Consider the following 115,228-nt stretch of genomic DNA (forward strand, 5'->3'; position numbering starts at 1 on the left):
GGGTGACGAACACAAACCTGCAGGAGCTGGGTTGGAAAGGTGGGCAGAAACCACAGGGTGCTGTGGAGCCTGTTTTATCCTAGAGACAGTGAGAGGACAGAACACAGAGGAGTGCCATGATCACATTCGGGTTTCGGACAAATGTGTGCCTCTGAAGTGGTCCAGGTGGATGGAGAGGGCAGAGGACCCTGAGCCCCGCTGAAGAGACAAGGCTGGGTCTGCGCCAGAGTGTGGAGAGGGGAGGCCGGTCACCTTGAAAAGTGAATTGTCAGGGAAGTAGAAGAAGACGGGCTCCTCTCCACAGAGGAAGACTGTGTCCTCAGCCCAGTCACCTTGGCACCCAGCTTAGGTGACTGGGCAGAGGACGGCTCTTGTCAGGTATGCCGGGAACACTGCAATAGGGGCAGGCTTAGAAGAAAGGGGAGGAGTCGGTTCAGGTGCCCCTGGGGACTCCATGTGGACATAAAGACTCTAACCGGGTTCGGTGGCAGGAGGCGTGAAACATGTGTTCTGGTCCACACGGTAAGTGTGATGCAGTGAAAAACCGAAGGCGTTTCCTCGTTCCCGTTCCCCACAGAAGTGGATCCAGGGCTTGTGGGCCTGGAGTGGGCGCAGTTTGGGAGGATGGCCTGTTCAGGGAAAAGAACACAAAATGTACTAAGTTAAAATTAGGAACCAAGTGAGTATATTTAGAGTTAGGAAAGAAATTGCACAAATGATACATTTTTAAAAAGCAGACAAATACTACAAATCCTATGAAGTTCAGAAAACAATGGGATTTATAGTCGCTGACTGGCACATCTCCTCCACAATACTGTTTCTCCCCACATAGTTGGCTATAAATTCTGACCATCTCTAAAATGACAATAACTCTTGTAATATTTTCTGAAGAGAGAGTAGGATAATTCAATATTTTTTCTAAGGTGGATGGTTAACATCTGTATTCTAACACAGATGGAGGATGCACAAAACTGACTTCAGACCGACTGTTTGTAGTTCTGCTATGGGGTTCAGCTCTGCAAACACAGGAATTATGATCCTATCTAATGTGATTTCTACTACAAAAGACAAAAATGTGTAACGTTCGTCAGCTTGGACAACTGTAACAACATACCACGCACTGGGTGCCTTGGACCACAGATACTGATTTCTCACAGTTCTGGAAGCTGCAAGCCCAAGACCAGGGCGCCAGCAGGGTTGAGTTCTGGGGAGGACCCTCTTCCTGATTGGCGGATGGTCACCTTCTCACTCTGTACTCATGTGGCCGAGAGAAAAAGAGCAAGCTCGCTGGCCTCCTTTTAAGGCCACTCAGGCCGTCATGAGGACCCCACCCTCACCTAAACCTCATCATGTCCCCGTGGCCCTGTCTCCAAATACCATCACGGGAGGTGCAGGGGGCTTAGGGCTTCAACATATGAATTAATGGGAGTACAAAACTTCAGTCCATAATAATGTGTTGATAATTATTGAATAATTATTAATTATTAAATAAGTAAATAACTTGAAAAAGACTTCTGTTTTGACTATGTCTCAAGAACCAAATCCTCTATTTACAATTTTATACATCAGAGGATTACAAGAACTTTCCACAGACTAACTTCTGGCTCCGTGCGTGTCAAACCCTGTCCCCTCCACCCCCGCGCCTCCGCGGGACACATTCCCGTCACCTCGCCCCGCCCTGCGCGCAGCCACAGAGGGCAGCAGAGTCCCGCGGTGACCAGCAATAGCTGAGACCGAATGGAAGTGTCCAAACCACACAGCTGTTTGCCCACGGAACCCAAACTAAATGTGTCTCCAATCTAACCTCCTCTCAGCTGACGCCCAAATGCCCACAGCCCCTTCGCTGCTACCTGACACATGGGGAAAATGTGGAAACAGGCAATGTCTTAACCACTTGCGATTAAAATATCTCACTTCTGCAAATTTGACAAAAGCACCGCATGAGCACATTGCCAGGGGCCTGGATGTGATGGGCTCCTCCATGTGAGGGCCTTTCCCTTCCCCGTCACCCTGTCTCTGCCCCCAGGGCGTGGGCTACGAAAGTGAAAGGGTGCCATAGGACACAGCCATTGACAACAAAACTGTTGACAATTATATAATGCTTACCAGGCGAGGTGTTTTGTGTGTACTCAGTTGCTTAATCCACATAAAAATGCTAGGATGTTGGTAGCATGAAATTCTTTATTTTACAGATAGGGAAACTAAGACACGGGTTAGGTGACTTGTCCAGGGTCACACCTGGCGCGGTTGCCAGAGCTGAGATTCGAACCCAGGCAGCCTGGCTCATGTCTGCACTGAGTACACAGAGCAGCCTCCCCACCTCACACCTCACAGCCTCTGCCCCCACTGCAGGGCGCCACAGTCCAGACCTATTAGACTCGTGTACATTTTACTGATTTGCCTATGTTCTGTCCCTTGCTACTAAAATATAGATTTTATAAGGGCAGAGCTGTTTATTTTGTTTACTGCTGTATCCCCAGCACCTAAAACAGTGCTTGGCCCATAATAGGTATGTAGTCAATATTTTGTGATCATCTTAAACTTTTTAGTACTCTGCTAAAACTCTTTAATTCCTCCAAGAAGTAATCTATTTGGAAAACTGCAAAAGAAAATGAAAATAAGAAGAAACACATACCCAAAAAACAAGAACAAAAAAGGGGAAAGTTTGGCCCACATGAAATCCAAAGGAGAAAAGGACCTTTATGTATTTTCATTAGGATAGTTTGGCTCTGTCCTAAGTGTGTATCATTCATTCATGTGGGTCAGCCCCACGTGTCTCAGACCAGGTAGATTATAAGGAGTTAACCGGGAACGATCAAAGAATTTCAGGTCATCTTGAGTGTCCAGATGACGTTTGAAATTCAAAATCTGTATCAGCACCCACCTGCCTGATTGCGTGCTATGCAATTCTGCCCTGGAATGCTCAAGGGTCAGAGAAAGCAGATGGACGGCTGGATCCAAGACAAGGGTCTGCAGGTTGTCTGTGCCAGCAAGTCAAAGGAAGAAGGGGCTGTGTCTGATGGTGGAGGGCCCTTAAACCCAAGAGGACTGCAGGTGGTTAGATGGGAAATTGAAGTCCGGTGCCTCATTAAGACTGAAGATGGGTGGGGTAAAAGTATAGGGCAGAGAAGGGGAGAGGGTTGAGGTCAGAGTGGAATTTCCAAGTTCCATATTTCAGAGATGATGACAAGGTCTTGTAACAGGATAGGGGATATTGATGGCAAGTGAATGGAGCTCTCAGATGAGTCCTAGGACGTGACAAAATTTGATATCATGTGGGTTTAGGCTCTAATGTATACATTTATCAGTTTGAGCCACAGTTTGTAAACTGTCAAGTCAGCTTTAAATAACACGTAATATTTAAACAGGGCATTTTGCTTTAAAATAGTTTGTTTATAACAATTCTAAAATAATGATCCTCCACAAATTGACAAACTGGGATACTTAGCATCATCTCAGTCCAGCAGAGGCTCGTAAAGCCGGGGGCTGTGAGTTTTGCTTATTGAATGTTTGATTCTGTTCACACATGAAAGGTGTCACTTTATAGCTCCACATTAAAGTCCCTTGAGATGACATTGAAGAATCCCTATTTTATTTGGTGCTACCCGTGTTGCAAAAGATCATTAGTCTCCCGAAGTTCACATTCTAAGGCTACAAGACACTCAGAAAATACATAACTATAATGTTAAACAATGGTGGTGCAGATAAAAGCACTTAGTCTCCCAGACACCCAGTTCATGAAGTGCTCCGATTACAAATACAACCGGCTGATTTTCAGAGGAACAAAAATCGTTACTCGGTATTCTCCAGTGGCTTAAAAAAAGATAAATAGAAGCCTGAAATTGGATGTAATGTCCAGTGAGGAGTAAGATTTCAGCATCTTTCACTGTCAGGTGCAGCTGGGGATAGGCAAAGAAATGTGTTGTTTTCATTCTGTGCTTAGCCTGAAACAGGAAAGAAAGGTATCAGAATTCCCAGATCAACTGTAGCCAGCAAGCAAGTCGATTATATTCTTTTAAAGTATATTCATAATAGAAGAACCAATCTGTGTGTTTCATTAAATTCACCTAAAATGGTAAGAAATCTTACAGAAGTCTTTCAAGGTAGAAGTTGTGCAAAAGGCTTCCCACCTTGCAAATTTCTAACCAGAGAGTAACTAAGCAATTTCTCCTTTTCCCTGCTTTGCATGGCAGTTTGACAGGCTCCTGGGGCGTGAGTGTGGTGGAAGTCAGAAGTGAAGGAAGCCCTGTACCAGATCTTCCAAGTGAAGGAATTTTTAGATATTTTAGAGAACCAGGGAAACAAATTTGCCCTTTCCCTTTTCTGCAACTGAGGCTTCCGTATCTCCAAGACAGATGGAGCGCATGTAACAAAACCAACCAAATGCAGGGGATGCAATCTGGGGTATTAAAAGTGAAATCTTTTCCAAATCTTCACAAGTTCCTTTAAAAACACTTCCACTCAAGCGTTAGACAGTTAACAGAGGTGTCTAAAAATGGAAAGAAGGAGAAGAGGTGCCCTGAGGGTTTCTTTTTCAGAACCAGTCAGCATTAATATTTACTTCTCAGAAAGAGCTCTTTGCACCATCAGTAAATATGACCAAATTTAGCCGCATGTGGAATGAAGATGATTATGTCCCAGAGGGCTCTCCATTAAGGAATCTCTAAATATAAAAATGTGGAATCAAATCCAGAAATAAGACAAATAGGCAACTGCAGTTAACACCCAGGTAGAATGTTAATGTTTCAAAGGATTGCTAATAAATATTCAGTACCAATAAATTATTCAAAGAAATCAGTAAAGGAAATATGGTTAGCTAGATTTTGATATTGTATTCTTTAGCCTTTCTAACTATCAGCTCTTTATTATAGAAACATGGTAGCTTATATTTTATATTTTCGTAATATTTAAAAATAGGAACCTATCAATCATTGCTCCTGCATTTAAAAATAATTTATTCAAAGGTAAATGTAATTTCAGTGTTTCTAGAGGTAGATAATTTCCCAAAATTGTGCTCATATATTCCTATTCCATTGCTATTATCCAAAGACTACATTAATATTCAATTAAATGTAGATGAAATTAATTTTTCTCCTTTTCCCCACTGGGACATATGTGAGTAAACTGTTTGAAAGGCATTACTGACAGAAATTAAATGTAAATTACTTATTTCTTAATTGATGGAGCCTCGTGCCCTGGAAACGAGTCTGGGTCCTACGGCGATGAATGAGGTGAGCAAGGCTCAGTCAGCCTAACAGGCAAGACTGGCGACAGCCCACTAAATGGGCAGATGAACAAAGGAGATCATCTCAGACAGTGGTGAGTGCGGTGGAGAAAAGGAAATCTGCTAATGGTGCAAAACGTGACAAGAGAGAGTGAGGAGCAGGGAATGGGGGTTGGGGAACTGGAGAAGGTGACATTTGGATTAAGACCAGAGGAGGAGACAGAGCCAGCTATGCAAAGAGCCCGGGGGAAAGCATTGCAGGCAAAGGGAACAGCTCATGCAGGAAGGATATATGGCAGAGAGAAGACCTAAGGGGCTAGACTGGAGAAACACGGGGGAGCGGGTGTGAGTGAGAAATGAGACCCAGGTGTTAGGCAGGGCCAGATTGTGCAGCAGAGATTTGGGGTTTATTCTGAGAGTGAGAAGATACAGGAACGGACTATATTCTTTAAAAAGATCGCCTTGTCTCCTATGAGGCAAACGAATGGTTGAGGCAGGGACAAGTGTGGAAGAAGGGAGACCAGTTAGACTGATCCTGGAGTCTAAGGGAGACACGGTGGTGGCCATAAGGAGGGTTTTGGCAGTGGCCACAGTGGGGATGGTAAGAAGAAGTGTTCGATTTCAAAAAAACACTTTAGAGTCACAACCAACAGGACCTGCTGATAGTTCATTGCATTTTCCCGAAGTACTAAGTTCTCTGTCTTGCGCTATATTTCTAAAGCCTTTCTGAAACAATTTCAGATCCGAGTTCCTTGTCCTCACCACCCTACTCATATGCACATCTATGCACCCCTCCCAGTGCTCAGAGAAATGCCCCAACTCTCTTTTAAAAATTCTTTTTCCACTGCAGTTTACATCCAATAGCTTTCTGCCCCCAACCTTCTAACTCGCAGTTGGTCTCAATGGCTTACCCGACCATCCATTCCAGAATGTCAAGTGCATCTCAGCTGCTATTTTGCCTACAGATCCCAGAAGTGACTCTCCAGACAGCCTTTTCCAGGTCCCGTTGTCACCTTACAACCTGTATCCTCCTACGAATTCCTAGAGAAATCCCCAAATGGTCGTTTCATATTCATGCAGGACTCTTCATGTGCCCAAGACTTCTGCACCCTCTGGGGGCAGGGTCTGTCCCAGAATGCTTCAGTGGCCCCAGTAACTACCGAAACCCAGCTGGGAACTAGGGTCTTCACCTGCCTCAGTTACTTTGCAGAGTACAGGACCATCAGCAATGCCATCTGCCCATTGAGGAAACCAGGATGTAGACTTGCTTTGCAAATTGTGAAACAACACCCAGCTAGGATTTACATCAGGTGACGCTCAAAGGGGCTTTTAACCTGCTGCTTCTTTAAGAACGGATGCCCAGGAACACCCTCTGCTGCTCTTGGGTGAGACTCAGAGTTAGGACAGGAGTCTGGAGCTGCCTGGAATCAAGTCCAAGTGTCACCGCATTTCAGTTGCACAACCTTAGACAAGACACTTAAACTCTCTGTGTCTCTGTTTCCTCCTCTAGAAAGGAGAGAGAACAATAATACCTGCCTCCAACGAGTTGAGTTACTACATAGCAAGTGCTTCGAATGGCACCCAGGATAGAACAGGGGCTGTGTAAGTGAACCTGTCACCATCACCCTTGTCCTGCCCAGCCCCCACCAACACATCCCCCTCATTTCACATTTGTGCCACAGAAACTCAGCGCTGTGGCCATTGAGCCATTATGGAAAGCCCCTAGGTAGGTGTCTAGGTGGGCAAGTGGTTAGGGAAGCGCATAGTGAGGTCATTACAAAACAACAGCCTGGTGGGCAAAGTGGCGAGGTGAGCGTCAGAGATACTGAAGAGACACTTAATGAGTGGTGATTCATTTACTCTAAATAATGCATTGAAACGAAGACATATTGACAGCATTATTTGGATTAAATTACTTGCCATCCTGAGGCTCATCTCACTAAGCAGGAAGTGTGTGGCGTGGGCAGAGGTGAGCCTGTTCTCCCCAGTCACTGTTCGGTTACTTGCAGTCAGGGCGCTGCATCTCAGGCTCTTGACTTCATGTCATTGTCGTCAGTCATTACAGCTTTTAGGATATTTACCAGTCAAAATAGACCACACTTCTCCACAGTAACAACAAACACAACACTTTCCAGCAGCTTAAAATGATAAAGTGTATTTCTCGTTCATGCCACATGTCCATCATGGAAGGGACAAGACGGCCCTACCAACTGTAGTCACTGAGGGCAGGTTGGCAGAGGCCCCCTCTCAGTGTGCCTCCCTGATGGAAGGGGCAGGGGACAGGGAGCATGACAAGCCACATGTTGGCCCTCGAAGCTTCTGCCCAGAAGTGCCCCATCATGCTGCTGACATTCCTTTAGTCAAAGCAAGTCCTATGTCCATGACCGGGCTTAAAAGGAAGAGTATGTAAAATCTTCCTGCCGGGAAGTACCCCAAATCCTTGGGGACAAGCTACCACAAAGAGTTAACTGGAAGAAAAACCATCTAAAAGCAACATGAACAATTAAGGCATTATTTTCTCATACGACATGTAGTCCGGAGGCGGATCAAGGCCCAGATACGTAAATCCAGCAGCTCAGGTGTGTCTTCAGGAACCTACTTTGTTTCCATCTTTCTATTTTGCCCTCGTTAGGGTGTCAGTGATATCTCCCTTTATGGTCACAAAATGGCTGCAGTAGTGCCAGTCATTGCATGCAGACCAACAACATCCAGAGAAGAATAATGGTATTTCTTCCCATTAGTCTCATATTATTGAGAAAATCTTCCCAGAAGCCCCAGCTTACTTTGGTAGCCATTGGCCAGAATAAAATCACGTGGCCGTGACACAGACAGTCACTGGCAAAAGGAATAAGATTACTTTCTGAGGTTAGAAAAGGCCTATTTTCCCTTTGCACAAACAACTCTGATTTATATAAAAACTATGCCAATGAACATAAGAAATCAGGAAAATGTAACCTAGTTTCACCCATTCTGGTGAGTTCCTTTATTCAGAGTACAAATAAAGAGGGACCACAATGTCCCTTCATAAAAAGCCTTCATTTGTGTTTATGTAACTATTCACAGTGGGATAACGATGGGCAAATAAAGCAAGCAAAACAGGCATTTAATAGGGAAGGATCATTTACCTAAGGGTCAGGGAAATAAGAAACTACTTTGGATTGATATTACATCCATCTCAAAAGAGTTGACTCAAAGAATTCACCACTCCCTTCCTTGTGAACCCCCCACGATAGCCTAAGCGTTCTTTTTTCGTCATTTAACCCACCACACTTTATTACCTTTATCTGTGTACCTGTCTCCACCTGCGAGACTATTAGCTCCTCCTGTTTCATCTGTTTACTCCTGTGCATGATATAAATAACAGTGGGTAACATCAGTTGATCACTCCCTGTGTATCAGAGCCCGTTCTAAGCTCTAAATGAATTATTCTTGTAATACTCAAAACTGTCCTATGAGACATGTACAATTGTCGTCTATGCTTTTACATGAAGAGACACAGAAGGTCAAAAGGTTAAGTCACTTGGCCAAATACACACAACTATTAAGTGAGAGAGTTGTATTTCAAATGCAGGCAGCAGAGCTGGGTTATGCCCAGCACATTTGCCAAACAAATAGGTGAAACTAATACGCTTTATTATACAACATGAAAGTGAGAGAGAACAGGAGTAAAAAACAAGTGATACTATCTTTTATTTAAACATAGAATCTGAAATCAAGTATGATAGATTCTCTGAGGGTAGAGATTATATATGTTTCTCTTGTTCAGAATATTATCTCTTACTCCTAGTATAATTTCTAACACATAGTAAGTTCTCAAGTATTCCTGCAAGTGGCGGGGTGGCGGGGTAGGGGGGGAGAGAAGGACTGAGCAAGGGATGAAGGAAATGAGTGAAGGAGAGGCAGAAAGAATGAATGAACACAACTAATGTCCTCCTTCTCTTGCCCACTGTGTTTTCTATCTTCTCTTCCTCTATTATTTCTATAGGTGTCTTGGCTTCTGAAATCTATCAATATATCTTACCTTAGGATAGGAGGAAGTGTTAGTTTCTAAGTATTAAGTATTTTCAAAGAAAAGAGTTTACAAATAACACTGATCCAGAATAGTGAGGCCTTCCTTGGCTTTTGAAACAATGTATCTTGTGTAAAGTAGACTTTTCCTCAAAAGGAAACATTTGTTAGGAATTTGGACTTGTGCTTTCTCTTCTAATTGTACGCTGTTTAAATGTCAAGGCTGCAGGGATGCCAGTTCTCACATGGACATACTGGCTTATTTTTTAAAAAATCAATACAAGGCCATAAAGCAAGTGAACAGCAATAATTAAGGGCTAGGAAATGACCACTGTCTGTTGATGGGTTTATTTCTCCAGCTGTCCCTCCTCCAGCAATGTGTTACATTAGACAGATAACGGGCTGCACACACTGGCAGCATTATTTTTCTCTCTTTCAGCATCATCATAGGACTCTGCTTTCACAGATTGCTCCAAATAGCCAGACAAATTTAATACATCAGACATAATCTTTAGATCATATGGGTGCCCTACTCTAGTTTTAATCAGTAAACTTAAACCATAACAAAACTGAAGTATTGCACTTTGTCAAAAGTTTTGCGTTCTTATTTCTAAAGGGTGTCCAAGTTTCTGTGGCTGATTTTATTATTTTGATTCCATTCCAGAAAGCTACTTTTAAAAAGTGTCTCTCTTTGGTCTAACCTTGAACTAGAACTTCAGTGTTTGAATATCCTAATATTTTCTTTATGTTTTTATTCTCAGACTTTAGGTGCCTCCTTTAATTTCAACATATACAAAACAAACTCACACATTTCTCTGGCTTTCACCTCCTGGTTTCTCTCTCTTGGAAGGTGGTACCATCATTTACTCTCTAATCCAACGCAACACTTTGGCCACTTCTGATTGTTCCCATCTGCATCCAGTTAGTTGACAAGTCCATTCATTCGTTTCCTAAATCCATCCTCCCCTTGTCATTCTCATGCCCAGTGCCCTAAGTCAGTCCTTCATCATCCTCCCCCAGAATATTGCAATGACCTCTAAACTGGCTTCTATTGTTTATCTCTTACCTCTCTGACCTGTTTTTATATTTTCATTTAATTATTTTCTAAAAGAGAGGTCTATCATGTTTCTCCCATGCTCAGAAACCAAAATGGCTTGTAAAGAGCCCAAATTCTTTGGCAATATTTAAGACTTTGGTTAATCCCAGGCTTTCTTTGCAGTTTTGTCTCCTACTGCTCCCCCCCCCCCCGCATCATCTTCATTATCCCTGCACAGGTCTGTACGGGGTCTGGTGGAAGTCACGCCTGCTTGAGAGTGGTTCATGGGGTAATAATATGGGTGTAATGCTTTACAGTTTTAGTTTGAACATTTCATCTACTATGTCATATGGTGTGCTCGAGTGTGATGTTGTTGTGTTACAGAATTACATGCTTATGATTTTGTAATAACAGCTTTTGTAATAAAAAAAGGGGCATTATTTGTGCCAAACTCTGTATTTTTCCCTAGATTTATCATGACATTCCTCAATTACTTCTGCCTGGCAAAATCCAAATTACCCCTCAATGCCTAGTTCAATAACCTTCCTTTAATGGAAACTTCCTTGATCTCCAGGCGGAATTAGTCACTCTTGAGCTCTCATAGCATTTTATCTATATTCTTATTGTGCCCCTTGTCTTAGGTCAGCTTCCCAGGAGCCGATTCTTAGAGGAAGATTTGGGGGGGGAGCATTTTATTAAGGAAATGCTCCCAGAAGAGCCCAGCAAGTAAACGTGGGAAGTAGGAGAGGGAGAGGAAAGAGACCGAGCAAGGGTGAGTTCAGGCAAAGTCGTGGAGAGAGTAGCTCAGCCTGATTCTGTAGGGCTATGAATTTATGTCCTGCTGTAAGGTCAGAGACCGGGGCTTCCATACTCTGCACTGAGTTTAGGGACAAAGCTCCCAAGCATTTCTGCTCTCTGTGTATGTACACAGAACCCAAGGGCAGCCACTGAAAAGGAGCTAGAGGTGCAGGCCTTGGGAAGCAATAGCATTTGATGGAGCGACACACAAAATGGTAAAAGGCATCTGAGAGCATCTGGGAGGAGGCAGATGGTGCCAGCAACACTCCTTAGTACGTATAGTCTGCCTTGTTTCCTCCTAGGCATCCGGGCCACTGGAAGGGGAGCCACTTGGGTGCAGAGACCCTTTCTTAGTCATTGGTAGGTCCCTAAGGCAGAGATTTGCAGTGTTTTTCACCTCATGGCAGACATAAACCAATTACTAAATATTTTTGGCATAGCAAAAAATATATACATTTTTGCCAATCTGATGAAAACTAAGTGTAATTTTTACTCATTCATACCAGACAATTATTGTTGAGTTGGCCATTATCATTTTTTTAATTTGACAATCTAAGGGAAAAGAGGTCCGTGCCCCTGACTGAACAGTCAGGTTCTGCATGTTTTCAAAACCCTTGTAGCAAACTGGTTGAAAATTGCTGCATTAAGCCATGGAGGATATCATTTTATACCTTAAAAGTGCTTAAATAGCATTTTTGGTATGAACTGAATACTCCACTTCCAGGTCTTGTGTGACATTTTGCTACGTCTAATCATATTGCTGAGCTTTTATTCCCTCGCTGGTTATAGTTCAATAATAACAGCTACAGCTTCTGGGGTTTCAAAACCTAAGGTTCAACTTTTCACCTCGCACTTTTCTTCCTGGGGAAACAACTTGCTCAACACGTCTCTTCCTAAATTCCAAGACAGGCTGCTCGCTCTAGTCAGTCAAGACTGCCAACCCAAGAAGTATTTTTGAAAGATCACAGTCGACATCATTGCCAAGAGAAAAAGTTCTTGGCACACAAAGAACCTGGTTCAATATGAGATACCAGATGGTGATTTTGACTTCAGCTAAATTCCCGCTGAAAAAGAAGTGTTTGAACTGCAGATGAGAAACGCTTCCATGACAAATTTCCAAGTGTTAGAAGCTTCAGAGGAAAATGGCAAGTGTTGATGCATCTCCCTGCCCCCAACCACATGCAAACACACCACAGAACTACTACCTGCATCTGGTAGCTGAGATTCCCACAAAGATGCCTTTGCTCTTTAAGAATTGGCCTTCATTTGATTTTTACTAGTATTACAGTGTATTAGCCAAGTCCAGAAAAGCAAACACTATTTAATTACCTGCAGTGTTTTCTCTTTTTCCTTCCTTTCTTTTTCTTTTTAAATCCTCACCCGAGGACATTTTTTCATTGCTTTTAGAGAGAGAGGAGGGGAACGAGGAACAGGGAGAAACATGGAAGCTAGAGAGAAGCCCTGATTGTTTGCCTTCCCTGTGTGCCTGGACAGGACATCAGACCCGCGTCCTAGGTGTGTGCCCAGACGGGATTGAACTCACACATTTCCACTTAAGGAACATCACTCCAACCAACTGAGCCATGGTGGCCAGGGCGAGTTATATGCAGTGTTTTTTTTTTTTTTTAAAGGGTGCATCTGTGAGCAACTGCTGTGAGCTTTTTCGGTACCTGGAGGTCCCTCTTTCCTCTTCACCAATAACTCCATTATTGAGCTAATTAATCAGTGTGTCTCCCTCCCTAAATACTTTCAAATTACAGGGGCTATATGTGGAGCGTAAATTGAAGGTTCTTGACTTGGATGTCCTTGGGTCCCTGACTTATGGGTACAAACTCTGAGATGTATATGCCCCAGAGTTCCACTCGAGATTCAGCTGAGGCTGGGACTTTGTCTGAAATTATACCCTTGCTGACTTCTGCTTTCTCTGTCTTGCTTCCCCCTCCTCTTCCTCCACCACACCCCCTTGCAGGTTGTTCCCAGGAGCATCTCTTCAATAAAACTCTTGCACACAATTCCTCGTCTCGAGGTCTGCTTGGGGGAACTGACCTAAAATGCTGGACAATAGAAAAATCAAGGTATTATATGCTAATAGAGAGAAGAACCATTGTTTCTGGAACAGGGAATATATGCATAACGACTCTATCGATCAAGATCTCAGGGGAAATAGTGGGTAGACTCGAATTAGGTATTTGAAGAATAGTTAATAAAGGGATTAATTACAGAAGGGTTGGCCGGGCACAGGGAAACAAGGGTAGTACCTGCCTGGAAGGTGATGTCAAGGGGTTAATCCTAGGCCTCACTGGCAAGAGGAGAGGGCTGCGCAACGGTTATGATCTTAAGGGATGCAACCAGCCTCCAAATACCCTAGAGTGAGCAAGGTGGGTGAATAAATGCCCCAACCTCATGCTCCTTCTGCCTCCCAATCTTTAGCCAGTGACCCCATCAGCTGGGCCTAATGGAATGCCAGGGCACAAAGGAGCCCCTTAATGCAGTGCATCTGGGTTGGCCTCTCAGTGCAGAGCGGTTGGGGAAGGGCAGAGAGGACAAACAAGCTACAGAGCACATCTGCCTACTCATTCATTCATTCATTCATTCATTCTCTCTCTCTTTCTCTCGCACTCTCTCTCTCTCACACACACACATTTTGACCTGTTATTGACTTTGACTTATGATCAGTAACACACAAATAGACACCGATCTTTCTCCACTGCTCTTATTTCCTTTTATCTTGTTTGCACTTTAGGGGACCCAGAAATCAGCTGCATGTTGTGGGGGAGGAGGTCTCAATAATCAAGAATTGGACAAAGTACATTAAGGCCTGAGTATGGCATCTGGGCATCTCAGCATTAGCTCCCAACTCTCTGCCTCTAAGATGGCATTTGACATAGACTGAAATAGGGCTCATAGAGGTCACTGTCATTGGATTTGTTGTCACTTTGACCTCACTATTTTGGTGCAAAGTGGCCTAAATCATATCCTCAGAGAATCATGCCCATTCTCTCTCAAATGAAACAAAATGTAAATCAAAGATTAAATTGCTTTTTGTAATGATGTAGGTATTGCTTTCTCAAAAGTTCAGGTGCAAAGATGCTCTCATTATTCAGTTGACTGCCAAATGTCCTCATTATCAGAAGCAATGTCTTCCTATTGGTCTCATTTTCCGTTTTTGAAATGGTCATTTCCCGAATTCAGCTTTGACTTGGTTCAGAAAACACCACCAAATGTGCAGAGTGGAAGACAAAAACTCACTTAGTTATTTCAGGGTCTTTGAGATTAATTATGGAAAACATGGATCCTTGAGATGCTGGCAGGAGCTGATGTGAATGGGATGAACAGCGGAAGGTGGAGAGGCATCACTCCCACACGCCCCTGGAGGGCAGGCATTGCCCTGCCTTCTAGTCCCCCAGCCTCGTCTCCGCTGAGTACCCTGCAGGCTCAGATACTGCTGAGTGCAAAGCAAGTAGGCTGTGGGGTAGGCATTAAATGGCCTACTGGGTTGTCATTTTAAAATATTAAAATAGTACATATTTGGCTTTTTTCTTCTGAAATTTTACTTATTAAAATTCTTTTTTGGGGGGTCCACAAGTTTTAAAGGGAGTTGGCTTTAAAAATATTTTAAAACACTGTTTCATTCTGAAGCAGCTATTTGCATCACCCATGAACCTTCACAGGAGGCCAGCACTGGGGTGGATGGGCCCAGACTAGAGGTCTGATGCAATCACTTGTACGATCGTCTTGAGCAAGGAAGGCACTAAACCCTCCTGAACCCAGGTTCCTTGTAACAACAGGCAGCAGATTAGAGGGAGTGGAATCCTCTTCCTGTTCTAACACTGCACTGTCTGGTCACTAGCTACTTACTGACCACATGCAGCCAGTCTGAACTGAGATGTTCTGTAAATGCGTAATACACGCCAGATTTCAAAGACTTCATACAAATACTAGTTTAAATGATCTCATTAATACTTTTTATATTGATTACATGTGGAAATGATACTATTTGGGGGTATTTGGAGTTAAATAAAATAGAAAAGTTTTACTTTTTGAAATGTAGTTACTTTTTGAAATGTAGAAGCTTTTGAAGAACTATTGATATTTTAATATATAAGTTTCTGGGTCCCCATTTCTTTGGTATATGCATCAAATTCCAGAAAACTTAAAGTAGTCTTGTTTGGGGGGAAAATGTTACATCATTTTCTAGTCAAGGGTCTTTTTTAACAAAAAGGTGAACATTTCATGTCATGTGGCCAAGTATTCAGGAGAGTGTGAGGGGAAGGAATACTCAAGTTTCTTACACCAGAATTACATTTCCTTCTATTTTGAATGAAGCCGTGTTGTCTACCTTTAGGCATTACAGTCGGGAATAGCAGAACATTTCCTGATTCCAGCACATGAAAAAGGATGGTTCAAAAATGATGGCTAGACACCCCCCCATGCACACACATGCAACAGCTCTTCTCCATGTGAGGGCCAACTACTTGGAAAGCGTGTAAATGTTCAACCCATGTGCTCCCCAAAACACATATTTAATAACCACTCCCTCAAATGCATGAACTGCTGGGTCAAATAAAGCAGAGTGAACAGAGACAGGGTGCCAAACAGGCCTTTGGACGGATGGTCTGGACAGGAAGAGCAGCAGAGGGCAGACTCAGCAGCACCTACGAGCAGAGTGGAAGGAGGGCAGAATGTCCGGGGACATTGAGGATACGCACATTTGCATGGATCTGTGGGGGGTTTAATGTTAGGAAGGAGATCCAGGACCTCACACGAAAATCAGTGGGCGGAATGACCTGATAGAAGCCATGTTTTTAGGGCAATCATTCCTCTCTTCTCTGTCATGTTATATATGTATGTGACACCCAACTGGAGGGCCTGATTAGAATCCAATGCCTTATCACAGTACTCTCCTATACTCTCATGTGTGTATATTTTTGCTTCCCCAAGAGGGAATGATATATTCCTCAAGGGCAAGAATGAAGATTGATGTTTCTTTTGAATGGCTCATGACTTCTAGGACAGTGGCAGGCCTAGCTGGTGTGGCTAGTTGTTTGGATGGTCATCACATAACCAACATTTGTGGGTTCGATTCCCAGTCAGAGCACATATACCTGGGTTACAAGTTTGATTCCATGTCTGGGCACCTACGGGAGGCAACCAATCAATGCTTCTCTCTAGCACTGATGTTTCTCTACCTTCCTCTCTCTCTAAAAGCAATGAAAAAAAAATTCCCCAGGTGAAGATGAAAAAAAGTTAAATTGTGCCAAATCTGTTTCTTCTTCCTTCATGTACTTAATGAGGGAAAATGAAGAGAGAATCCTAATTCCTAATGAGTGCCCTTTCAGGGCTAAACCATAAATCAGATTGCCTTGTCTGTTTCCTGCTCCTTTTCTGTGTTGTTCTCCTTTTCCCCTGTCAATTTCTTAGGTTCTTACCGCCAGCATTTTGTGACTGAAAATCCTAGTCTTTGACTTGCATGTCTCCAGTCAATTTCCCCCTTCCTCCTTTCACTACCTATTGCCTTAGGGCCCTGGGGAGAATGATTCCCTTTTACTCCAACAGACCCTGGGCTGGACCATAACTGATAATGTGCTTGAACCAGTTGAGCCTCCCTGCTGTAACTCTACAGTTTCCCTGAAGACTGTTTTGATCAGTTCAAATGGTCAGAAAAATAAGAAAGACATTTACTGAAGAATTGTAGAAGGACCTGGGAGTTACTACAGGGTGACAGGAGAAGACGTGGGGTTTTTTTGTTTGTTTGTCTGTTTGTTTTTTACTATTTTGTACATGAGAAATAAATTACACCTATCAGCAGCTTTGGGGGAAGATGGACTCAGTTTGGTTAGAGCACAGGTGGCAAACACAAGGCCCGCAGGCCGAACCGGGCCCTCCACCTGGTTTTATCCAGCCCGGCACCTTGTTTCTACCCTGAGGCAGCACCCAGCTCCTTGACCCTAGTTAAGGAGTAGTTGCATGTATTCAGTCCTAAAATTACACTTGGCCCTTTGAAGGCAAATACTAAGCTAATGTGGCCCCAGGTGGAAATGAGTTTGACACCCCTGGTAGAGTTAGTTATAGGCTTTCCCTGATCAGCAAAAAAAAAAAAAAAAGAAAGAAAGACAAAGAAAAAAAACTTTAACTCTGCACAGGAAATTTACAAAGTCTGAATTTGCTTTTACTTCCTTTTTTTTTTTGCTGTCCTGACTAAATTAATCATTACAAAGTTACTTTCAGGAAGAAATAGTAACTTTCTCTTCACTGGAGTACTCTTTACTTAACGTCTTAGAGTTTTTAATCGTCTGAGAAAGCCAGTTTAAAACTGAAAAATGCAGCAGAAGGCCACTCAAAAACATCATCTGCAAATACTTGAAGGATCCTGGGTCCCAGAACAAGGCTCTTCATAAGATGAGAGATGGCATCGGAGGCAGACAAACTGCAACAGATAAGAGTGAAATGTGCTTTGTAAAGGGCATTAACACAGGGTAAATGTTTACATTTCTTTTTCACTTATACTATTATTGCATATAATTAAATCGGAGCTTGCCTATTATTTTCTGCTATTATCTTCATTTTTGTTTTACTAGAGAGAAAACTCAAGTGAGCCCTGGCTGGGCCTGCGAACCAGAGGGTTGCGGTTCAATTCCCAGTCAGGGCACATGCCTGGGTTGCAGGCCAGTTCCCAGCAAGGGGACTCATGAGAGGCAACCATACATTGATATTTCTCTCCCTCTCTCCTTCCCTTCCTCTCTAAAGATAAATAAATAAAATCTTTTTTTAAAAAAAGCTCAAGCGATAGGTTCTAAAGTATTGATAAGTCCCCACTTTCTTCTGCTGACGAGTGGACTAAGACTAACCTTCACCCTGTGCAGCCTAAATCACAGCCATATCGTGTTAAATTATACCTACCTTAGTAAAACTGCTTTTGCAAAGCTACACCATGAAGTAACTGTGCTGCATTTCCTCCACTTTTGTAGGGAGGCTGGAGGTTGTTGAAAGTCATTTCCAGTTTCTAGCCTCAGCACTCACTCCATGCTGCTCACTCTTCTCAAGAAGGAATAGCTTCTGTTGTTCAAATTATGTAACCCTCACCAATGCTGATCTTCCTCCATAGGGAGTAAATGCTGGTCCCAACATCTCTGGCCCCCAAGAATCACTATGTTTGAAACTAATGAGCAGTCTCATCCTTAAGATTCTTGCAGATTAAAAAGGGGTATTTGGAGAGAAAACCAATAGGTTGAGTTTCCCATGGTAGAGATTAGGTAAAGCAAGAAAAACATCTCTTTATTTTTTATCTTCTAAGACTTTTGGCTGCATTAGTCCCCAGTGGACATTATTCCCTTAATATAAAATGACACCAATGTAAATATTCTGGTAACAAGTTAGCTATTCACTGAACAGAGCATATGGGTGGCATAATTACTGTCACTGAACACCATGCTAAACTGCATGCATTTGGGTGTGCACACAGAACGTGAATCTCTCCCCTTTCTTATTCCCCAGGCACACTGTCTGTGGAAGGAAGAGCGCTGGGGTTCTAAAATAAGACCGATCTACTTTATTTTTTAAAACTCTCTACTTTGAAATAATTGTAGGTTCATATTAAGTTGTAAGAAATAATGTAGAGATTCCTCATGTCCCCTTTACCAGTTTCCCCAATGATAACATCTTGCATCTGACATTAATACAATCCTAGGGCCTTATTCAAATGTCACCATCTTACAAGTACTCGTTTGTGTGTGTTCTTAGTTCCGTGCAATTTTATCACATGTGATCTGCTTGTGCATCTGCTTCTGTGGAACTCAGCTCTGCCAAGTACTATGTGATCCCAAGTGAGGTCCTTAACCTTTCTAAGGTCCAGTTTCCTCAGCTGCACAAGGAGTATGATAATGCCTGCATCCTGAAAGTAGTGCAAGGACTGAGTAGGATCATTTTTGTTGAGTTTTCAGCACACTGGGTTCTCAAATGCTAGTTTCCTTCCTGTCCCTTGTTCTCGCAGAAGCAAGGGCGCTTTCTCCAGTTCCTTGTTGAAATAACCAGACTGGTGGGTTGTAATAAATCAGGTGTCTCCTTCTTCAAGGGCAACACATTTAATCCTGCAGCTCAAAGAGAGAGGCTTGGGTATCGCCCCAGCCCACAGCTGCCCCACTCTAGGCCTGGTCTTGTATTCCGTTTGCATCCAGGTCAGAATTGTAGGGATGGAGGAGTTAGCGGAGATTTGGGGGTTGGGGGCGGGGGAGTGGAGTACGAGGAAAGACGGAGGAGGTGGTAAATATCTAGCCATAGTTGTCTGGAAACTACTAAGGGGTTTCTGTCCCGGGTGGCTAGTGACCGAGGGTCAGTTGTACCCGCGGAAGGCTGGATAAGGGGTGGAGGCCGATGCGGACAGTGCGGGGCAGGTGCAGAAGCCAGTGAAGATCTGGGAGCAGTGCTGTTTCGCTCTAAAGGACTCAGAGTCCAGTCTAGAGCCCTTCGGCCTTCTGGACCTTTCTTCTGATAACGGAAATGCCTGCTCAAGGACTGAAAAATCGAGGGCCGCCCGAGGGCAAGAGAGGCACCTAACAGCTCACCTTAAAGTACCGCTGGCTGGAGGCGGGCCCTTCCTCCACACCTAGAAGTGGCCCCCGGCTGTCCGGGGCGCCGCGGGGTGTGCCGGGCGTGTGCGAGGGCGCGTCTGGGAGAAAAGGGAGGCGAGCGGGCCCGGGGAGGAAAGGTGGATGCGCCGGCCGCTGTGCGGCAGCGACCTCGGGGCGCTGGTCTCCGCCTACACCCCCTGGAGTCCTGTCTTTTCCAAGTTCAAATCTCCACGGCGACCTTCCCAGCAGCAGACAAGATCGGACCAGGCTCCTCCGGGTTCCGCGACCCCGAGCAGTTGGGACCAGGGCGCAGTCCCGATCAAGGTGAGGGGCGCAGACCCAGCGAGGCCCCGGAGGCGCCAGGCGCTCCGCCCCCCGCAGTCCCGGAGGCCCGGGTCGGGGAGGAGGAGCCGCGCCCCGGCCGGCGCCGCCCTGGCTCCTCCTCTCCGCGCGGGCCTGGCCCTTCCAAACCGGCGTCCGAAGCTCCGGGGCGCCGTGGCACAGCCCGGAGCCGAGCGCGCAGGGCGCGGCTGTCCCGCTGCCGCAGCCGGCGCGTGCGAGCCCTGAGTGCGCCCGCGGCCATGGTCCCCGCGGCGGGCACCGGCGCCTGAGCCCCGGGACGCGCGGTGAGCGTGCAGCCCGCTTCCGGGACCCCGGCCCCCGCGGCCTGGGGGTGCGCGGAGGCCTGGCCCTGCCCTCGCGTCGTCGGTGGGGCTCTGTGCGCCTGGCACGTACCCGGCACGGGACGGGCAGGGCAGTTCCTTCGGGGCCAGGGCGGGAGCGGTCTCCGCGGGCCAGGCGCGGGGAGCGGCCGCGAGGAAGCGGGTGGCCTGGCGGGCGGCCGGGTCGGGACGCTCCCCGGGGACCGGGCGGGGAGGGGGCGGCTGCGGGGGCGGAGGAGGGGCGGGTCGTGGAGGCGCGGACTGCGCCGGCGGGGGCGGGCGGGGGTGGGGGACGCGCGCCGTGGCCCCCTCGAGTCGCGCTTTTGTAAAAGCTGGCCTCTTACGTATGGAAATGACGGTCGCGCGGGTCTCCGTTCACGTCCTTTTGAAGGACGCCCGCCCAGAACCTCAGCGCCGCCTGCGAAGTATTGTCCCGCTACTCGCGCCCTAACAAAGCGTCCACCTTCGCTTTGCAGAGCGCCGGAGGCGGGCGGCAGGCTGTGCGGGCGCAGCGGAGAGGCGACCGAAGGTAGGCGAGGACGGCGGGGGCAGAGAGCGCGGGGCGTCTGAGGCTTCTGGGGGCGGCGATGCGCAGGCGGGTCGGGGACACATCTGCGTCGCATGCTGCCGGGGACCCAAGTGGCGCGCGCGGGCTTCTGCGGCACCTCGCCTCCGCAGTCGGGTCTGGGCGCCTCCGCCCCCCGCGTGGTCCCAGCCTGCAGCCGGCAGCTGAAAGGGGCTTCTGTGCGTGGGTCCAGGAGTGGACTTGAGTCCTGGATGGAACAGAGGGGATAGTTGTTCCGTTGCCTTGGGCCACCCAGGCAGCCTTGTGATTGAGAGGCTGCAGAGAAACCTGTCTGGGGAACCCCGAGGTGTTAGCCTGGAGTATTTTGAGTATTGGGAAGGCTCCTCTTAACGTGGGGATTTTCGAAAGTGTGTGGGGTCAGTGCATACAGGAAGACTTTCCCAGGGCAATTACTACTAAGAAGGGGGAAAGAACAAAATGCCACCCGTTTATCGCCTGAAAGCCGTGCTTGCCAGGCCAAGCAGAATGCAAGTGTAGGGTGTAGCGGGAGAAGCTTCCAGGGTTCTGGTGCCTGACAAAAGGACGAAGCTGGTGGGAACACGTTACTGCTGAGAGTTCGTTCTGTGGAGGTGAAAGAGGTAGAGAGAGAAAGAGGAGGTTTCCGAGCCTCAGCCCTGGCCTTAGCCTGCCGGTGAGATGGGGGCTGGAAAGATCGCTCCACCATGTACCCTGCGTCTAGACAACTCAGCCATTATGAGATCTTCTGCTGTTTGCTTTACTGGAACAGATCCCCTCCTAGGGTTGAGGAGTTTTCGAGATGGGCTTGCCCTACAACTTAACTACTGAATGTATGAAATGAAAACGGATTGCATGGTTGTCTTTTCTGACTGAGGTGGGAGCTGTTTAGGATTAGAATCCTATTCAAGTCCACCATGGCACATGGGCTAAGCCCCTGAGACCATCGAAGATTCTCAGTTGGCTCCCATACATACATTAAATTAAATGCATATGTTTACTTGTTTCCTGAGGATGGACAATCTGTAAGCAGATTATTTTTCCATGCCAGCTTAATTTAATCTTGATCTTGGCTAGTGGCTAGCATGTCGGTGGCTGACCTAGAATACTGGCAGCTCTTGCTCTGGAGTGGAAGAGGGATGTGAAAATCACCAGACAGTGTGTGAAAGTAACATTACAGGCTGGCTGCAGAACCGGTTTCTTGGGGTCTCTTCAGCTGTTGTCAGTGTCCTCTGGGAAGTCAGGTGAACTGCTGGGGAGCTTCTTTTGTGGATTTGTTTATTTTCACCCATTCTGCGCTGAGTCTTTAATGGAGAGACTTCTGAGCTGCAATAGAGATAACGGGTAGGACTTGTGGATGTTCCAAATAAGCTAGACATGGGGCAAAGGCAGGAGAAGGCTTTCCAGGGAGCAACAGAAAGGGAGCCATCACAGGCACAGTCTTCGCATTAAAATGTCATATATCTGTCTTTTTAATAGGAAGTTGCTCAGAATGGTATGGGTGTCTTTTTTTCTTGTTCTTTTTTTTTTCATTTTAGTTATGTGATGATCCTTAATATTATAAAGATATTATAATATAAAAGATATTAACTGTCACAGAGAGACTCCAATGAATTCTAAACAATCAATCTTAATTTAGTGGGCAATATTCTTATCATAAGTTAAATATTGGTCAAGTAAATTGTTTTAAATGTCACTGGACATGATGGCTTTCTAAACTACCATTTCACCAATCTCGATGCTTCCTATTTGTGTTGACAATGAAAATACATGTTATCAGGCTAATATTGATAAAGGGTTGGCAAGTTTAACCAGAACATTCTGGGGATTCAAACAACCTGAAGTCTTTTCAGAAGATTGATTTTTACAAATATCAATTCGTTTGTATGCCAATAAATTATGTGGTTTGAATTCTGGCTATTGAACTTACATTTGCTGGGCAGGGGCTTATGGAGAGACTTACTGAAGCTTGAGCAAGATATTTTGTCCTTTTACAAATAAAATAGAATTTAAAAAAGATTATGGGTGTATGCAAATGAGTAGCTGTTTGAAATTAGGATGCTCTGTATGGCAATTTATAATAGCAATTAACCATTTATTCCAGCTTTTAGATGGAAAAATTACAAAGTATTCGTGTTCTAGTGCTTACTTAAAAAACAAAGTTGAGAAAACCTATTGTTTCTAGATGTCAAATTGAAACTCTTCACTTTGATCCCAGGGAATTGTTTTCATAGCTGCAGCATTTTACATGAATTTGAGTTAATATGGCTCAAGAAGTGAAAGTTGTTACAAGCAGTCTCTTTTAAGAAAGTAACAGACAGTGGGTTTTCTGCTTCTGTAATGTTACTTGGTAGCTGATTAAAGGTTATTGAGTCTACAGTGTGCTGGGCTAATGATTTTATTCCCCCTGCTCTCCTGAGCTAACAACTTCATTGGCTAATCCGCCTTGCTCTTAGGTTTAACAAAAGGGTGGCTTTGCTACATCATTCAGTACAGTAAAATACTAAATTTATTTGTGTTTTAGAACAAATACTAGTAGGATACTCTTCATTAAATTCAATGTTATAGTGTATTTAGCAAAGATTGTTATTCTTTGAAATCGAATGTGACTTTGAGTTTTTGTGTTACATTTTTATATCATGATTTTATTCTTGGTGATGCTCTTGTGCTTTTGGTATCCAGCTAGAAATGAGGTGCTGGAGCAGAAATGAAATCTGAGCAGAGAGGAGGCTGTCTCACAGCGATCAGTGTGCACAGCCATCATTTTGAGCTGAAATATTTTATAGAGACACATAAATGGGGATATATTCTTTTTCTATTAAGCTTTGCTAAACTTGAATTTATCCTTGACCCTATTTCATTTTATACTAAATTAGCCCAAAATGGTAAGACTGAAAATATGTGCACCAAAACAAAATGCAGAAAGGAGAGAAGAAAAAGAAACAATTTAATTTGATCATTGGCATTATGAGTCTCTGACTGACCAAATGGTGAAAGCTAAAGGCGTGAAAGAAAAGCTTTGCCCAAGCAGGGTTTGTGCCTGTTTATCACTTCAGTTGTAAAGTAACTGAATTAGTCACTTGGTGGCCACTGCCTGGTCTGTGGACCCCCAACAGCTATGTCTGAACACAGATCCACAAGCATCTATTATAATACCCAGAGAAAGCGCCTGAGCCAAGAGGGACATGCAGACATTCCTCGTAGCTGTTCAGCTGCTGGACCATCTGGAGGGGAAATAAAAGGCCTAAGCTAGGGGCTCTGGCATTGTGCTCACTTATTATTTGGTTTTCCCTTGCCAGGCTTTGTCCCCCTTTTACTCCCTCTGGCCCAGAACAGACGTCCCCTTTGGCTGGGATGTCGATCTTACAAGCTCCTTTCTACATCTTGGATGCTGGAAAGTTCATAAGTTCGCGTGCCCACTTCATGTTGGCCTTATGTCGGGGACTTCATCATTCCAGCTGCACCTCCATCCTCTTGCAGTCCCAGTTGGCACTGTGGTTTCATCAGCCAGGGTTGCCGAGCGGAGCACAATGACACAGCTCTGTAATGGACATCCCTGTCAGGGTCTGCACATTTTGGCAGCCTTGTTTTGAGTTATATGGAAGGAAAATGCTCTGTGTAGTTCTCATTATGGGTGGTCACCGGGTGATAAATGTTTTGATTAATGGTTCCGTGCATCTGCCCCTTATTTAACCATCCCTAGTTAGAACTCCAAAATACTGCCCACACTGGCCCTTTTATCCCAGAGGAGTGGTAAAGGCTCCTGACAGTTTGGGTGTGGAGGTAGATGGTTGCCGGGAGTCTCAGGTTTGTGGTGGGCTTTATAAAACTGGAATTGTTCTTTGCCATTTGAGGAAAGATTTTTGACTCCAAACCCAACTTCCTTCATCTCTGGGTAAAACTCCTGTCATTGGCGGGCATCAGCCAGGCTTTGACTGTGCAAAGCCTGGGACTGCACAGTTTAGACATAGCTAAGTGTTTGGGAGAATTAATTTAACAACTATCCATTCCTGGACTAGGCCCACTCAAAGATATGGGATTCTTCATGATCATTTTTACATACACATTTACTTCTTCCTTGTATTTCAGAGACGCTTTATTAAAAAGAAATCACTTATTCTGTGTATCCCTAATGCCTTGAAGACGACAATTATTTGACAAAGGGTCGAGGGTGGGAGGGAGGGAGGAGCCCCCCCCCCCCCATTATGTCCTGGAGGAGTCAGCGGCCAGCAAGTGTTCCGCGCAACAGAACCACTTCTGGCACTTGGCACTGTTTAGCTGGTTGTCACATAAAGGTGGAAACAAGTGCTTCGCCAGTATCATTTCATTGGTCCCATTCATGTGTTATTATGTATGGGATTGAGATACAGTGTTGTTTTGAGTCACACCAGGTTTCCAGTCTTGGCCTTACCCTGAGAGTGCTTGTAGCCTTGGACAAACTGTAGACTTCTGCCAACCCCTGATTTCTGCGTCTTAAATGGGAATGCGAGGAATGCGAGATCTACTTTGAAGTATTAGGAGGATTAAATGAGTTCGTATAGGTAAAGTGCTATGCATAGGCCAGACTTATAGTAAATGATTAGAAAGTTAAAAGAAATGGTTTTTTCTGAGCTCCCAGCTCTATTTTAGCCTTTTTGCTTTTGTTTCACATTTATCAATGGTCTGCCTTTAAAGATTGAAGAAACAGCCCTGGCTGCTCTTGCTCAGTGGATTGAGCGCTGGCCCGCAAACTAAAGGGCTGCAGGTTTGATTCCCAGTGAAGGCACAAGCCTGGGTTGCAGGCCAGGTCCCCAGTAAGGGGCCCTTGAGAGGCAGCCATGCGTTGATGTTTCTCTCCCTCTCTTTCTCCCGCTCTAAAAATAAATAAGTAAAATCCTAAAAAAAATAAAGATTGAGGAAACATTGAGCATTACCTGCTGCCATTACCATTGAGTAATACAACATTATACTGTACGTAATACGCACCCTGCCCATTCTTGTTCTCTGGATTCTGGCATTCCACAGCTCCTGCTGTGTTTCTTTTTAATTTTATTTGTTTATTTAGAGAGAGGGGACAGGAGGGAGAGAAACATCAGTGTGTGGTTGCCTCTCACACGGCCCACACTGGGGACTTGGCCTGCAACCCAGGCATGTGCCCGGACTGGGAATTGAACTGGCAACCCTTTGGTTCACAGCCAGAGCTCAACCCACTGAGCTACACCAGCCAGGGCTCCTGCTGTGTTTCTTTAGAGGCAGATCTGTGGCTGATTGACTTGTGTAAGCTACTTATCTTCAGTTCACCCCTTCTTAGTAAGCCACAGGTATTTTCTTGGTGGTTTTCTCAATTCCCCTCTGGTATTAGCTTTCTTTGATATTAACTACTCTCAGTTGCTTACCGTATTTAACCCTCAGGACAGTCCTTCCAGATGGGCGTAATTTTTCCCATCCTGTAAATGAGGGGACCAGGGAAGGTGTTTCAGAACAGACTGTCCTCCAAAGCCACATCCCACAACAAACAAACGTAGCTCAAGTGTGAGAATCCGTTGCCTCACTTACTAAATCCTTGAACCAAACCTCACACAGCTGTTTGGCAGTGGGTGCTTTCTCCTTCTGCTTGGTTATGTCTAAGACCAAACGTGCCCTTTAAAAAGAGTTGGATGGGAGTAGAGGTGTGTTTCGGAAGAAGTAGACATTTCAAACTGTTCATATGCTCATTTATTCTGTAGTTATTCAGGTGAAGTTTCCACTCAAATCTCCACGTACTCAGCCCATGTTTACTGCATCGTGGTGGGAAGAGGACATTTCCCCAAATACTATGCATTTGGGGGACGCTGTGAAAGAAATTGAAATTGTGGACCCTGCCTTTAAAGAAATTTCTGGCAAGTGGGGAGAACAAATTCTTGCACATGAAATTACCGATGAACATTTGGGGAATAATATCAACCAGTAAAAATGCATTCTGTGCCAGAAGACTTCTGACAACTTGTCACCGTGTGTAACATCTTTCGGATGTTTTCTTACCTACCATCATTTGCTCTCTGAGGGTGGGGCTGTTTCCCCCTTTAGTCAAAGGAATGTTTTCTTATTAAAGGAATTTTATTTCGTGAAAATCCAGTGACCTCCCCCAAAGCAGGGCATGATAGCTTATCAAACTCAGAGCCGTGGATAAGACCAGGACTTCTCAGTACGTGGTGAGTTTTATGGCTCTGGTTCACTGGTGCAGACGAACAAACCCCCAACCCTTAAAAGTAGTTTTTAAAAGAGGAAGTGTTAGAATTCTTTCACTTTTGAGTTGTTTTTAATAAGCAAAAGCACAGTAGTCTGGCTTTTATGAAGTTGGTCCGATTACAGCATTACAGCCCATGGGACGGTTAAACCCCGAGAGTGAGTCTGAGAACTATGGCAACCCAGAAAATCCCAGAGCACCTGGGGGATTCTCAGCAGATCTTAGCCCACAATTAACTGGCTGACTCTGAGTGAATCTCATTAGTCAAGCCTTGGCCTTTTCTAAATTCCCAACGTTTGTGGTTATGCTTAACACCTTAGTATTTCTTTTCTGGTGCCTTGATGTTTACATAGCACTTTCAGTTTATTTTGAAAACATTTACATGGTGATTAGTTAACCCAACAGACCAACTCTGGGAAGGTAGCCAGAGTCAGCAGCACCTTAGTAATAGAAAAACTGACAGTTAAGAGAAGAGACCTTTTGATACCAGGAGCCTGGACCACAATGGTACCACTTCGTGTTAATGAGCAGCCCCAGTAAACATCGAGCTACATGGCAGAACTGGAATCCATCCTCTGAGTCCACCTGCTTCTGCTGAAACCCTTGGGATGACTGTGGTTCTGTTTTAGCTTGTCATGTTGTGAACAGTTGTCTGTGGAAAGAAATCCACACAACCTGGAGCATCACTGATTTGTATGGAAGGTTCTCATTCACAGTTCTGGCCACGTTCAGCATCTTAACTCACATACGTATCTCCCATGTTGTAATGATCTGCTCCTTAGAACAGCGCTGCTAAATTAGAGTTTTCTGACCCAGGGCTTGCTTTATTTAATGGTGCTGCTTTTAAAAGCAGAGTGGTGTTTGCAGGAGCTGGGGGTGGGTGGGAAATGGGAGGTTGCTGTGTCATGGGTATAGAGCTTATCGTGTAAGATCTGGAGATCAATACTGTCTGCATACTTCAAATTTTAATAGGGTGGATTTCATGTTATGTGGCACTTATCATAATAAAAATTATATTAGCAAGATAAATTTTTTAAAAGGTGCTGCTTTTTATAGCTAAGGGCTGGCTCTGAGGGCCTTGTTTCAGATCGCTGAGGTCACGGTCGTGAGGGTGGGTGTTGCACTTGTCTTCCATCGCATCACGGGGAAGGCACCTCCAGATGTGCCAGTGTCAGCCTTTGGTTGGAATGCCCCACACATTATACATGAATTAATGTGCAAGCAAAAAAACCCCAGCTTCATTCTTAAAGTAGAACGTACCTAGTATTTTATGGTATATATTTTTAGCAAAAATGATTGCAAGAGTTATTGATGACTCCATGTTTTTACCAATCCCATGGACGATGGAAGAAGAACATATGGTCTGGGTGGGTCAGAGAGGTGGAAGACAGAGTAACCCGGTGAACAGAGGTGAGGCGGCCTAGATGGTAGAGGTCCCCTGAGACTCTGTAGGATTCATATGGTCTGTGGCTCATTTAAACCTCACTGTCTGATAGGTTGGGGTATTGTTTTCTCCTCTCTCTAGGCAACTAAGCATTACCTAAACCTTCCTGGGACTAAAGTAAGCTTTAGGGAATATGCTTCCTGTCATGCCTGTAATTGCAGCAATGAAGTTAATTAAGTTGCTTTTTGAGGAACTCATGTAAAAGGCACTGGGTCTCATGTAAACAGGGAGGTGGTTTTGTATCAGTCGTGTGCCTGCTGCTGCAACCCTCTGGTCTAAACACGAAGAGGAGCATTGGGCTGCAGGAAGAGAAACTAAACGCAGCTCATCTGAGCCAGCAGATTGCAGCATCTGGACAGGTTGGCTGGCGCTCGTGGACTTGAGTGGAAGCTGTAGCCCTGCAGTTTGTTGGCACTAGCAGTTACTTCATTTGAAAGGACTGGATGTCAGAAGTAGTCTTTCATCGTCTGTAAGTCATAGGCTAGATGAGCTCATAGAGAATCACTCTCTCTTGAATTTGCTAGACTGGCTGCCTACTTGAGGGTGCACTTTCTGCCTGCAAGACTCCCTCATTCTGGTAATGTTAGCCTGTGGTGACCTGACCTTGTTGGTATGCCCCCCCCCCCATCGCCCCCAGGTGAGTGCATGGGGCAGTTCCACTGGCCACTGCTCGGTCCGGGAGAGACCCGTGGTCTTGCTGGTGGGTGCGCAGCGTTACCTCTCCTGCTGGCCCTCATCAAAGTCCGGATCTACTGGCACAAGGCGACCAGGGGGTGCAGAGGGTAGGGGTAGTGTGCTGAGGGGTGGCAGCATCGGGGTTCCAGGGGCTGCCCCAACCTGTCCTTGTCTCTGTCCCGCACAGGTGAACGCTGTGGGCTATGGGATGGATGAGGTGGAGCAGGACCAGCATGAGGCCCGACTCAAGGAGCTGTTTGACAGTTTTGACACAACGGGCACTGGGTCCCTGGGACAGGAGGAACTCACCGACCTTTGCCACATGTTGAGCTTGGAGGAGGTGGCCCCAGTGCTGCAAGAGACGCTGCTTCAGGACAACCTCTTGGGCAGGGTAAGGCTGGGGAAGAGGACCGGCGGTGGGAAGTGGGTGCGGTTTCTGTCCGGTGCTGGGGGTGGGGCAAACCACACCTCTTGCAACTTGTTTCTAACATCCTGGCTGTATGTGCCCTTAGCTCTTAACCTGAGAAACAGACAGACTGTAATAGGTGGGATGTGTCGGTGCAGTTTGCTCAGGTGATGGGGGCTGCTGTCCCCTGTGCTCTGGGAAGGTGTACACTGAGCATCTTAGATAAAGACAGAAGAAGAGTTGACAGGAATGTTTTCCAGTTTTTTCTTGTTCTTTGTGGGGCATTTTATGGACTCCACTTTCATCACTGAGACAGCAGGCAGCTGACAGATTTCCACTGAGGAGAAGGGAAATGCAGTACGGAGACTGCCATTCGCAGGAAAAGCAGATTGCTGTTATGACTTTCACCCCAATAAAGCTATTTCTTCTGTGGATTGTTCCTGGGGTGAAGTATTAATTAAACTCTTCACCCAGGAAGTAAGACAGGAGGGTAAGTAAATACAGTGCAGGCTCATTTAAAACCCAGCACGACTCGCTTCCAGCAGAGATGTGTGTGTGCTGATGTTAACTTCTGCGTTTGACAACAAATAGTCATGTTCTCCCCACAGAGCAAGTCACAGAGATGAGTAAGAGGTTTCTTTTTTCCCCCACCTCTCTCTGTTAGTGGGAAGGAGGTTTGATCCATCCTGACCTGAGATTGCGTTCCATTCTCATAATTAAGAGCATCATTTGTATGGCTTTGGGTTGAGTTTTGCTGTTGATTTTTTTTTTAATGGATGAGAGGAGAAAATGGGCAATGCTGTTTTAGCCTGTTGCTGTCATTGCTGACACTTTGTAGACAGAAGTTTTTGTCATGTGGTGTAAATTGAGGAAGAAGAACTTTTTTTACTTCTCTTCATTTTCATTGTCTCTTAGCTGACAAGGTGGGTAAGTGACCTCATACGTGTGACGTATTGGCTCTCTGAGATGAGGAGTAGTGACCGCCCTGGTAGTGTGCACAGAGGATGACATTCTCAAGGGCTGGGCACCATGAACGTGGTGATGAGTAGGGCTCACACTTAAGTAAACAATTACAAACTTTAAGTAATTGTTTGCAAAACTGGGATCATTCTTGGTCACTTTGGGGTAGTTGGCTACTTGTGAATACCTGTGTGCCCCCCAAATGCTAAAAATTTTGCTCTTAAAACAGTAGAAATGGGAAATTTGAGAATTAAACCACTTGCTTCTCATCACGTAACGCACTCAGGCATTTGTTTCGTTCTGCCTCAACCCCAGACACTTTGAAGGAGGCAAAACAGTAGTGGTTCCCACCGTGGTCCTTGGAGATCTCAGGCTTTTTGGTATCTAAGGAATAGTATGAGGGAGTGGATTTCTTTTCTTACTGAAGCCCGAGGAGACGTCATGGAGTGTAAGGCTTCCTCGAGGAGTCAGTGTAAATACGGAAGCCTCTGCTGCAAGCCGATCACACCTTGCAGCCCGTTAGCAGTTTGCTCTGCAGATGTTGCACGTCTCTGCCCTCGGTTGGCGAACTTAAGCAGGCAGCAGTTATCGATTGATTTGTTAATGACTTGACACTTCCAGCTTGCTTTTTCAAATTTTTGCTGTTTGCCTGTGAATAAGGCAAACCTGAGTGGCCTGTAGTGTGATATTTGCTGAGGGAGCCCCTGGTACAAGTTAAATAGATGTCTGCACGTTGATTTCATGTGGGCGTCCCTGGTGATTGTCTTCAGAGGAGGGTTGGCATGAATTAATGCATTGCTGTTAAATTTGCATTTTTTAATGAAATGGAATTATTCTCAGATGCTTTCATAAACTTGGCCATATGCTGTTAAGACACCCTATATGGTCTATCATTTTAAATTGTGGAGGAAAAAAACCCTTGGAATTCATAGAAGCAGTCCGAGTGCTGTCACCGTCTTGGTATATTGAGAAGGGTCACAAGTTGTAAAATAAGTTTTTAATGCCAGTCAATTTTTTCTTTGTTTTAAAGATTTTATTTATTTATTTTTAGACAGAGGGGAAGGGAGGGAAAAAGAGAGGGAGAGAAACGTCAGTGTGTGGTTGCTTGTCGTGCGCCCCCTACTGGGGACCTCACCCACAACCCAGGCGTGTGCCCTGACTGGGCATCCAACCAATGAGCTTTTGGTTCTCAGGCTGGCGTTCAACCCACGGAGCCACTCCAGCCAGGGCATGTTTTTTCTCTTTAGGTATTATTTTTAGAAAACTTACAGGGTTAGGAGTCTGGTTTAATGAAACAGGAGAAAGACATGGTAGTGTGACAAATCTAAATCTATTCATCAATTTAACAAATACGTGTTGTTCTGTGTCCTGTATGTCAGGCATTCTACTGGTCTTATGTTTGTCATAAGTAGTTTTCTATCAAGTTGCTTTTTGGATACATTAGTATCCATCGGCTTCCAGGCCCCTTATGGCTTTCACTTTTTACCTTTTAAATCTTAGCAAGTCTAATTTTTAAATAAAACAAAACTTTTAAGTTTACCTTTATTGGTATGGGCTCAATTAATCACCTTTCCTTGAAAACAGATAAAAAACACTCTCCCCGTCAGCTAAGAACATGAATATCATCTGCTTATTTTTATTTTAAAATCCATCTTTAATAACTTTTTGCTTTCTTTCTTAAAGCCTAATGTTTCTTTTGACAGCTGTTAAGGAGAGTAACAAATCGACTTGCCATTTTCATGCATTTTACTAATAGACAACTTACCCCCAAATTATGTTTCGATTCATCTGCTCGATCTTGCTTTATAACTTGAAGCCATATTCCCCTGAGTGCAGGGGTTTTATAGGGTGGGGCTAAAGGGGGGTTACAATTGTGGGTACACAAGACACAGTTTATTGCATTATTATTTATTAACTGTTGGATTATTTTCCATGTAAACAACTGTAAACCTACTTTTGCCCCACCCTGTGTGTGTGTGCTTGAAATGCTTACAGAGTGTGAATTGCCAGTTTGAAGGAGAGAGGACAGCATTGCTGGTAGGTGTTTTCTATTAGCTTATCAGAAGAGTTCCATTCATATTTCTGTCACAATTAAGCAGAATGTCAGGTGGGTGAGACCCTAAGACAAAGGGACTGCTCAAGACACTGAAGTTTATGGTCTGGTCATGTAATGTACCTGACAGGCAAGTAGTACTGGGAGCAGGTACTACAAATATTTAGAAAAGGGAACCACATTAACTCTTGTATTGAACTAAGTTTTCATCCAAGCATTGGATACCCACTGTAGGTGCTTCCTGGTTTTGTGTGTTTTAAATGATGTGTTTCCATATGCCTCTCTATCTTTATTAAAAATCTGGACATAAATATGATCATGTACCTTGGTTTTATTGAAGCCTTTAATTAGATCCTGTTTAAAAAATACACTTTCCTTTCATAATGGAATATCCCAGCTTGAGACAGAACAGCCCCCTGGGGTTCTGATGCATTTCCTTGCTATCATCTTTAATATGAATCTGGATCCTGAGGGGCCCCATGACCTTGGTACTGTGTAGAATCAGAACAGGCCACCTGGAAGCAGAACTCATCATTGGCTTCCAAAGAGTTCCATAGGTAGGAAGACCCTGGTCATCAAAGGTACTTAAAGTTTTCTTAGTATTAAAATTTAATAGCTGTACAAATATATACTTTAGCTCAGCTTTCCCACCTTTCATTATTTTATAAATGTCAAGATTAATTTACAAATCTTCAGGAGGATTGCTTGCTTGTTTTTTCTAATTCATTAAAAGCTTTTAAAGATTTCTTTCATGTACACATTTTAACCATTTGAAAAGTAGGTCAGAAATACAGAAGCACTTTCTGGTGGTGATTATTTGGACTTGTTCTCTGTGTGCAAAATTATGCTCGATTGTCCAATAGTGCCTATTTATAACACCATGTGTTCACGCTCCTGTTTCATAGTATTGATCTGAGCCTTTTTGAACTCATTAGAGGGAATGGTGGAAACATTTCTCATTGCATCTCTTAAATGTCTGATCCTTCTCTGTACCTTACTGTTTAACCACCAATGAGTAAACCCAAAAGGGTGAATGATGTTTTCTGATGCCTACGTTGGTCTTGTGACTCTGGATCTCTCTCCATTACTCCCTTCCTTTACAGCAGTTTCATCTGGGGTTGAATTAAACTCCTAAGGACCTCTGCTTCCCATTTATAAATAAGAAGACATTCTGAGTCAGAGGCTGCAAGACTTGTTTCCATTCTGTATCAACATTTTCTTGTCAAATTCATTGCAAAATTAACCTTGGTTTTGCATACCGTGAACCTTGAATCTCTCAGAGGTACTTAGTCTGACAAAAGCAAGGGCATAGGGGCGAGCTGTTGGGAAGGCCTTTTGCTCTCAGCCAGAGTTGGGAACAAGTATTAAAAGCGGTTCTTGTCTACCTACTTTATTTCAGCAATGGTCATCTCTTTCACCAGAGAAAGTGTGGTCAGGGATGCTCATTAAATTCCCATAGTACTCCACTGATACTTTTATGAGTCATCTTGTCTGGATGAGGGGACTTAAAGTTCTTCAGTGTTCATCACAGATTTTTAGATATAAATGTTCATCTGTATGACAGAGAAACTTTAAATCCAGAACTTGGGAAAGTACAGTGATATGTCCAAGATCAGGCAACTCATTCGTAGCAGCACCAGGAGGGAAGTGCAGATTTCCCAGACCTCGAGGGTGAGTGCATGTCTTCACAGCCTCCTGAGACTCCGAAGGTGCAGAAATGAATCTCATTCTCTATCCCCCTTCAACCGATCCCCATCTCCACCGTGACATCGAGACAGTGTATTGATTCACACCCGGATACATACACTGATCTTGCCACATTTTAGTCATGTGGGCATATTATCTCTAGTTTTCAGAGATAATATGTATAGTGCGAAAAATAATACCCTCCTGGTAAGATTGTGATGAAGGCTGACTTAGACTGTGTATTTCGAAGACATCCTACAGCCAGGCACACAGTTAACTACTGTGTTCTATAGCTCCTGCCTTCTCCCACACCCGTAGAATGGGGCTTCAATAAATAACGAGTTTCCAGCAATGGTTTTTCTGAGGAATCTCTTTAGCACAGAGTATGGATTTGCTAGAAACTCGTGCGGTGGTGGTTTCATCTGTTTCCGTCCAAAGACAGGGCTCCTTGGGTCAGTCTTGGAGTACCACTTCACACAGCTGCTCTGGGGTTTGGAAACTTGCCTTTTCAAATGGCCTTTGCCTCTCCCCACGTTGTCCGTGGGAAATAACTTACTAAGCTACAATAACTGGAATGCCTTGTTTAGAATATAACATTTTATAACTATGTCTTTCATTTGAAACGATGTTTTTTTGTTTGTCATTTCTCTTTGCATAATGCTGGAAACATTATTTTCCTCTGCATCGACCTTCTGAGGAGTCCATATTTCAATACCCATTCCAGCTAATAGTGTTTTGAATGTTCTGTCATTGACTTCCATTTGTATCACTAGATACAAAGCTCCTTCCTATGAAGATGGTCACATGAGCCTTTGCCTTGTTTGACAAGCACGTTTTGCTGAACGCTAGCTTGAGTTCTTACTTTGGGTCTGTTTGAAGTACTACCTGCACACATGTGGAAACTGTGCATTTGGTCTCCAAGACTGCACAAGATTACTTTACGCAACGTTAAGTTCCTTATTTTACTTCCTGTTGCAGTTTGTGTGGGGGGTTTAAAATGCCATTTGTTTCTTGTTTAAATGGTGCTTAAATTCTTTTTTCAGAAACGCAAATCGTGTTTCTAAAAAAGCATTCCTATGAAATTTGGAGAGCAAAAGTGATGAGGTAAATTTCTGTTAAGCAGTAATGACACATGACAAAAAAATCAGACTTGACTGGTCTTCCTGTTAATTTAGTTTAAATGTCATGTGTGTTTTCAGTCAGCCATGTAATTTTCCCATTGCTGCGAACTGCCCTTTGAGGCCTACAAGGCATAGGAGTGCTTGTAAAATGAATGGCAGCAATTATTATTCAAATGAGGAGGTACCAGCCCGGGGATGCATAGCTTGGGAGCTTGTTACTTTGTGCGATTTAATTGCATTGTATAGTTGGGATGATTTCTAAATTTTAACATAATTCAATAGCAAAACTCCCTTGGAAGACAAAAAATGGTATTTAAAAATTCCAGTTACTGAATTTAGTGAGCCCACTGATGCATGTTTCTTCACAATAGAGAGCATTTATTAACATTTTGGTTCTGGGTGGTACCCTAAGGGGCTTTTCTGCTCCATCAGTATTCATGAGCGTGGATGGAAAGTAGCAGTCAGCTGCCTCCCTTAGAGAACTATCTTCTTCAAAGATACGGGATTTACTGCTGTTGGAAGTGCGGGGTCCAGTGTCTAAATGCCCTTGCAAGAAGAAAAATAAAGATCAATTTAAGAATGAAAGCTGTTCCAATATTTTTTTTGCATGAGGTAACATTGATTAGTAGTATTATATAAATTTCAGGTGTACAACATTATAATTCACTATCTCTGTGCACTAAAGCATGCTCAGCACCAAAAGCCCATTTTCCATCTGTTACCATATCATTGACCCCTTTGACCCATTCTGCCTTCTGCCACTGCTCCAGTGGTTTGGGTCAGTTTGCCAGGTTGTGGTTTTCCATTTTTAGATTTTTTTCTTTTGGTGGGGGAAGAAGGGGTCACCTAGGTAGACATTGTTGGATTATGAAGAACCTCTGAGTGAATAATCATGTTTAGTATTTTATAGACCCTTTTCTTCTAAAATGTGGCAAATTTAATACATTACAAAACTTTAAGCTCTGCCTGTGAATGTCTTGGAAAACTCAGATGTTGTCAAATGGCCCCATTTTCCCCCCTGCTGGCCAGGTGGGGTTTGCTCAGAGGCCCCCCCTACCAGCTTGGTTTTGTCCCTCTCAGAACACACCAGATTCTGCCTTGTAGTCACTAGTGAACTTCCTTTTTTCCTTCCCTTCTCCACCCTCCCACACCCTGGTGTCTAGGGTGTGGCTGGTAAGCCCCTTGAGGGCAGAGATTATGTATATCTTTTTAAAAAGATTTTATTTATTTATTTTTAGAGAGAAGGGAAGGGAAGGAGATAAGAGAAGGAAAGAAACATCAATGTGTGGTTGCCTCTCACAGGCCCTGTACTGGGGACTGGCCTGCAGCCCAAGCATGTGCCCTCACTGGGAATTGAACCAGTGACCCTTTGGTTCCCAGGCTGGTGCTCAGTCCACTGAGCTACACCAGCCAGGGCTGTATATCTTGATCTTATATCCTCTGCAGCCCTAGTGCTTTGTACTTAGTGGCTTTGTGTCAGGTTGAGAACTTGAGTGGAGCAGCAGAGGGATTTCCTGGAGAGGTCAGACCAGGAATGCAGCAGCGTGGGACTGGCAGAGTAGCTGCATTTTAATGTGTCCAGTTAGAAGACCTGGGTTCTCCAGTCACTCCTTCCCCTCAAGACATGTGGCCTTGGGCAAGGCTCCAGCCTTCTCTGAGCCCCTCTCCTCAATGCTAAGGAGGGATGCCTGCCTTGACCGGCTCACATGGATGCAGTGAGAGCCAAATGACCCAATGCCCAGGAAAGAACACCTACATTAATCCCCCCATTCCTCCAGCTTTAGGACCCGTGTTAATAAAATTTTCTAATAACTGGATCTCTTACTTCAGTTAGAGGCAGGCTTTTTTTTTTTATGGTTAACCATTGGGGATTAAAAATTTTTTTAATTTATGACTTACCCTATCAAAGAGTAGGTTAAGCATTATAAGGTTTTTCTTGATCATATGAATCTTTTTGGTCTATCACTTATTCTTCTGTATGAGTAATATCCTCAGGATTTCTTTAGCAGCACATGCATCCTTGTCCCAACACTGTTAGGTTTTTGAGGGCATGTGCCTTTTTATGTAATTTATATAGTTTTTAAAAATAGTTTGTTCAAGTACAAAAATTTTGTACTTTGTTTATGTTAATTAGCAGATAGTCTCTCCTCCCCAATATGTCAATAGTTATTTCTTGGACTTGCCGTGGAGTGCCCTGTCTTTTATTTACTGCTTCTAATCTGTAGCAGGTTGGGAAGCAGCATAATGAAGTTTAAAATACATCAGGCCCAGTGAGAATGAAGTGCTTCTGAGTTGGCTCTACGGCATTTTCTATGAGAAGATTGTGTGGGCATTGTGATGCTGTCCCCAGCCTTGGATGCCACTGGTGTGTTTCCTGACTGTGGCTGAGAGATAAGTGACCTCCATGTAAATGAAGGTGCTACTGTCTCAGAAGTTGGGGTGTTTGTGTGAGGCTTAAGTGTCCCTTAAAATATGGTATAATAAAGCCTTGGGAGACGATTAGAATTCACTTCCAGATTACAGCTATTTTTGCCATTTTTCAGGGGAAGTAAAACTGAGGTACAGAGACCCCTGGGCGATTTCCATGGCTAACACTCACTGAGTTGAACTGCGGGGACAGAATTTGGAAGGGCTCTTTCCAGTTACCGCTGTCGAAACTTCTGTCTCCCCAATCCCCGGCAGAGACCCTGGGGACGACTTTAAAGAATTTGAATGTTTCAAGCAAACCCCGCCTTTTTGAAGCAAGAGCCTCTTTTGGTTCAATTCATAACTGTGGCAACAAGAGACTTAGGCTTTTTTCAGGCCATCTCCATTAATACCTTAAAACAGAAGGGGAAAAAAGGCAGAGGAGAAACCCAGTTGGAGGGCCCTAAACACAGCAGCCTGGATCATTATCCCCAGTGCTGGGCCACTGCACAGACCTGGGGGCAAGGCTCCTGGGCTTCCCTGCTGTTACCCCACGCCCACACTCACATCTACACCCCATTCCCCTATCCCCCTATCTTGGTTACTCCCATGGCCAGTTGCTTTGCTTGCGAATGTGGCCCTGTTTCTCTGTAAAAGTGGTGGAAACTATAGTCACCCCAATTCCAAACCTGTTAGTAGTGTTAACTGCCACTTGCTGAGTACCTAAGAAGTCCCAGAAGTTCTAAATGCTTGACCAAACTCATTTTATCCCTAACTCGGCTATCAGGGATGTATTATAAATAACAAAATACATGCCATGCTCTTTGCACAGTACCTGCCCGATTCCCTGTGACTTCTCCTGAGACCTTGTGCTCCATGGCAGCAGAGGTCTTTGTCACATATTTACTGCTGTGTCACCAGGGCCTAGGACGGTGACTGGTGTACGGCAGCTGCTCGGTGTTTGATGAGTAAATCATAAATATTAGTTGTTAGATATTCCCATTTTTACAGATTAGCAAACTGAACCTCTAATAGGTTTAGTAATTTAGCCAGCTCACAGAAGGCAGTGAGTGGCTGAGCCAGGGTCAGAACCAGAGCTTGTGGTCCTAACCCTTCTACTCCCCACCCTCACCCGCCACCCACCACCCCCTGCCCCAGAGGGAGGCATGATTCTGGCAGGAAGTGGTAAGTGCCTGGAAGTGCCCCTGAGCAGGAGAGCCCTTGCGTAAGTGATGTCTGTGGAAAGACTGGCTGGCTGGGAAGGTGCGCTTGTCCCTGGGAACTGGAGCTGGGTACTGCAGTGCCTGAAGCCCACCTCAGACTCCGGGACACAGCAGGGCCTGCCCCCCTCCCTTCCCCAGGCTTCGCAGCCATTTGGCACCCGTGAAACCTAATTAGCACAGCTTACAATTTCTACAGTCTTTTAACCCTTTCATTCATTGTGTGGCCCTGGCCCCCTTGACAGATTTCTGCTCTGGCTCTGTAGATTATGCTGATTGTTAGTGTGCACGATCTAAAGAAATATGCTTTTGGAATGTCATTCCAATTAAAGACAACTAATGTGGTAGGGAAATCACATGTACTTTGGGAGAGTCTGGTAAATTACAAGTACACACAATTTTATGACAGGAATCTCAATGGATTCCTCTCCTTTGATTTGCATGGATAAGACAGTATATGATTTATCTTCCATTGTTTAGATAACTAATGAGGTTTGTTGCTTTTCCAATTTTAATTTGAAATTGTTTTTTTTATCTGTTACCTATATTTAAAACTTCTACATACTGTTTTGTAATGGTATCCAAAGAGACTCATAACAGCACAGATTACAAATTTACTTTGTGTTCACATATGGGCTTCTATGTAAATAGTTGCCCCATTATTGAGCTAGAATGTTGATGAGAAGAAATACCATCTTTCCCTTCTGCCCCATGGTGAGATCACATAACGTACGTTTTGGAAGAGCGTACTCGGTCACACAGAAAACCATTTTACCCCTTTAACCAAAGTGATATCTCAGTTCTCAGTATTTACTTAAACAAAGCTTGAGTTCTTTCCTACTGCAGTCAAAGTAACTGTGATTTTAAGAATTCAGGAAAATGCTTTCCAAAGTCCTTTTATCCTTTGTGTTTGCTATTGATTTCTGCTTGTTTTTAGAATCCTAGAGGCCTTAGGGAGATAAATATTATATACCTGCCACAGGCAAGACTGTATTCAAGTCATCCTCAAAAGATGACTTCTTTCTAGAATATCTGAAGAGATGAGAGCATCTTTGGGGCATCATTACCAAGGGTCATTTACTTGGGAAGTTTTTTCTAACATTTAAACCTAACATCTTTCTTTTCTGGTCTTGTTCAGGAAAATAAAAGAAGTTAAGAGTTCAAAGCTCATCTTTGTGTTTATAAAGAAGGTTTTGCTATATAGCTTTTCCCCTCAGGGTGGAATAAATATTAATATTGACATTAGCATTATGGCACTGGTGTCAGAAATAATCGGTCCATTTTCCTTTAGCGGTTTGGAGAAATGAAGAAGAAAAGGGAATGAAAGCAGGTTGTGACTTACTTTAAGGCTCTCAGGATGTTAACAACTGATCTGGTACCTGGTGTGTAGATGAATTTGGTACCTTAAGACTGTGGAAAGTATTTTGAATTTATTTTAATTGCTTTTTTTAGGTACATTTTGATCAATTTAAAGAAGCATTAATACTTATCTTGTCCAGAACTCTATCAAATGAAGAACACTTTCAAGAACCAGGTAAGGACACTAAGTTGTCTTCTCTGCATTGCTTTTTAAAAGTTGTGCAGGGAAGAATTTGGGGACCTTGAAGCATGTCTCTGAAAGATTTGGGGCATCTGCCTTTCACAGATGAAGCAGTTATTTTCAGTGACGTGTCTTTTGATATTATCATAAAAGCCTTGCAGCTGTTGAACACTAAAATGAGACTTCCCTACGACAGCAGTGAGTTATGGGGAAATAATTGCATTGTTCCTAGGTGATATGTCAGATGCTGTGGCAATAACTCACTCCTGGAATGAGCAGTGAAGCTAAACAATAATACTTCTTCGTCCTTATTTCCTGTGTACATGGTGGGATACGAATAGTGGGGGGAGGATTTTGCCTGAAAGAAGGGTGGCCAATCTAGAGATAATTTCATGTAGTCCTAGTGACGAATACCCCTCCACTGTAGACATTATTATGTTTTATAATTGTTTATCTCCTCCCCTCAAGTGATAGTTCCTTGAGAACCATTTGATTCATTTTTGTATTTTCAAGGCTTGGTAGAACGCTTAAGCCATAGTAAGTATTCAAATGTCATGACTTTAATATACTTTATTGATTTTTTTAAAAAAGGGCACTATAGATGATAAAACACATTATGTGTCTCTAAGAAGAAAAATTGTTACCAATTAGGGTGAAGTGCCACAGATTATATATAGGACAGGTCCTAGTTTCAGTGTTCAAATCGGGGTGGTGTTATGTCTTACAATGAATGAAATATAAATATCTAAGGGGAAGTTTAAACAGTGTTAACCTTTGTATTAAATATACTCCAGTTCTGTCAGGTCAGAGATTGATCATAAAGGGGTGTAGGGGAATTTGGGGGTGATGAGACCATTTAATATCTTGACTGTAGTGGTAGTTACAGATTTCATGAATTTTTCCAACTCATAAAATTATGCACCAAAAGGATGACATTTACTCTGTGTAAATTATACCTTAATAAACCCTACTTTTAAAAGAGCATCAAAAATGTAGTCCAGGTTTTGAAACTGGGGGGAAAATCATCAACATTTTGTGGCCACAAGGAGCCGTTCAGTGTGACCTATTAGACAAAGCACAGACGGGGGCTCATTTCTGATCCTCGCGGGCGACCAGTTCCTCACCCTCCTACCGAAGGGCTCCAGATTGGCGTCATGCGCATGGACACTGGACTGAGTGTCCGCCTTTGTGTGTATGGTGACCACCCCAGGAAGTTCATCCTCAACCTCAGTCTCTCCAGAGCCCTCTGGCAGCCCACTGTGAGCCTGGGAGGGAGGCTATTGCCTTTATTGCTGTCTCGAAGTTTTCCAAACTAACAGAAATTCTGTAGGTGACTGCTGCTAGAACATGACTTTTGTTCTTACAGGGTCCCACATTTTATAGATGTTTTTCTTTATTTAAGGTTATCTGTCATCTTAGTAACAACAGTGCAGTATCTAGGGACCCTGACTAGAGCTCTGGTGATGTCACCGCATTTTAGTTACTAACAGCTTAGGTAACGTAAGCATGCGTTCCATGTTCTCTAGGCTGTGATGGGCTTTTGTGTGGGTTTGGGAGAGGCAGCTCTGCCCCCTAGTCCACACCATCTTTTTGCTGCCCTTTCTTTAAAACCTGCACAGTCCCCTGCCAGAAAACTGTCATAATAAATATGCAGAGTTATGGTGACCGCAAACGTGAAGGGCACACCATAGAGGGACACAGTGCTGGGACCGCGGTAATGGGATGAGGACACAGACAGTGGCTGGCCGAGCTTGGTAACAGCTAAGAAGTAGCATTTATGAGTCTGACTCCAGATGGGGACTTCAGAGCCCTGTGCCTCACTGCTGAGACCATCCCTTGGCCTAGTCTTCCAGGAGGACAACACACAGAAGGGATTTGTATAGTTTTGCCATGTGCTCATCCCCTGGGTGGGCTGAAGCTTTGTTGCAGACCTGCCCCACATGCGTGTGAGGACCCAGCAGAGTACTTACGGGTAGCACTTCATCCAGCATTTATGTCACTTTGCTGACGTTTGGTCTGGCAGGATAAAATCTAGGATTGAGCCAGTGCCTTCAGAGACTTATCTCCCAGGAGGCAGTGAGTCAGCCCTTCCTCCCACATCGATGTTCCAGAGCATCTCTGCTTTTTCCCTCTTTGCCTGCCTGTCTCTGTTTGGCCCTTCCGGTCGTGTCTGGGGTCATGCAGTTCTTTCTGCTCCAACATTCTGCCACCCACTCTGATTTGTGATTCCACACCTCTAGGCTGACTGCCTGGCAAGAGAGAGAGAAGGGTCAGGACTCCAAGGCAGTGTGTGGGAGAGGCCACCCCAATTCACCCCTCCTTCCTCTTTAGGAAAATAACTATCCCTTAAGTCATAGGCCACCTCATTATCGGACTGGAGAGAATGCTGCCATTTTTTCCATGAGCACGTTCGGGCTTGAAGAGGGACATAGCCTAAATGAACTGTCACAGATAGTGACGGAGGAGGAGGCTGAGGCTGTACCGCCAAGGAATGTGACTTCAGGAGCCTCCAGTTTAAGGGCGTTTGCCCTCAGATGGATGAGCCCTCAGTCAGTGCAGCCTGGCCTGAGAGATTCTGACAAGTGGCCAGAGGCAGGGGAAAGGAGTGAATAAGAGAGCAAGTTTCTCCTGAGCATTAGTGACAGGGAGGCCTGTGCCCTCAGTATTTATTATGCACCTGTTCAGTACTTTCTTCATCTTTTGCCTTCAGGGCTGTGGTATTTTCGTCTTGCCTTCTGAAATCAGTGGACCCACTGGACTTTGGAAGGTGACTGAAAACAGAGGAGACCATAGTGGGTACAGAGTCATGAACTGACATTTTATAACATCTAAGATTTGTCTACATTAAAAATACCAGATGCCATACCAGATCATGGTCTAGAAAAAGCCTCCTTGGTATGGTGGGAAGAGCCTCGAACCAGGACTTACGAAATGCGGTGCCCGCCCTTCTAACGGGGTGACCTTAGACGCCATGACCTCCGTGGTCTCGGTGGTCATGTTACCTGTCAAAGTGGTTGTACTAAAAAATACTTAAAATTCGTTTCACTCCAAGATTTCATTGTGTTGTCCTCTAATATCCGAATGGCCTTATCTGAGTTTATGAGAAAACTTAGAGTCCTGTTTCTGTACGGTTTTACCTAACATACCGGAGCGTTTTGTTTCCTAGGGAGAAATGCCCAGTACATGACACACTGTCCCGTAACCCTAGTAAAAGGCAGTTATATATAAATAATACACATACAAGGCTATCATAGTATTTGAGAGGAGATGGAGTTAAGTCATTATTTCCATTGGCTTGGGTTCAGCTATTTATAACTTCTCCGAGGTAAAATTTCTTTTCATTTTTATCCTCACCCAAGGGCATGCTTACTGATTTTAGAGAGAGAGGGGAAGGGAGAAAGAGAGAGGGAGAGAAACACTGTGTGAGAGAAACATTAATCATTTGCTTGATACACCCCTGACTGGACAATGAACCCACAACCTCGATATGTGCCCTCACCAGGAATCGAACCCGTGACCTTTTGGTTTACAGGCCTGGGCTCCAACCAACTTAGCCACACCAGCCAGGGCCAGTTTATTTTTAAAATTAGAGGCAATGGACTAGATTACTTCCAGCATATTTTAAACTCTGTTATTTATGATTCTAAATCTTAGGAGAGAGTGTTTTCTTTAAAAAAGCAAAGATAACCACAACAATACAAAAATACGATGAAAAAATACTGAAATTCAGATAAGGGCAGAAAAATGGCTTGTGAGTGTAAGGCATGGTTTGTAAATTCCAAACTGATTAACACGGCCAGTGGCATAACTCCCTCATATCTACATGTACGATTTAATTTTTAAATTATTTTCCTGGAATAAGGAAGGGACAACAACTTAATTGTTAGTCATTTATTCAATTTGCCACATCCTTGGATTATAGGGTTTTGTGATGGAAATGCTGGCGCAGGCTGTGGGCTCCGCGGCACCAGTGCTGCCTGGCTCTGCTGCTCCCCAGGGGTCTTGGTCTTCATCTGATGCATCTTGCATTAGGTTTGGTTGTAGTCAGTGTTGGCATAATGCAGTTCGCCCTTTCCCCCACCGATGTGGTTAATGTGAAACATCTTCTCTTTGTTTATCTGGTGAGGGGGAAAAACGTGTATTTGGAAAAGCCAAGTCATTAGAAAAATAAGACTAGGCATGGTTTTGGGCCAATGATTGGGTTTTGGGTTTTTTGTAGTAAATGTTCCTAATTCCAGATCCCACCTTAATTTTAATTATTTTCCTTATATTTCGAGGAAGCTATGACTATAATACACAGATACCTTTCATTCATTCAGCTAATCTGCATTGAAGCAGGCCTGACGAACAGACATTGGACTTGATCCTGAATTGCGAAGATTGAAGATTTGTGTTTGCAACTCTATTCAGAGGCCTTGGGTCAGGCCCTCCTACCTTTTAGGAGTTATTATCTACAGGATGTCCTGACAGGCGTGATCTGCTGTCCTCTCTTTGGCTGAGTAAGATAAGGAAGCACTTAGTCTCCTGGTCCCTTGGTATCTAAGAGTTGCTAACAATGAGGACTGGAATATTTCTCCACAAATTAAAAGCAAAATAAAACCCCTACCACTGTCACCACCACCAACAGAGGAGGGTGTGGGGAGTCAGTTCATGAGGTCAGGGACAGCCGGAAATACTGATGCCCAGTGGTTGTCAGGTAAAGCTGAGTGCCTTTGGCTAATCAATGCTACTCCCAGATTTTATACTAAAGAAGTAATTACAGATGTGCACAAAGATTTATGTATAATGATAGTCATTTAAAATAGTGAACAGCCCTGGCTGGTGTTGCTCAGTGGATTGAGTGCCAGCCTATGAACCAAAGGGTCACCAGTTCAATTCCCAGTCAGGGCACATGCCTGGGTTGCAGGCCAGGTCCCTGGTAGGGGACACATGGGAGGCAGCCACCCATTTCTCTCCCTCTTTCTCCTTCCCTTCCCCTCTCTCTAAAAATAAATAAAATTTTAAAAATTAGTGAATGAATATATGAAGCATAAATATTTGACAATGTATTTGTTAGGCAATCATGATGTATTTGTATAATCAAAGACTAAGCAGCTATTAAACTAAAAGTCAATCTTTAAAAAATATAAAAATATCTCATTGTGGTTTTAATTTGCATCTCTCTGATGGCTAATGATGTTGAACATTTTTTCCATATGTCAATGGTTCCTCTGTATGTCCTCTTTGGAGAAGTATCTATTCAGGTCCCTTGCCCATTTTTTAAATTGGATTGTTTATCTTACTGGTGTTGACTCATATAAGTTCTTTATATATTTGGGAAGTTAAACCCTTATCCAACGTATTATTGGCAAGTATGTTCCTACCATGTAATGGGTTCCCTTTTCATTTTATGATGGTTCCTTTAGCTGTGCAGAAGCTTTCTACTTTGATGTAGTCTTATTTTCTTTTGTTTCCCTTGCCGTAGGAAATATATTGGCAAAAATATTGCTACACACGATATCTGAAATTTTACTGCCTATGTTTTCCTCTAGGATTTTCATGGTCTCGCAACTTATATTTAAGTCTTTTATCCATTTTGAGTTTATTCTGGTGTATGGTATAAGTTGGTGGTCTAGTTTCATTTTTTTGCACATACCTGTCCAGATCTTCCAACATCATTTACTAAAGAGACTGTCTTTACTCTGTTGTATGCTCCTGCCTCTTTTGTCAAATAATAAGTGGCCATAAAGGTGTGTGTTTATTTCTGGATTCTCTGTTCCATTGATCCATATCACCTCATGCCTATAAGAATGACCATCATTAATAAATCAACAAACAAGTGCTGGCAAGGATGTCAAGAAAAGGTGAACCCTAATGCATTGTTGGTGGGAATGCAGACTGGTGCAGCTACTGTGCAAAACAAACAGTATGGAGCCTCCTCAAAAAATTGAAATGGAACTGCCTTTTGATCCAGAGATCCAACTTCTGAGAAAGTATTCTAAGAATCCTGAAACACCAGTTCAAAAAATATATGCGCCTTTATGTTAATAGCAGTATTGTTTACAGTAGCCAAGATCTAGAAACAGTCTAATTACCAATCAGTAGATGAGTGGATTAAATGAGCTGTGGTACATTTAGACAATGGAATATTACACAGCCATAAAAAGGAAGGAACTCTTAACTCTTGCAACAGCATAGATGGACCTGGAGACTATTATGGTAAGTGAAATAAGTCAGTCAGGGGAAGACAAATACCACATGACCTCACTTTTATGTGGAATCTAATGAGCTAAAACAACCAAAATAGAATCAAAGGCATAAAGACATGGAACAGACTGGCGGCTCTATAAAAGGAAAGGGGGAAGGGAGGAACTGGTTGAAAGAAGGTGAAGCGATTAGTCAAAAGACATATATATATGCATGACCCATAGACATGGGCAATAGTGTGGGGGTTGCCTGAAGGAGTGGGGGACACAGCAAGGGGCAAGTGGAGAGAGGCAAAGGGGAAAAATTGGGACAACTGTAATAGCATAAACAATAAAATATTCAAAAAATTTAAATAAGCCTACAACTTTAACCCCAAAATTCTACCACTAGAAAGATATCTAATAGATATACTAAAAATGTGAATGAGAAGATATATGTAAAGTAATTTTTAAAAATATAATATATAGCCCTGGCTGGTGTGGCTCAGTGGACTGAGCGCAGGCCTGTGAACCAAAGGATCGCGGTTCGGTTCCCAGTCAGGGCACATGCCTGGGTTGCAGGCCAGTTCCCAGCAGGGGACACATGGGAGGCAACTATACATTGATATTTCTCTCCATCTCTCCCTCCCTTCCCCTCTAAAGATAAATAAATAAAATCTTTTAAAATATTTACAATATATAGGTATGTGCAAAAAATATTCATGTTATTTAAAATTAAATAAGTAGGGCTGGTGAGAATTTTGATAATGAAACAGTTTACTCAGGAGCTCTGCTGGTGTTGTAAGTTTATTTCAACCTCAGGGTATGAGACGTTTTCCAAATGTGGGACAAACAGTGATTGGTTTCTACAAGGAATCTTAGAGAATTGGTGTGTCCCTTTCACGTCAGCCTGTTGCTGAGATAAAGGAAGAGAAAATGAGGGCAATAATGAGGTGGAGCCAGCTCTGGTTTCTGAGATGACGGACTGGATAACGTCACTATGCATTTGCTGCTAATCTCACCCACTACAAAAAAATGAGGTCAAACAAGGTTGGGGAAATTTGCTGTGAAATCGAGGGCGCTCAGGCTGTGCCTGACTTTCCTGCTCTGGGACCCCATGTGGGTGCCTCTCCCTGATTTCCGTCTCCTCCAGGAGAAGGCTGGAGAAATAATCACATCATCATTATCTACTCAAAGGAATTTTCTCTTGACCTATCTTCAACTGCTTTAGGGCTAAGATAGACCATGGAGTCAGGCCAGTCACCCCTGGGGGTTGGTTGCCTCTTTGGCACCCTTGTGAGATGCTAACCTTCCCCTCTGAAATTCCAAGCTACCCTCATTACCTTTGTGTCTGGAAGCAGCTATGTTCCAGCCAGATTCATCATGGAGACTGTTAAGAGCTGATGTCCTTGCATCCAGGGAGGACCTGAAAGGTCTAATTGAACATGTACATCGAGAGAGAGGAGTAGTTGGGGAACCCTGTGACCCAGAAGCTGCTTCCTTGGACAGGCTGTGAGCACACAAGTGTGGGGTGATGGCCCTGCCTCCTGACAACTGCCCACGAGGCCAGGGGCATGCTGGGAGGCAGAGGGAGTGGCGGGTCGTCTCGGAAGGCTTTCCTGATGCCTTTTTTATGTTGCTCATTCTCTCTTGGCCTCTCTTCTCCCCTCCCCTCCTTGGGACAGACCCACCTCACTTCTTTCTTCTTTCCGCTGCTACGACTCACCCCTACTGCCTCTTTCCTCCTTACCCCTCCCCACATTCTTTCTTAAGTTCTGGTCCCCTCCCTACCTATTCCTCTTGATCTTCCTTCCCCCTGCTCTCTGCAGGCCTTTAAGTTTATTACACTTGCGCACCACCAGTTCGGGGATCTTTTTTGCCAACCTGCTCCGCTGCTGGCTTCGCTCCTCTTACCGGTTTAGTTGAGCATTTCATTGTCTTTGGACTTCGTATTGTCGATTTACTGTGTGGTTTGGTTGTGTTTATTCTTGTTAAAACTTTGTTTTTAGATTTGGTTGTGCACGGACACAAGGTGTTTCCACCTACACCTCCATCTTGGTGGAAGTCCTCTCTCTTCCTCTTTTAAAAGTAAATCATTAAAATCTTTTTTAAAAGATTTTATTTATTCATTTTAAGAGAGAAGGGAAGGGAGGGGAACAGTGATGTGTGGCCGCCTCTCACACGCCCCCGCTAAGTTTATTAAACTTAATGGTCTCTGCCCATCTTCTGTCACCACCCCTTCTCTCTCTCTGTCTCAGTCTGTCTGTCTGTCTTTCTCCATCTCTGCCTGTTTCTCTCTGTGTCAGTCTCTGTCAGTTTCTGTCACAATCTCCCTTTTGATGCTTTCTCTTCCATTTTCTCTCTGTAGAATCAGTTTGCACTCTCCCTGTGTATGAAATGCCTGTGTAATGGCGTGGTCAGAGTAGCCGAAGAAGTGGGGGTGAGCAGTGGGTTGCAGAGGTTCTCACTTGTTGCACAACTGCCTTTTCCCAGGAAAGCTTCTGGAGTGCTTGTCCTGAGGTTTGCTTGCACTTCACATTTGCTTTCTTATTTTGAGATAGATTTCAGAACTCCTGTGAGCTTGGCAGAAATGTACTTTGGAGAGCCTCAAACTGGCAGTACCCCGTGCTGAGGTCCTCTGCAAGGAGGTGCAGTCCTGGGAGCGATGTCCCGGGCTGACTGAACAGGACAGGAAGGGAAGCAGAGAGCAAGGCTGTCTGCACAAGCAATTCCAAAATAAGAAGATCAGCACTGTAAAGGCAGGGCTGTCCTCTTCATCTTGGAAATATCCTCAGGTCATTTTTAGGAACATGGAAATTGGATTAAAAATGATAAAATATTCATCTTATCCCTCAATAAGTACTACATAGTGCTTTGCCCACAGCAGGTGCTCAATAAATATGAGTTACATGGTGCATCTCTGAAACTCCTCTTTAACTTCTCATATATGTGCTATGGATGCTGCTTCATTCCAGGTCTTAAGCTTGTGTTTTTGCAAAAAGAGCATTGATGGAATAAATAGTGTTTAGGCTTTTGAGTAACTATTTCAGCTTCCTCTTGGGTCCTGGTTGCTTTGCCTTTGGCTGCTCTGCAGCGGCACTCTGCATCACACTGTGGCTATGGGAGTGGGGGTTGGGGTGGGGGGAGGAAGGGTGCCAGGGAGGGATGGGGTGGGTATCAGCTGTTCTCCCTGCCTGCAGCTGGCTTAGCCCCTGAGGGTCATTCTCACTGACATTGTATTTCAATTTTTCTTTTATTATAAGTATGACTTTGTGGTCAGAAGTTATGCATGTTTATGGTGGTTTATCCTGGTTCTGGAAAGTGAACGTTGTTATCACAGGTCTGGAGTTCCTCTTCTTGGGACAGATGAGATATGGAGTAAAGAATGTGGGGTCTGCTCTGGCTGGCGTGGCACAGTTGGTTGGCTGTCCTGCTGCAAAGTGAAAGAAAGGTCGCCAGTTTGGTTGGGATACAGGCCTGGGTTTCAGGGTCGCTGTGTGTGTGGGGGGAGGGCAGCCAGTCAGCGTTCCTCTCTCATATCAACTCCCTCTCTTTCTCCCTTCCTTCCCCTCTCTAAAAGAAATGATAATAACTCTTTTTAAAGAATGTGGTGTCTGAGCACCCACATTTTGTTTAATTTCTAAGATGAGAAGGAATGTTTTTTTTTGTTTTGTTTTTTTGTCTTTTGAACTGTAAGTAGATTTTTTTTTCCTTTTTGCCCACTTTCTCTGTAAAGACTGTCAGTTGCTTCCATATTCTTCCAGTAGTCTTTAGGAAATTGAATCAAACCCGGTGTTTGGTTTATAGAATGAAGCCTAGGTCATCTAAACTAGGTTAGGTAGGACTGCCTCAAGTCACCTCACTGGGTTGATGTGTCTCGTAATAAGCCCTCCAGGGCGGAGTCCGAGACTCCTCTAGGCAGTGTGGGCCTGCCTGCTTTCCTTCAAAGCCCGCTGTTACTTGTATATAGTGATGACAGGTAGGAGAATGGAAAATGACCTAGAAACTTGACGATCCAGGCAGAATTATAAATGCATGTTGAAGGAAATAAAATACCGAAAGCACCACACTCCTTTATGATTTTGTTTGTTTCACTGGCATTTCCCATCTCTCTGTGGAGCTCATAACTGGAGCAGCTACTTACACTTCTGTTAAAGGAAGCTATAGATGTAAATTATTTTATTTCTTAATAAGTCAAATGGCCCATAGATAAAATTGTTCCAGTAGGAAACCCTGAACTATGTAAGTCACATCTGGATGTACTCAGCCAGCCAATAAACTTTGCCCCAGGGCTGCAGTTTTACAAGTCTTCACTGGGCACAGTGAGGAAAGGGGTGAGGTGTTCTTTAATTTGGACGTGCAAGAGTGTCTTAAAGTCCCTGCAGAGGCCTCCTGCCTGGTGGACTGTGGCCGTGGACTCCCAAAGGCCCGATGGAGATTGATAAGGAAAATAATAGAGTTTCAGGTACTTAGCACAGTGGCGGTGGTTGGCAGTGTTCTCTCCGGACCTTTTTCGCTGTCGTTTCCCTCCTTATCGTGCGATGCTGCTGGTGCTCTAAATAAGAGGGGGACAGGTGAGAGAGGGTCTGAGTCGTAACTTTTTAATTGGTGTGATTGGTCTGAGTCTTTACTGGTCACGTAGACAATTTGGGACATTCAATATGAGGAAACCTTAATTCCCCATATATCCTTTGTGTATGCTAATATCTTTAGCCCCAAAAGATTATACATTTTAATAAGTTTCTCTGAAAGTTGACTTTGTGATGTATGTACATTCTGTGAAAAAAATCTTTAAAAGTTTGCTCAAAATTAGTTACAATAATACAGTAAATTTTTTAAAATTTCCAGTTCCTGACAATGGAAAAATAAGTAAGTGAATAAATCGACTCAAACCCCACATAGTTGCTAATGGTTCCCCACCTGGGACGAAGGTAACAACCTTGCGTTCCTTAGAAAAAGAACTGTTTTCTGGCTACCACTGAGGAACCATTTCATCTGCGGGTGGGTTTTGGATTAATTACAGTGTTTTGTTTTTAAGAAAAAAACATGGTTGCTTTGTGCACACTGTTTTCCTCCGGAAAAAGTGCAGCACGTGTTCAGGGCTCCCCTGCCCTCTCCGTCCCCAGGCCGTGACTGTGCTCACGCACTGGGAGAGTCCTGTGTTCCTCTCCCTCGTTCCTAAGCCCCCACCGTCATTAATGGTGTATCTTGTCTGCCAGTACAATTTAAGAACGTGTCATAAATTAAGGATGGTTCTGCATTGCCTCTTATCTGACTAGCATCTGTGGGTGTCAGCTGCCAACAAGTAGCTCGGGTGTCTGGGCCGATCCTGAATACTCACAAGCTGACACACTCTCTTCTGATAAAAGGTACCTTCAAATATGCATGTGATTTTCAATATAAATTTTGTATGCCTTAATACTTCCTGTAAGAGAATCGCTCAACCTAATACAATGACTTGGCTGGGACTTTTAAAAAGCTGGATATAAATATCGCTAGAAATTATAGAGCAAGCATAAGTACTTCACTCTGAGCTTTGCCAAGCATTTTCAGGATGCTTTTGACCACATCTGTGAAATCTGAGCTTATACTAAAGGACAGGCAATGTGGAGAGGGGACAGAGCTAGTCTAACAGGGTCACCCGTCCTTCCAGGGAAACTACCAAGTAATGGCAAACCTCTGACATGGTTTCCGTGATAATAAAGAAAAGGTTTTATTCTTTTAGTTCTTATCTAACCAACCATCTTCATTTTGCCAGTATGTGTACATACATCATCTACAAATCTACATGCCCGAATTCAGACATATCTTGTTAGGGCTGTCGTGTTCAAACAGAACACAGATTTACGTTCTTCAGAGAGACATGATGTCTGTGTGGATGATAAGAATGAAAGCATTGCCAGTTTTGGGTATGTAATGGGGTATTTTATTCTAATTCTGTGCAAAACAACCCCAACAAACCCTGTACCTAAGATGATATTTGCACGGAGTGAAGTATTTATTTTATGGCTTTAAAGTGGTCCTTTGTAGAGAAAGGTTCGTTTGTAGTAGTGGCAGTGGTGGCAGAGGTGGTGGCAGTGGTGGCAGTGGTGGTGGTGGTGGCAGCAGTAGTGGCAGTGGTGGCAGTGGTGGTGGTGGTGGTGAATGTTGAACCCGTGACGTGTTATGTCAGAATGCTGAAGTCCTTTAAAGTCAAGAGATGACTGTCTCCTTATACACAATTCTTTTTATTTTGTATGACACTGAAGCTCTTGAAGAGGAAAAAAACCATCATACACCATTTTTCTTAATGCCGTTTCATGTTTGCTATTTAATTCCACAGCTTTAATTTTATAATGAGCTCTTGATGCCAGGTTTCATATAAGCAATGAACTGTCATTGATTGATTCAAGCCCATGGTGTCAGTTTCTTTGTTCTGTCGTCCTGCTTGACTGATAGACCAAAGGTGGGATGGTTGACAGAGGAGCCACTGAGGTACGAGAGGGGTGTGTTCCAGACTCACTGGTATGGATACTAACTTTGCAGGGCTGATACAGTGTTTGTTTTTTCACGATTTTCCGAGACTTCCTCTCACAGGCCTCTTTGTTAGTATGATCGCTCCCTCTCCCTTTTCTGCAAACACCAGCTTAGTAAACAGAACCAGCACGACCCCTTCTTTGTCCTGATCCTCATTCTGTCCTTTCATGTCAGACGCCTCCCTGCCTGTGCTGCATCTCCCCATCACATCCAGAGGCACACTTGGGCGTGGTGAAATCGCGCAGAATTAGAAACTGTGCTCTGCCTCTGACCTGGTGGCTCACACACACCCACGTCTACCCCAACTGGCAAATGGTGGTGGTTTATTTTGGGGCTGGTATAAGAGGCTGTGTCTGGCGGCCCTGAGAATCAGCTAAAGGCTGAGATTGTCATGTAATGTGGCCCCAACTCTTGTCTCCTTGCCCAGACTGCCCACTAGAAGCTCAGCCCAAATATGTCAGAGGTGGGAAGCGCTATGGGCGAAGATCCTTACCGGAGTTTCAAGAATCGGTGGAGGAGTTTGCAGAGGTGACAGTCATTGAGCCCCTAGAAGGAGAGGAAGCAAGGCCTTTACACATCCCGGCTGGTGACTGCAATGAGGTAAGGAATGGGATGGGCACATCGTGTGGGCCGCAGGTGTGGGCCGCAGGTGTGGGCGTCCATGGGTTCCCACATCGCTGTCGTGCAGAGACAGGAGGCCCGAGGGAGTGAATGGCTTTTCTCAGTTACCAACTCCTTGCTGATCTTACTACTTGCCTTTTGGATAAATAAGGCTATGTTTTCTATCGTTTGAATATTTTCATCGTTTTCAGCTTTGGGAGAGTTGATGTTTCTGTGTGTGCTTTGTATTTGTATATTTTGGATTCAGTTATTTTCAGATTATCTGGTGTCTGCCACTTCTAACTTTCTTGGAAATAGATCTCTCCTCCATGAGCCTGTCGGTTTTAGTTGTGTAAAAAGCTAACTGACCCCAACCCCAAACGATAAAGCAGCATCTTTGACAGGTAGGAAATGAAAGCAGTGGGTTTAGGGGCTTTGAGAGCCGTCATCTTAATCTTTCAGTGGGTGGGGGGAGCGGCAATTTTCAAATTTGGTTCTTGTCACAGCCCTTAGCAGTTGCTACGGTTCTCTCTGGTTCCGTGGCACCCAGGCATGTCTGGCTCTCCCACAATCAGATTCACCTGCTTCCCTCATCACCCTGCTTTTCATTTTGCACGTTGCCATAATGTACCAATAAAGGAGAAGCAGTAACATTTTCTTGATTCTTTCTTTGTGGCTCATTTACCAGCATGCCATTTATAGAACGTGATTGAAAATGCTGTGCTGAGCAAGCTCTAAATATTTCTTGCACACCCCGGCTCAGCCTGGGGATGCAAGCATTTCAGATACTAATATAAACTCGAAAAGAGGCAAAGTGCCTCAACTCTCTGAAAGTAGTCTATAGATTATAGGTTGGTTTGGGGCACATGTGTGTGCATGCACGCACTCACGTGTGCGTGTGTGTGAATGTTCGGCTCGCTACAATTTGCAGGAAGCTTCCTCCAATCATGTCCCCAGCAATCAGACATCTAGCATCTTCAACTTTCCAGAGTACCCACAAGCCCAAAGGTAACAAAAGGGCCCACGTACTGAGCAGAAATGCAACCAGCCACAAGTACTGCGATTAAGAAGACCCATGACTGATCTGCCAACCAGAGGTCGCACCATTTTTTAAAAACAAGGGATACCTATTCTCACCTCAGAAGTGAAGAGGCAGGGTCAAAAGGGTGAGCCGAAAGAGAGGAGGAAAGGCAGCTAAAGAAGAGAGACTGAGAAGCCGCAGGAAAGGTGTAAGAGTAGTGTGGGGGAGGAGTGACAACTGAAAACAGAGAAGGCGGCGAGAAGCAAGAAGGATAACCCTGCCTAGAACATCGCAGCCCTGGGGCCAGGCCGTCCGAGGCGGGGCTGCTTCCTGTCTTGGTTTGGCTGCTCTCAGACCCTTTCCTGGGTCCCTGTGAGAATTTAGCGTGTTTCCCCCCAATAAAGCATGTACATTCATATGCACAAAATTTTTACATAAACGCTTTCAGGGAGGCAAGTAATTTGCACACTTCAGTTATTGCAATGTTTGTAATATTTATCTTGCTGTCAGGAAGAGTATCATTTTATTATATGAAGTCTGTTTAATAACCCTCAGTGGTGCGGAATGTAACTGAGACATTTCTTTATGAAAAAAAAAAGGGTAAAATGTGTCTCAACATTTTAGGAGGTTTGCTTTAGTTATTTCCAGAACGCTTTTAAGTCTGGTACCTTCCTTCTCCAGCTATTTTTAATACCCAAGGCATTATTATTCAGTGTTAAGAAACGAAATGATTCCTTAGTTTTTAATGATAGTTTCTGATTACCACCTGGAAACACACAAAGTTCTTGGGCAGAGCCGATTTTGTTGCTGGCAGTATATTTCTTAAACCTTGTTTTATCTTACCTACTGACTTCCAGTGAGATTTACTCTTTAAAAAGTGAGACTCTGCCTTCATGTATAATTGAAGAGCAGAGGACTGAGTCTGGGCAAAATCTCGCTACTTGCGTCTTAATAGAAGGGTATGTTGGGAGAATCTTTTCATCCCTGATGGACTCAAGCTTCTCTGACCTCTTCAGAACCTCTCAGGTGTGACCTTGTGATGCTAAATACAGAAACATTTGTGTTCAGGTCCCCACCATGAACAGAACAGCTAACGGAGGCCTGGGGAGGGTCGTTTCGCTCATTGTCCGTTCCCCCAGGGACTTCTGCTGACTCACTGTTAGCCTGTTACATCCCAAGCCTGCAGGGGTTCCAGGTAGCACCTTCCACCCTGTCTTTTTAAGTTGCCGAATGTGGACTCGAACCCAAGCTTGTCTAGCTGCTTTCTTGTTTAAAAATGAAGTGATTTGTGAGCTGCACTGAGCCTCTCAGTTTTTAAATCGATTTGTTACTTAAAAAAATTAATAGGTTCACGTGACCTGTTTGATATTCCTGTTGGCAGTAAGGAAGGCCAGTCCCGGCTTTATGCGGTGACCACGACAGTAGGTCACAGATGCATGCAGCCTGGTGGCAGAGTTGCATCAGGGTGTCAGTTTTATTGCACACTGTTGGGTCAACATAGCAGTGCTGTTTCCTGGCCAGTTTTCACAGGGGCCTCAGCTCAACTGGCCAACAGAAATTCACACTCTGGGCAGCTTGTGCTAGAAATGCCCTCATCCCTTCTACAGAAGCTGTTTAGGTCTCCCTGAACAGCTGGGCAGTCTTTCCTGTTCTAGGGCAGCCTCTAAATGGGGACTCTGGAGAGGAAAAAATTCTCAATGACTCAATCAATTTTCAGTAAATGTGAGATTTATTTATTCTTAATTTATGAAGAGTTCAGAGTCTGTCAGGAGTTCTCTATTGTACTGTTGACTTCTTTTTTCTCCCTTTTGGTTGCCTGAGGCCCTTTGGTCTCCTGCCCTTGGGTATTAAGAATTTATTCTTTGGTTGTGTTTTTTATCAATGGCTCATACATCTCAGCACCACTGGGCCACGTTGAAGGAGAGAGCAGGACCGGTCTCCCCTGGCGTGAATGTTTCATAAGGAGCAGCCGGACGGAGCGCGGGAGGCGGGCCTTCTTGGTTTTGATCCCTGGTGTCCTTTGACTCCTGGATCCTGGCTCAGGGGCAGGTGGGGCCTGAGCTTGCCCTTGGGCTACGGTTTCTCCTTCTCTCAGATATGCCTGGTTTTTCCTGGAGTGACGTGAGAGTTTTTTGATGGAGGCAAAAGGACCTATAACTGTTGTCAGAAGTTAAATAGAGAGGGGAAGTCTAGCTGTTGCTACGAACAAGGAGACAAATTTTAGCTCTAGCATGAATCAAATAATTATTTTATTTATCTGAGGACTTGGGTAGGGGCGGGCAAGGGGATAGAGTGGTGCCGCAAGCACCTGTAAATGCTGTCCTCCAAGGGGTGTCCTGCCTTCTAGACACTGGTCCTGGGGGGATATGGGAGCACAGTCGTCTGCAGGGATAACACAGTGATCTACCCCCCTTCTTTCTAGGGCTGATCCACAGCAGGGGAGTTGTTACAGATTGACAGTTCATCCTGAGGCTCCTGGGTTAGTGGTTCTGCATCTGTCCTTGGAAGGTCTACTCCCATACATGTAACTAACCAGGTGATTCCCAGCAGTCATGCATCTCTGCAGTCTGCCTGTATCCCCACACATAGAAATGCAGAGACAAGTGAGGGTGATGCCGGTATAGACTGCTTTCAAGTGACCAAACTTATTTTTAATGCAAGTCCCATGCGAAGCTTCAGGCTTCATTAGATGCAGCAACTGGAGCTCCTTTCGTGACTGTCGATGGTGCACCGGTGTGATCTGCGGCCGCAGGTGAGGGCCCACGTGGTTACTAGGGGGTAACGTGCTCCGCCACCAGGGCCTCTTCCCCCAAATAGAATATACCAGAATAAATCTTGTTACGAGGTGTTTTTGATTATATTCAACTTTTGTTTCAATCCACATACGTTAATGCCCTAATGCAAACTGTAAACATTTTAATCATCTTCATCCTACCCTTCCCACACACTTATCATCGCCACACCCCAGCTTTATTTAGGCCATTTGATTCTTTCCTGGTGGAACAGAAAATATCTAACCTAGCTACTAAGCATGCCTCCCTACCAAGTTTAGTTTACAAGCCTGTAAAGCCATTCCATGGGGAAGGGCCATTGCTGTCTTGCTAAATTTTCAGCACTGAAAGGTGTGTTCCAGAGCTTCATTGGAAACCCTGTAGCAGAACGTGCTAACTCACAAAGGACAGGTCGGGTTCCTGAAATGGGCATCCACCTTCCGACTCTGTGTGCGTATCTGGCAAGTGGATCCCTTGGGAGTCTGACCTCTTGTTCTGGGTGGTATTGAAAGGACAGTGGTGCTTTTTTTTTTCTTTTCGTGGGATCATTTTCACTCGAGGCAATTCAATTGGGCATTCTATTCTGAATTAATTCAGACTAACAAAGGGGCACATTCTTGATTCCGACGTAAGGTGTGATTAGTGAGAAGGTTTTGGCTGTCGTCAGTCATTTTTGCTTCACTTCATTAAGAAACAGAAGTGAGTTGTTAGTTTCTAAAGAGTACATTTCCCCCCTTTTATATGTGTATGTGCTGTGGCTACTGAACTGACCTCAAATTTTATGCTCCTGTTTTTTCTAAGGCTAGGTGGAAAGTGGCAGAAAAAACAAAGCCAATTCTCAATTCTGCTCTGTATTCCTCAGCCCTGGCAGGAAACGTTGGCTGATTAACACAACTGGGGCAGGGCCACTTTGCTTTCTGCCCCTGTTGAAAACAGGGGACACCTTGTTAAGTGTTTTCCTCCACTGGGAATAAATCAGGTCTGGTAAGATTCTTATCAAGAGCAAGAGGGCTTAAACAATTATTTTTTCAACTGTAGACAATAATAGTGAAAGCCAGAGCCACGCAGTTTAAGTGAGGACCTGGGAGAAAAGTTAAAGCCAGCTGCTTCGTTCGCCCGAGAATGGACATCGTCTTTGTGCCGGGAGTGGCGGGTAGGAGGATGGGAGCTGGTGGGGGTTTAAAAACTTAAAAAAAACAACACTGATTTTACTACCCTACATAAAAATCAGACATCTTCAAGAAGTGTGAAACCGACTTATATTCCCCTTATGCTCATTTTCATATATTCATAACTTTGCAGTTAAATTTTTGAATTATTCATTTACATGGTATAGAGTAAATATTGAATTCTGGAGCAAACATCTTGAGAACTGTGAGAAGTTCTGCTAAGAGCTTTTGTAGTGGAAATGGACCTGTTTTCCCATCACTCCTTTTACATTTCCCCCTGGCTGTTGACTTTGACGGTTAAGAAGCAGCTTCATTACTGTTGCCATTTATTTCCATCAAACAATGTGACATCAGCAGATTACATTTTATGAGTGGAATTCCAGTGTTTCCCTTTGTATTTCTTAAGTCTGATCAGGTCATCTGGCTGTTCTCAGAGAGGAAACACTCATCCAAGATGCAATTGCAGATCTCTCGAAAGTGATACAAAGAAGACCCTTCAAAGCTAATAAGATGTCTTTCAAGTTTTGCTGTCCTGGAAAGTCTTTCTGGCTTGATCCCGGGGGCAAGTCCCTTGGAGTCAGCCCCCACCCCTATCTCCTTCCAGGTCAACAATTTCTAGTATTTATTTTCTAACTAGGAAATAATACAGACAACAGATCAAAAATTAACAAGGCAATTTTAACAATAACAGTAACATTTTCCAATTAGACACCGTTATGTGTTTTCCAGATGGAAAAGCAGTATTCGCTGTCCATCGAGAGCAACTCTGATGAGCTGGATACCGTGAGTGGATGTATAGAAAAAAATTTTTTCCTTCAAGGACTTTAAAATTCAGTGAACCAAAACCAGTCTCCAACCTTTGTTGGAGAGGTTTAAGGCTAAAACTGTTCATTTCCTCACATGCTGAAGGCTTTTTGGCAACACGACAGGACTCAGCTAAATGCATACATTTGAATATCGTGCAAGTGTTGATTCTTGTTACCCCCAGCACTGATGTGTAACTTTTAATTGCCTTTTTTTAACTTGGGGTGACACTGGTTAATAGGGTCATGTAGGCTCTGTCTCGGAACCGATTTGCATCCTAGTCACAACAGCTCCGCAGCTGAGCAGCGTGTGCCTGAATTCGGAACAGACAGGTTGGCAATGGGCCCTCAGGTCCTCCACTGCTCACGTTGCCTTCAAAGCTGGGAGAGCAGGACACGAACCAAAGTCCCGGGAAGTGTGTCCCTGCAGAAACAGCAGCCAACCCTGTTGGGCACACTTAGTGTCCAGTACCTGGCCCAGAGTGTGGCTTTATAAATATTTAGGACTATTAGTTAACAGCACCATAGATGCTGTGTCTTTAAAAGTCCTGCAGTTTCAATCATAAGCGTTCTCCTACACCAATTTGGGTTTGTTTTTTGTTTTTTTTTGTTTTCAGAGACTTCCTTTGCTTAGCTACTCTTGTAAAATGGACTGTACAGTTCAGTTTGTTTAGGAAGCTTTGTTATTCTAGAAAATTTCCTTCCTCTTCTCTCCGGGCTTGCTAGACTTTACCCTTTCAAAAACAAACAAACAAAAAACTCTGCTTAAAGCTGCTGAGATCAGCTCAGCAACTTCCTGGAAAAGAATAGCCCCGGGTGTGCCCCCATAATGGTTTTAATTAGCCATACATTCTGCAGGGCACAAGGTCTCCCCTGGAGCAGATGGTTGGTAGGGGCTGTGACTGGGCTATTGTGGGCAGGGGCCGCGCCAGGCCCACAGGCTGCAGATGCTGACCCGGCCTCGGTGCTGGAAGCCAGGGATCCAAGAGTCTCGGGCCATCTGCTCCGCAGTCCAGCCAAGCAGGTGTCCCTCCAAAGAAAGCATTCCTGAAAGCAGTGCCGCCTGTGGGGCCCACGTGTGCAGGACACTTGCATCCAGCTGTAGAGAGCTGGCCACAATGGGCAGCATGACACCGAGATGTACAGCCCCCAAAGCAGGTTGGGGGCTCCCTTTGTCTGCCTGCAGGGGTGGGGGCTGCCTTCTGTGGCAACCATTTTGGAGCCAGGTGACCTCTGACCCTCTGCCCGCTCTCAGTGGGGCTATTGGCCGGCACACTAGGCACGGTAATGTGGAAGCATGGCCCTGCCAGCTGTGGTCACCCAGGGCCACTGTCCACACAGGGAGGGCCCCTGGGGAAGCCCTGCTCCTAAACTGAATCAGAAGTTGACTGTTCCGTGCCCTGATCAGGTGGGTCAGCTGGTAAGAGTATCACCCCGCCCCATACACCAGAAGGTCGTGGGTCCAGTTGAACCCCTGGTCAGGGCACATGCCTAGATTTCAGCTTTGATCCCCACACAGGGCACCGGCGCGCGGCGGAGCAACTGGCTGATGTTTCTGTCACATCGATGTTTCTCTCTCTCTCTCTTTCTCTCCCCCCATCCCCACCCCAAACCAATAAATATGCCCTCAGGTGAGGATTTCAAAGAAAAAGTTGATCGATTCGTCACAGCTTCATGCTCAAAGCTGTTATTCCTACAAGTCTCTTCTGGGTTTGTTTTTGAAGCTGACAGTGGTCTGTCTGCTGCTTCTTTCCTCTGCCTTTGGCCTAGTTTTGAACGTCCGGGTGGTAGGAACAGTCACTGTAATATTTATTCACTTCACAGACACCCAGTTGGTAGCAGGCACTTTTTTAAGTGCTTTCCGAATATTCGCACTCCCTCCTAGGTAGGCGTTGGTCTTGGCTCACCCACAAGGAAACCGAGGCACAGGGGGAGTTAAGGAACTTGCCCGAGGCTGCACAGCCAGTAAGCGGTGGAGTTGAACTGAAATTGGACTCCGGGAGTCTGGCCCTGGAGACCAAACCCTTAACCACACTATTGTTCTGGATGAAATAATAACAAGAGCTAGTATTTCCCAAGTGCCAGGCACATTCTGTCATGTGCTGTATGTCCCCACTTTGCAGGTGGAGTAAAGTGTGAGGGGTCGCAGGAAAGGGCAGAACCAATGCAGCCCCATGTCCCTGCCAGGCCCCTGTGCCACCGTTTGTCTCCAGAGTCGGGGGCAGCTGAAGTCCCATAGAGTGATTTTTAAAATTTTATTCATATCTATTCTTTCTCCAGTGAGAGGCTACACAAGATTTCAAGGGAAGAAATTTAAACTCCTCTTTTGTGAATTAGAGTTGGGAACACATCCCAGCAATTGTCCCTCCCTTCCTCCCCCGTTTTCCCAGAGATTTTTGTGATTGTCCCCCTTCCAGTGCTGCTGGGCAGTCTGAGTCTAGAGGCCACCTGCTAGGCTTTCACTTTGCCGGGTAAACCATCAGCAATTAAATGACCTTGTTCCAGGATGATGCCCGCTTTTATTGGTGGTGTTCCAGTAGCCTGGTGATCTAATCCCCCAACCTTTTAACCTGCCTTCTCCTCCCTCTCCCCCTGCTTTTTAATTGGACTACTTGCTCCAGGCAGTGAGAATGAAAATAAATGAGTTGTGACTGAGCTGGATCCCCCCACCCCACACCCCACCAGTTCCCCAACTGCAATGTAATAGCAAACATTCCCCAACGGTGTGCTTACTTCCCTCTTTATTGGGATGGCAGGTGCCCTGTCCAATTGAGGTGGCCTTGGAATTAAAATGTAGCCCTTAGCCTGGGCTGGTCCTAGCTGGCTCCGTGTTTCTTACACAGGACCATGGGAGAAATGCTTGGGAAATTGTCACCCCTAGGGATTTTTAAAACAAGTTATCCCTTAGCCCACCACCCCTTGCCCTAAGGGTCAGTGTGAAAGCATGTAAGCTGCTGGTGCTGCCCGGGGTTTAGGAAGTTGTGCTGTACCTGATGCCATTGGGTTAGGCTGTCTGAAGAACGCCTCCTTGGGATGGTCATAGTCCCAGTCCCCCATGTAGGTCTCAGGTGAGTGTCCCTGATCTTTCCATACCCTACGAAGCATAAAGGACATTGGTACCAGCAGTGTTCACCCTCCAGAGCAGCACCTGGGCTTCCCCCCAAGGCTTCTCCCTACACGCAGGTCCCATCACTAGAGGACCCTGCAGAGAGGACTTTCCTTATCTCCACACCCCCAGGTCACAGGAATTCATTTAGTGAGAATTTGAGGGCAGGTGGGCAGAAGAAACAATGAAGTTGTACCTATTTATATTACATAAACAACATTTATAACAGTCAAGGAAATACAATTGTTCCCCATATGCCCTCAACCAAATGTATCTACTTTATTATCTGTTTCCTTCCAGTCTTTGTCTAATTGTATAAATATTTTGCCAGCAGTAATCGTGATGTAAGGTGGCATTTTTTGTGGTCTTTCACTTAACATTTCATAAGATGTTTTTCTATGCTCCTACATGGCTTTATAATTATACTTTTAGTGACTACATTATAATGTATCATTACATTGTTGAATACTCCTATAAAAATGCTAAATGTATGTATTTATGTCTGCTTTTATTCTTCCTTTGACTTTATTGCCATAATAAATCATATGAAATTACTGTGTCAAAGAGTATGAACATTTTTATGGCTTTTGTTACATTAAATCCTTTTCTTTACTCAAAGTGTAATAGCTGTTTACACTGCTACCAGTAACATATAAACAGGCCTATTTTAAATAATGAGCTTGATGGTAATAACAGTCATATCTTACTTTTCTAATTTAATGACAAAGTGATTCCTTGGTTTTCATTTATACTTCTTTGATTGCTGTGGAAATGAAACTTTCCCCACATCTGTTTGTGTTGCCTCTTATGTAAATTGTCTGTTTGTATTCTATGCATATTTGCTGGAGACTTGGCATTGTTCTTACAAATTGATATGGGTAACTAATACCTCCCCAGGGTGACCCAAATTAATGCTTTAAGCTTAAACATAATAAAAAAATCTGCAAACATGAATTTAATATGTACTACATAAATGCCTGTCCAATAAAAATATGACATTATATAGTGCTTATATCTGCCAAGCACAATTCTAAGCATTTTACCCAGCTCCGTGAAATATGTACTACTTTATTCCCATTTTATAGATGGAGAAACTGAGGCAAAAGAGGTTAAGAAACTTGTCCAAACCAAACCTGGTAGGTAAGCCAGGATTCAGAGCCTGGCAGTCTAGCGCTCACCTCTGTGCTATAATCCCTTGAACTTGGTCTCTTACTAGTTAGGGGCAAAAATCAGGAAAAGAGGGCAGCAGAAAGTACTGCTCTGGGGATTGAATCAGATGCCTGCACCCGGTCCGGTAGACTCAGGAGATGTCTTGCTCCTCTAAAGTAGTTGCTCACTATTTTAAAATGCATTGAGAAGTGAGCAAATGTAAGAAAGAAACTACTATGTAGCAAGATACACACCTTGTTGCTTTAGAAATTATTTCTAAGGTCTTTTTGAAGGTGTGCTTGCATTTTTCCAACTGTGTTCCAGTAGGGGCTCCCTTTGCCCTTCATGTCCAGGGACACTCACTCTTCTGCCATTTCTGCTGTCAGTTTGTGCTGTTAAAAACCAGCCCCCTGCGTGTGATTTGGTAGGTTTTATTTTGACCAAGTGGTTCTTAGGCCATAGAGGCCTACTTGATTTGTTTTAGGTGGATTTAATGGAGTTTATTTTAGGGTGTGTCCATCATATTATATGCTAAGTGAGTTTTCACATTTGGGTGCTAAAGTTATATGAGCATGTAAATCATTTGCTGTATTGGATAAGGAAATTAAAAGGGGGGGACAGATAGGCAGGGTACTTTTATTAGTAGAGCTTTATTGATTTAAAACTTTTAATACAAAAAAAACAGTTGAATTCTGCCCAGAAACAATAAAATAAGAAAACTTGTGGACTGTTTACTGCACTGCTCGCTCCCTGCCCCCACTGTGCTTAGCTGCCTTCCAGCCTTGAGATTCGTCTGTGTGTGGAAATGCGGGCTGATAAAATTGTCATCACAAACAAACAAGCAAGAGTCACATTGTGCCCTAACTCATTTTCCACAGACACCGTGTATATTAGTGACTTGCAGTTGGCATCTGAATGAGTTGTAGTGAATTTACATATTTGGAGTTATAGCTTTTTGATGTTTTTTCTGTATGGTAAGAATAATCCATCTCCGCATTGTCAGTTTGTGGTTTCAGTGTAGTGCGGCACAATTTATCGAACTCTCTGAATCGGTGCTATCTTCAATATGTTTCTAAGGAAAATATGGCACTGTGACACCCTGGTGGACACACTTGTCCTTCAGTTAAAAGGAGAGGACTGGGTGAGTGCGGAGAGGGAACAGAGTAGGTGTGCTTAGGCCGCCTGAAAGAAGTACTTGAACGAGTACTTCTCAACTTGAACGAGCTGCTACTGAAAGGCAGTGTTTAAGAGTTGTAGGTGGCACACCGCCTGCCCTGAGGAATCCAAGCTCTGGAGACAGAAGGTAACTAGACTCATTTTCCTGTTGGGTTTATTTCAGGATTCTAAGAAATCAGTTCATCTTGTACAGTTCAGCTATCAGAGTAGGCTGGTTATTGGTTGTCAAAGGAGCTTCATTCATAAAGTTGGCTCTTTGCAGAGACAGCAGCCAGGCGTTGAAAGGCAGGGGGGTGGGGGTACACCTTTTTTCATTGCACTGGTCATAGAACCTGCCAAAAGGAGTGATTAGGCAGCTTGCTGATGCTGATGAGGCCAAGGCCACTGTGGGCCTTCTCATCACCGCTGGTTGGAGCAGACAGTGCCATGGTGGCCAGTGGAGCCAGGAATGGATTTGGGTTCTGACTTGTGTCCTTGGCTGAGCGTTTTTGCCCACTAACGCAAACCACAGCTGTGTGCTGTGACTTGGAAAAGTCTAGTAGTAACATAGCATGATAAGGGGATAAAATGGCCCAGGTCAGATATATTTCACTGCATTTAATGCAGTTTACTGGCAATGTGTATTTTATTTAACTGGAGCAGTGCAGCCTAACTTTCTTTGGGTTGTATCACTACCTTTTACTGTGCCACGAGCACACTAGGCTGTTCTTGCCTCCGTGCATCAGCAGATAGTAACTGTCCCTTATTTTCCACTTAGCTGTCTCCCACTCATCCTTCAGGTCTCAGTTTAGACATTGATTCTCTCAGGAAGTCTACCCGGATCTCCCAAGTCTGAAGGATATCCACTTAGGTATATCCTTATAGCATCTTGAACTTTCCATTCTTAGCGCTTAATGCACTACAATATTGTACTTCCTGGTTGGTTCATTTGTTTTTTGTTTTGTTTTGTCTGCATATATTCATTAACACATAAACTCCTCAAGGCAAGAAATATTTATGCTATTCATAGTTGTATTCCAAAGATATAGCATAATACCTGGCACCCAATAAACATCTATTGAAGAACAAACTCATCAGTGCATACGTACAAACCTTATTAGTTGCTGGAATCTGCATTTTTGCTCTGGCTTGATTGTATTGACTGTGATAGATTTTGCTGTTGACTAAGTGCCCTCACAATTGTGAAAGGCAAATCCTTGGTGAGATACTGCAGAAGGCTTTGTGAGGGTCCCGATTATGTGACTCACTCAGATGCTGATTTCAGAGCCAGAGAGCCAGCTGGTCTTGGGAAAACCGGTTAAGTTCTAAAGCACACTAACCACCTTCTCTTGCCTTCTCTAGCACTGGAAGACACAACGCAGCGAGGAGTACGAAGCAGAAGGTAAGAACTGAGTGTGTGTGTCGGGAGGGAGGGCTGCCATCCACAGCCCTTCTTCCACACTCCACACTCTCCACACTCCCCTTCCTGCGTCTCCTAACCTTCCTAGCAGCTGGATGTGCCAGCAGCCTGCTAAGAAGTAATCTTAAGAACAACAGCAACAATCCATTCTCAATTGGATAGCTTGTTTTAACATACTAACCTTTAACATCATGTAACATATGGAGACTAATATGTAGGATTTCACTTATGGGTTAATTACTCTCTTATATAGACTTTGAAATTCATTTGTGAACAGTCCTGAATTAAATAGTCACATATCTCTTGACGAGTTGTAGATTTATTTAAGAAACATCAAAACACATTTATCTTCTGGCCAGCAGATGGCACTGTGGTTCAGCCGGTAGAACCTGCCTACCCTGCAGGTTAACTGTGCATAAGTGCAATTACAGCATGTTCTTTAGGTCTCCACCCTGTACAGATACAGCAGTAAGAGGCTTGATCTCTTTGCTAAATAACACTATGCTCTGCTCAGCCCTCCAGGGTTCTTCCAGGCACACAAAATTGTGCCCATAGGATCTCATGTTTAAGTAATGACTTTAAAGACTCTCTAGTAGGTAAGTTGAAAATTTAACTAGAAATGAGAACTTTAGAACACAAATTTTTATTGTTAAATAAGTAGTTTGACTCTTAAGTCTTCAACTAGAACTTATCCTTAACATATAGATAATCAATAACTTGTGGGTCACAACCTCTTACTCATTCAAGTTGAATTGCTTGCCAGTCAGAATATTCACATGTGTGAAGATCTGGGAACAAGCTAATCTGGGGACTTTTATTATTATTGTATGATATCTATCATGGAATTTTCTTCTCAGCAAAAGCAGTCCTAGTGCTTAGACTAGAAAGAATAAGGAGAGAGTAAAAACAGTCATGGTCGCTCTAGCTGAGGTCGGGTGCATACAGCTCTCTGGGACGCCTCTCAACAGCCTTCTCTCCCGATGACACCAGAGCCTAAGCCCGTGCCTGTTTCCTGTTGGGATAAAACAAGACCAGAGCCTAGGCAGGACTGTACAGAACATAGTTCTTACACGGGTCTGACTGCCAGTGAACCCCAAACCGTGCCGATTTGCTCCAGCTGCAGCCTGAGAACTGATGATCCCATTTTATTTGAACTTCGGAATCAACTCAAAATGGAATCAACATGCACAGTTCTTTTTAAATAGTTTTTTTCTTTCAAAAAGCACATTTTCTTTGAAACTAGGTCTCTCTCTTTGCCCTCCTGTTGGAGAAAACACAATGTATGCTTTTGTTTCAGGCCAGCTGAGATTTTGGAACCCAGATGATCTGACTGCTTCCCAAAGCGGGTCTTCCCCTCCCCAAGACTGGATAGAAGAGAAACTGCAGGAGATTTGTGAAGATTTGGGGATCACCCGTGATGGTCACCTGAACCGAAAGAAGCTGGTCTCCATCTGTGAGCAGTATGGTTTGCAGAGTGTCAATGGAGAGGTAAGCCATGCATCCTGTTTTTATTCATGAAGAATAATCATGGTAAAAGGTCAGCTGGCCACAGGCTAGAAGCAGCCATATTTTGGCTTCCTGCAGTGTGTTACAGAGACTCCTGTCTCTTTTTCCTGGGAAGTCAGCCACCGAGATTCTGTTTTTGAGGAGCTCTTGAATTAAACTGTAGCCACTTGCAGGAAGTTGCATCTTATGTGGTAGAGTTTTTAGAACCTTGGAAAAGAAGAAGTGTAGCCCTGGCCTGTGTGGCTCAGTTGGTTGGAGCATCGTCCCATAAACAGAAAGGTTGCAAGTTCAATTTCTAGTTGGGGCACATGCCTGCGTCGCAGGTTCGGTCCCCAGTCAGTGCATGTGCAAGAGGAAACCAATCAAAGTTTCTCTCTCACATCAGTGTTTCTCTCCCTCCCTTCCCCCTCCCTAAAATCAATAAGCATGTTCTTAGGATGGAAAAAAAGGATGGAAAAAAAAAGGAGCAGCATATTTAGTTATTTTCCTCTGATCCCAGTTTGAGTAAAGATTGCTTATTGAATACAACTTTTACTCAGTACTTTCCTCTTCTAAAAAAAATCATGAAATACTGTAGTATTTTGGGTCTTTTAAATTTATTTTTTATTGTTTACCTTCCATTACCATTTATCCCCCGTATACCTCCCTCCCCGTCTCTTGTAATCACAGCACTGTTGTCCATGTCCATGAGTCTTTTCTCCTTTTTGCTCAATCTCTCCACCCCCCAATCCCCCCTTCCCTCCAGTTCCCCCACCCCTGGAGCTGTCAGCCTGCTCTGGCAGTTTGTATTACTAGCTCTAGACCACAGAGGAGCTGAAAGTTCAAGATGATTTCATCAACATACAATTTGGAATCCTAGAATTTTACAACTGGAAGCAATTTTAGACTTAGTCACCCCTCATTTCGTAGATGGAGACAGTGAGATCATTGCTGCTTGTTGCGTTACCACGAAGGGGCAGCTAGAGTCCTGGGTTCTGTCTGTAACTAGTGCCCTGCTTTTCAGAAGCAAGGACATCTGCAGGGCAGGGACGGCCAACTGTCACTCCAGATGCCAAGTATGGCCCAATGGCTATTTTATTTGGCCTGCTCAATGTCTAAAAATTGAACTGTTTTGCTGCACTTTTAAAAAAACATATTTTATTTTATTTATTTTTAGAGTGAGAGGAAGGGAGGGAGAAAGAGAGGGAGAGAAGCATTGATGTCAGAGAGAAACTTCAATAGGTTGCCCCTTGCACGTGCCCCAACCTGGGACCAAACCCATGACTTAGGGCGAATAGGGATGGTGAGGCATGGGGGTTGTGCTGTTTTTTGTCAAAAATTGCTGACTACTTAGCATGATGTGGGCAGGTGCGCTCATAAATCATGCAATGGACAAACATGTTGACAGTGTCTTAAAAAATTTTTCACTGAAGTTGAGTGCAGCCTCTCACAACAACGCCAGGCGGTACACTGGCACAGATGGGTTCCTACAACACTCACCTAGTGGAGGAAGCCTGTCCTACAAGGGGCCCACCCGCCAGAGGATAACTCTTGGGTTTTTTTAGGTGCCCCCCTCATATGTGCCCTTACTGGAAATCTAACCAGCAACCTTTTGCTTTGTAGGATGACACCCAACCAACTGAGCCATACTGGTTGGTCAGAGCCGCGGTTTTGTAAATCAGGAAATTTTTCTAAAAGTTGAGTTTGGCTTCATTTTACTGGCAGTGAGAGGTGCTTAGTTCCTTCGGACAGGGCCTGCCCTCATGTGTTCAGTTCACTGCTTTAAATAGCAGTGCTTCCTCCTGTGCCCAGGTTGTCCTATCCTATCATTTATTTATTTTCCTCCCTGGCCTCTCTGGGTATTTGGGTTCATGGTCCCTATTCGAGTGCATTATTTTGCAACTTACACATTGGGACATCAACCATCCAAAAACCTGGCTGGCGTGTCATGGGGAATAAGAATGTCCTCAGGGTTCCAGATCTGGCTCCTGCACAGGCTGCAGGAGGTGCCCCACTTGCCCAGTCGACTTGTACTCTTTTCAGCCCAACCCTGCTCATCCACCCTCTTGTGAGTCTATATCCTTTTTATTCGCCATTTGCCCTCTCCCCCATGTACAACAGCAGGCAGGACGCACTCTGAGTGGGTCAGGTGATGGGTGTAATCTGGAAGCCATGCATTGATTTGGCTGGGGTCAGAAAGTCAAACAGCGTGAACTAAGGTTGGAGCCAAAATACGCTGTTAACTGCAGTCAGCACAGCTGGGTTTTACTGTGACTCCTGGTTTGACGGCCCTGAAAGCCTTGTCCACGAAGAAAGTATTCTTCTGGTTGATAAGAATGAGACGGAGAAGCCAAGGGATCTTGGCCACTTCAGAGCCTTGACCCAAATACCTTTCCGTTGTTTCCACCACACAATTCTCTGTGAGGAACCGTTGCTTCTGCCAAAGATTTCCACTCTTTATAATGGTTTTCTTGTTTTAGAATCCTCTGCAGAGGAAGTGGTGTATAAATAGGAATAGAAACAGATGTTTCCTATTGGATATGAATTGGAAAAAAGCATTTGAGATTAAAGAAATGCCTCAAGCAATTACATGAAGAATAAAATCAACAATTTTGAGATGGCAGGAATCCTAGTTACAGTCCAGGCTTATGAAATGAATATTGAAAATTGAGGATGTATTACAAAGAGGCCTTTGTTAAGATGGACCCAATTAATTGTAGGCTGTAATGCAAAAAGAATAAATTTGTTGTTATTCTGTTTATTACTTAGCAACAAGGGCATCACCTGAGAACTTGTGAGAAATCCAGGCTCTCAGGCCCTACCCCCAGATTTAACTATATCAGAGTCTACATTCTAACAGGATCCTCAGGTAATTTCTGTTTCACTGGAGGCATGTTCCTATAGAAAAAAATTTAGCACCCACTCCCTGCTTCCCAAATAAAGGAGAATCCAACTGCCAGGAGGAGAAAGAGGCCTTTTCCTCCCTTCCCTGGTTTGTGTTTCAGTGATCCATCTGCTGTATTCTCCTCTCCATTCCTCCATTGAGCAAGGGAACAGACCATCTCTGAGGCAAGCCCGTGGAAGGACCAGAGTCCAGTGTCCTCTTTCCCAGTTACATAATGAGGGCTCCTGATTACTGTCGGAGGTTGCAAAATGGCCAGGCAAAATTCCCTTCTCTTCACGATCTCTAGGAACCCTCCTATTGCACACACACAAAATCCTTCTTACCCAATCTTCATTTCTCCTGTGCTAAAGCACTGAAACCAATGAAAAACCCAAAACACACAGCATTGTTCCAAACAACAGTCTAAATCCCAAGGCAGGGGTTTCAGACCCAAGTGAAGATCATTGCAGTCCATCCCGGGCCAAATTTGCTGTGCTATCATGACAACTTCAAAAGTTGAGTGTAAGTGCAATATTATGTAAGTCCCCACAGTATAGTGGCCCAATGTCCGCCTAACTTTTACTGTTACAACACTAGGTGTCTATATATTTATACTTTTAAGTAATTTTTAAATTTGTGTAGTAACATTAATTGCCTGTTCTAAAAGTGTTAATAAAAAAAGAAACAGTTCATTGTTATTTATGTAAAGACTGTGAAGGTGTTGAAGTGGACGTTCATTTGGTCCGTGGGAAGTGGGAGGGCATGTCTCCAGGAAGGAAGTAAATTCAGTGACATTACGGTAAAGGGACCCGTTCTGTCTCCGGAGTCCAGGACCAACAGTGGTGCCAGTTTCTTTCAGCCAGAAGTACACTTTGGGCCTTGTGTTATTTTGAGTGAAATATTTAAAATATGTGGTTGTCCTTTTATAGATGCTTGAGGAAGTCTTCCATAACCTTGAACCTGATGGCACAATGAGTGTAGAAGATTTTTTCTATGGCTTGTTCAAAAATGGAAAGTCCCTTACACCATCGGCATCTACTCCATATAGACAACTGAAAAGGCATCTTTCCATGCAGGTAAGAAAGCAATGGGAAGTGGTTTCTTTGTAAGTGGAAGAAAAATCCATTTGAATAACTTTTAATGACTTAACTGGTTGAGGACAATACTAAGGAGAAAAAAGCAAAAGAAGAATGAGACAAAGACTAAACTGTTGGGAAGGAAAAGTTGGGTTTAGGAAATGACCGTAAATTACAGAGTGGGAAGACCACTAATTATGCCCCTTACTGTTAGCTGAGGAAGAAACCTGGGGTTAAGTAGAGACACACTTCATCTACACCAAGGAACTCTCTGCCAGGGCAGTTGTTGCGGATAAGCTTTGCATTCTTGGCACACCTGGGGAAAGGAGATCAAAGGGGCTGCACCACTTCCTTCTAGTGGCATAAATTAGACAGACCTGCCTTCTGCTCCCTGTGGCCAGGACTGACCAGTTTTGGTCTTCATCAACGTCTTGTTGGAATGTCTGGGCTTTGAAGTCTCTTTCTTCTTCCAGTCTTTTGATGAGAGTGGACGACGTACTACAACCCCATCAGCGATGACGAGTACCATTGGCTTTCGGGTCTTCTCCTGCCTGGATGATGGAATGGGCTACGCGTCCGTGGAGAGAATACTTGACACCTGGCAGGAAGAGGGCATTGAGAACAGCCAGGAAGTCCTGAAGGTGTGGCAGCAAAAAATGGGAGAAAAGTGGCAAATCGGGAAAGGGTTGAAAAATTCCAGGCTTTTTTGAAACTGTGATTTGATTTGATTTCTCCTTAATGGTACTTCTATTCTCAAAACCTCAGAAATAAGAGGTAATTTTCCTACTTCCTTTAACCAGAAGTCTGTTGCTAACTGCTTTCCATGATTTTAACCCCTAACTTATTGATAAGAGAAATGCTCTTAACTGATCTTTGGTTGATAAAGATTAGAATTATTCCATTGTGTTTATTTAAAGTGCCAGATAGCATTTTCTTTAAACATATGAATAACCATGTTTCTTTAAATAACCATGCTGTAGTTTTCTTAAAAAGAACTTAATCATGTTCTGGACTGAAGATTGTTCATTACAATCACTAAAGAACTATAATCACCCATCTTCTAGCCAGTAAATTTAGCTCCCTGGGTTTGTTAACCTTCACATTCTCTGCTTTCAGTGGATAGAACTTGTGATTGTCCTGACTCTGTTCTGATTTCTAGGCCTTGGATTTCAGCCTTGATGGAAACGTCAACCTGACAGAATTAACGCTGGCTCTTGAAAATGAACTTTTGGTCACCAAGAATGGAATTCACCAGGCGGCTCTGGCCAGCTTTAAAGCAGAAATCCGGCATTTACTGTGAGTTGGGTGGAAGGTTCACCTGCTTTGATTGATTTCCTTTTATACTTGCTCAGCAGGTTATCTCTTTGCCTGTGACATGCATTCTTTTATTGGATATGCAAATATGGCTAAACTCCTATCATCCCTCTACAATGAAAATAAGATAGAGCTTAGATGGGCACATAGGTTTTTGAAGGGAGCTGTGGAATATCTTTGTTTTGGAAGGATTTTAGTTGGGTTTTGTGTTTGTATTGAAGCAGATGAGAGCTCTTTTGGGTCTACTTGTGGCTTAGAAACAGTTTCCCTTCAACTCAGTTTATTTCTGATTCTAGAGAACGCGTTGACCAAATGGTCAGAGAAAAAGAAAAGCTACGGTCAGATCTGGACAAAGCCGAGAAGCTCAAGTCTCTGATGGCCTCAGAGGTGGACGATCACCACGCGGCCATAGAGCGGCGGAATGAGTACAACCTCAGGTGCGACTGGTGGGGCCAGGGCCCTCCTTACCCGGCCCCCTGGCCCAGGGCAGTGGGGCTCAGCCTGCCTGCCTGCTTGGCCAGGCCTGGCTGGGGTGACTCAAGCGTGGCTAAGCCTGAGGGAAAGCAGGATGTTTCTCAAGTTGCTTCCCATCATCTCCGTGGCTCTGTTTCCATTTCTGGTGGATCCTCATGGGGCTCTCTGAGGGATTCAATGACAGCTTATCAGTCTTGCCTTCTCACAGGAAACTGGATGAAGAGTACAAGGAGCGCATAGCAGCCTTAAAGAATGAACTCCGAAAGGAGCGAGAGCAGATCATGCAACAGGTGGGCAAGCAGCGTTTGGAACTTGAGCAGGAAATTGAGAAGGCAAAAATGGAAGAGAACTACATCCGAGACCGCCTTGCCCTCTCTTTAAAGGTAATCACCTACTAGTTCTGTGGTCTATGTCCTGCTGGGGAAACCGCAGCTCTGTAAGAGGGCAGGTCTGCACAGGGCTCAGCCCAGGGATAACCACAAGTTCATGGGCGTCATGACCCAGGCATAGCAGAGCCCCCCAGGGTCTAGATTTCTGGAGTATCCAGGCTTCTGATGTGCTAACAGTGTTGATTAGTGTATCTTGTTCCTCTTTCCCCCTGAAGCCCCACTGGGTCCTCAGGGCTTTTTGGCTGGTTGATGCCCTCACCCTTCCCTGCCCTCCCCTCCCCTCAACCCTTACTCTTTAGTGAATGGTTCTCGTCCCCTGCCGCACAGAGCCTATCAGCGTTGCTTCTGTGCTTTCAAATGTGCCTGTTCCCTTATATATCCCCCTCTCCTTTCCTGTGCCTCAGGAGAGGAAGTGATCCTTCTCTTTAATAGACTCTAACACCAGATACTATGGTACAGTGTAGTCTAAAGATAAGCGGAAAGGCAGGGTTCTAGACTCAGACCGCCCGGTTCTAATCCTGATACCACTACTTACTGGAAAACCTTGATCAAGTTACCCAAACCCATTTCCTAATATGCAAAAATGGGCTCCATCATTATACCTACCCTGTAGCATTGATATGGGGATTAAATGAGATGCTACACATACATTGTCTTGGAAGTAATCAGTACATATGGAATATTCACTACTTGAGGTTGAGGTTATGAAATTTTCCTGAACGCCACACATCAAAAACTGAACTAATTCTTGCTCCCTAACCATAAAACTATTTCCTGTCTTCATTTTCTCCCCCAATGTACATTATCACCATGTGCTGTAAGTCACAGAAAGTAAAGTTCTCAACCATCCTCACTCATCAGTCTTTAATCTTGTTGATGCTCTGAAATGCTTCTCGGATTTATCCATTTCCTCCCACTTCCACAGGCTCTGAATAAGTTCAGAATTCATCACGATTTTTCAGAGGACCTAATGCGCAGGCTTTATGTGACTCCATGTGGCCACCAGAGCTACCTTACTGAAGAACACTTATGGTCACACTGTTACCCTCTGTCAGGCTGCAGTGTGGTAGAACTGAAGGCCCCTAAAATGGGGCTTGTCATACCTTTCTGCCCTTAGGAACCACCAGCAGCCCCACGCCCACCCCCCGGGGTCACGCCCTCAACCCCATTGCACCAACCATCAGTTTCCTCAGTTGCTTAGTGGGCTTTTATGCTCCTTCACTGCTTTTGCCAGTACTGCAGGCTGGATCACTGTGTTTCCGTTTCACTTACTTGTTCTTGCCAGACATAGCATTCTTTTCTGTTGCATCGTGGACAACTAGCTGCACTCACATCTGACTCCGTCAGCACGGTCAGGACTCTGCCTTCCCTGATGTCGGTAACAGAATCAGATTGCACAGTCTCCAGAGCACCAGCATGGGCCTGATGTTCCGAGATTACTCCTCATTGTTTGACATCTAAACTTAGACATATTTTGAAAAGTTAGAGTTGTAGAATTGGCATTTTAGGGGAAGGTAGTATTTTTTCCTCAGTATTTAAAAACAATTTTTTATTGTTGTTCAATGATAGTTGTCCTCCTTTTTCCCCCTTTACTCTGCCCTGCCCTACCCAACCCCCACCTTCCATATTCAATTCTGGCCCCCCACCCCGGTTGTCATTGTCTGTGGGTGCTTTATACACGTTCCTTGACTTGACCCTTCTCCGTCTTTCCCCATTGTGCCCCTCCACCATCCATTCTGGTCACTGTTCGTTCTTTATTTCCATGTTTCTGGTTCTATTTTGCTCGCTTGTTTGTTTTGTCAATTAAGTTTCACCTGTAAGTGAGATCGTAGAAGGTAGTATTTTTTTAACTGCTTGAAGCACATTCTCTTTTACTCCATAATGCTGTGAGAAGGTGTGAACTAGAATGTATTAAAGTATATTGGCTCTATATTCTTTTGGCAAAATGTACTTTGAAAATACTGTTTTTCTAATCAGGCTTTAACATTGGCATAGAAAATAGGTCAATGGCACGTCTGTGTGATACTATTTTTTTAACAAATGTGGGTGGAAATTCTTCTAATAAGTATCATATAGAGAGAGGAAAAAAAATCCTTTATGGACTTCAACTTTGAATCCAAATAAAATTGTAAATTAAATATAAACCAAACTATAAATCACTAAACAAAATTGATTTCAGAGTTATTCTTTTTATAGTTTTGCTGACTTCTCCTTTGCTGTTAGCTGAACCAGTTTTCTTTCTGTGATAATGTGTCGAGAATGTTTTTTGTGTCATTGAACTTTCTACTGAAGTGCTATAACATAAACCATACCCGTCATTTCAGATTTTCAAATCGCTACATTGAAAGGTGAATCCATTTTAAATCATTTTATTTAATCTAGTGTTTCCAAAGATTATCATTTTGCTGTAATCAATGTACAAAAATTATGAAGCTGTTTTATATTTTTGTGTTAAGTCTTAGAAATCTGGTGAGTATTTTACACGTACAGCATGTCTCAGTTTGAGCTGCACACATGTCAAGTGCTCAGTGTCCACAGGCTCCTGCTAGCCGGCTGCATCGTGGACAGCACAGTTCTATAAGATTTTAAAAAAAGGGGACAAACTTCTGGATTGTAAGATAAATATCCATTTTTTAATATTTACTTTTGTCTAATCTGAACCTTTCAAAATACACAGATTTTCTTTTTTTTAAATAATTTTATTTAGTTATTTTTCAACAGTTTTTTGTCTATTTCTCCCATCCCAGGCCCCCCCCCGCCCCATGCTCCCCACCTCCCTCCCATTTCCACCCCCCTTAGTTCTCGTCCCTGTGTCCTTCATATTTGTTCCTCCAAATCTAGAGCACTGGTTTATGCCTCATATAAAATGGTACAACAGGTTGCTTGTTTTTTAAATCTGTGCCTATTTAATTTCCCCAAACCAGGAAAACAGTCGTCTAGAAAATGAGCTTCTGGAAAATGCAGAGAAGTTGGCAGAATATGAGAATCTGACAAAAAAACTTCAACGGAATTTGGAAAATGTGTTAGCAGAAAAGGTAAATCTGTTTAAATTTAATTTCCTGACATGCAGCCCCAAGTGTAGTTTACTGAGAAGAGCAGAAGCAATTCCACCAGGAAATTTTACGTTGGGGGTTTACGTAGGTGGTTTCCGCAAGGAAGCCGTCATTTTTAGAGATTTTATGTAAGACTTTGCACGTGAGGAAAACATTATGAGGCACTGAAAAGCGATCCCCGTGTTCGTTGACCATGCCTCTCTAGTATGTTCTTCCCATCATGCAGCTGGTGGTGTTTCTGCTTAAATGTCACATTCCTTTCATACTCAAGAGACTGTGTGAACACCAGAAACTGGGACTTCTGGTATGCACCAGGTCAAAGAAGGGCACTTGGGGAAAATGACAGCTTTCTCCTTTTCCTTTTCTAGTTTGGTGATCTCGATCCCAGCAGTGCTGAGTTCTTTCTGCAAGAAGAGAGGTTGACACAGATGAGAAATGAGTATGAGCAGCAGTGCAGGGTGAGTGACCGAAGAGAACTCAGTACATGGAGGAGTGGCTGGGTTCAAATCCTGCTTGACCATGGACTGGCTGTGTGCGACTGTTAGCAAGTCACTTAATCTGTGGGTGCCTCAATTCCTCATCGGTAAGATGGTAAAGAAAATACTAGGGTGTTCTGAAGAGTCCATGAGTGACTGAAGGTAATGTGCTTAGAACAGAGTCTGGAACCTAGTAAGCACTTAGCCCAAATGTTACCTATTAACATTTTTACTCAGTGTCTTGAACTATTAGGGGATCATGAACATTGCATTTAAGTCTGCTTTATCTAAGGCAGAAATCGTTAGTGCTTAGAGGAAAATACAGTTTTCTTTCGAGGGAAGGAATATGTGGTCATTTTGATTGTGTTTTTTCCAGATTAGCCTTTCCTGATTGGTCATTAGGGAGCTAATCTGATGTAATTTGCTTTTGTCCTGTGGGGGCTTTTTCCATATTACATCCCTTACTTTATTTACAAATGCAAATGAAGCAGAAACCACTCAAATCTTTAACTAGTAAATCATTACAAATTCCTACCAGAAGAGACAAAAAAAATTATGTCATCAGGAAGAATCTGTCAGCTCTACCTCCCAAAGTTTCCCAAATCCATCCACTTCTTTTTTTTTAACACTTCATAACTATACAGTTCACCAGTTGGAGGAATACAATGCGCTGTTTCTCAGGATATTCACAGAATTTTGTAGCCACTCCCATAATCAATTGTAGAACATTTCATCATCCAAAAAGAAACACCTGCTCCACTTTGCCCTGGACAATTAATAATATACTTTCCGTCTTTGTAGATTGGCCTGTTGTTTACATTTCATATGAATGGAGTCATACAGTATGTGGTCCTTGGTATCTGGCTTGGTTCATTTAGCAGAAAGTTGTCAAGGTCCATCCGTGTTGTAGCACGTATCGGTACATTTCTATCAGTTGCTAATAATATAATACTCCATCATATTGACTGTACCACATTTTATTAGTTGATAGATATTTGGGTTGTTTTAAGATTATGAATAATACTGCTGTGAATATTTGTGTGTAAGTTTTTATGTGGATATACACTTTCATTTCTCTTGGGTATATTCCTTGACCAAGGAGTGGAATTGCTGGGTCATATGGTCACTGTATATTTAACTTTTTTAGGGACTACAAATTTTTTCCATTGGGTTTGCACCATTTTACATTTCCCCCAATATAATAGTTCATTTTGCCGTGTCTTTGTCAGTAGTTATTATTGTATGTCTTTATTCTAGCCAACCTAGTGGGTATAAGGTGGTATCTCATTGTGGCTGTAATTCGCATTTCCCTGGTGGCTAATGATGTTGAGTATCTTTTTATTTGCTTCTCAGTATATCTTCTTTGGAGAAATATCTACTCTGATCCTTTGCCTAATATTTAAATGGATTATTTATCTGTTTATTATTGAGTTTTAATAGTTCTTTATATAGTCCAGCAAAAAACTTTTCTCCCATTCCCTAGGTTATTTACTTTCTTCATGGTATCCTTTGAAGCACAAAAGTTTTTAATTTTGATGATGTTCTATTTATCTGTTCTTCGTTTTGTTGCCTGGTGTCACATCTAAGACTCGCATTGGTTTTTAAACTCCAGGAATTACAAGACCAGGTGGATGAACTCCAGTCTGAGCTGGAAGAATATCGTACACAAGGCAAAGTCTTCAGACTTCCCTTGAAGAACCCGCTGTCAGAAGAACTTGATGTTAACAGTGGTTGCCTTGAGCCTGACCAGGGTAAGCCATTCAGACACCATGTCTTCAGAGTGTCCGCCTTTAATTTTCTTTTTAGAATGGGGATTGAATGTAAAATTGACAAACTTTATTTCTGCTTCCAAGTCGTACTGCACTGTATAAATGTACCACAGCTTCTTGATTCACTCATCTACTGATGGGCATTTCGACAGCTTCCAAATTGTGGCTATTGTAAATAATGCTGCAGTGAACATAGGGGAACATATATATATTCTTTCAAATTTGTGTTTCAGTATTCTTTGGTTATATTCCTGGGAGTGCAATCACTGGATCATAATGTAGTTCAATTATTAGTTTTTTGAGGAAACTCCACACTGCCTTCCACAGTAGCTGTACCAATCTTCATCCCCATCAGTACTGCACAGGGGATAGTTTTCCTCCACACCATGGCCAACACTTGTTTTTGACTTTTTTAAATTTTGTTTTCTATTGTTGACACTATTACGGATATCCCCTATGTATCCCCTTTTCTACCCACCTTTGCTACATTGTTGTCTGTGTCTGTGTGTACTCCCTCTGTACGCATTTTGCTGATAGTTTTATTATAAATTGGATTTTATCAAATGCTTTGACTGCATCTGTTGATATGATCATGTGATTTTTATCCTTCATTGTGTTTATGTGGTGTATGTCACACTTACTCATTTGTGGATATGTATCAACCTCACATTCCCAGAATAGATCCTACTTGATCATGGTATATGATCTTTTTAATGTATTGCTGGATCCAGTTTGCATATATTTTTTGAGGAGTTTAGCATCTATATTCATCAGGGAAATTGGCTTATAATTTTCTTCCTTTGTAGTGTCTTTATCTGGTCTTGGAATTACAATAATGCTGGCCTCATAAAATGAGGCCCTCTCCTTGAATTTTTTAAAAATAGTTTGAGAAGGACAGGTGTTAGTTCTTTGACTGGTAGAATTCACCTGTGAATTCAGCCATCCTGTCTATGTCTTTTGTTTGTTGGGTTTTTTTTATTACTGTTTTAATTTCACTAGTTTCAGTCTGTCTATTCAGACTTTCCAATTCTTTCTGATTCTGTTTTGGAAAATTATGCGCTCTAAGATTTTCTCCATTTCATTCAGATTGTCCAGTTTGTAGGCATATGGTTGTTTGTAACATTTTCTTACAGTCCCTTGTGTTTCTGTGGTGTCAGTTATTACTTCCTCTCCTTCATTTCTGACTTTATTTATTTGGGTTCTTGATGAATCTGGTTAAGGGTTTGTTAATTTTTTATATTTTCATGGAACCAGCTCTAGGTTTCATTGATCTTTTGGATTGTTTTTTATACTCTGTTTCATGTATTTCTGCTCTAACCTGTATAGTTCCTTTCTTCTGCTCACTTTGGACTTTGTTTGTTGTTCTTTTTCTAGTACCTTTAAGTGTAAAGTTAGATGGTTTATTTGAGATTTTTCTTTTTCTTGAAGTAGGCCTGTAATTATGAATTTCCCTTTTAGGGCAGTTTTCACTGTGTCCCACAGATTTTGGGGTTGTTGTGTTCTCGTTTTCATTTGGTCAAGGTATCTTTTCATTTCTTCCTTGATCTTGTTCATTGTTTAGCAACATGTTATTTAGCCTCCACGTCTTTGTGTGTGTTTCAGTTTTTCCTTGTGATTGACTTCTGGTTTCATACCATTATGGTTAGAGAAGACAATTGGAAGGATTTCAATCCTAAATTTAAAAGAAGATGGTTGGAAGGATTTCAATCCTAAATGTATTGAGATTTATTTTGTGTCTTAACATATGGTCTGTTGTAGAAAGTGTTCCACGGGCCCTTGAAAAGAATGTATATTCTGCTTTGGAGTGAAATGCTCTGAAGATATGAATTAAATCCATCTGATATAGTGTGTCATTTAAGGCTGCTGTCTCCTTGTTGTTTTTCTGTCTGGAGGATCTATCCATTAATGTAAATGGGGTGTTAAAACCCCCTACTATGATTGTATTACTGTTCATCTCTCCCTTTATGTCTAACAAGATTTGTTCTATATATGTAAGTGCTCCTGTGTTGCGCAAATAGATGTTTAAAAGGGTTATATCTTCTTGTCGGATTGCTCCCTTTATCATTATGTAGTGTCCTTCTTTGTCTCTTCCAATAGCCTTTGTTTTAAAGTCTGCGTTGCTACCCCAGCTCTTTTTGCATTTCCATTTTCATGAAATATCTTTTGCATCCCTTTACTTTTAGTCTGTGTTCATCTTTTGTTCTGAGGCTTGTCTCTTGTGGACAGCATATATGGCTTTTCTTATCCATTCAGCTACCCTATATCTTTTGATTAGAGCATTTAAACCATTTACATTTAAAGTAATTATTAATAGGTACATATTTATTGCCGTTTTATTTTTTTATAACTATGTTCCTCTCTCCTCCTCCTCCTTCTCTTTCTCCTCTTCCCTTTAACATTTCTTGTAATACTGGTTTGGTGGTAATGAACTCCTTTAACTTTTTCTTTTCTAGGAAGCACTTTATTTCTTCTTCAATTTTCAGTTATAGCTGTGGTGGGTAAAGTAGTCTATGTTGTAGGTCCTGGCTTTATATTCATCACTTTGAATATTTCATGCCAGTCCCTTCTGGCCTGAAATGTTTCTGCTGAGAAACCAGCTGACAGGCTTATATGAACTCCTTTGTAGGTAGCTGTTTTTCTCTTGCTGCTTTTAAAGATTTCTTCTTTGTATGGAGGGGCGTGTTCCATCCAAGAAAGATGGTGTCTGCAGTGTGGGAGAACGACTCAGTACAGGGATCCCGGCAGCTGTCCCATCAGCTCTTCTTCCCAAAGCCACAAATCCCAGTCTCTTCTCACATGGCTCTAGTTCACTCCGCCCTCCCTTCGCCAGAGCTCAGGTTGAATGGCTGCAAATGAGATTTTGTGCATTGGCCCTTTAAGAGGGTGCCCGTGTCTCTAGCAGACTCCTATTTCCTTGCTAGACAGAATCCTTTCTGTTCTTTACAGCCAGATGTTACGTAGGAGCCTCTTTCGGCTCTGGTGCTCTGCTCTGAGGAGCCTGGCATGGGGTTGAGACCCCATGCTCCTCAGGGGGAACCTTTGCAGCTGAACTGTCCCTCCAGAATTTCAACCACCACCCATGGGAGTGGAGCCAGCTCTTTTTACATCTCTGCCCTTCCTACCAGTCTCAACATGGCTTCCTCTGTAAATCCTTGGTTATAAGACTTTTGTTCAGCTAGTCTTCAATTGGTTATTCAGGTTGATTGTTGTGTATTTCAGTTTTAATTCCAGTTTGGTCCTAGGAGCAGGTGAGCGTACCTTCCATCCACTCTACCACCATCTTGGATCTCTGCCCCTCGCTAATTTGTTACTCAGAATTTGTTGGATGGATAGAAGGCTGGTTGATCTGAGCAAACTACTTCAATCCACGGCATTTTTTTAGGAGGCGATCACATTTAAGCAGCAATTTCCATGTCTACCCCCCACCTACTGTTCAAAAAGATGGCTTGTGTAGGGTTCAGTGCACTGACTACATACGACAAAATCTATTCACCTTCATTTTTTTCCTTTTTTCGCTAATGCTTGAAAACAGAAAAGACTGCTCTTGACTTCTACTGTTTCCTAGTAGATCTCATCTGTGGCAATTTAGGCTGAAATTATTCCTGTGTTAAATGGATGTTCCCTCCTCAGATGCCAGTTGTGTTACTGAAAGATCGGGATCAGCAGATCTCGTGTATTTTCAGGGCTTGGTTCTGAAGAATGCAATCCGTTGAATATGAGCATCGAGGCTGAGCTGGTCATTGAACAGATGAAAGAACATCATCACAGGGACTTGTGTCACCTAAGGCTGGAGCTTGAAGATAAAGTAAGTCCTTCTTATCAATCTCGCTTTCTAATTTCTTTGAGTTCTAACAAGCTTTTGCATGTAGTACATTCTCAACTCTTTGTTCCCATAGTGTAGCACATTCTGTAAATTTTCTCTTGTCTTGGTGGCTACCAGGAACCCAGTTTCTCAGGATGGTCTCATAGGCCATACATGAGACCTTTCCCTCAGAGAGTTTCTCCAAAATGTCAGGTCTTCACTTTCTAGTAAGCATAGAACTTGAAGACCGTGCATTATTTCCAACTTGTTAAAAAATGTCTTGATAAAACAAACAAACAAAAAGCCTTAAGATGTATAACATTACATCTTAAATTAGATACAAGTTCTAAATGTTGGCCCCCAAAACCCTTTCTTAACCTTGTCATTTCAACTTATTTTTCCGATTTTTCCTTACATCATTCCTTTGAGATACCTTATCCTCTGGTCAAACCAGGTAGTTGACTGTTTTTCATCAGATTGTGAGCTTTTGCTCGTGCTATTACATGCTATGTTATTTCTTTCTGTCTGTTGAAAGACTACTTAGTCTTCAGAGTTTATATCAAATGTTACTTCTTGCATGAACCCAGTCCTAAATTTCCCCACCAAAGATGATTTTTCCCTCCTTTGATTTCCCTATTCAAATTGTAGCTCCTCTTTCTCTACCTTAATGTTTTTTTATTCGGCTTTGTAGTATACCTGTTTATATTTGTCATAACCATGTCTAGACTGGTTTCTCCTCCGTGGAAGGGACTATGTCTTACCCAACTTTGTGTCCCTGTAAGGCTTGCAGAATGCCTCATAGGTGTTTAATAAATATGCGAATTTAACTATGTTAAACCCCCAAGTCTGCAGTTAGAAAGGATGCCTAAGAAGACAAATGGCATCAATGGTAAGGTCTGGTCAGTTTGAATAGAGTTGTTGAGAAATGAATAAAATTCAACTAAGTTAAAATAAAAGGAAAGGACACCATGACCAATTTAAATATATGCTATTTAATATGTTTTTGAATTGTTACTTTAAAACAAAATTGCAAAATTGAAGAATGTCTTGTCGGAAAGAAAACAGCACTTCTACCCCCAGCACGTTGCCATGGCCTTGAGTTAAATAACCCTGTGGTGGTTTTGCTTTCTGACTTAAGGTACACCAGTATGAAAAGCAGCTTGATGAAACCAGGGTCGCCTGTGAAAAGGAGCAGGAGAACATGAAGCAAAAATATGAGAATGAAGTTCACATCTTGGAAAAACAAATAAGTGACCTTAAAAATGAAGTTGCAGAACTTCAGGGCCAGGCGGTGGTGCTCCAGGAGGCTCAACATGTGACCAACTGCAGGCATGAGGAAGAGAAAAAACAACTGCAAATGAAGTGGGATGAGGAAAAGACTGTCCTGCAGGAGAAGCTGCGGCTGGAACAGGAGGCAGCGCTCAAGGGCAGACTGGAGCAGTCGGAGGAAAGCGCTCACCGAGAGAGGGAAGGACTTTTCCAAGATGGTGCCTGGACAGAAGAGAAGGTGAGGGGCTTGACTCAGGAACTAGAGCAACTTCACCAGGAGCAGCTGAAAAGCCTGGTGGAGAAGCACACTCTTGAGAAAGAGGAGTTGCGCAAAGAGCTCTTGGAGAAATACCAAAGGGAGCTTCAAGAGGGAAGGTAAGAAAAATGGGAGAAATGGAGCACCCTGGGGTGCCGCCCGTCACAGGCACCAGTAGTTCCAGGCTGTTAAGGACACCTGGATGAATCAGAAGGCGTAACAGGCCCTGGATTCATGCAGTTCTCGTCTGGGCTTTCCAGCTGTTTTGTTATTGTTCAGACATAAGCCTACCTTGGGGTTATCGAAACTGTTTTTCTCCTAAAAGAAGAAAGTATGCCTTACATCAGACTCGTATCTTTTAAGGTCACAGATGAGGATAAGGTCATTGCAAACGTGGCTCCTTTCTAGTTAAGTCTTGTCGTCTTCTGAGAAAGGCTATGAACTAGATTCTGGGCAACGTTCCATTTGTCCCCAGAGTTATGAAACACTACACTACTTTTGTGCTTGCCTTACTACTGTAATTTTTGGACCATAAGATGTACCTAGGTTTTAGAGGGGGAAAAATTGCAACAAAAAATGTGGTGAAATATTTAATAACATAAATAACATAATATTTCACCAATGTAAATTTGAACAGAACTCAACAGCAGCATCAACAACCATTATTTCTCCAAAATTTGGGAGGGAGTCAGGCGGGGGTGTGTGGCGTATAGTCTGAAAAATACAGGTAATATAACAACATCTTAGGCACATATGAGGGCTTTGACACTTCTTACTCTGATGACCTCAGTGTTACTTCATTAAATAAGAGGCAAAAACATAATGAATTTAATATGTGTGGTTTACATGATTATTCTTCTCCAATGTATACTTAAGTAAAAGGAAATATTTTTTTATATTTCCCAAGTTAAGGGAATATGAATACATTTGATCATTTACCATGAAATACCAGTTTAAGTTTTTGGTTAAATATCCAAAAGCAAATACATTCAGGAGTATGCCAAAGAATTTTTTTCTAACTTTTTCTTCTAAAGGCAGAATGAAGTCTTTTAAATGAATTATAGCTACTGGTCTTGGCTCTCAGCAATGAGATCCCTTCTCAGTATAAAAGAATCACAGAGGGAAAGTGAAAACTATTGTTAGAAAGTGTTTAAATTGTTTGGCAGCTTCTTCTGTGCATGGGAAATGTTTTTTGTATTTTGGGTTTTTTTGCTTCCGTAGTCAATGGCAGTTTTAGTAATGCTGTATGTTGACCACATTTAGGGAAAAAATGGAAACTGAGTGTAATAGAAGAGCCTGTCAGATAGAAGCCCAGTTTCAGGCTGACTGTCAGAAAGTCACTGAGAGATGTGAAAGTGCTCTGCAAAGCCTGGAGAGGCACTACCGCCAAGAGCTGAAGGAGCTCCTGGAACAGCAGCATGAGGAGAGATCTCAGTGGGAGTTCGAGAAGGATGAGCTCACCCAGGAGTGTGCAGAAGCCCAGGAGCAGCTGAAAGAGACTCTCCAAAGAGAGAAAGCATCTTCCCTGGCCTTGACCCAGGAGAGAGAGATGCTGGAAGAAACATACAAAGAACACTTAAACAGTATGGTTGTTGAGAGAGAGCAGCTACTCAAAGACCTGGAAGATCTAAGAAATGTGTCTGAAAGTCAGCAAAGCCTGCTGTCCAACCAGATACATGAGCTGCAAAGCAGTCATGAAAGAGAGCTGCAGGACCGCGAGCAGGTCCTGTGCCAGGCAGGCGTCTCCGAGCAGCTCGCCAACCAGAGGCTTGAAAGGCTAGAAATGGAACATGACCAGGAGAGGCAGGAAATGATGTCCAAGCTTCTGGCCATGGAGAGCGTCCACAAAGTGACCTGCGAGAATGCAGAACGAGACAGAGCCAAGATGAGCGCAGAAATCTCCCGGCTTCAGAATAGAATTAAGGAAATGCAGCAGGTGGCATCTCCTCCCTCCAGGCTGCAGAATGGCTGCCAGGAGATGGGAGAGGAAGAGGCAGAAAGAAGTGGAGCCATGTCCCTGCTCCAGCAGGGAGAGCAGCTGTTGGAAGAGAACGGAGATGTCCTCTTAAGCCTGCAGAGAGCTCACGAACAAGCAGTGAAGGAAAATGTGAAAATGGCTACTGAAATTTCTAGACTGCAACAGAGATTGCAAAAGTTAGAGCCAGGGTCAGTAATTCCTTGTTTAGAGGAGCCAGCTACTGGACTTTTTGGAAAGTCTGTGGAACAAACTGAGCCATTTTTACTGCAGAACCAAATGAAGCAAGTAGAAAGTGTAACCAGGCAGCGCATCCTAAGTGACCTGCAAGACAATGAGATCCAGGATCTGGGCAGCACCAGGACGTGCTCTGTCCAGCGACAAGAGGTCAAAATAGAGGAGTCTGAAGCATCCATGGAGAGCTTTTCCGAACTCGAAAACAGTGAGGAGACCAGGACTGAGACCTGGGACCTGAAGAATCAAATTGGTCAACTTCAGGAACAACTAATAATCTTACGTGCAGACTGTGATCGAGCTTCTGAAAAGAAACAGGACCTACTTTTTGATGTTTCTGTGCTAAAAAAGAAACTAAGCGTGCTTGAGAGAACCCCTGAAGCTTCTTCCAAGTATAAATTGTTATACGAAGATGCTAGCAGAGAAAATGACTGTCTCCAGGAAGAGCTGAGAATGTTGGAGACGCAGTACGACGAAGCCCTAGAAAACAACAAAGAACTCACTTCAGAAGTTTTCAGATTGCAGGATGAGCTGAAGAAAGTAGAAGAAATGACTGAAACATTTCTTAGCCTGGAAAAGAGTTATGATGAGGTCAAAAGAGAAAATGAGAACCTGCATGGGGTTGTTTTAAGACTTCAAGGCAAGATTGAGAAGCTGCAAGAAAGAGCAGTGCTACAGTGTGACTGCTTCTCCTTCTGGGAAGCCCATTTAAAGAACTTGGACTGCAAAGCCGGTGGAGAGGTACTTGAACTAAATCAGACACTGGGAGAGTGTGTGCCAAAGTTTATGAACGTACACCAGGTTATAGAAGAACATTATCAAGAAAACCGGTACCTTGAGCAGGAGAATACACAGATTTTAGAAAAAGTAAAAGCACATGAAATTGCCTGGCTGCGCAGAACAATCCGGACGCATGGAGAAAAGCCTGGAGAACAGAATCAAGTTATACTAGAGGAAAACACTGCTCTCCTAGGCCTTCAAGACAAACATTGTCAGCGCCAGGCCATGATAGCAGAGTTAGAACTGGAGAAACAAAAGCTGCAGGAGCTGACTAGAAAGTTGAGGGAGAAAGTCACTCATTTAATTAAACAAAGAGAAGTGCCTTTTCAAGGAGGAAAGGAGGAAGAGCTGAAGGCAATGATGCATGACTTGCAAATCACGTGCAGTGAGATGCAGCAAAAAGTTGAACTGCTGAGGTAATGTATGTACCTTCTGCACCTCACAGAGTCCCACAGAGCACCTGGCCAAATCTAACTTCTGCTGCTTGCTGTCTGTACCTAGAGAAACTAACCCGTTAGTCTTCGAGAAGAGAGCAGTACTGTAGATTTCCTTCTGCTTCTGTGTCATATTAACAAGTAGAATAACCTTGCCTAGGAGGCATTCCCTTCCTCTGTAGGAAATAAATGTCATTCGCTTGGGGTGTGAAAGTTCATAACAGAGAGTGCTGTTTAACCACGAGCATCATCACTGTGTATCAGGTCTTTTAACCCTTTTCTAGCACTTCATTTGGACAGATAGATTTTTTGTTGTTGTTGTTAAATGTTATTTTCCTTATTTTGATGAAAATGTGTTACATGAGAATGAATGCCTTTTGTATATTATTAACTTGCTTGGTAGATAAATCTCTTCTTATACTAATATAGGATAAATGTGTTTTGTAGCTTATAGTTTTTCCTGCTTATACTACTTGAAGGTACATGCCCATATTCTGTAAGCAGTAGAGCTTTATCTTAGAACATACAATTTTATTGAGGAGCTATTAGATTCTAATAAATGTGCTTGAAAATAAAGATAGAAATCCAACTGCTTGTACCACGACTTACTCGACTTTATAAAACGTGATTGCAATAGTCTTCATGCAAATTTGGATTTTAAAAAACTTGTAAAATATTATGTCATGTCTGAAATATCTTAATGACATGAGACAAAATAATTTAATTCTGGATATAGGTTTCCCTCTTCTTACTTCAGATGATTTTCAGTTCTAAAAAACAGAATATAATGGAATGAAAAAAATCACAAAGTAAATGTTAGTGTGTATATTTCAGTATGGCCCTTTTATTCACATGGTGAATTTTCTTTGTCTAGGTACCCTGGGGCCTAAAACTAAAGCTAAGACATGGTTTGTCTGTTTGAAGGAGGTAGGACTTGAGACTGAGATAAAGTAATTTGCTCAAAGCAGTATCGTTGCCACAGAGAAAGTCAGCAACCAGAGTGGGCATTGCTCTCCATTCTGTCTCTGTGTTCAGGCATTTCAGCCACATTTCCCTAATGTCTTTGAGTAAAATTCTTACTTTCCGTAAGAAATGAGTCAATATGTCACAGCTCGATTTCTAAGAACTAAGACTACTAATTTAGACTTCTCATTTTAACTGGCATGGAATACTTGTTTCATTGGAAATTACTAGAAAGAATTTTCCAAAGATGCCAGATGACTGCCTTGTTGTAACTACTTTTTTTCCCAAATCTCTGTACTTCAGATATGAATCTGAGAAGCTTCAAGAGGAAAATTCTATTTTGAGAAATGAAATTACTACTCTAAATGAAGACGATAGCATTTCTAACCTGCAATTGGAGAAATTAAATGGATCTCAGGGAGAAATGTGGTAAGACATATACTTAAATTTCCTTAAGGCATTTTTACAGGGACTGAAACTATTTTACCTCAACTTCTAAAGCTTACCTCTTAAGTTATGTTGTCATTGTCCCTTTAGGCAAAATATAGAAACTGTAAGACAGGAAAACGCCACAGTTCAGAAGATGGTTGAAAATTTAAAGAAGCAGGTAAAGAGATGTTTAATATTTCCCAGTGCTTCTTGAGTCTGAAATTTTCCTTTCTTTTAATTACAATTTACAAATGTATAGGACATGTTGTTGAAATAACTTATGTAGCTAGTGGTGGTGAGGTTGTAAATATAAACTCACCTCATGCTGACTTTAAACTAGGTTTTTGGTTTTTGTGAGTAGGTGGTTTTTTGTGCGTCTAGAAACTAGGTTTCTATTTTTTGTAGATGTAATGATGTATTATTATTTCTTGACTTTGAATGCTTAATACAAGCTTTATATCAGTGGAAATGGGTAGGTGATAGCTCTCAAACCAAACCTGTGTAATATAGCTCTAGCCATCCTATCCTTTTAACTATTAGCTTCATCCTGTTTTCTCACCATGATTGAAGGCAGAAAGTTAAGGACAAAATTTCAAAGATACCGAATACCAGTAATCAGTGTATCTTTTCACAGATCTTTATGATTTGTTCAGATAACTTGTGACATTTTATACCTAATTTATATAATTTCAAAACACACAGTTGTGTTGAGGAAGATCATTTACAAATCTCTCTGAAACAGTCAAAAGGCAAGGACATCCTGGAAAAAGAGTACTTGAAATAGGGTGTTAACATCCAAAGTGTATTTTGTACACTCACAACAGCAAAACCCAATTGAAAAATGAATAATTGATATGAATGGTCAAATCACAGAAAAAAGAATACAATCGATAAAAAAGATGGTTAGCCTCATTAGTGATTAGGGAAGTGCAAATTAAATGACTTTTCTTTTTTACCTGTCAGATTAGTAAAAATTAGAGAGGGACATCATCAAGTATAAAAGAGGTGGTGAGGAAATTAAGGCACTCATACCTAAGGACTGTAAGTTGGTAGCACTGTGAGGAAGGTCTTTCGAGGATGTCTGCAAAAGTAGTAATGCGCATGCACGCCTTCTAACCCACCAGCCCCACTTAAAAAAATGATCCTAACTATAAAATACTACCATGTGTAAATGAATTTTCTGAAAGATTGTTTTGTTTCTTCGTAATTAAAATTCAATGCATTATGTAATGTCTTGATGCATAGAATATTCGACAGCCACTAAAAATAGCACTAAAAAAATATAGCATGTGGTAGTTTCTGAATGCACTGACTTGGAAGATAAGACTCTGTAATATACGGTCAGTAGGAAAAAAACAGGCTGTCCTAACATCTGAAAAGATTCCAATTTTTATTATAAAGAAGAAAAAAATCTCGTGCGTGTGCATGGTTTTTATGTATGCATAGAAAGCCGTCTATGGCGAGATACATATCCAGCTGTGCACAGTGGTTACCCATGTGGAGTGGGATTGGACTGAGTATGTATCGCTTCCACATATACTTGTGAACTGACTGAATTTGTAACAATTACTCTGTATTATTTCTGTATTAAGTGTGTAACTTTATCTACATAGTGAGGAAACAAAACAATTAATCTCTGAATCTGTTTTTTTTAGCAGAAGTAGGCTAACTAGTTTTTAAAACTTATCTCAATTTTAATTAGATTTCAGAATTAGAAACCAAAAACCAACAGTTGGATTTGGAAAATATGGAGCTTAGCCAAAAGAATTCTCAAAATCAGAAAGAACTGCAAGAACTTAAGCAACGTCTGGCAGAAGTGCTGTGCCAGAAGGAGAAGGTGCCAGAACACAGCGCGTCTGGGGAATGGGAAGAAGACAAGTCTAATCTGAAAGAGGACCTGGAAGACCAGAAAGTGCAGGTCTGGTCTGCAGCCACCATGTGGCCTTTTTGGAGGGAATCCCAAGAAATGAAAGAAATGCTTATGTTCAATTTCTTGTCCCTAAAGTCTCGATAATTAAAACTGTGGTCCTGGCGTATGAATAGACAGAGATGTAGATGCGTGTACACTGGTGGAGCGCCCAGATCCTGGTTTCTAAACACCTTTCTCCTAAGAAAGGAACCAGAGTTCCTTGGAAAAATGATTGATTCTAAGGCTGAAACAGGGAAAATTCAAGAAGAGCCTGGAATATTTCATGGTGCCAGAAAGAATAAAGGGCTCAAAAAAGATTGGGCATGTTGTGGCCAAAGGTGGAACAATTTCATCAACAAAATAAATAATCATAGTATAACGTAAAATAAATATTGTTACAAATGTCAGATAAAACAAGTATCTATAGGCCATACCTATATAAAAAACTGAGTAAGTGAGTAAAGGGGAGAGACACACTGTCTTCCTTACAGTAGAATTCCAATGAATAAATGTAGAAAGAAACAAATAGAAAATTACTATAGGGCTAACATCAGAGTAATAATTATTGTAGACAGAATCTACTGATAGACACCAAAATTAATAAGCAAAAGTTTAGGGACAAACACAGGTTACACAGCCTCAAAGTATGTCCCCCAAGAGAAAAATAGTAACCTTACTGTGGAGAAACTTGCAAAAACTACCCTAGAAATCACGTTCATGCCATTTAAGAGGAAAGTCTTTGAAAAGATAGTTTTATCGGGAATAAGGATGAATGGTCACAAAACGGTATGTCATTGAATCTGTACTAGTATGTCCTTAACTCTGCCTTTTGTGACCCTACTAAGTTCCCACAGGCTAAATGAATCTGTATATTATTTCACCTTTTAATTTTTTTCCTAGTCCTCCACTTTAGTGTCTTGTCTGGAAGCAGAACTTTCTGAAGTTAAAATACAGACTCATATTGTGGAACAGGAAAACCTCCTTCTCAAAGATGAACTGGAGAGAATGAAACAAGTAAGACTGTGTGTTGCTTAGGGGGGGTTCTCAGGCAAGGGGGCTCCTAGAACGATATGCAGCTGATGGTCTTCTGGCTTTTCTGGCCACTAAATGTCCCTTTTACTGAATCATGGCAACTAGCATATTGCTTAGTCAAGTTGAGGGCTTGATCTATTTGTAAGGGTTACTATTGCTAAATCTCTAAACGTTGCTCTAGTTTGTAACATATATGTTATAGACTGAATTTCTGTTGCTATAAATGAATCATAACCACTTTAGTTTAAGAAATGTATTGTTCTACTTTTTCCAAACCAGGTGAAAAAGTAATATGTTTGTCTAAAAAAAAAGGCCACTTTGGCTTATAACTTTAATAACTGTTCACCCAGATTCATGAAGACACAGGTGAAGCTAGTCCTTCTTATCCCTTTTCCTTAAAGCAAGTATGAGGTATCTGACTAAGACATAAGGGTGAATTCTAGAGTATTATCAGGGTTGCAGTCTCATGAATTTGCCTTTCAGAAGCCTATTTCAAAGTTTCAAAGACTTAATTTTAAGTACAAGACAGAGTTTGTTTTAAAGTTATATCCTGGACATTGTCCTATTTTATTCTTTATTCTGAATTTTCCAGTGAGTACAGGAATCTTTCTGTTTGAAAGAATTTAGTTCATTTCATTTAATTTTCTTCACTAAAGGATTATTTTAATAGTGTAACATTTTTAGATGATAAAATTCTCTCTCTTGTGTCTGTTCAGCCTATGAACACAAAAGTGTCCTTCCCGGAATGCTGAAATACTGAGTCTCTACCACCAAGGGTTATGTTCATGTCAACCTCTACTTGGCTCCTGTCAGTCTTAATTTCCTAATGGGGTTCTGAGACTCTCAGGGAATTTGTGTCTCTCATAATGCTTAGTATAGTGCTGGTTCCTAATGGGTGCTTTAATAGAACCTTTTCAAGTCAGATGCTACTGTACAGAGTATATCTCTTCTGCCATAATAGAAGAAGCTGACTGTCCATGTAAACACCGCAGAAGTTAAAACTTACAGGCCCTTTTCTGGTAGATAAGTGTTCCGAAGCTGTTACTACCAACTTCATCCCAATGAACTTTGGCACATTTTCTTTATTTACCTTTTGAAAATCTGCCTGTCGTTCAGCCTTCAAGATGATAATGATTGTTCCAAATCCATAGCATGGGACACATGTGACGTGCAACTTTGCTAAGCTAGCGATCAGAAGAAAAGGGGCAGAACACACTGAGGAAGGACATCATTTGGCAGATTTTTACTGCATATTTTTTAGAGTGGCATTGATGTAAATTGTGGCAGGAAGTTGCTTCATAGCATTCTCTCGGATCACAAGAGTGGAATGGTCCCTGAAGGGTCAGCCCATTGTCCCTGCCGTACAGCTGGGACCTACAAAGCATGGGCTGCCCTATATGACCTAATGACTCCTTGTTCACAAAGCATTTTTATCATCTGTTACACTGAAAAGAAACATGAATGGCATCAGCAGAAGTCACACGCCAGTTTGTAGACACCTAAAATGATACCAGGCTTTGTGAGGGTCAGGGAGTGGGGAGGCAAGGTAGTGAGCAAAGGAGAGAGGTCCTTCACAAAACCAATGGCCAGGTACTTTAAAACACATTTTCCTGTATCCTTCTCACTTATTTAGATTTGTAAGGTATGCTAGATTTGTTGCTGGTTGAAGACAAGATTCAGCCCTCAAAGGCTATTTTGTCATACTCTTCCTAAGCTAAATGTAAAAGAACTCCAGGTAGGAAGTAGAAAGATGGCCATAAAAAATCATAATGGTAATAAAAATTAAAAATTTGAAAGTCAAGCGAATTGGAGGGAAATTAAAATTGTATGCACTGTGGAAAAGAGTTAAGAAGTATAAGAAATAGTCTCTTTAAGGCAGTAGTTGGAGGGAGGTGGGGGTTGCTCCCCCACCCTGGGACATTTAGCAGTGTTGGAGGTGTTTTTGGTTTTTATCACTGGTGTGTGGGGAGGGGGAGGGGTGCTGCCGGAATCCAAATGGTAAAGCCAGACACGCTGCTACCCACCCTACAGTGTGCAGGACAGAGCCCACAGCAAAGAATTACTTGGCCCCAAGTGTCAATAGTGCTAAGGTTGATGCTGAAAAGAAACAAAAAATGTCTTTAGTTTGTCCCGATTCCATAAAAGGAGAGGAGGAAGCCAGTGTGTCTACCCCAGCAACATTGTACTGAGCATGTCAATTTGTGCATCTTCCAAAGGGAAGGGTACATGGAACAGGCTGAAAAACATTGTTTTATCTTTAAACTTGCCTTTGTATTAATACATTGTACTTGGTTCATGCCAATTCTATAGGCTCGACTGAGATTTTTGAAGTTAAAAAAGAATGAGGAAAATGTATTGTGCTGTATGTACACAAGTTAAATTGATGACAGGATATCAGTATGTTATTTCTTCTATCCTGAAAGTAAAACAGAAAGCCAGGGCCATTATTTATTAATGTCTGTCTGGTTAAGTCTGTGTGAACCAACAGTCAACTGGAGAATGGAGAGAAGCTTAGCAGGGAACATTGTGTTAAAGTTAACTGTAGTCCCTGAGAGTTTAGCTGTCCTCTGAAATATCTAGCAGCAGCCATGAAAATGCCCTGTTTATAAATACATTTTTATAAATATGGGCATGGGATGTGACAGGGGGGCTCATTTGCTTATCTCTTACAGCTGCACAGATGTCCCGATCTCTCTGACTTCCAGCAAAAAATTGCTAGTGTTCTAAGCTACAATGAAAAACTGCAAAAAGAGAAGGAAGCTCTAAGTGAAGAATTAAACAGCTGTATTGATAAGGTAGTGAAAATAAGACGGCTTTTTACCATGATTATACAATGTGTACCACAATGAGCATTTCTCTGTGCACATGGGCCTGTTAGCCTAACTGTTCCAAAGTCTCCTGGAAGAACATTTCAGCCGGCATCACGTGACCTTAGAGCTGAAGCCATGGTTTTAACAGCAGTCTAAATTAGTTGCTTAATAACTATATTATTAAATGCAGCAATACAAAGTTAGTCTCATTTTAATATGTGGCCATGCTACTTAATAATAGTATTTGAATCTATCGCTATCTAGTTATATATAATATAAACATATTGTTGTATTTAATAATCTGAGATCTATTACACAGACACTTGTTTTTCTATTGCATTTTCCCTAGTAAATCCAAAACAATGCTTTTGTCCCACCTTATTTTCCTGTTACAATGCACCTTTGAGATTTCTAACTGCCTTCCAGGCCACGGTGTCTAACCTGTAAAATATGAGGCAGTGAGAAAGGAAAATGGGAATGCCCAAAGAAAAGAGACTCCTCAGAATTGAAGGTAGACAGGGGGTCAGTTAGGAAAATGTCTTTCACTTTGCTCTGCTCCCCATGTAAGTAGATGGTACTTGATCTTTTCAGCATAAGTGGAGGCACATAATTGAGGCTAGATATGTTTGCAAAAATGCCCTATTACCCTTTTTCTCTTCCCAAAACAGTTGACCAAATCAAGTCTTTTAGAGCACAGAATTGCTACGATGAAGCAAGAACAGAAGTCTTGGGAACACCAGAATGAAAGCTTGAAGTTGCAACTAGTGGCTTCACAGGAAAAGGTATGTGGACAATTCTTGTTTCATCTGCACAGTTCGTCTTCCTGTGTCTTCCAGCAGAACCCACAGAAGAAAGAACATTCCAGGTGCAAGTGGCCTAAAAGGGCTTAGAATGATTCAGTTTGACTAATATTTGATACAAGCATAACTTGAATATTTCCCTCATAGTTCATTATTATGAGATTATCTCAACATTATGAAATTACTTATTTATGAAAGCTTGAAAATAGTGTGCAAAAAGAACTGCTTGTTTGTAATTTAGAAGTGGGTTTCCTAAGGCGGGTTCATGCCCTATTATAAAGATCTGTATCACCATTCCTTTTACCCATTTAATTTTTTAATCGAAATAGTTGAGATGTTAGCAGAGAGTAGGGTACTAAGAGTATGTATTTTTATTTTCAACTAAGAGGTCCTTTACAAACCAACCCCACAGGCTTAAATATAATTTCTAGAAAATTAGGTAAAACCATCTTTTGTGATACCAGTTGCCGCTCATTGGCTCTATAAGGTAGCACTTGGTAATATACCAGATGATTATATCGGCAATATCTTGCTCTAGGCATAGTTCATCATTGTTGTAAATATAATTTAACATCTTATAAATATATATAATATGCTCAGTTTCCACTGAGCCTTAGTAAAAAGCTGGAGATAGTGCGTAGAAATGGGAGGGACCCAGGGGTTATCTTCTCCAAGCTCATTCACACCTGGACATGCTGCAGGCTAGACCACAAGGATTTGGGTCACTGTGTGAGGTTGCTCTCCTCGTGCAGGTTCAGAGTTTAGAGGACACCCTGCAGAGCGTAAACCTGCAAATGTCCCGGATTAAATCTGATCTACGAGTGACTCAGCAGGAAAAGGAGGCTTTAAAACAGGAAGTGATGTCTTTACATAAGCAACTTCAGAATGCTGGTGACAAGGTAATTTCCTTTTTTTATGGAGGTATAACTTTATACAGTGAAGTATATACATTTTAAGTATACGTCTTGGTTATTTATGTATATGTATAATGTAAAATGTAGTTTACATATCTCCGTGTCTGTGTTTGTGTAACCACCACCTAGTTCAAAATATAAGACATTTCCAGCACCCAACAGGCTCTCTCCTGTCCCCTGCAGTTGAGAACCCCCAGGAAACCACTGCTTTACCCTCTGCACCCTAGATTAGGAACCTTGTTTCTGAACTTCATATAAATAGAACCATAGTGACAAGGTAACTTTTTGTATTGTGCAAGTCAGAAGACCATGACTCAGTTGTTTTGTTGTAAAACTAAAACATTTTGAAGTTGTAGAAAGCACATCTCACTTTAATATCACAATGCCGCTTCATCTGTGCACAAATAAAGAACAGTGTTGCGGATGCCATCCTTGAGTAGATGTTGAGATTCTTGTCTTTCCATAAAAGTACGCATTAATTCAGTTATTTTATCTCCTGATACTTTTCAACTGTGATTTTTTTTTAAATAAAAGTTTCCATTTTTAAAAACTACTTTTGAGCTGACATTTTTCTCCAAGTGAGATGGTATCTTTTTTCTGTTTTGACTTAAAAGGCTTATCTAGTTCTGTTGCCTTTTTTAAAAAATCAATTTTCAGGATCCCAAAAGTCACTTTGGTAGCTTAAAGTATATTTCTGTGTTCAGGCCTCAATTACATGGACAACATGTGCTTTGGGATCTAAAAAAGGATATGATTACATGTGCGAAAATGGAAGTAGAATTGAGCTTGTGAAAGCTTTCGAGTTAGCAGCGCATTTCAGAGTTCCCTCCATGTCTTCTGTTAGCCAGGAGAGTAGTTATCTGGGTTCCAGACATAACTTCATAAGAATGAGGCAGTTTTTTAGCCTACCAGTCTCTTTGTACTTGTGTCCTTCATGGAAGTGGGACTTGTCGTTCAGTCACCTTTGCTACTAGACTTGATGGGGCTCTTTTGCCAAAGACTGTTTTAAACAGAGCATTTACACACCTTTTTTTAAAAGTAAATCCCAATAACATTGTTTTATTTATTTCTATCTCTCTGTGTGCATATATACATATATATGCATGTATGTATACATACACACATATACACTTGCTCTCATTAGAAGACAGAGATGAGAGTTGAAAGGCACTTACTAAGAATTGTTGGCATTAGGTAAACATGACACTGAAAAGCAGAACTCAGCTTGTTTTTAAGTTTAGCTCTACACCTCTCTCTTAAGAACTGGGCCCCAGAAGTAGCCAGCCAGCCATCAGGATTCCATAGCCAGCAGCAACGGCTGTCTTGGGACAAGTTGGACCATCTGTGGAATGAGGAACAACAGCTGCTTTGGCAAGAGAACGAGAGACTCCAAACTGTGGTGCAAAACACCAAAGCAGAGCTCACATACTCCCGGGAGAAGGTACTGGAAATGTTGTGCAAGGTGGCATGTGTTTGAAAATGCTTAGTTTGATGTGAAAATGAATGTTTGATGTGTTGAAAATAGTTGAAAGGCATGGATTTGAGTGTTCTCTTGCAGTAGACTTATTTTAAGAATGGTTTATTTATCATTCACTTTCATTAAGGTGTATCCTGATATGTTTATACAATATTATTCATTTTTGTATAAGCAGTTCTATCAGTACATTAAAATCTTATTTTAATCCTCATTCCAAAGTATAGGCTCATGGAAGTTGTTAACCATATGTCATTCTTCAAACAGTCTAGCCATTGAGACTAGTATAGTACAAAAACGGCCAAGCAAGACCCAAATCTGTTTTGTCTAAGTCCTTTGAAGAGAAAAGGTGCCCCTTTTCAAAGGGTATTTCCAGGTTTAAAGGCCAGAACGGTCTTTAAGGATCATCTCTTCCAACCACTGAGTTGATGTTTAAGTTCTTTACCTCTACTAACCAGCTGTGTTTAACCTTTACTTAAACACCTGTTTCAAGGAATAGCTCTCTGAAGGGCCACAGATTTTCATTTAGCACACCTACTATGGGCCACAAAGTCTGCTGTCACTGAAGCTTCAGTGTCAAGTAAGACAGACGTGGTCACGGTCCTCACAGGACTTCACTGATGTAAATATGTTGCTTCAGATGTGAAATAGATGGGACTGTCACCTTATGTCAGAGCAGAAGTGTGTAGGACTGTTTTCTTGACTTCCATTTGGCAGAACCAGAAGTCCCCTCCTTCCCTGTCTGTTCCTTACAGTGTTGGGCTTTTAGAGCCAATCGGACTGAAAATAGATTTACCTAGAAAGGATCTTTTTGAAATACAATGAAGCAGGCTTCAAGGACTAGCAGACTTGACTGATAAAATATCTTTAATACAATGATATCCAAGTGGTGAATAAAAACGTTCCTTATGTTCGTGGTTTGCTTTCCTGGCTCGGTGATTACATTAACGTCTCTTCCTCTTACATTTGTTCTGGTTAGGTCCGGGAACTGGAATCCAGCCTTCTCCCCACCAAGCACCAGAAACATCTCAGCTCGTCAGGGACCGTGAAGCCCACGGAGCAGGAAAAGTTGAGCTTAAAGAGAGAGTGTGAGCAGTTGCAAAAGGAAAGATCTCCTACAAATAGAAAGGTGAGCTTTTAAGAGTTTCTACTGCGTGTCTACTATGCTCTGACTATGACGTGTCCCTAAGTGTGCATTTCTTCCCGTGTGCTTCCAAGGAAATGACTGCAGTGGCATGTTTTCGTTTTTCCTCACATCTGTGTTCTGGTAGTCTCGTCAACAGTATGCTCCTTTTTGACTGAGTGGTGGTTAAAGGTACAATTAATTAACTTTAAGCTTTCACAAAGAAGACAGTTATTCATCTTTATTTAGTATTACCAAACCTTTATAAGTTAATAAAGTATATATTAGGAACATCTTAAGGTCTGTATGATCTATTTCTTGGTAACAAATTAAAACAACAAACATTTGTCTCACAGTTTCTGTGAGTCAGGAATTCAGAAGCAGCTCAAAGGAATGCTTCTGGCTCAGGGTGTCTCACGAGATTGCAGTCCAGATATCAGCCTGGGCTGTGTTCATCCAAAGGCTTCACTGGAACTAAAGGATCCACGTCCAGGTCCATTCACATACCTGTTGGGGGGGGGGGCTTCTTTCCCTGCTGACTCATTGTCACAGGCCTCAGCTCCTCACCACCTGGCCTTTCCTCAGGATATGGCGATGAGCGATAAGAGAAAGAGATCCCAAAACACCAGCACGCGGAAGCTCTTGTACCTTTTATAAACTAATCCCAGAAATGATAAGCACCATTATTCTGCTGTATTCTCTTGGTCACACAGACTAACCCTGGGAGAGAGAGGCGGGGACCATGCAAGGGTGTGAAGACCAGGAGGTGGAGATTATGGGGCACCATCGTGGAGACTGGCTACCACGTGGTTAAACCTTTGAGGCACAGTTCAGTTCTTTGTTCCATGAAGTTAGAGTTCTAGGCCAGTGTTACTCTAGGGGTTCTTGTTATTACTCATTGTTCTTTCCTTTTCTAAACTAAAACTCATAGTTTTCACTGTTTACTTCTAAAAGTTATGGTTTAAAAATCTGGCAAGAATGATGATCGTTTATTTTATGAAAATTTCATAATTTTGTTATTAGTCAAAGTTATGATGACCGTTGGCAGTAAGAAGAATGATTGTGCTCTAAAGCTGAAATGTAATTTAATTTACTCAAATGTAAACTTTTACATTTAAGTACACTTTTGAAGTAAGACAGTGTGGGTTTCATCTAGCTACTCACTAAGGGAAAAAAATCTAATGATAGGTTTTAACTTAACAATGAATTTAAATATACTTTGGGAGACTACACTCTGTTTAACAGTTCTTGCTACTGTCTTCATCTCTTCTGGTAGAAGCAAAAATTAATATATTGTTCTAGCATATTGTCTTATCTTTTCTATTTAGCAATATTCCAAATCCCAGTGTTCTCGAGCTCATTAGATTCTTCTTATAAAAAAGAGAGTTCCAAAAATGGATAGGCATAAAATCTTCAAATTTCATCTTTAAAATTAAGAAAGGAGTTATAGAAATCAGGGTTTATGTATTCCCAGTTTTAAATCTTTAAACTTTTCTTTAAGACAGTATTTTTTCCACTGCAGATCCATAGTAGAGAATCATAAAATTGATTCAGGGAAACATCAGCATTTTTATTAATAAAACATACCACAAACTATGAGTACCTGGTAAGGATAAGTATTATTTCTGAAAGTTTTCCTTCAGTGATATGTATTTATAAGTAATACACATGTATACGTAACAAGTGGAAGTGGGTATATTTTCTGAGTTGCAAGGTAAAATGTATTTCATACAATGAGTGGCATTGGAGTTTGAAAGCCAGCTCCCTTAAGAAATCTGCTCTGCATGAAGAGTGGTGATTATAACTACGTGACTTAAATGTAATAAACGCACTGCATTATTTTGTTTGAGTTCCTTCAAGCAATGAACCCAGCTTTCTTTCAAGAGCTGAGGTATCTGACTAGTGTAAACTTGTCAAAGTAAAGTAGAGCGATTCAGATGGAGGTTTTGTTTTGCTTTGTTTAAAGGATATTTTTTGTTTGCTTTTTAACAGGTCAGTCAAATGAATTCCCTTGAACAAGAATTAGAAACAATTCATTTGGAAACCGAAGGCCTGAAAAAGAAACAAGTAAAACTGGATGAGCAGCTAATGGAGGTATAAGCTTTTAAGCAAATGGCCTTAGCTATGAAGAATATTTTAATCCATGAATGAGCCATTTGTTGGGGGAGCCTAGCATAGCATTGAATTCGTATTATGAAAAAAGTGAAAATCTAAATATGCTGCCAAGCTGAATTCTTTGGTCTGTCTTAGCAAGTTTGATGGACATTTTAGCTTAATACACAGTCATGGGAATTCATCCTGCTTCACAGAGGAAGGAATGGGAATGATGCTGACTGTCCTGACATGTAAGGACCTGTTCGAATGGCAGGGACTGTCCAGAACTAGCCAAGAGACCCACGGCTGTCCTGCCTTTGCCGTGGTTGTAACAGCTTCCTGGTACCTGCCATAATATAGTGTTTTATAGATATGGCTGCTCTCTAACAACCTCTAGGAAATCCATGCAATATATTCGAGAACATTAGCATTTAGAAGTTTAACTTTCAAGTGTTGCCACTGTTCGTTACATTAGTAACTCAGCACTGGCTTGCTAGAAGTACAGCTGTTAAACACAAACCTGGCAGCCTGCACCCTGGGTTTCAGTCTACTAGATGGCTGAGAACTGAGAACAGTGACGGCTCTGAAACAACTTATGTAAAAATCCTCCCTAACAAGTTGTAATTTCATTGAGATACTTTGCTTTGGGTAGGTGGAAATATTAATCCAATGTTTGTGAACTGTAAAATTTTTATAAGGTTGGGAGGCATGAGTAGAAAATGCCTTTTTTGTGTGCCATTAGAAAGTACTATGTATACAATTATTTTTAAGCCAGAATATTGGAAGGAAGAGAAATGTTTAAGTATGTTTATGAAGCTGGGCACATACAAAGGTAACTTGAAATAGATGCTTGGTTTTTAAATGTGAAACGTGGGCAAACATATCACACTGACATTTAAATGATCACTGAGGTTTCTGTCACTTTTATGTCCTCTGATTTATTCACTAATAGAGAGGTTACTGAACTATAAATAGCGAAATCCAAAGCATTTTTTTCTTTCTCTGACAGCGTATAATAAATGTCATAGGAATTCATACTGCTTCAAAGGTTCAAAACCTTGAGCCCGCGGGCTGTGTTTAGATGCAGTTATGCTTTTCTGATGAGATAATTATATACTGTAACAAATAATAAATCTGAATCTAAGGTTGCTGTGTCTACTACCACACTGAAGAGCAACAGGGTATATACTCCATCACTACTAGACCTTCTCCAAACGCTGCCAGCCGGCCAGTTCTCCCATTGCTCTCACTGGCCTTGGAAACCCCCTTATCTCCCCAAGCAGTTTTTCCTTCTATTTTCTTCCTGATCTAATAGTAAGTGTTTACTAATGGATAAGGGAGTGTACTTGGCACTAGAGCTAAATAAATAAGAAGCATGAATTTTCAATGGAAAGACTGAAAAGAACATCTTATACACTATTCCAACAAAGCTTTCTTTAGGAAAATAAGACTGAGCTATTACTCCATATAGACCTGAACAAATTGGATTTTTTTAGTAGTTTTATTGAAATATAACTCATATACTAAAATTCACCTATTTAAAGTATACATTTTAATGTTTTTTGTATATTACATTAATTTTTTAAATTATGGTAAATATATGCATAAAATTTGCCATTTTAACCATTTCTAAGTGCACAATTCGGTGGTGGTGATTACATTCATGATGTTCTAGAACCATCACCACCTACTTCCAAAACTTTTAATATCTGTACAATTTGTATACAGTGTAGTTGTTGGTTCTTTGTCAGTTCTTACTGACTAAAAAGCACTCATACTCAGGTATATAATACACTCAATTTGTACTCTTCTTTCTCTTTTTATAACTCATACTTCTCTTCTTTTTATAACTCCTGCAATTTTGTTTTTGTTTTGTCTGTGGCTAACCTGTGCCTAGAACTCTGTGGTTGGAACTAGCAGAGAAGGGTGCAGTTCTCTGCCTGAGATAGTGTGTGAAGGTAGAACATTCTCTTTTAATGAATTGCATAGCATGGAGACATCTCATTCAATTCATTGTACATGTAATCATGTCTATTGACTGTAGCAGTTAATAAGTACTTAAGAAAAGAGCCAGTATTCATTTTCATTTTGCTTTAACTGTAGAATATGTTTCTGTCTACATTTACATCAGGATTTTGCTCAGTATTTACAACTCAGTATTTGAAGACATGTGATGAAAACTATCCCACTGATATAAAATCATGGGATCATAATTCTTTATGTTCCTCATTCCTGAAAATAAAGTGGTGGGTTTTCTGAATCTATAACATATTTCAAAATGGGTAATGGCCCACCCCCAAAATTTAGATTGACAGAAATGGATAGTGGCTCTGAAGTTTCATGATAACCTTTCATTGTAGTCGTGTCTTAGAGGACCTTTCCCCTTTTCACAAGCCTGGGGGTACTTCTCGAGATTAGTATTTGTTCATATTTGTTGCATGCCTTCCATTGAGCCCTGTGTCTGCTGGATGTGTCAACAGACGGGAAGTGGCATGATTCACTGGCCAAACGCAATGCATTCTCCTCTTCTCTTTCCTCTCCCCAACTCTGACTGGCATGTGATACGCATACCACCTCCTCATTGTCTTGAACAAATACTTGTATTCCATGTACTTCAGTTCCCAGGTGTTCTGGGATATCACCTTATGCCCCAGAATTGCCTGTTTTACTGTGCTATTTAAAAATATTAACACTGCTAAGCTAAAATAGTTTAAAATAATTTTAGATGCAAGATCCTTTGAAAAAATATTGCTAACTTGAAAAACATGTAGTCGTTGAATGTTTGCTTTTAAGAATCTTTATGAATGGTAAGTTGCAAGCCCCTAAAACATAACCACTCTCTCCTTTTGTGTACTCCAACCCCGTGTGGTTGTTTTTTAAAGAGGGATAATTAAATGTTCTAGTGCACAGGTGGCAAGCACAAGGCCTGCGGGCCGAATCTTGCCCTCCACCTTGTCTCTACTCGGCGGCAGTGCCAAGCTCTCGCTTAACTATTCAGGAGTAGTTACATTTATCCAGTCCTAAAATTACATTTGGCCCTTTGAAGGCAACCACGAGGCTGATGTGGCCCCCAGTGAAAATGAGTTTGACACCCCTATCTAGTGTTAAGAAAAACAACGAAATAGAATCCAGACATTATGTACATCATGTACCCCATACCCTTGTACTTACTCAAGAGTGTGAAAGAACAATCTGAAGTCTAAAACTTTTAAGAAGGACTACTGATTCATTAATTATATTGTCTCCCAAGCAAAATTATTCTTCCCATTTACTTCTTACCCAGACCCATACGCTATCCTGATTTGCAAGTTGTCATGGGGTCAGGCTTCATTACTCTCTGCTTAACATTTTCAGGAGCAGGTATGTGTTTGAATGTGCTGCAGCTGACCAGGCTTTGCCCTTGTCCTCCAGATGCAGCACCTGAGGTCCACTGTGATGCTTAACCCAACCCCTCATGCTTGGGATCTGCAGCTGCTCCAGCAGCAAGCCTGTCCGATGGTGCCCAGGGAGCAGTTTCTGCAGCTTCAACACCAGCTACTGCAGGCAGAAAGGAGAAACCAGCACTGGCGGGAGGAACCTGAAAACAGAACCTCCGAAACCCACACACCAGAGGTATGAGGCTCTTGTTTTCCTTTAACAGAAGCTCAGATCACCTAATTATTTGACCTGTTTATTTGACATTATACCGGTTGAAAGGTGGAGACAAAGAATATAAATCTTCTGTCAGAACTGCAGTGCCTTTTTTCTTTTGTTTTTTTGCAGTGTTGCTTTTGAGCCCTCAGCTTCTAAGCTGGGTAATTACTTGTTCTGGGTCTCCTTTGCACATACGTAATTGATGATGGATAACTTATACATAGGGCACAGTCTTGTCTGATGCCAAAAGTATTACAGAATTCAAGTGCAATTCTAGGACATGCATTACTAACAAAGCTTCCCGGGTTTTCCTGTACCAGAGGCGTGCAGCCTGCTGACTTCCGTGGAATACACAACCAGGGACTTTTCACAGCTAACAGTCCAATGTGTAGTCAGTGACTTTTTAGTTGACATAGTTCACTTAGAGTTTTTCAAACTACATCATATAAAAAATCATTTTTAAGATAATAAAGATCTTCCCCTCCCCTTTGAATTAGCATTATCCCAGCTCACTACCAGATACCTTATATCACCTAGGTTTTCAAACAGTTATTCTCTTTAGGGCTTCACTCATAATCATCCTTTTCCAGAAGTCTCTTAACTCTTTGGTCTTGTGCATTTAGTTTATTCAGAATTAGAAATAAAATTAAAAGTACTCCTCAGTTTGTGGAATTATAAATTAATTCTTTCTGGTTTGGATGCTCTTCTATTTTCAAATACTTTGCTTCTCAGTTGACATTTGATAAGGAATTTCCCAACTCTTTTTCTGTAAGCCCCTCAAAGTGGCTTTGCAAAGTCACATTCACACTATAATTATACATCAGAGCAGTTCTCTGTTCCTCTCCTAACATATATCTATGCTTTGTCATGGTGTACTTCCGCCATTTTCTTTCCAGCAAAGCCTTTAAAAATGTTTTTCTTTTGTGCTTTAAAATCCATGTTTTTAGAAACTTCCTACATTCCACTTCAATTTTCAAATATTAAAATTAAGTTCTTGAATAAAAACTTGTGATGGCGGGGTATTAGATGCTTCAACTCTTCATTACAGAGTCGATTTATAAAACCTTGACCTCATTTTTTACTGGACATTTTAAACCAATGACTAGGCGAAGGTTCTATTCGTTGCTTTCTCAGGCACATTATTATCAAAGCGTGCTCTTCCCAGCCCCCCACCAATGGTTAAAAATAAGTAATCCCAAATTATTGGAAAAATAATTATTCCAGTTGCTTCAGGATTAGGGAGACAAAAATAGGTTAAGATTTTCATACTAAAACGAAAAAGCTTCTCCAGTCAGACGGCAGGGAGGGCTGCTCTTTGCTGTCACTAGAACGCCACCACAGGCTCTGCTGTGTCTGTAACGGAGCTGACACTAGTTTTAAGGATACTATTAGAATTTGCACGTTGTCTCTGTGCGTGGAGTGGTGTGATTTCTTCTGCCTTTGTGTCGTGCTGCCTGCCTACGTGGTGTTCATGTGTGTGCTTTTAAAAATTGCTTGCATTGTACATGTGTGAATTTAGATTCCTCCCCCCAAAACATAATCTGGACATCAGGGTGAAGTGTACCACTTGCCTTCTTTCTCTAGGCCTTGCTACCGGAGCAGCGAGCAGTGCATGCAGATTCCTGCAGAAGGATTGGGCACCTGTGAACACTGGGCTGCTATGGATGGCATTTCTTACCATGGCAGACACTCAGATGCACACACCCACACACCACACAAACACAGAGGCATAAGCTGAGGAATGTTTTGGAATCAAGTGCTCTTTTAAATTATTATTAATATTAATAATAATATTATTATTATGCCTTTGCAGTATTATGTCTCATTTATTTATATAGAAATGACAGAATTTGTGAATCAAATTCACAAATTTTAGCTTGTTCAAAATCATTTTATTTATACCATTTAAAGAGTGTGGATTTGAGATTCTTGAAAGGATGTATTCCATATATTTTCTCATTCCATATGTTGTAACTATTTTTAATAAAAGGTACTACTTTTCTATATGGAATTTGAAGAAAGTCAGGGTTTATTTATACTGTTTTGTATGAGATGTACAATACTTTTTTGCCAGGAAATTTTTGATGAAACAATAAAACAAATTTTAAATATGACTGCCTTTGTTTTCCTCTTTCCCCACTCTTTTGCCATGCTCCTTGTTCTTTAAATTAATTAGCTATTATTGTTGTTTTTAGGGCAAATGGAAATCAGGCATTTTCCATTTTACGTTTAAATTTTAAACAGCCATTTTATCTTTTAAAAGGTAGGATTTTTTAAAAAGCTAGATGCTCTCAAAGTCTGATTTCTTGAAATTTACTTTCTGCATTATACTTTGGCCTACTACAGTTTTCATCTTCAAAGTAATCACATGGTTTAGTTGTTTCTTTTATGTTTGAATAAATGCTATTATTTCGTAATACATTGGCTTTCAACTCATGTTTGGTCATTCTGTGTGATTTTTAAAGGCTGGTTATCCCATCAGCCACTAACAACTGAGTTTTACTTAACATTTGAAGAATTTTTTAAATTGGAAATTCCTGACACGAACATTTTAGTGGACTGTGGGGAGGGGCCGTCACTTGCATTGTAATGTGAGGAGAGGAAAAGAAGCCAGGGCTCTGTGCTGCCCTATTTCAGCTGTTTGTGGGGAAAAGCTTCTTAATTTTAAATCTGTTCGGTTGATAAACGCGTCCTCCAGCCCGACGTTTGCTTCACACGAACAAGTCAAACTGGAAACAGATGAATAAAACAACTGGCAGGAAGAGGCTAATTATCATGAAGAAACACTTAACAGCCTCACAGTCAACAGCCATTTTAAAAGAAAAACAGATATGCATATTTCGAGCTTAATGGAAATGTTAGACAGCCCAGAATAAACTCAGTTTTTGTTTTGTCGTTAAGAGGGCCAGTATTGCAAAAACCCAAATCACAGATGGAAGGTTGATAACCATCTTTTAGCTTACTTTGAATACCTATTTTACTAACAGTGCACACAGGTATTAAATTGTGGGTTCTAAGAATTTTGCTTTATCTCAGGGGAAGATTGTAACACAGGTAAGATTCTTTTTTGTTTTATCTTTGATTCTTTCTCTGATAGGATTACTTTTCTAACACGTACAACCCATGCAGTGTTCAGAACTCCCATTTCATAAGAAATCCACCCTTCCTGTTACAGAGGAAAACATTTGCGGTCTTTTCCTTAGGCACCTTATGGGGAAAATAAACTATTAGTGTTTTCACTTCAGTGTGGCATGATTTTCAAAGGATAATGCATGTTTTTTTCTTCCCTTCAGGAAAACCAGGAGCAACTGGTCACTGTCATGGAGGAACGAATGATGGAAGTTGAACAGAAACTGAAACTGGTGAAAAGGCTTCTTCAGGAGAAAGTGAATCAGCTCAAAGAACAAGTGAGACTCCCAGGTCATCTCTACCCTCCCATCTCACATTCCCCTTTTAACTCATTTCACATTCCTTTATTGCCATTAACTCATTAACTGTTTTCTGATACGGGCAAATTCTACCATCAATGTATAGAAGAAGTTAGGATTCATGTTCCCCCATACCACTTCAAAAATATGAATTCTGTATTCTACATGATTTTTTCTAAAGCTCTTATGAGGCATATGTTTGTCCACAATTTAAAAAAAAATGTATATTTGTTAACAGTATCATAGTTGTTTTTGGCCCAAGACAGGAAACAGTCCTACTTAAATAAACAGAAAATTTATATTGGTAAAAAAAAAGGAGGATAATATATAGAACTCCAGCTTTCCTGTTTGTGACAGCTATGATAACCCCCCAAAGTACTTTATGGCTATAACCAGATTCAAAAGGCTGTGCTTTGAACTAGAAGCCAGACTCTGAACTCTGTCCACTAAGTGGCCTGGACCTTTTCACCTTCTGGTGGTCGGTGCGGCCTCCATGTTTAGAAATTATATGTGTAGCCACTAAACAGACATGCAAAGAAGGGCTACTTTCTGAGAACGTTTGAGGCGAACTCGTAGGGGTTGGCAGGAAGAAGTTGCCCAACCTGGTTTTCTAGATAAGTAAAATTTAGGGAGAATAATCCCAAGAGAGGGCCTTCATTCAGAGATAGACAGAAGCTTTCCTTTATCCTATATCTTAATATACAGAATGGAAACAAAAAGTCCTGTTAAAAAAGACCATTGACTTGATTTAACCCTTTAATCATTAATTTATTCAGTATATAGTTATTACATGCCAGGTAGTAACTGCTGTAAGCACTAGAGAGACAGCAGTGAACAAAATAAAATTGCTGCCCACATGTAGTATAGTTCACCTCTAAAGTATTGAGCATTTGTCCGGTAATAATTTCAAAAATAAAGAAAATGGGGTCCTCTATTTTCAGTAGAGGGGAATGTGAGAAGGAATACTTGCTGCAATCCAGAGAATTTAAAGAAAGTTTCCTAAAGGCCTCTTAAACCTAGTATTGTGCACTGAGTAAGGTTTTAACAGGTGAAGAAATGGTGGGGGCGGGGGCATTCCAAGCTACGGAAACATCATGCAGTTATGACAATATTTGGTGGGGGGCGCGAACATCTGCAAACACCTTGGCATTAATAGTTTGGCATAACACTGTCCTGGGAGAAGCAGGAGAGGAAACTAGAGAGATGGGAAGGAACTGGCAGTAGAGGGCCTGACATGCTGAGCTGTGGAGTTTGAATTTCATTCTTTAGATGATACAGAACCATCAAAGGATCTTTTAATGGAAGGGAGGGAGGCAGGGAAAATTGTATTAGAACGGGGTCAATAGAGAGTAGGCTAGTATGTCACACTTGCCAGTCATCTACGTTCTGGGCTTCATCATTAACCTGCGGAATGCTAATAAATCAGTTAGCCACTCTGTATGCCCCTCAGCCTTTGTACTTTTAGCTGCCCTGCTTGAAATTATGTGTAAACGAGTTAAAGGTATAATGAGGAAAGAGGGATTAGAAAATACTGACAAAAGCAATAATAAAACTACCCAAAGGCTGCTGACAAGTTTTCCCACCCTATCCTAAACTATATATTCTAACCATAAGTATTAGAATAAATATCTTCTAGAAAAGGCACTATGTAAAAGAGAAAGAGTCAAGGAAAAGTAACTGCCCAGGTCTTATTTCTTTGTTATGATACATGAGCCACATTTTAAATAGGCAGTAGGTTGTAGTTATGAATAGGAAGATAAAGCATCTGTTAAGAATGAAGTTAAATACAGTTCACACCCTACAACTCAGAAATTTAAGTCATAAAAGTATTTCATATTTTTCAGGAATGAATAAAGGAATAGTACCTGATTTATTTAGGTGGAAAAACACTTTTCATTTCTGAACCCTGCAATATCAGTTTGTTCTTTTTATCAGTGAGTTCTACAAACATTATGTAAAGAAACAGTTTGGAATAAGTGGATGTGCTCCGCTTGTATTTCTGATGCCAGTCTGATATTAAATCTGTATTGTAAAGTAAGAGAGTATAATTGATAGAAGCCATTTTGCCTTTGTAAACAACTGTCCATATGTCAGACTGTAACTTCAAAGATTAACAGAAATGGAGTCAAGATGTTTCTGGTTCTGTTTCTAGCTCGGCAAGAATACTAAAGCAGATGCAACGGTGAAGGATTTGTATGTTGAAAATGCCCAGTTGTTGAAAGCTCTGGAAATGACTGAACGGCGACAAAAAACAGCTGAGAAGAAAAATGACCTCCTAGAAGAGAAGATCGCCAGCCTCAGCAACATAGTCAGGAATCTGACACCAGCACCATTGACTTCTACACCTCCCTTGAGGTCATAGCAAAGCCAAAGGATACACTCATGTTTGTGCACTTTACTGGAATGGGTGGAACATTTCAGTAGGTTCTGTTAACCTTTTTTTAAATTATTAAGTTAAAAAACCTTTAATGGCTTCAAGTTAAGCCTACCTTAGGACTGCCAGCAACAGAACTGAAGTCTTCATTCACTGTAATGAGTTTTTCTAAACGGACTCTAATGGGAGTTGCAAACAGTCATGTGTTTCACTGTTTGAAGTATTCCTAACTTTTGAATTTTTAAGAAGATTCTAAGAGCCACCAAGAAGGTAGATATTGAAAACAGTTCAAGAACCTTAGAACATCAATTTTGAATGAGTTTTTTGAGATAATTATTAAGTTCTAGCTGTTTTCAGTTTGATATCTAATTAATTTTGTGTTTTGATCTTTATTTTAAACCAAATGTATGCCTTTTTAACATTTAAATATGGAAAAGTCATTCTGTTTCTACTAGTTTTATTCTTTGAATTAACTGTTAGGCTTCCTACTTGGCAACAGAAACTGGGCTTAATAACCACTGAGGTCAAAAAAGACAATCCATAGAACTCTACCTTCTGAGACCTATGACAGTATTATCATTCTCGATGTATTATAGATATATAACTGATTTACTCAGCTGCACTGTTAACTAATTCTGAAGCTTTACATTCTTTAAATAGCCCTCTTTTCCTTCTTATAAGTTTTACTTGAGAACTTGTCTTCTAACAATGGATAAAGCCACATTCTTAAAGCATTTGAACTATAAGGAAAGCACTGAACAAACCACTTTGGAGAACAGCTACTCTTAGAAGAGAGAGAAGGACCCCAGGTGGGTTTCTCTCTCTCAAAAGTCTGGGAATTCATGCGGTTACATTTGGGGTTGCCTCAAGAACTCAGGGAACAATACTTTAAACTGTCTTCCTGAAATAACGTAGGTAGGGCCTTGTAAGAATTTAAAATGTATAAACCACATGACCTTATTTATTTGTCTTATATTTAGAGCCATAGTGAGATTTTTATTTCTGCACTGTTAGTGAATATAATCTTCTGAAAAAGGGCCTTGATTTTACAGTTAAAATCCTCTTCTAAATTATGGAATAGTTATTATTTGCTTATTTGTTTAAATAGATTAAAATTTCCCATACTTCCTATTCCTCTACACCTCAAATCTGATAATAAGAATTTCTTACTGGACAAGTAAGTACTGGCATGCCAGCTGAGGAAAAAAGAGTGCCAAGTAGCATTTCCCAGTTAGTATCAATAGCAGAACTTTATAGAACAATACACATTTTAGATTCAATAACTTTTTTACCCTCCGAGTAGAATCTGCAAAGTAGCCTACATTAGCCAGCAGTTGGTAGAGGACTTAGTAAGTGTAGGGCACTAACACAGCCTATCACAGCCACCAATTTGTTTTTGTGAGAGAGCAATTAGGTAAGAAAAATAAACTGCTGTATCCCAGGAAGGCCAAACCCACTAATTCACAAGCAGTACAACAGCAAAATTAAACACTGCTTTATGGGCAGGAACAAAAGATGAAGCAAACTGCAAAAGGTGAAGCAAATTGCCTAAGACGTCATATGTCAGAAACTCAATCTCAATACAAGTTGCATCAAGGAATTTCAGAGTTCCTCCAGGCCTAACCGCGTACCATGTCTCAACTGCCAACACAGAAGTCCTCACTACAAGAACCCTGACAAGGCATGGTTGTTTATGGGCCTGGGAGTTCACACTCATGAAGCAAACCTTTTCACGTCTGGACAGCCTTTATCAGAAAGTCCTGATTTCCTCTTGGAAAGGGAATTTTAACCCTTCCCTACAAGTATAACTTTAACGCATTTGAAATCTGCTGTCACTCCTTCCCTCATCTTTCTTTTCCAAAGATTACTAGTAAATATAACTACCTTTACTGCTTTGGATTTAACAGAATCTTTTTCACTTAAAATTGTGGTTAGGCCTAGGTTAAGGTCATAAATAAACTAAGTGTCTATGGTATAATTACATGATGTATAAGTTACTCAACATTATTGCCATCAGAAATGAACACCAAGAATATTCCTCAAATATTTACCTTAGCATGTGCTCATGTTGTAATTTTTACACTATGAAAAGTGTAGCTTAATTTGTTTATTTCTCATAAATCTGTATTTATGTGTGTATAAAATCCTGTACAGTAAATGTGAATATGACTTTCTGGAAAGTTATAGACTACATTTAGAATCCCTTTATCCAAAATCAAAATGCTGCTCAGATGAAAGTTTGTTTAACCAACATCTAGGTGCTTAATTTCTTGCTTTACTGCATTTATAAGATTGGGGAAAAATCAAAATGAGAAATGTAGTTACCTTAAACTGATACATGAGTGTGGCAGTTCATTTTTATAAAGTAGTTTACAGTAGAATTTAACTGGCAATTGATAATATAGCTTATAGCTTTTTAAAAGACCTTTTAGCCCTGGCTGATGGGGCTCAGTGGATTGAGTGCTGGACTGCAAAGGAAAAGGTTGCGAGTTCAATTCCCAGTCAGGGCACAAGGCTGCAGGTCCCCGGTAGGGGGCTCACGAGAGGCAACCACACATTAATGTTTCTCTCCCCCTCATTCTCCCTTCCTTCTCTTCTCTAAAAATAAATAAATAAAATCTTTCTTTAAAAGTTTTTTTAAAAATCAAAAGACCTTTTAAGGAGATTAAACTTAAATGATTAGATATTGCTTTCAGACTTTATAATAGTACTCTTTAAAAAATCACAAGTTATGTATAATTTTATAGACATTTATAGCTGCCTGTTTGTTAAAAGCACTGGTTAAACTTCCATTTGACTTCCTAAGGACAGCTATTTAAATTAAGTCATAGAAGATGGGATCTTCATTTCAAGGAAAGAGAATTTGCTTTTGTGATAATAGCATGTTGCACTAAGAAGAGGAAAATGTGGATACTAAAACTTGGGTTCTATTTCACTTTCCTCTGCTTTTTAGAAACGTGGGCTCTTAAACTTATATTTGTGAAGGGAGAAAAGTAGAAGGGGAGGGGTAGAACCACCATAGTGGAGGGGTAGAACCACCATAGTATTTTATTTATTTTTCTAAAGTTTAATAAACTCAGATTTTAAAACTGTTTTAAATGTGAATGCTCCCCAGAAGCTTCAAATGCATTTCTGATGTATTTAATCTTAAGCATCTTTTACATAAATGGATCACCAAGTCACAGGCTTTCACGGTATCAGAGTAGCTGTTACAGGTCTAGTATTTTAGTAAGGTGCCAGTACCCAAGGCCGATACTATTACTATGAGGAACTTTTTTTTAAAGAATGAATGAGACTTCACAGCAGATTTTATGTTGAATGAGCTTCTTATTTTTGTGATTTTTTTTCTGAGTGAAGGAAAAGAGAAATGTTTTGCTACCGTCAGCATTTTAAAGGTATCCCCAGTCAAGGGAAGACTAAGTGCTTTGTAATAAATAGTATTAAGCAAGTCTGGTTTTGAACAGATTATCTGGAATGACTCATTGGAATGATATAATCATACAAGCCAAAAACCATGTCAAAGCCGAATAACCAAAGCATTCCATATTTAAAACTTATTCACTATAAGTTTTCATTATATCATGTTTGGACCTATTTAAACATCTCAGAACTGTAAAATAGGGTTGGTATTATGGCATATGAATAGCTGCTTAATAATAAATCCAAGTTAGCTTTCTGTCTCTCAGTTTTTCTGAAAGATATGTTAAATTTATTCTTATGGGAAGACATCACAGCATGATTTAAGGGAACACTGGTTTTGTGAAGGAAAACCTGAGTTCACCTACAGCCATCTCTAGGAATCTTCTCAGATACAGATTAATGTGTATGTGTTTATATCGGCCTTGTATATTTCATCTCAGCCATTCTATCTTAGAAATTTTAAATATGAGCTTAAATGTAAATAAATCATTTTGCAAACATGACTATTGTGTTCTATACATGTTGAACTTTCACAAACAGTTTCAGTATATTTATCATTGGTATTTAGTGTAAAAACATCAAAATATTGCACTTAAAATTCTGCAAACACAGAATCTGATCCTCTACTCCAGACTTAATGAATCAGATTATGCATTTTTTAAGAATCCCCAAATGATGTGTATGTGATTTAGGTCCCTGTCACTTCATTTTTGTCACAGAATTGATAAC

General features: G+C 42.0%; 2 protein-coding genes across 5 annotated transcripts; one reads left to right on the plus strand and one right to left on the minus strand.

Moving 5' to 3' along the window:
• Window positions 1–17,213: 17,213 nt before the first annotated feature.
• LOC119057023 (collagen alpha-1(I) chain-like) lies at window positions 17,214–29,298 on the minus strand. The gene is made up of 4 exons (XM_037155668.2): window positions 29,204–29,298; window positions 20,736–21,068; window positions 19,628–20,615; window positions 17,214–17,493 (listed from the first exon to the last, which is right to left on the minus strand). The coding sequence occupies exons 1-4, from the start codon at window positions 29,296–29,298 to the stop codon at window positions 17,413–17,415; spliced, it is 1,497 nt and encodes a 498-aa protein (XP_037011563.2). The 3' UTR covers window positions 17,214–17,412.
• Window positions 20,174–115,002, plus strand: NIN (ninein). Of its 4 annotated transcripts, none has more exons than XM_037155599.2 (32): window positions 20,174–20,259; window positions 20,772–20,824; window positions 29,348–29,551; window positions 40,465–40,546; window positions 51,996–52,085; window positions 53,660–53,832; window positions 66,369–66,408; window positions 67,724–67,914; window positions 71,725–71,871; window positions 72,345–72,512; window positions 73,031–73,167; window positions 73,482–73,622; window positions 73,868–74,042; window positions 76,973–77,083; window positions 77,470–77,559; window positions 79,190–79,328; window positions 83,030–83,151; window positions 84,287–84,792; window positions 85,937–88,078; window positions 89,363–89,488; window positions 89,597–89,666; window positions 91,191–91,406; window positions 92,298–92,411; window positions 95,102–95,224; window positions 95,908–96,021; window positions 96,792–96,938; window positions 98,215–98,394; window positions 99,407–99,556; window positions 101,543–101,644; window positions 105,056–105,256; window positions 108,571–108,684; window positions 110,858–115,002. In XM_037155599.2, the coding sequence occupies exons 3-32, from the start codon at window positions 29,369–29,371 to the stop codon at window positions 111,065–111,067; spliced, it is 6,504 nt and encodes a 2,167-aa protein (XP_037011494.2). In that variant the 5' UTR covers window positions 20,174–20,259; window positions 20,772–20,824; window positions 29,348–29,368; the 3' UTR covers window positions 111,068–115,002. The 4 variants fall into 4 exon arrangements, with proteins under 4 accessions (XP_037011494.2, XP_053526008.1, XP_037011497.2 ...); XM_053670033.1 differs by lacking the exon at window positions 51,996–52,085 and adding an exon at window positions 59,523–59,576; XM_037155602.2 differs by lacking the exon at window positions 51,996–52,085.
• Window positions 115,003–115,228: the final 226 nt, after the last annotated feature.

This window comes from Artibeus jamaicensis, unplaced genomic scaffold (assembly GCF_021234435.1).
Source record: "Artibeus jamaicensis isolate MK-2021 breed Jamaican fruit bat unplaced genomic scaffold, CSHL_Jam_final contig_548, whole genome shotgun sequence".
NCBI lineage: Eukaryota > Metazoa > Chordata > Mammalia > Chiroptera > Phyllostomidae > Artibeus > Artibeus jamaicensis.

Bases quoted from the DNA above. Each gene is read 5' to 3' on its own strand.
- LOC119057023 (XM_037155668.2), bottom strand. From the start codon at position 29,298: ATGCTGCCACCCCTCAGCACACTACCCCTACCCTCTGCACCCCCTGGT. The intron at 21,069-29,203 runs GTAACGCTGCGC...TGTTCCATCCAG, and splicing joins GATGAGGGCCAGCAGGAGAG to GACTCAAGTCCACTCCTGGA. The intron at 20,616-20,735 runs GTAGCGGGACAA...CTTTTACAAAAG, and splicing joins GACGCTTTGTTAGGGCGCGA to CGCGACTCGAGGGGGCCACG.
- NIN (XM_037155599.2), top strand. From the start codon at position 29,369: ATGGATGAGGTGGAGCAGGACCAGCATGAGGCCCGACTCAAGGAGCTG. The intron at 77,084-77,469 runs GTAAATCTGTTT...TTCCTTTTCTAG, and splicing joins AAAATGTGTTAGCAGAAAAG to TTTGGTGATCTCGATCCCAG. The intron at 98,395-99,406 runs GTACTGGAAATG...TGTTCTGGTTAG, and splicing joins TCACATACTCCCGGGAGAAG to GTCCGGGAACTGGAATCCAG.